General features: G+C 49.8%; 1 protein-coding gene across 1 annotated transcript; it reads left to right on the top strand.

Annotated features, from left to right (window-relative positions):
• Positions 1-28,533: 28,533 nt before the first annotated feature.
• dct (dopachrome tautomerase) lies at positions 28,534-140,506 on the top strand. The gene is made up of 8 exons (XM_072476230.1): positions 28,534-28,962; positions 80,103-80,402; positions 101,252-101,352; positions 104,243-104,409; positions 109,314-109,493; positions 119,469-119,607; positions 137,171-137,372; positions 139,723-140,506. Exons 1-8 carry the CDS (start codon positions 28,680-28,682, stop codon positions 139,893-139,895), a joined length of 1,545 nt encoding a protein of 514 aa, XP_072332331.1. The 5' UTR covers positions 28,534-28,679; the 3' UTR covers positions 139,896-140,506.
• The last annotated feature ends 3,673 nt before the right edge of the window (positions 140,507-144,179 follow it).

Below are 144,179 nucleotides of genomic sequence, written 5' to 3'. Positions count from 1 at the left end.
GAGCAATGGCCCACTACATTTGAAATACAACAACCTCCCCGAGAGAGCCATCATTTACTCCCTTCAATCCTGGTCCAGGTACTGGCACATCTATGGGCCCAAGATAAAAATCATGTTGGAAAAGTACATTCTGCCCCATCGCACAGGGTACAGTTACAGAAGAACGTTGCCCTGCCCTGCTCTGCTTAAAACTATACAGGTTGGCACCGGAAGCAGAAAAAGGGATAGAGGGAGTGATCAATGCACTATTACAGCAAGGGGTGCTGAAGAGACCACAAAGTCCCTGTAACACCCCTATACTCCCCATTCCAAAGGTAGGAAGACCCAATGAGTGGTGGTTTGGACAAGATCTCGGAACCATCAATAAAACTGTTATCACTATTGCTCCATTGGTGCCGGACACAAATGTCATTTTGTCGTCTATGCCACCAACAAATACTTTCTCAGCCTTTTCCTCCATACCATTGCACCCAGAAAGTGCAATCTCTATTTGCCGTTACATATCGGAATTAACAGTATAAAAAAAGACTTGACGAATGCCAGTCGTCTGCAGGCTCAACATTCCCTCAATATGATGACGATTTATTGATAGCCTCAGAGGGAGGGCTAGTTTGTCAACAGAATACCCTTTTGTTATTATCACATCTGGCAGAAAGAGGGCATCGGGTCTCAATGGACAAACTGCAATTCTGTCAGGAGACAGTTCAGTATTTGGGATTTCAGCTGCAGCAAGGACAGCGGAGTCTTGGTTCTGAAAGCGTACAGGCTGTAGCAAGGGTTCCAACACTGCACACGAAAAAGGAAACCTTTACCTTCCTCGGCATGGGGGGCTATTGCAGGCAGTGGATACCGGACTACAGAGAGATGGACGCAGTACTGCGCAAGGCTACCTACATGACGCCGCTTCAGTTGTTACCTGGATCCCAGAGAGGAAGCAAGCATTTTGTAATTTGAAACAAGCCATGATTAGTGCCCCTGCCTTGGGACTTCCTAATTTCAGCAAGCCTTTTACTCTTTATGCAAATGAAGCAGGGGGATTTGCAACAGGGGTCCTGGTGCAAGAGCATTGAGGAGGGAAAAGACCCCCTGCCTATTACTCGGTGACCCTATGTGCTGTGGTAACGGGTATGCCAAATTGCTTAAGAGCAGTAGCAGCCACAGCGGCCATAGTAGAAAGAAAATCAGTTTTGCTGCTGCTTAATTAATCCGCAATGCAGCATTTTACTGCGGCTCGACACACTAGGTACGAAGTAATCCTCTCTAAAACCAACTTTACCAACAAGCGAGTGCCAGCTGTCAACCCTGCTACACTCTTAGCCGTGCCCTCGGAAGCAGAACATATGTGTGATCATGACTGTTTACAATTGGTTGAAGCCACCACAACCCCTCGCCCTGATTTATTGAGTCACCCATTAGAAAATCCAGACATCATTTTTTTCACCAATGGGTCAGCAAACCGACCAAATGATATGACCTCCTGGCCGGCTATGCAATAGTAACTCCATTCAAGATAGTGGAAGCTTTTGCTCTGCCTTCGGGAACGTCTGCTCAAGCGGCCAAATAGTTTGCCCTTACTAAAGCATGTATTCTAGCTAAAAATAAAACAGTCAATATTTATATGATTCCCAATCCGCTTCTGGGGTAGTACATGATTTTGGCCAATTATGGAAAAACAGGGGATTCATAACTTCCTCCAGCCAACCTATTAAACATGCTAAATTGGTTTTAAATTTATTAGATGCTGTTCAGCTGCCCAGCAAGATAGCCGTTTTACAGTGTGAAGCGCATACTACTGCAGACGATGAAGTCTCATGCGGCAATAGATTTGTTGTTAAAATAGCAAGGAATTGGCTCTCAAACAGCAGCCACAACTGCAAACGGCTGCAGTTGAACTTCCGTCCACCATAACAGAACCAAAGTTAAAACAGGCACAGGAGCAAGCCTCCCTACAGGAGCATCGCTCTTGGCTAAAAGCAGGTTGCTATCAAGCCAATTTTGATAGGTGGATAAGGGCTTTGAAAATAGACCAAACGTATGAAGCTCTCAAAGAAATTATACTTTTGGAGGAGTTTAAAAATTCAATTCCTGATGTAGTGAGAATTCATGTGGAAGAGCAGAGGGTTAAAACTGCGAGATTAGCAGCAGAAATGGCAGATGATTATGAATTAGTTCATAAATCAAAGTTTGGTTTCAGACATCAGTTTCAGCCTGTGAGGGATAGAAACCGGGGACATGAGAAATACTCAAGTGGTACAGGTAAAGGTGATCTGATGGGAGATAATAAGGAGAGTGTACCTCAGATTAAAAAAGAAATCCAGGAGGGTGGAAAAGAAATGAAAAGTTTCAAATGTTTTCACTGTAATAAACTAGGCCATGTAAAGTCACAGTGTTGGTGGTTGAAGAAAAGTGGTAAAACAGGATAAGACAGTGCGGTTTGTTAAAGTGGTAAAGGAAAGCCCAAGTGAAGCGAAAGAGGTGCAAACGATTGTACAGCCTGATCAAGAGGTGATTGATAAGAAGGTGCCAGATCTCTTTAAAGAATTTACTTGTGTGGGTAAAGCTTACTCATGTGTATCAGGAGGAGCAGGTAAAGAAGTCACAATTTTAAGAGAAACGTGAGAGATACAGTCAATCTTTGATGGTAAGAGATGAGGAGTTATGTAGCCTGGGAAGAATGTTGCCAGAAAAGGTGGTAATATGTGGAATCCAGGGTGAGAGGAGTAGTGTTCCATGATATATGGTAAGGTTGGAAAGTCCAGTGAAGAGTGGTGAAGTGGTAGTAGGAGTAATAGAGAAATTATCTTGTCCAGGAATACAGTTTATCTTGGGTAATGATATAGCTGGATCGCAGGTGGGAGTGCTGTCTACTGTGGTTGATAAGCCAGTGGAAAATCAGACAACCTAAGTGTTGAAGGACGAATATCCTGGGATTGGGATGCCAATGGGTATTAACAGTGACAGGGGAACTCATTTCACCAGCAAATTGACCAAAGCCCTAACAGAAGCCATGGGATTTGATTGGAAATTGCAGATACCATATCAGCCACAATGCTCAGGAATGGTGGAAAGGGTGGTTGGAATAATTAAAACTGCAGTTAAAAACATGTGTCAACAAAATGGGCTGCTATGGCCAGATGCCATACCCATAGTAATGTATGCCCTGCGAAATCAAAGAAATTGTAACACGGGTTTAACCCCGTATGAGATATTAATGGAATGCCCCATGACAACTGGAACAAAACCCCCAATGACTCCAGCGGCAGTAGCCTTAATATGGGCAGATGAAGCATTAGTAAAATATGCCCAGGACATGTGTGAAACCGTTGAAAAAAAAAACATGAAAAGGTGCGACAGGCTCCGATGCATCCAAAAGAGGGAAATACACACCCTTTAAACCTGGAGATCAAGTGTATGTGAAAGCACTAAACAAAGATTCTTTTTCTCCTGGGTGGAATGGACCCTACCAAGTGCTGCTAACAACCCGAACAGCCGTTAAAGTAAAAAAAAAGCCAGATGGGATCCACGCAACCCGTGTCAACTACATCATACGGAACTTTGAGAGTACCAGCGAAACGCTGACCTGAAGAGAATGACGGCGTTGATGTTTTTATATTATCATATTAATCCAACATCGTAGAGGGTAAATTGCATACTGACACCTTAATATACATGTCTCACTCATACGCAGAGAGGGTAAATAAATTCAGTTGTTGGGTTTGTACACAAATTCCCAGATGCTTGGGGGAGGGCTTCCCTGTGCGACCTATCCCATTCACCAGGAAATAGATAGCAGAATAGGCTCTAAGACAAAATAGTACAGGGCTTGGGGAAGATACACAGAATATGTTAGATTGGAGATTAGCTGGATATGAAATGAATAGGTTTGAAGAATGGTGGGGGCCGAGGTTTAATGTAACGCGTCAACCTTCCCAATTATACTGGAGCCCCAAAAGGAAGTATATGCTTTAAGAATCATAAAACATATGGGACCCACTCAGTCGGCACGAGTAAGTGCGATAAGACCTTGAATTGCAACCCCCTAAGTTCCACCTTACAGCTAAAGGATTATTCCTCTTTGATTGGTCAGGAGCTGAAAATCAAACTAGTGGAGGCTCCTGGGAAGGGGATCCGATTAGACTAATGATGACTGACATTAAAGGAAACCTGACCGCATATAACGGCACGTATTTTATCTGTGTATATAATATATTAACCAAACCGTATGTGAACATTAGTGCCTGTATGTATAGATTAGTATTCTAGCATCCGACCACAGGTGGTATGGGGATAGGAGTAGGTCACTGGAAGACAGGCCACATGGGTTGCATTCTAGCATCCGACCACAGGTGGTGTGGGGATAGGAGTAGGTCACTGGAAGACAGGCCACATGGGTTAGATTCTAGCATCCGACCACAGGTGGTGTGGGGATAGGAGTAGGTCACTGGAAGATATCCACCATGTGAAACTGAATGGGATTTGAAGCCCTACCAAGTGTACTTGGCATTCGAGGTATCCTCTGACACTTGCAACATATGCTGCTTTAATCACTTTTGTCCGAGGTGACAGATGTTAGGAAAGGGTAAGTGAAATGCAGCATTTTTTCACGCTACTGCCTGGGCTACCCTTCAGCTTTCAAGCAAGATTCATCCGATTGGTGGGAGTCTGATTGGGGGGGGATGTCGATGGGGAGCGGGGTTTGGGTGGAGGGTGACCCATTATTCCCATGGTGGGGAAAGGGGGAGGGGAGGATTTGCCTCCTTGTCAGCTGGGTGGGGCAGGATTAGCATTGTGGGAGGAAGGGGCCTGTCAGCAGACCGTAGGATCCGGCCGCCCACTCAAAATGGCGCATCGATACTGGGATTTCGACAGAATCCAGTGAGCTTTCACTCATGTATATTTTTGCATGGTTGAAGAGAGAGACTTGCAGCTGGGCGCTGCTCCCAGCCCCACAGCAGACCAGTCCTGATTTTCCATTGGCTGGAGCACTTAGACCGGGAGTCTCCAGAATGGAGACTAAGTGTGGCGGCGGGTAGCTCCAGCGGCACCTGTCCTGCCTGTCATGATATGCAGACATGCAGATAATGATATACAGAGAGGCAGCTAATGGACATAGAGAACAGGACATGGCCAATGAGCAGGCAGGACACTCAGGGGTGGTATCTCACAATAAAAGAGATGAGGCACTCACACAGCTGAACATCTACAGAGTGAGTCAGCGTGTATGTACAGTATCACACCTCCAGCATGTGGCGAAGAGCTAGTCTGGTTCAGTCAGACAGAGTAACCACACTTAGGCTAGCAGAGTCAACCTCATGGAGAACTGTGCTAACTGTGCTACTGGTTCAATGAATCAGATTGAACTAACTTCAAAGTCTGGAGTATCTTTTGATTAAAGCTGCATCCAGTTGCAGCCTGTGTTATCCCAGAGTACATAACACAACATGCTACCAGGAGACTGCTTAATCTAGGTGGTTTACCTCAGTCCGTTCCGTGAAGACCAGCGAATGTATCCCGGCACCATGGAGAAGATTCAGGCTCCTCACCAGCTCAGGACCTCCGGCAATCTCAGTGGCAACTGGCGGACATTCAAGCAAAAGTTTCGAAGCTTCAGACCTCATGGGTGCGCCTGATGCAAGAAAGATCGCGCTTCTCCTCTCAACAGCGGGTGATCAAGCCATCAAACTCGTCAACTCTTTTCACTTCACCAAAGGCCAGGACAAGATAGAGTTTCAGACCATCCTGGACAAGTTTGACAGTCACTGTGAAGTGGACACCAATGAAACCTTCGAGTGCTACATATTCAAACAGCGTCTACAAGGTAAAGATGAATCTTTCAACTCCTTCTTAACTAACCTCCGCCAGCTAGCGCTGTCCTGCAACTTTGGTGATATTGCTGACTCCATGATCAGGGACCAAATCGTTTTTGGAGTTCACTCTGATTTTCTGAGAGAGCAACTACTGAAAATCAAGCATATGACCCTGACAGTCGCGATTGAAACATGCACAGTGCATGAGCACGCCAAAAATCGCTATGCTCAGTACAAATAGGCTGTAAATGAGAAACTTGCATCCCAGGAGGCAGAGAATGTGCAGGACATCTCCTGGATCAGCGCCTCAGCAATGATGAAAGCGGCCATTTTGCGGTCTTTTCCCGGAGCCCCACGCATGACGTGCTCGAACTGCGGCAACGCCCACTTAAAGGAACACTGCCGTGCAAGAGGCAGGCGATGTTTAAACTGCGAGAAGCCTGGACACTATGCAGCCTTGTGCAGGTCTGCACCACCAGTCAGGGGCCAGCGCTCCCAATTCCGACGACAGCGCATTCAGAGTTTAATAGGGCCGTGGTGTGTGAGGCCAGGTTTAGGATGAACTTGCCCAAAAAATTGACCATGCCCAGGAATCGCAACACCGCCTTCTTGTCTTCAGGGACCTTCATGGCTTCGATGGCCTAGACCTTGTCTGTGTCCGGGCGCAGGATTACAGGATTCCGATCCTGGCGGCACAACGGATCCCGAGGAAGAATGCCTGGACTCCGCCTACTGTGTGGGCATCTTTACCAAATGTGAATATGCCACATCCAACTCATCAAAAATTCAATCCATCCTCGCTGTGGATTCGGAGGACGAATGGCGTGCGGTGATGCAGGTCAACCACTGCTCCATCCAGTTTAAGCTGCACACAGGTGCTTCTGCCAACCTCCTCTCACAGGCAGATTTCAAACGCATCAAGAAGCCCCCCAAGGTCCTTCCCACAGCCTGCAGATTCCTGGACTACAATGGAATGCCATCATGGCACTGGGATCCTGCCATCTACTCGTCTCCAACCGGAGCACCCGTGCACGGTTACATTTTGAAATTGTCAAGCCAGACAGGGTATCCCTACTTGGCGCGCATGCCTACAAGCAGCTGAACCTCGTGCAGCGGGTTTACACAACGATCCAATGTGGATCTTCAGGCCGGCATTGACGACATCCTCGCTCAGTATCCGGATACGTTCGACGGGTTGGGCACTTTGCCATATCGATACAAGATTCTGCTACGACCTGATGCCAAGCCAGTGGTCCATGCACCACGCGGGTCCCGGCTCCGCTGAGGGAGCGCCTGAAGGCACAGCTCAAGGATCTTCAGCAACAGGGCATCATTTCCAAGGTAACCGAACCGACTGACTGGGTCAGCTCGATGGTATGTGTTGGAAAGCCTTCGGGAGACCTGCGCATCTGCATTGATTCCAAGGATCTCAATAAGAATATAATACGTGAACACTACCCCATCCCGAAGCGGGAGGAACTCACCACTGAGATGGCACACGCACGTTTTTTCACCAAGTTAGATGCGTCACATGGATTTTGGAAAATCCAGCTGGATGAGTCCAGCAGAAGGTTCTGCACCTTCGACACACCGTTTGGCAGATACTGCTATAATCGCATGCCGTTTGGCATTGTCTCGGTATCGGAGATCTTCCATCGCATCATGGAGCAGATGATGTTGGGCATTGAAGGGGTTCGTGTGTACGTGGACAACATCATCATATGGTTCACGACCCCTGAAGAGCATGTTTCCATTCTCCAGCAGGTATTCTGCCGTGTCCATGCCAATGGCCTGAACCCAAATGTTACTTTGGCATGTCGACACTCAAGTTCCTAGGAGACCAGATCTCTCGGCAGGGCGTGCGCCCGGACACAGACAAGGTTAAGGCCATCAAAGCCATGAAGGTTCCTGAAGACAAGAAGGCGGTGTTGCGCTTCCTGGGCATGGTCAATTTTCTGGGCAAGTTCATCCTAAACCTGGCCTCACGCACCACGGCCCTACGAAACATAGAACATAGAACATAGGACATAGAACGATACAGCACAGTACAGGCCCTTCGGCCCACAATGTTGCACCGACATGGGAAGTCAAAAAACAAAAGCCATCTAACCTACACTATGCCATTATCATCCATATGCTTATCCAATAAACTTTTAAATGCCCTCAATGTTGACGAGTTCACTACTGTTGCAGGTAGGGCATTCCACGGCCTCACCACTCTTTGCGTAAAAGAACAAACAAAAAACAAACAAAGAAATGTACAGCACAGGAACAGGCCCTTCGGCCCTCCAAGCCCGTGCCGACCATGCTGCCCGACTAAACTACAATCTTCTACACTTCCTGGGTCCGTATCCCTCTATTGCCATCCTATTCATGTATTTGTCAAGATGCCCCTTAAATGTCACTATCGTCCCTGCTTCCACCACCTCCTCTGGTAGTGAGTTCCAGGCACCCACTACCCTCTGCGTAAAAACTTGCCTCGTACATCTACTCTAAACCTTGCCCCTCTCACCTTAAACCTATGCCCCCTAGTAATTGACCCCTCTACCCTGGGGAAAAGCCTCTGACTATCCACTCTGTCTATGCCCCTCATAATTTTGTATACCTCTATCAGGTCTCCCCTCAACCTCCTTCGTTCCAGTGAGAACAAACCGAGTTTATTCAACCGCTCCTCATAGCTAATGCCCTCCATACCAGGCAACATTCTGGTAAATCTCTTCTGCACCCTCTCTAAAGCCTCCACATCCTTCTGGTAGTGTGGCGACCAGAATTGAACACTATACTCCAAGTGTGGCCTAACTAAGGTTCTATACAGCTGCAACATGACTTGCCAATTCTTATACTCAATGCCCCGGCCAATGAAGGCAAGCATGCCGTATGCCTTCTTGACTACCTTCTCCATCTGCGTTGCCCCTTTCAATGACCTGTGGACCTGTACTCCTAGGTCTCTTTGACTTTCAATACTCTTGAGGGTTCTACCATTCACTATATATTCCCTACCTGCATTAGACCTTCCAAAATGCATTACCTCACATTTGTCCGGATTAAACTCCATCTGCCATCTCTCCGCCCAAGTCTCCAAACAATCTAAATCCTGCTGTATCCTCCGACAGACCTCATCGCTATCCGCAATTCCACCAACCTTTGTGTCGTCTGCAAACTTACTAATCAGACCAGTTACATTTTCCTCTAAATCATTTATATATACTACAAAGAGCAAAGGTCCCAGCACTGATCCCTGTGGAACACCACTGGTCACAGCCCTCCAATTAGAAAAGCATCCTTCCATTGCTACTCTCTGCCTTCTATGACCTAGCCAGTTCTGTATCCACCTTGCCAGCTCACCCCTGATCCCGTGTGACTTCACCTTTTGTACTAGTCTACCATGAGGGACCTTGTCAAAGGCCTTACTGAAGTCCATATAGACAACATCCACTGCCCTACCTGCATCAATCATCTTAGTGACCTCCTCAAAAAACTCTATCAAGTTAGTGAGACACGACCTTCCCTTCACAAAACCATGCTGCCTCTCACTAATACGTCCATTTGCTTCCAAATGAGAGTAGATCCTGTCTCGAAGAATTCGCTCCAGTAATTTCCCTACCACTGAAGTAAGGCTCACCGGCCTGTAGTTCCCGGGATTATCCTTGCTACCCTTCTTAAACAGAGGAACAACATTGGCTATTCTCCAGTCCTCCGGGACATCCCCTGAAGACAGCGAGGAGCCAAAGATTTCTGTCAAGGCCTCAGCAATTTCCTCTCCAGCCTCCTTCAGTATTTTGGGGTAGATCCCATCAGGCCCTGGGGACTTATCTACCTTAATATTTTTTAAGACACCCAACACCTCTACACACCCTTCTCCAGACTCAACATCTACCAATTTCTTCTCTTTGGTGAATACTGATGCAAAGTATTCATTTAGTACCTCACCCATTTCCTCTGGCTTCACACATAGATTCCCTTGCCTATCCTTCAGTGGGCCAATCCTTTCCCTGGCTACCCTCTTGCTTTTTATGTACGTGTAAAAAGCCTTGGGATTTTCCTTAACCCGATTTGCCAATGACTTTTCGTGACCCCTTCTAGCCCTCCTGACTCCTTGCTTAAGTTCCTTCCTACTTTCCTTATATTCCACGCAGGCTTCGTCTGTTCCCAGCTTTTTAGCCCTGACAAATGCCTCCTTTTTCTTTTTGACGAGGCCTACAATATCTCTCATCATCCAAGGTTCCCGAAAATTGCCGTATTTATCCTTCTTCCTCACAGGAACATGCCGGTCCTGAATTCCTTTCAACTGACACTTGAAAGCCTCCCACATGTCAGATGTTGATTTGCTCTCAAACATCCACCCCCAATCTATGTTCTTCAGTTCCCGCCTAATATTGTTGTAATTAGCCTTCCCCCAATTTAGCACATTCATCCTAGGACCACTCTTATCCTTGTCCACCAATACTTTAAAACTTACTGAATTGTGGTCACTGTTACCAAAATGCTCCCCTACTGAAACATCTACCACCTGGCCGGGCTCATTCCCCAATACCAGGTCCAGTACCGCCCCTTCCCTAGTTGGACTGTCTACATATTGTTTTAAGAAGCCCTCCTGGATACTCCTTACAAACTCCGCCCCGTCTAAGCCCCTGGCACTAAGTGAGTCCCAGTCAATATTGGGGAAGTTGAAGTCTCCCATCACCACAACCCTGTTGTTTTTACTCTTTTCCAAAATCTGTCTACCTATCTGCTCCTCTATCTCCCGCTGGCTGTTGGGAGGCCTGTAGTAAACCCCCAACATTGTGACTGCACCCTTCTTATTCCTGATCTCTACCCATATAGCCTCACTGCCCTCTGAGGTGTCCTCCCACAGTACAACTGTGATATTCTCCCGAACCAGTAGCGCAACTCCGCCTCCCCTTTTACACCCCCTCTATCCCGCCTGAAACATCTAAATCCTGGAACGTTTAGCTGCCAATCCTGCCCTTCCCTCAACCAGGTCTCTGTAATGGCAACAACATCATAGTTCTAAGTACTAATCCAAGCTCTAAGTTCATCTGCCTTACCCGTAATACTTCTTGCATTAAAACATATGCACTTCAGGCCACCAGACCCGCTGTGTTCAGCAACTTCTCCCTGTCTGCTCTGCCTCAGAGCCACACTGTCCCTATTCCCTAGTTCTCCCTCAATGCTCTCACCTTCTGACCTATTGCTCCCGTGCCCACCCCCCGCCATACTAGTTTAAACCCTCCCGTGTGACACTAGCAAACCTCGCGGCCAGGATATTTATGCCTCTCCGGTTTAGATGCAACCCGTCCTTCTTATACAGGTCACACCTGCCCCGGAAGAGCTCCCAGTGGTCCAGATAACGGAAACCCTCCCTCCTACACCAGCTGTTTAGCCACGTGTTTAGCTGCTCCATCTTCCTATTTCTAGCCTCACTGGCACGTGGCACAGGGAGTAATCCCGAGATTACAACCCTCGAGGTCCTGTCTTTTAACTTTCTGCCTAGCTCCCTGAACTCCTGCTGCAGGACCTCATGCCCCTTCCTGCCTATGTCGTTAGTACCAATATGTACAACGACCTCTGCCTGTTTGCCCTCCCCCTTCAGGATGCACTCTACCCGTTCGGAGACATCCTGGACCCTGGCACCAGGGAGGCAACATACCATCCTGGAGTCTCTTTCACATCCACAGAAGCGCCTATCTGTGCCCCTGACTACAGTGTCCCCTATTACTATTACTCTTCTGCGCTTTGACCCTCCCTTCTGAACATCAGAGCCAGCCGTGGTGCCACTGCTCTGGCTGCTGCTGTTTTCCCCTGATAGGCTATCCCCCCCCGACAGTATCCAAAGGGGTATACCTGTTCGAGAGGGGGACAACCACAGGGGATTCTTGCACTGACTGCCTGCCCTTTCTGGTGGTCACCCATTTCTCTGCCTGCACCTTGGGTGTGACCACATTTACATAACTGCGATCTATGATGCTTTCAGCCACCTGCATGCTCCTAAGTGCATCCAATTGCTGCTCCAACCGAACCATGCGGTCTGTGAGGAGCTCCAGTTGGGTGCACTTTCTGCAGATGAAGCCATCCGGGACGCTGGAAGCCTCCCAGACCTGCCACATCTCACAGTCAGAGCACTGCACCCCTCTAACTGACATTGCGTCAATTAATTAAAATTAAAATTAAAAAAAATTTTTTTTATATTTTAAAAAAAATTTCAAAGTTACTGTTAACTATCTGTTTCCTAGCACTAGATTTCTAATAGACATGCAAAAGCTAAATATAGTACTCTCCGATCTCTGGCTTAGATATCCCTCTAAATTAAAATTAAGTAATTATGTTTAATTAGTTACCAATGCTTAATTTTTTTAATTTAGTGTAGATTCCCAACCAGCCACTCAGGCCACAGCTTTTCTGTGATGTCACTTCAGTTTCCCCCCGACACACACAATTTGAAAACGGTACAAAAGTAAAAATGAGTAAAAATCACTTACTTACCTTCTCACCCTCTGAGTGTCTTAGATGTTCTCAGGTTCTCTCCCTGACAGAGACTGCTCCTCCTCCTCCGAACGGCTCCCGAAACTCCCGAAAGGTAAAGAACCTACCTCTGACCTCTGTCCTATATCTATTACCCCTCAGTTTAAGGCTATGTCCCCTCGTGCTAGCCATTTCCATCCGTGGGAGAAGGCTCGCACTGTCCACCCTATCTAACACCCTGATCATTTTGTATGCCTCTATTAAGTCTCCTCTTAACCTTCTTCTCTCTAACGAAAACAACTTCAAGTCCATCAGCCTTTCCTCATAAGATTTTCCCTCCACACCAGGCAACATCCTGGTAAATCTCCTCAGCACCCGCTCCAAAGCTTCCACGTCCGTCCTATAATGCGGTGACCAGAACTGTACGCAATACTCCAAATGCGGCCGTACCAGAGTTTTGTACAGCTGCAACATGACCTCCTGACTCCTGAACTCAATCCCTCTACCAATAAAGGCCAACACTCCATAGGCCTTCTTCACAACCCTATCAACCTGGGTGGCAACTTTCAGGGATCTATGTACATGGACACCGAGATCCCTCTGCTCATCCACACTTCCAAGAACTTTACCATTAGCCAAATATTCCGCATTCCTGTTATTCCTTCCAAAGTGAATCACCTCACACTTCTCGACATTAAACTCCATTTGCCACCTCTCAGCCCAGCTCTGCAGCTTATCTATGTCCCTCTGTAACCTGCTACATCCTTCCGCACTGCCGACAACACCACCGACTTTAGTGTCATCTGCAAATTTACTCACCCACCCTTCTGCGCCCTCCTCTAGGTCATTGATAAAAATGACAAACAGCAACGGCCCCAGAACAGATCCTTGTGGTACGCCACTTGTAACTGAACTCCATTCTGAACATTGCCCATCAACCACCACCCTCTGTCTTCTTTCAGCTAGCCAATTTCTGATCCACATCTCTAAATCACCCTCAATCCCCAGCCTCCGTATTTTCTGCAATAGCCTACCGTGGGGAACCTTATCAAACGCTTTACTGAAATCCATATATACCACATCAACTGCTCTACCCTCGTCTACCTGTTCAGTCACCTTCTCAAAGAACTCGATAAGGTTTGTGAGGCATGACCTACCCTTCACAAAGCCATGCTGACTATCCCTAATCATATTATTCCTATGTAGATGATTATAAATCTTGACTCTTATAATGCCCTCCAAGACTTTACCCACAACAGACATGAGGCTCACCGGTCTATAGTTGCCGGGGTTGTCTCTACTCCCCTTCTTGAACAAAGGGACCACATTTGCTATCCTCCAGTCCTCTGGCACTATTCCTGTAGCCAATGATGACATAAAAATCAAAGCCAAAGGTTCAGCAATCTCTTCCCTGGCTTCCCAGAGAATCCTAGGATAAATCCCATCAGGACCCGGGGACTTATTTATTTTCAGCCTGTCCAGAATTGCCAACACCTCTTCCCTACGTACCTCAATGCCATCTATTCTAATAGCCCGGGTCTCAGCATTCTCCTCCACAACATTATCTTCTTCCTGAGTGAATACTGACGAAAAATATTCATTTAGTATCTCGCCTATCTCTTCAGACTCCACACACAACTTCCCATCCCTGTCCTTGACTGGCCCTACTCTTACCCTAGTCATTCTTTTATTCCTGACATACCTATAGAAAGCTTTGGGGTTTTCCTTGATCCTACCTGCCAAATACTTCTCATGTCCCCTCCTTGCTCGTCTTAGCACTCTCTTTAGATCCTTCCTTGCTACCTTGTAACTATCAAGCGCCCCAATTGAAACTTCACTCCTCATCTTCACATAGGCCTCCTTCTTCCTCTTAACAAGAGATTCCACTTCTTTGGTGAACCACGGTTTCCTCGCTCGACTCCTTCCTCCCTGCCTGACCGGTACGTACTTATCAAGAACATGCAGTAGCTGTTCCTTAAACCAGCTCCACATATCCAGTGTGCCCAACACTTGCAGTCTACTTCGCCAACCTATCCCCCCCAAGTCATGTCTAATGGCATCATAATTGCCCTTCCCCCAGCTATAACTCTTGCCCTGCGGGGTATACTTATCCCTTACCATCACTAACGTAAACATCACCGAATTGTGGTCACTGTCCCCAAAGTGCTCACCTACCTCCAAATCTAACACCTGGCCTTGTTCATTACCCAAAACCAAATCCAATGTGGCCTCTCCTCTTGTTGGCCTGTCAACATATTGTGTCAGGAAACCCTCCTGCACACATTGTACAAAAAACGACCCATCTAATGTACTCATAGAACATAGAACATAGAACATAGAAAATACAGCACAGAACAGGCCCTTCGGCCCACGATGTTGTGCCGAACCTTTGTCCTAGATTAATCATAAATTATCATTGAATTTACAGTGCAGAAGGAGGCCATTCGGCCCTTGAGTCTGCACCGGCTCTTGGAAAGAGCACCCTACCCAAAGTCAACACCTCCACCCAACACCAAGGGCAATTTGGACATTAAGGGCAATTTATCATTGGCCAATTCACCTAACCCGCACATCTTTGGATTGTGGGAGGAAACCGGAGCACCCGGAGGAAACCCACGCAGACACGGGGAGGACGTGCAGACTCCGCACAGACAGTGACCCAAGCCGGAATCGAACCTGGGACCCTGGAGCTGTGAAGCAATTGTGCTATCCACAATGCTACCGTGCTGCCCTTGAGAACAAATACATCTACACTATATCATTTAACCGTAATCCATGTACCTATCCAATAGCTGCTTGAAGGTCCCTAATGTTTCCGACTCAACTACTTCCACAGGCAGTGCATTCCATGCCCCCACTACTCTCTGGGTAAAGAACCTACCTCTGATATCCCTCCTATATCTTCCACCTTTCACCTTAAATTTATGTCCCCTTGTAATGGTTTGTTCCACCCGGGGAAAAAGTCTCTGACTGTCTACTCTATCTATTCCCCTGATCATCTTATAAACCTCTATCAAGTCGCCCCTCATCCTTCTCCGTTCTAATGAGAAAAGGCCTAGCACCCTCAAACTTTCCTCGTAAGACCTACTCTCCATTCCAGGCAACATCCTGGTAAATCTTCTTTGCACCTTTTCCAAAGCTTCCACATCCTTCCTAAAATGAGGCGACCAGAACTGCACACAGTACTCCAAATGTGGCCTTACCAAAGTTTTGTACAGCTGCATCATCACCTCACGGCTCTTAAATTCAATCCCTCTGTTAATGAACGCGAGCACACCATAGGCCTTCTTCACAGCTCTATCCATTTGAGTGGCAACTTTCAAAGATGTATGAACATAGACCCCAAGATCTCTCTGCTCCTCCACATTGCCAAGAACTCTACCGTTAACCTGTATTCCGCATTCATATTTGTCCTTCCAAAATGGACAACCTCACACTTTTCAGGGTTAAACTCCATCTGCCACTTCTCAGCCCAGCTCTGCATCCTATCTATGTCTCTTTGCAGCCGACAACAGCCCTCCTTACTATCCACAACTCCACCAATCTTCGTATCGTCTGCAAATTTACTGACCCACCCTCCAACTCCCTCATCCAAGACATTAATGAAAATCACAAACAGCAGAGGACCCAGAACTGATCCCTGTGGCACGCCACTGGTAACTGGGATCCAGGCTGAATATTTGCCATCCACCACCACTCTCTGACTTCTATCGGTTAGCCAGTTCGCTATCCAACTGGCCAAATTTCCCACTATCCCATGCCTCCTTACTTTCTGCATAAGCCTACCATGGGGAACTTTATCAAATGCCTTACTAAAATCCATGTACACTACATCCACTGCTTTACCTTCATCCACATGCTTGGTCACCTCCTCAAAGAATTCAATAAGATTTGTAAGGCAAGACCTACCCCTCACAAATCCGTGCTGACTATCCCTAATCAAGCATTGTCTTTCCAGATGCTCAGAAATCCTATCCTTCAGTACCCTTTCCATGACTTTGCCTACCACCGAAGTAAGACTAACTGGCCTGTAATTCCCAGGGTTATCCCTAGTCCCTTTTTTGAACAGGGGCACGACATTCGCCACTCTCCAATCCCCTGGTACCACCCCTGTTGACAGTGAGGACGAAAAGATAATTGCCAACGGCTCTGCAATTTCATCTCTTGCTTCCCATATCCTTGGATATATCCCGTCAGGCCCGGGGGACTTGTCTATCCTCAAGTTTTTCAAAATGCCCAACACATCTTCCTTCCTAACAAGTATTTCCTCGAGCTTACCAGTCTGTTTCACACTGTCCTCTCCAACAATATCGCCCCTCTCATTTGTAAATACAGAAGAAAAGTACTCGTTCAAGACCTCTCCTATCACTTCAGACTCAATACACAATCTCCCGCTACTGTCCTTGATCGGACCTACCCTTGCTCTAGTCATTCTCATATTTCTCACATATGTGTAAAAGGCCTTGGGGTTTTCCTTGATCCTACCCGCCAAAGATTGTTCATGCCCTCTCTTAGCTCTCCTAATCCCTTTCTTCAGTTCCCTCCTGGCTATCTTGTATCCCTCCAATGCCCTGTCTGAACCTTGTTTCCTCAGCCTTACATAAGTCACCTTTTTCCTCTTAACAAGACATTCAACCTCTCTTGTCAACCATGGTTCCCTCACTCGACCATCTCTTCCCTGCCTGACAGGGACATACATATCAAGGACACGTAGCACCTGTTCCTTGAACAAGTTGCACATTTCACTTGTGTCCTTCCCTGCCAGCCTATGTTCCCAACTTATGCACTTCAATTCTTGTCTGACAACATCGTATTTACCCTTCCCCCAATTGTAAACCTTGCCCTGTTGCACGTACCTATCCCTCTCCATTACTAAAGTGAAAGTCACAGAATTGTGGTCACTATCTCCAAAATGCTCCCCCACTAACAAATCTATCACTTGCCCTGGCTCATTACCCAGTACTAAATCCAATATTGCCCCTCCTCTGGTCGGACAATCTACATACTGCGTTAGAAAAGCTTCCTGGACACACTGCACAAACACCACCCCATCCAAACTATTTGATCTAAAGAGTTTCCACTCAATATTTGGGAAGTTAAAGTCGACCATGACTACTACCCTATGACTTCTGCACCTTTCCAAAATCTGTTTCCCAATCTGTTCCTCCACATCTCTGCTACTATTGGGGGGCCTATAGAAAACTCCTAACAAGGTGACTGCTCCTTTCCTATTTTTGACTTCAACCCATACTACCTCAGTAGGCTGATACTCCTCGAACTGCCTTTCTGCAGCTGTTATACTATCTCTAATTAATAATGCCACCCCCCCCCCACCTCTTTTACCACCCTCCCTAATCTTATTGAAACATCTATAACCAGGGACCTCCAACAACCATTTCTGCCCCTCTTCTATCCAAGTTTCCGTGATGGCCACCACATCGTAGTCCCAAGTACCGATCCATGCCTTAAGTTCACCCACCTTATTCCTGATGCTTCTTGCGTTGAAGTATACACACTTCAACCCATCTCCGTGCCTGCAAGTACTCTCCTTTGTCAGTGTTCCCTTCCCCACTGCCTCATTACACGCTTTGGCGTCCTGAATATCGGCTACCTTAGTTGCTGGACTACAAATCCGGTTCCCATTCCCCTGCCAAATTAGTTTAAACCCTCCCGAAGAGTACTAGAAAACCTCCCTCCCAGGACATTGGTGCCCCTCTGGTTCAGATGCAACCCGTCCTGCTTGTACAGGTCCCACCTTCCCCAGAATGCGCTCCAATTATCCAAATACCTGAAGCCCTCCCTCCTACACCATTCCTGCAGCCACGTGTTCAACTGCACTCTCTCCCTATTCCTAGCCTCGCTATCACGTGGCACCGGCAACAAACCAGAGATGACAACTCTGTCTGTCCTGGCTTTTAACTTCCAGCCTAACTCCCTGAACTTGTTTATTACCTCCACACCCCTTTTCCTACCTACGTCGTTGGTACCAATGTGCACCACGACTTCTGGCTGCTCCCCCTCCCCCTTGAGGATCCTGAAGACACGATCCGAGACATCCCTGGCCCTGGCATCCCGGGAGGCAACATACCTTCCGGGAGTCTCGCTCGCGACCGCAGAATCTCCTATCTATTCCCCTAACCATTGAACCTCCGACAGCTATTGCTTTTCTATTCTCCCCCCTTCCCTTCTGAGCCCCAGAGCCAGACTCCGTGACAGAGACCTGGCCGCTAGAGCCTTCCCCCGGTAGGTCATCCCCCCCAACAGCATCCAAAACGGTATACTTGTTTTGAAGGGGAACGGCCACGAGGGATCCCTGCACTTTCTGCCTGTTTGTTTTTTTCCCCCTGACTGTAACCCAGCTATTCTTGTCCTGTACCTTGGGTGTGGTTACCTCCTTGTAACTCTTCTCAATCACCTCCTCTGCCTCCCGGATGATCCGAAGTTCATCCAGCTTCAGCTCCAGTTCCCTAACACGGTCTTTGAGGAGCTGAAGTTGGGTGCACTTCCCGCAGGTATAGTCAGTGGGGACTCCGGTGGTATCCCTCACCACCCACATCCTACAGGAGGAGCATGTAACTGGCCTAGCCTCCATCCCCTCTTACCTGACAGAATATAGCTGCCCTGTGGACTAACTAGATCTCCGCCCTCCGACCCTGCTCCCAGTCAGCTACACTTTCTGTAAACTCCTGGCTCTCTTCGCACTCTTTGCGGAAATGTCGGAAACAAAATGAAAGGAGCACCTTACTCCCTCCTCACCTAACTCCCTCAGTCACCAAACTCTCACTATAGCACTCAAATGCACCAAATTCAGCACTCCCTCAGTCACCAAACTCTCACTATAGCACTCAACTGCACCAAATTCAGCACTTCCTCAGTCACCAAACTCTCACTATCGCACTCAAATGCACCAAATTCAGCACTCAGTGCAAACAAAGTCTGCACTGTAGGGGATCACTTTTATACTGTGAATCTAGCCTCTGAAAACCTGGCCTAATCCAATTAACTAATTAACAAGCTCCAGCTGCAAGTGCCTACAAGTAGAAGCCGGTTTAAAGCTTTTTGAAAATTCACCTTCTTCTAAACCAAACAGCAACTTTTAAGTTAATTAACTAAATAAAAGAAGGACTAAACTTTGGATAAAAATGAAGCCTTATACTCCCTCGGTCACCAAACTCTCACTATCACACTCAAATGCACCAAATTCAGCACTCAGTGCAAACTATATCGAACTATATCTTTTCCAGTCAATATTTGGAAAGTTAAAGTCTCCCATAATAACTACCCTGTTACTTTCGCTCTTATCCAGAATCATCTTCGCCATCGTTTCCTCTACATCCCTAGAACTATTTGGAGGCCTATAGAAAACTCCCAACAGGGTGACCTCTCCTTTCCTGTTTCTAACCTCAGCCCATACTACCTCGGAAGAAGAGTCCCCATCTAGCATCCTCTCCGCCACCGTAATACTGTTTTTGACTAGCAGTGCCACACTTCCCCCTCTTTTGCCTCCTTTTCTGAGCTTACTAAAACACCTAAACCCCGGAACCTGCAACAACCATTCCTGTCCCTGCTCTATCCATGTCTCCGAAATGGCCACAACATCGAAGTCCCAGGTACCAACCCATGCTGCCAGTTCCCCTACCTTATTTCGTATACTCCTGGCATTGAAGTAGACACCTACCTGAACACTGGCCCCCTCCTGCGACGTCAAATCTGTGCTCCTGACCTCTATACTCTCATTCTCCCGTACCCTAAAACTACAATCCTGGTGAAAAAGTCCACTGCCTTTGTGTGGAAGGCAGCACATCAGGCAGAGTGGTTGGAGCTGAAAGCCAAGCTCACCACTGCACCCATTATGGCATTTTTTGACCCAGACAGGGAGACGAAGATCTCGACAGATGTGAGCCTGGATGGCATCGGTGCGGTGCTGCTTCAACGCGATGACACTTCATCCTGGGCACCGGTAGCCTACGCATCGAGGGCCATGACGCCCACCGAAACAAGGTATACGCAAATAGAGAAGGAATGCCTGGCATTCTCAAGTTTCACGACTATGTCTACGGCCTGCCGACATTCACTGTCGAGACGGATCATAGGCCTCTGGTCCACATTATCCATAAGGACCTGAACGACATGACGCCTCGGTTGCAGCGCATCCTCCTCAAACTCAGACGGTACGACTTTGACTTAGTGTACACGCCTGGCAAGCAGCTCATCATCGCTGATGCAATGTCCCGCTCCATCACATTGCCTAGTGAACAGCTGGAAATCATCCAGCAGATTGAATCACAGGTGCAGCTGTCTGCTAGCACCCTCCCGGCGTCTGATGTGAAGGTGGTTCGTATCCCCGAGGAGACAGCCAAAGACCCCCTCTTGCAGCGTGTCATGCACCACCTCGCCAATGGCTGGCAGAAAGGGCAGTGCCCTCAATTTTACAATGTAAAGGACAACCTGACGGTGATTGATGGTATCCTCCTCAAGCAGGACCGGATTGTCATTCCACTCAGTCTCCAGAGCTTGGTGCTCCACCAAATCCATGAGCAACACCTGGGCGTCGGGAAGTGCAGACGCAGAGCCAGGCAGGCTGTCTACTGGCCCGGTATTAGCCAGGACATCTCGAATATGGCCCTCAACTGTGCGACCTGCCAACGCTTCCAGCCAGCGCAGAGCAAGGGGACACTCCAGCAGCATGAAATCGAGACCTCCCCGTGGTCCGAGGTTGGCATCGACCTCTTTTGTGTGAATGGTCGTGACTACGTGTTGATTATTGACTACTTCTCCAATTACTCTGAAATCGTGAAGCTCTCAGACCTCACATCTTGGATCGTCACCAAGGCCTGTAAGGAGACGTTCTCCAGGCATGGTATCCCACTCACTGTCATGAGTGACAATGGCCCGTGCTTCAACAGCCACGAGTGGTCTATGTTTGCCAAGTCATACCATTTCAAACATGTCACTTCCAGCCCACACTATCTGCAGTCCAATGGGAAGGTTGAAAAAGGGGTGCACATTGTGAAACAGCTCACCTGCAAGGCCGCGGATTCTGCTTTTGACATCTACTGCTTGCGTACAGGGCGACCCCACTGTCCACTGGCATGTCGCCGGTTCAACGCCTGATGAACAGGGACCTGCAGACGACACTTCCAGCCATACACTTCCCCAACCTGGATCACCTCCCGGTGCTGCAGAAGGTGCAGCAACTCCGAGACCAGCAAAAGCAGGGCTATGCTGCTCATGCCACCGATTTGTCCGTGTTATCTCCGGCAGACACTATCAGGATCAAGGTACCGGATGGTGGCTGGTCTGCTCCAGCAGTCGTTGTTAGACAGGCTGCACCCCGCTCGTATGTTGTACGTATGGCTGATGGTTCTGTTGTGCGACGAAACAGACGGGCACTGCGCAAAGTTGCCTGCCCGCAGCCGCTTTCTTCTCCGTTTCCGTCCGTTGTTTTGCCACCTCCTGATACCTCGAACTACGAGGCCACCAGTCAGGCTTCCATCCCGCCTGTCAAGGCGGCGGCGTCCCCACCACCACCTCTCCGGTCGACAAGGATCAGATGCAAGCCCCAGAGCCTGGACTTATGAACATTTATTTTGTTTGCTATGTTCTGTTTTCTCACATTAGACAGCTGTCTTCACATGTAAATACGTTCACATATGTCACCGCTCGTAAATATGTTAATATATGCCACCACATGTAAGTACGTTCCCATGTGCCAACAAAACATTTTTAAAAAGGGGAGATGTCATGATATGCAGACATGCAGATAATGATATACAGACAGGCACAGAGTGGCAGCTAATGAACACAGAGAACAGGACATGACCAATGAGCAGGCAAGACACTCAGGGGTGGTATCTCACTATGAAAGGAATGAGGCACTCACACTCCACCTCTTTCCACTGATGAACATCTACAGAGTGAGTCAGGGTGTATGTTCAGTATCACACCTCCAGCACGTGGCTAAGAGCTGGTCTGGTTCAGTCAGACAGAGTAACCACACATAGGTTAGCAGAGAGTCGAACTCATGGAGAACTGTGCTAACTGTGCTACCGGTTCAATAAATCAGATTGAACTAACTTCAAGGTCTGGAGTATCTTTTGGTTAAAGCTGCATCCAGTTGCAGCCTGTGTTATCCCAGAGTACATAACACAACACCGCCAACCAGAATAGCGGGATCCCATGCCAGATTCTGCGCTTGGAAGCACACCTTCCCCTCCAACTCTCCTGGTGGGCCAGCAGCTGATTTGTCTGCCCTCCCTCACCTGATGGGTTCAAAGGTTCCAGTACCATATTTAAACACCAGTCCAGCACATTCATCACTCTCTCCAATCCTCCTGTCATCATCAGACCCTGCAGGATGTTAGCAACCCAGAGGGAAAAGGGTCACAGCCTCATGAAAAAGTCTGTTCCTTGATTCAACGACCCACCCCGAGCCCATCACCTGCGAGGTGATCATGCCCCACTTCTACCTCTACCCATTGCACCATACATCTCTTTAAATATAAACAATGTGACATCTCTTTGACCACCTTTTAATGCAGCCTTGTCAGGGCACAGCTTCCTTCCCCTCGGTCTTCCCTATGCCTTCCACTGTTCATCTTGTTTATCCACCTCTTTGCTCCTCTTCATTGCATAGTGAGCCCTTGCCCTTCTGGCAGTGCCCCCCGCCCAGCTCTCCTTCCACATTGTCCCCCTCTGTATTCGTTAGGTCATCCCCTCCAACTCTTTCCCCCCCTCCCCCCCCCCCCCCCCACCTCGCACTCCATCCCCGTTTGAACTTTGAACTTTTGTTGCGGTGGCTCCATGAGTCCCGCAGCACAGTCCTGTCCAGATAAATTCTGGTGTGTGGCACGAGAGGCAAGGAGATCCCTGCATTCCCCAACTCCAAGCCCAGTAATGATCTAACTCAGTGACGCAGGAGAGTCCATGATTCCAGCAGTACGGTGCTGTTCATGAAGACCAATTCAGCATGGAGAGGGAGGCAGGAACTGGTCTGCCCGGCACCAAGGCAGGAAGTTGTTGCACTCACCCCAAAGTCCCAGGCAAAGACTGTTTTGTGCACACCACTCATTAGCAATCGGGTTTGACGCTGATGTTTCTCGCTGGCGTGATGCAAGATTGAAAGGCCTGATTGGATGCTACTGCCTTAATGAGTAGTCATAAGATGAAAGTTAATGCAAATAATATTTGTGCCACCTGCCAGTGGTTAGAGCGGCCTGCTATTAACCTGTCACTGGGAAAATTGAAACATGATTTTATATCGGCCGGTTTCCGACACTTTGGCTCCGGCCAGATTCTCCCCGTCCGCTGCCACCAAACTCACCGTGGGCTGGTTGGGAGAATTCCACCCTGTGGTGTAAGGTAGGATATAAGTTTGGATGAGCTTAAACTTTTTTAAAATATATATATTTTATTAAAGTTTTTCGATCAACCGAAAGTTCCCCATTTTACAACTTTGTAATAAAATATACATTGATCGTTTTTTAAATAAATAATATGCTAACTAACGGCAACTGCCAACAACAAAATAAGAAACAGCAGAAATAGTAACTAAAATAGTGACTTCGTAACATCTAATATAAATAACTAATATATAAACACACACATAAAACCCCTGGCGACCCAAATGGGCCCTCCCCCCCCCCCCCCCCCCCCCCCGGGTTGCCGCTGCTGTCTTTCCTGTTTTCCCTTATCGCTCTGTGAGATAGTCGAGGAACGGTTGCCACCGCCTGGTGAACCCCTGAGCCGAACCTCTTAGTGCGTACTTTATCCGCTCCAATTTTATGAACCCTGCCATGTCGTTGATCCAGGCCTCCACACCCAGGGGCTTAGCTTCTTTCCACATAAGTAGAATCCTTCGCCGGGCTACTAGGGACGCAAAGGCCAACACGCGGCCTCTCTCGCCTCCTGCACTCCCGGCTCATCTGCAACCCCAAATATAGCCAACCCCCAGCTTGGTTTGACCCGGACCCCCGCCACCTTCGAGATCACTTTTGCCACACCCACCCAGAACCCATGCAATACCGGACATGACCAAAACATGTGGATGTGGTTCGCCGGGCTTCCCGCGCATCTCCCGCACCTATCTACCACTCCAAAAAATCTACTCAGCCTTGCTCCCGTCATATGCGCCCTGTGTAGAACCTTGAATTGTATCAGGCTGAGCCTGGCACACGAGGACGAAGAGTTTACCCTACTTAGGGCATCTGCCCACAGCCCCTCCTCAATCTCTTCCCCCAGCTCCTCCTCCCATTTTCCCTTCAGCTCCTCTACCATCGTCTCCCCCTCGTCTCTCATTTCCCTGTATATATCTGACACCCTACCATCACCCACCCATGCCCCCGAAATCACTGTCCTGGATCTCTTGCGCCGGGAGCTGTGGAAATTCCCTCACCTGTTGCCTCACAAATGCCCTCACTTGCTTATAGCGAAATGCATTCCCAGGTGGCAACCCATATTTTTCTGTCAGTGCTCCCAGACTCGCGAACGTCCCGTCCAAGAACAAGTCCTTCAATTTTGCAATTCCTGCTCGCTGCCAAGATTTAAATCCCCCATCTATCCTTCCCGGGACGAACCTATGGTTGTTCCTTATCGGGGACCACACTGAGGCACCCATCACTCCCTTATGTCGTCTCCACTGCCCCCAAATTTTCAGAGTTGCCACCACCACTGGGTTTGCGGTGTATTTTTTCGGGGAGAACGGTAATGGCGCCGTCGCCAGTGCTTTTAAGCTAGTTCCCCTACAGGACGCCATCTCCAGTCTTTTCCACGCCGCTCCTTCCTCTTCCCTCATCCACTTACAGACCATCGACACATTGGCGGCCCAATAATAGTCACTGAGACTCGGCAGTGCCAGTCCCCCTCTGTCCCTACTGTGCTGCAGGAACCCCCTCTTTACTCTTGGGGTCTTTCCAGCCCACACAAAGCTCATAATACTCTTGTCCACCTTCTTAAAAAAGGCCTTTGTAATCAGTACAGGGAGGCACTGGAACACAAAAAGAAACCTCGGAAGGACCACCATTTTAACCGCCTGCACCCTGCCCGCCAATGACAGGGGCGCCATGTCCCACCTCCTAAAGTCCTCTTCCATCTGCTCTACCAGTCGTGTCAAGTTAAGCTTATGCAAGGTTCCCCAGTTCCTGGCCACCTGGATCCCTAAATACCAGAAATCTCTTGTTACCCTCCTCAACGGTAAATCATCTATTCCCCTGCCCTGTTCCCCGGGGCGCATCACAAACAGTTCACTCTTCCCCATATTCAATTTATATCCTGAAAATTCTCCAAACTCCCTGAGTGTCTGCATTATCTCAGGCATCCCCTCCATTGGGTCCGCAACATACAACAACAAATCATCCGCGTATAATGACACCCGATGCTCTTCTCCTCCTCTAAGTACCGCTCTCCACTTCCGAGAGCGCTATGGCCAATGGCTCAATTGCCAACGCAAACAGTAACGGGGACAGGGGACATCCCTGTCTTGTACCTCTATATAGTCGGAAGTGGTCAGATCGTTGCCTATTTGTAATCACACTTGCCACCGGGGCCCTGTACAGGAGCTGAACCCATCTAATGAACCCCTCCAAATCCAAATCTCCTCAGTACTTCCCACAGGTAGTCCCACTCCACTCTATCAAATGCTTTCTCTGCATCCATCGCCACCACTATCTCTGCCTCCCCCTCCGGTGGGGGCATCATCATCACCCCCAACAGCCTCCGTATATTAGTATTCAGTTTCCTCCCTTTAACAAACCCCGTTTGATCATCATGCACCACCCCAGGGACACAGTCATCTATCCTCATCGCCATCACCTTGGCCAAAAGCTTGGCATCTACGTTCAAGAGGGAAATAGGCCTGTATGACCCGGACTGCAGCGGGTCTTTGTCTCTTTACAGGATCAGCGATATCGTCGCCTCCGACATCATCGGGGGTAGTGTCCCCCTTTCCCTAGCCTCATTAAAGGTTCTCGTTAGAAGTGGGGCCAGCAGGTCCGCATATTTCCTATAGAACTCCACTGGGAACCCATCCGGCCCCGGGGCCTTCCCTGCCTGCATGTTCCCAATTCCTTTTACCACCTCCTCCACCTCAATCTGTGCTCCCAGTCCTGTCATCTCCTGTTCCTCAACCTTCGGGAACTCCAGCTGGTCTAGGAAACGCATCATTCCCTCTTTCCCTTCCGGGGGTTGAGCCTTATATAGCCTCTCGTAAAATACCTTAAATACCCCGTTCACCCTCTCCGCTCCCCGTTCCATCTTTCCCTCCTCGTCTCTAACCCCTCCAATCTCTCTCGCCGCCCCCCTCTTCCTAAGTTGTTGGGCCAGCAGCCGGCTCGCCTTCTCTCCATATTCATACTGCACTCCCTGTGCCTTCCTCCATTGTGTCTCCGCCTTACCCGTGGTCAACAGGTCAAAGTCCGTGTGCAATCTCCGTCTATCCCTGTATAGCCCTTTGTCCGGAGCCTCCGCATAGTGCCTATCCACCCTCAAAATCTCCCCCAACAGTCTCTCCCTTTCTTTACCCTCTTGTTTCCCCTTATGGGCCCTTATGGAGATCAGCTCCCCTCTAACCACCGCCTTCAGCGCCTCCCAGACCACTCCCACCTGGACCTCTCCATCATCATTGACCTCTAGGTATATTTCAATACATCCCCTCACCCTTACACATACCCCCTCGTCTGCCAACAGTCCCATGTCTAATCTCCAAAGTGGGCGCTGCTCCTTTTCCTCTCCTAGTTCCAGGTCTACCCAATGTGGGGCATGATCTGAAATGGCTATAGCCGAATACTCCATTCCTGCCACCTTCAGGATCAGCGTCCTTCCCAGGACAAAGAAGTCTATCCGGGAGTACACTTTGTGGACGTGGGAGAAGAAGAAAAACTCTTTACTCCTTGGTCTGGTAAATCTCCAGGGATCCACTCCTCCCATCTGCTCCATAAAGCCCTTAAGCACCTTGGCCGCTGCCGGCCTCCTCCCGGTCCTCGATCTGGACCGGTCCAGCCCTGGATCCAGCACCGTGTTGAAGTCTCCCCCCATTACCAACTTTCCCATCTCCAGGTCCGGGATGCGCCCCAACATACGCTTCATAAAGTTCGCATCATCCCGGTTCGGGGCATATACGTTCACCAGCACCACCGCCTCACCTTGCAATCTGCCACTCACCATCACGTATCTACACCCCCACTGTCCACCACTATGGTCTTCGCCTCAAACGATACCCGTTTCCCCACCAGTATTGCCACCCCTCTATTTTTCGCATCCAAGCCCGAGTGGAATACCTGTCCCACCCATCCTTTTCTTAATCTGACCCGATCCGCCAGTTTCAGGTGCGTCTCCTGAAGCATGACCACGTCTGCCTTTACCTTCTTTAGGTGCGCAAATACCCTTGCCCTCTTAATCGGCCCATTCAACCCTCTCACGTTCCACGTGATCAACCGGGTTGGGGGGCTCTTTACCCCCCCCCCCCTCGTCGACTAGCCATCCCCTTTTTTAGGCCAGCTCCTCACCCGGTTCCCACGCACCCGCTTATCCCCCAGACGGTGCCCTCCCGTCCCGACCATCCCATCCCGTAACAGCTCACCCTTCCCCTTAGCAGCAGCAACCCAGTTAACCCCCCCCCCCCCCCCCCCTAGATCCCTCTCTAGCTTAGTTGCTGGATGAACTTAAACTTATGCACTGTGGAAGATGGGTGGCCAGTCACTTGATCTCTCCACACATCCTCTAATAAGTAGTACTACACTCCATACGCTTTACCCGATGTTTGTGTCTGCGTATTTACATTGTGTTTCTATCGTATGTCCTATGTTATTCAGGTATGGGACGATCTGTCTGGACTGTACACAGAACAATATTTTTCACTGTACCTCAGTACATGTAACAATAAACCCCAAATCTAAGCCAATCCACGACAATTTAAAAATAGTTAAGTTTAGAGGTAACAAAATCACAGATGGCACTTTCAGTAACAGATGGTCTTCAGCAGGGACAGGAAATGTGGGAACATCATTATAAGGATGCCGATGTTTCAAGTTGGCCCTCCAGTATCTTCTGTGGCAACTAAGGGTGAGCAATAAGTGTGGGTTCACCAAATTTGTCCAAGAGTTTTCTGCAGAGGATGTAACCCTTTTAAGAGTTTCAATGTTAAGATTATCAAAAGCGTCATAAGATCTCCGCCTGGTGAAAAAAATGCTGCAGATTAAAGAGCCACAAGTCATGTGAAAATCATAAGCTGCATTCCGTTATTATCCCTTGAAGTGAGGCTTTATTAACAATTCATGCGTATACACACACTGTAAGAATTGACTTTTGTTGAAGCATACGAGTTGATTTTACACGGGTATTTTCCATTTAAAAGGGTCTAGTAGTCACGGATGATCTCTTCAGGATTTTTCAGTGGGTTAGTTGTGCTTCGCTACGATGTGGACATCTTTGTGCCTGTGGATAGTGATTGGGTTTTTAAGGCTGGCTGCTGCTCAGTTTCCCCGTGTGTGTACCACTGTCTCTGCCCTGCTGACCAAACAGTGCTGCCCATCCCAGGGCTCAGATCCGACGGTGCTCTGCGGGGCTGAACTCAATCGGGGAATATGTGCTGAGGTGAAAGTCAGCGAGAAACCCTGGAGTGGACCTTACAACCTGCGGAATGTGGATGATCGGGAGAGGTGGCCACTGAAATTCTTTAATCGGACCTGCAGGTGTACTGGTAATAGGGCTCACTCATTTCTGCTTATGTACAAGTAAACTGATTTTATTTATGTGTTGTAAGATGTGTTTGAATCTACCTGAACTCGACATTTTATTCCCAGTGTATATAGTATTTATTAAAATCACACTAATCGTCATGGATTGACAGACGTGTACAGTTATATCAGAAACACATCTTTTGGGCGGCACGGTGACGCAGTGGTTAGCACTGCTGCCCCTTGGCACCGAGGACCGGGCTCGATCCCGGCCCCGGGTCACTGTCCATGTGGAGTTTGCACATTCTCCCCATGTCTGCGTGGGTCTCACCCCCACAACCCAAAGATGTGCAGGGTAGGTGGATTGGCCACGCTAAATTGCCCCTTAATTGAAAAGAAAAATTAAAAAGAAAGAATAATCATAGAAACACTCCTCTTGCCCATCTGTTCGATGCCTGCACTTTTGCTTCCCTGGTGTCGTCTCCTACTGCACTTCAATTCACCTTCCATTCTTTTCTTCCTTGTATACTTCTCTCACTCCCTCTTAAACACATCCATGTTAATCCACAATTCTGCTTGCATATTGCACATTCTCACCACTCTCGGATGGAGAACTTTCTCCTGAATTCTCCATTGGATTTGTTGGTGACTAGCTTCTATATGTGGCACCGCGTTTTTAACTTCACCAGTAGCAGAAACATTTTCCCGATCAAACTATTTCATTACCTTAAAGACCTCTATCAGCTCACGCCTACTCTTCTATTTTCTAAAGAGCCCCATCATGTTCTTTCCTTTCTGATAAGCATATCCTCTGAGCTATGGTATGATCTTTGTGAATCCTTTTTGTAACTTCACCAATGCCTCTATACCCTTGTTATAATAGAGATCAGAGGTGAGATTCTCTGTCCCACCACACCTATTTTTTGGTGCGACGCGACTCAGCCGGCAGCGGGATCCTCCGCCCCAGCTTCTGTCCAATGGGGTTTCCCATTGTGGGCACCCCCTCACTGTCGGGAAATCCGCAGGCGTGAGTGCGCAGCCGGTGAAGCGGAGGATCCCTCTGATGGAGGATCCCAGAAGCGTGCACAGTACTGAGTAGTGTGGTGAATGTTTTTCAGATGGAGGGAGGTATACAGTGGATAGGACACTAGAATCTCTGCTGCCTCTATATGTATATTAATGAATTTGGGCTTGATTACAGGGTACAGTTTGAAATTCTGCAGCTGATACAACATTTGGAAGTGTGGTAAACATTGACTAAGATAGTAATAGACATCAAGAGGACATGGACTGGTGGAATGGATGCTCAAATAGCAGATGAAATTGAACACAGAAGGGTGATGTGATACATTTAGGTAGGAAATTTGGGGAGAAACAATTCAGGCTAAATGGTACAATAATAAAAGGGGTGCAAGAAGAGAGAAACCTGGGAGTTTTTGTGCACAAATCTTTGACGGAGCAACATACATTAACAACGCAGTTAATAAAGCGTATGGACTCCTAATCTTTATAAACAGAGGCACAGAGCTCAAAAGACAGGAGGTTATCATAGAATCATAGAATTCACAGTGCAGAAGGAGGCCATTTGGCCCATCGAGTCTGCACCAGCCCTTGGAAAGAGCACCCCACCTAAGCCCACCCCATCCCCATAACCCATTAACCCTACCTAATCTTTTTGGACACTGAAAGCAATTTATCATGGCCAGTCCACCTAACCTGCACATCTTTGGACTGTGGGAGGAAACCGGAGCACCCGGAGGAAAACGCACGCACACACAGGGAGAACGTGCAGACTATGCTGCACCTTGATAAAACACTAGTTGAACTCCACCCGTGACTGATTCTGCATCCCACACTTTTGGAAGGATGTGGGGGATGTAGAAGGGGGTACAGAAGAGATTTGCTCAAATGGTTCCAGAGGATTACAGTAATGTGGATAGACAAGAGAAGCTGGGGTTGTTCAGCTTAGAGCAGAGAAGGCTAAGAGGAGATTTGGTAGGGGTGTTAAAAATTATGAAGGGTTTTGATGAGAATAAATAAAGAGAAACTGTTTTTGCTGATATAAGAGTTGATAGCGAGAAGCCACAGATTTAAAGGTTAGGGTTGACATGAGGTAAACCATTTTTACGAATGATTAGGATTTGGAATGTACTTCCTGATAGAATAGTGGATATGGATTTAATATTTCCTTTCAAAATCTCATTGGATAAATACTTGAAGGAGAGAAAATTACTGGGATATAAGAAGGAACAGTGGAGTGGTTCCAATTAGATGGCTCTTCAAGAGCTGGTGCCGCGCTAATGGGAAAGAAAATGGCCTCCTTCTGTGCTATATTATTTCATGGTTCTATATTGCTCTGTAATCTTCAGGTTTATCTCATTTCACTGGATAGCAGCGTTTCCAATTTCAGAAAATACTGATGCAAAGCAATGGGAACTCCAAGAAAATGGGATAAAATCTTCTTAGAGATAGGGTAGAAAAGGTTGGAGAGGAAAGTCCAGCATGATTCAGAAGGATACAGCTCCAGATATTACCAACAACAATACTCTGCATTTACATAGCACCTTTCACGTAGTAAAATGGTCCAAGGCACTTCAAAGGCGTTTAATCAGATAAAATATAATACTGAGCCAAGGAAGGAGGCATTAGGGTAGGTCACCAGATAATTTTTAAGACAGGCTAGCCCAGTCCCTGTCCCATGGGCCATATGGTGCCCCCTGAGGCATTCTATGTGGCGCCCGGTGACACTGTCCAAAATGCTGGTCGGGTGGGGAAGTGAAGTTGAAGATTTTTGCAAGAGGCTGCTCATCCAATCTCACGTTTGCAAATTGCTGAGAAATGCTCTGATTGGGTGAACAGCAATCATTGGCGACAGTAATTGTGCTGGGGAGAGAGAGCATTTTGGAGGTGAACTAGAGCAATTTGGGAGGAGAGAGAGAGAATTTCGGAGGGGTAATAGAGTATTTCGGGAGGAGTGAGAGCATTTTGGAGGGAGGGAGAGAGCACTTCAGGGGGAGGGAGAGCATTCAGAAGGAGGGGGAGCATTCAGGGGGACAGAGAGAGAGTATTTTGACAGGGGAGAGAGAGCATTTCAGGGAGGTGAGAGAGAGCATTGTGGGAGGAGAGAGAGAGAGCACTTTTGGAGGGCCAGATAGCGTTTTGGGGTGGGGAGGAGAGAAGGTGCTGAGGGGCCCGGGAGGGAGAGTCAGGCCCTGGAGCCTGGGTAAGGGAAGAAGAGATTAGCTGCTACGTGGTTTGTGTGAGAGTGAGGGTGAGAGCATGTGTGTGCATGTGTTAGAGAGAGGGAATGTGTGAGAGAGTGAATTTCTGTGAGAGGGAGAGGAAGTATCAGTGTGCAAGAGGGGGAGAGTGTGTGTGTGAGGGGGAGATTGTGTGTGTGTGTGTGTGAGAGGGGGAGAGTGTTTGTGTGTTAGAGGGGGAGAGTGTATGTGTGAGAGGGGGAGAGTGTGTGTGTGTGAGAGGGGGAGAGTGCGTGTGTGTGACAGAGGGAGAGTGTGTGTGTGTGAGAGTGGGAGAGTGTGTGTGTGAGAGGGAGAGAGTGTGTGTGTGTGAGAGGGGGAGAGTGTGTGTGTGTGACAGAGGGAGAGTGTGTGTGTGTGACAGAGGGAAGGAGTGTGTGAGAGCGGGAGAGTGTGTGTGTGTGAGAGGGGGAGAGTGTGTGTGTGTGAGAGGGGGAGAATGTGTGTGTGGGAGAGGGGGAGAGTGTGCGTGTGTGACAGAGGGAGAGTGTGTGTGTGTGTGTGTGAGAGAGGGAATGAGTGTGTGAGAGGGGGAGAGTGCGTGTGACAGGTGATGCACTATCAATTATGACGAGACGAGAGTAGAATGTCATCGAGGCTTATTACACAGAGATGTGTGGCTTCCTACAGCAGCTTACAAAATGGCTGCTGTTCGGAGAGCACACACATTTATACTCCTGTACCTGTAGTACAGGGGCCTTACCGTAATACCCATATATACAATATAATACAACAGTGGTGATTACCACATTCACCCCCTGTTAAAAATGAGTCCAGCGGGGGTGGTGGAAAACTATATACATACAGATTGGTTTTAAAATTATAGCGAAGGTTACAAATTTAGACGATCGGGCGCCTTGATCTGTCGTTGAGAGCGCCGCAGTGCTGGTGGCGACTCGGGCGTCGGCTTGGTCTTCGGTGACTCCGGGAGCATGTCGAAATCCTCTTCATCCCCGGGTGGGAGCAAGGGGAGGACGGATTGTCCTGGAACGGGGGCTGCGGTGGGGTGCGCCGGGGAGGGGAGGGTGGCGCCGGGGCAGGGGGTGGGTGTGTGTGGGGACCCAGCTGGTGCCAGATCCCTGAGGTAGACTGTGAATTGGCGGCCATCAGGGTACGCTACGTAGGCGTACTGCAAAATATTTTTAAAAAGGGAGATGTCATGATATGCAGATAGTGATACACAGGCACGCACAGATAGGCAGCTTATGAACACAGAGAACAGGACATGACCAATGAGCAGGCAGGACACTCAGGGGTGGTGTCTCACTCTAAAAGGCACGAGGCACGAACACTCCGTCTCTGTCCACTGATGAACATCTACAGAGTGAGTTAGGGTGTATATACAGGAACACACCTCCAGCACGTGGCTAAGAGTGAGTCTGGTTCAGTCAGACAGAGAAACCACACTTAGGTTACCAGAGAGTCAAACTCATAGAAAACTGTGCTAACTGTGCTAGTGGTTCAATAAATCAGATTGAACTAACTTCAAGGTCTGGAGTATCTTTTGGTTAAAGCTGTAACCAGTTGCAGCCTGTGTTGTCCCAGAGTACATAATACACCATTTGTGTGTGTGAGAGGGGGAGTTTGAGTGTGTGAGAGGGAGAGCGTGTGTGTGTGTGTGAGAGGGGGAGAGAGTGTGTGTGAGAGGGGGAGAGTGCGTGTGGGTGTGTGAGAGGGAGAGTTTGTGTGTGTGTGAGAGGGAGAGTTTGTGTGTGTGTGTGGGAGGGGGTGTTTGTGTGTGTGTGAGAGTTGGAGTTTGTATGTGTGTGTGAGAGGGGGAGTTTGTGTGTGTGTGAGAGAGGGGGAGTTGGTGTGTGTGTATGAGAGGCGGAGAGTGTGTGTGAGAGGGGGGTTTGTGTGTGTGTGAGAGGGGGAGAGTGTGTGTGTGTGAGAGGGGGAGAGTGCGTGTGGGTGTGTGAGAGGGAGAATATGTGTGTGTGAGAGGGAGAGTTTGTGTGTGTGTGAGAGGGGGAGTTTGTGTGTTTGTGTGAGGGGGGAGTTTGTGTGTGTGGGAGAGTGTGTGGGTATGTGTGAGAGGGAGAGTGTGTGGGTATGTGTGAGAGGGATAGTGTGTGTGTATGAGAGGGAGAGTGTGTGGGTGTGTGAGAGGGAGAGTGTGTGGGTATGTGTGAGAGGGAGAGTGTGTGTGTGAGAGGGGGAAATTGTGTGTGTGAGCGGGAGTGTGTGTGTGTGGGAGGGGGGAGCGTATGTGTGTGTGAGAGGGGGAATTTGCGTGTGTGAGAGGGGTGTTTGTGTGTGTCAGAGGGAGAGTGTGTGTGTGAGAGGGAGAGTGTGTGTGTGAGAGGGGGAGTTTGTGTGTGTGTGAGAGAGGGGGAGTTTGTGTGTGTGTATGAGAGGCGGAGAGTGTGTGTGAGAGGGGGGGATTGTGTGTGTGTGAGAGGGGGAGAGTGTGTGTGTCTTAGAGGGAGAGTGTATGTGTGAGAGGGGGAGAGTGTGTGTGCGTGAGAGGGGGAGAGTGTGTGTGAGAGGGGGAGAGTGTGTGTGTGAGAGGGGGAGAGTGTGTGTGTGAGAGGGGAAGAGTGTGTGTGGGTGTGTGAGAGGGAGAATATGTGTGTGTGAGAGGGAGAGTTTGTGTGTGTGTGAGAGGGGGAGTTTGTGTGAGAGGGGGAGTTTGTGTGTGTGTAGCGCACAAAGACTCCGAGAGACGAATAGAGTGAAGTCGATGAGGCTTTATTAAGCGTGACTGTTCCCCCGCAGTTCAGTAGTAGACTGCCTGCGGGGGAGGACTCCAGGTACTTATACTCCGCCTTCAGGGCGGAGCTAGAGGTCAACGTCCAACCAGGACCCGGGATCTGTCAGCCAATGACATCACGGCTTCACAGTCCCACATGACCCCTAATGCATACTACCACATTCACCCCTTGTTAAAAATGAACCCTGCGGGGTGATGCTTCGCATGGTGGTAAGGGTTTACAAGGCTGGTCCTGGGAGGAAAACCTTCGCATGTTATTACAGTATGTACAAGGTTTTTTTTGTTTCAAACTATTTACAGTAATCGTCAGGAAAAGACAAAATGTTCTCGTTAAAAGTCCACATATTGTACTGTTAGATCGACGCCACGAGTCGGTCGGGCGGTCTGGTCGTCCGTGTCGATCGCCTCGGCCCCGGTGGTGGTGGTGGTGCTTGTTCCGGTGTTGTCGTCTCCGGGAGCCTTACGGTTTCAGCTTGGGCTTCATTCCTGGTCAGGCCTGGGAGGAGGACCGATCCTCCTGGGAAGGGGGCGGTCGCGGGGTGCGGCGGTGGCAGGAAGGGTGATTGGTGTCGGGGGGGTTGTGTGTTGCCGGCGGGCGCCAGATCTCGCAGGGAGACCGTGTCCTGTCGGCCGTCGGGGTACTCCACGTAAGCGTACTGCGGGTTCGCGTGAAGGAGGTGAACCCTTTCAACCAACGGGTCCGACTTGTGCGCCCGCACATGTTTTCGGAGCAAGATGGGTCCTGGGGCCGCCAGCCAGGTCGGCAGCGACGTTCCAGAGGAGGACTTCCTGCGGAAGACAAGGAGGCGCTCATGAGGCGTTTGGTTAGTGCTAGTACACAGTAGTGACCGGATGGAGTGGAGGGCGTCCGGGAGGACCTCCTGCCACCGTGAAACTGGGAGGTCCCTGGACCGTAGGGCCAGTAGGACGGTCTTCCAGACCGTGCCGTTCTCCCTCTCTACTTGCCCGTTCCCCCGGGGGTTGTAGCTGGTCGTCCTGCTCGAGGCTATACCGTTGCTGAGCAGGAACTGGCGCAGCTCGTCACTCATGAAGGAGGACCCCCTGTCGCTGTGGACGTATGCGGGGCAACCGAACAGTGTGAATATGGTGTTCAGGGCTTTAATGACTGTGGCCGCGGTCATGTCAGAGCAGGGGATGGCGAATGGGAAGCGGGAGTACTCGTCCACCACATTAAGGAAGTATATGTTGCGGTCGGTGGAGGGGAGGGGTCCTTTGAAATCCAGACTAAGGCGTTCAAAGGGGCGGGAAGCCCTAATCAGGTGCGCACCATCCGGCCTGAAAAAATGCGGTTTGCACTCTGCGCAGATGTGGCAGTTCCTTGTGACTGTACGGACCTCCTCTAAAGAGTATGGGAGGTTGCGGGACTTGATAAAGTGGTAAAACCGAGTGACCCCCGGGTGGCAGAGGTCCTCGTGGAGGGTTTGGAGGCGGTTAATTTGTGCGTTGGCACATAGGGCATCGGACGGCTCGTTCAGCGATCCGGGACGATACAAGATCTCGTAGTTGAAGGTGGAGAGCTCCATCCTCCACCTTAAGATCTTGTCGTTTTTGATTTTGCCCCGCTGTGCATTATCGAACATGAAGGCTACCGACCGTTGGTCCGTGAGGAGAGTGAATCTCCTGCCGGCCAGGTAATGCCTCCAATGTCGCACAGCTTCCACTATGGCTTGGGCTTCCTTTTCCACTGAGGAATGGCGGATTTCTGAAGCGTAGAGGGTTCGGGAGAAAAAGGCCACGGGTCTGCCCGCTTGGTTAAGGGTGGCCGCTAGAGCTATGTCGGAGGCGTCGCTCTCGACCTGGAAGGGGAGGGACTCGTCGATGGCGCGCATCGTGGCCTTTGCGATATCCGCTTTGATGCGGCTGAAGGCCTGGCAAGCCTCTGTCGACAGAGGGAAGGTCGTGGTCTGTATTAGGGGGCGGGCCTTGTCTGCGTACTGGGGCCCCACTGGGCGTAGTATGAAAAGAACCCCAGGCAGCGTTTTAGGGCTTTTGAGCAGTGCGGGAGGGGAAATTCCACGAGGGCGCGCATACGTTCAGGGTCGGGGCCTATTATCCCATTGCGCACTACGTAGCCCAGGATGGCTAGCCGGTTTGTGCTAAAGACGCACTTGTCCTCGTTGTACGTGAGGTTCAAGGCTTTAGCGGTCTGGAGGAATTTTTGGAGGTTGGCGTCGTGGTCCTGCTGATCGTGGCCGCAGATGGTTACATTGTCGAGATACGGGAACGTGGCCCGTAACCCGTGTTGATCAACCATTCGGTCCATCTCTCGTTGGAAGACCGAGACCCCGTTAGTGACGCCAAATGGGACCCTTAGGAAATGGTATAATCGCCCGTCTGCCTCGAAGGCTGTGTACTTGCGGTCACTTGGGCGGATGGGGAGCTGATGGTAGGCGGACTTGAGGTCCACGGTGGAGAAGACCTTATATTGGGCAATCCGATTGACCATGTCGGATATGCGGGGGAGAGGGGACGCGTCTAGTTGTGTGCACCTGTTGATGGTCTGGCTATAGTCTATGACCATCCTTTGCTTCTCCCCTGTCTTTACTACTACCACCTGTGCTCTCCAGGGACTATTGCTGGCCTGGATTATGCCTTCCTTTAGTAGTCGCTGGACTTCGGACCGAATGAAGGTCCGGTCCTGGGCGCTGTACCGTATGCTCCTAGTGGCGACGGGTTTGCAATCCGGGGTGAGGTTTGCAAACAAGGATGGGGGTTGCACCTTGAGGGTTGCGAGGCCGCAGATAGTGAGTGGGGGTATTGGGCCGCCGAATTTGAAGGTTAGGCTCTGTAGATTGCACTGGAAGTCTAATCCCAGTAATGTGGGGGCGCAGAGTTGGGGAAGGACGTAGAGCCTGTAGTTTTTGAACTCCCTCCCTTGCACCGTTCGGGTAACTATGCAGAAGCCTTTGATCTGTACGGAGTGGGATCCTGCAGCTAGGGAAATCTTTTGTGCGCTGGGATGGATGGTCAAAGAACAGCGTCTTACCGTGTCGGGGTGGATAAAGCTCTCCGTGCTCCCGGAGTCGACTAGGCATGGTGTCTCGTGCCCGTTTATCAGCACTGTTGTCGTCGTCGTCTGGAGCGTCCGGGGCCGAGCTTGGTCCAGCGTCATTGAAGCCAGACGTGGTTGTAGTGGTTGAGCGTCTTCTTCGAACCCCGTGGAGCCGTCGACACTGGGGTCCGTTGTTGCCGTCCAAGATGGCGTCGGGTGTGAACAAGATGGCTACCCCCATGCATCGCACATGGCTGGGGGGTCACAAGATGGCGGCGGGGGTGGACAAAATGGCCACCCCCATGCGTCGCCCAGGTCTGGGGTGGTCCAAGATGGCGGCGCCCTTCCTCCCCTCGTGGTGGCCGGGACCCAGAGTGGCTGCGCCTGCGGGTCGTACATGGGGCGCTGGGGGGGGGTTGGGGAGCGTAAACGGCGTGCAGGGCTCCCTGTTCTCCCGGGACAGCGGCGACCTCGCGGGACCGGCACACAGCCGTGAAATGGCCCTTTTTCCCGCAGCTCTTACAGATCGCTGCGCGTGCCGGGCAGCGCTGCCGGGGGTGTTTCGCCTGGCCGCAGAAATAGCAGCGGGCACCCCCGGTGCGACTTGGCGTTTGGACCGCGCAAGCCTGTGGGGTGTCCGGGGGTGGGTGGGTTTGTCGCGACGGGTACGTACGGAGCCCAATGGGCTGTCGCGCGGTCGGGGCCGTAGGCGCGGGTATTTCGCGCGGCCACGTCTAGGGAGGCTGCTGGGGCCCGTGCCTCTGAGAGTCCTAGCGACTCCTTTTCTAGAAGTCTTTGGCGGATTTGGGAGGAGTTCATACCTGCCACAAAAGCATCGCGCATTAACATGTCCGTGTGTTCATTTGCGTTCACCGGCGGGCAGCTGCAGGCTCGTCCCAAAATTAGTAGCGCGGCGTAGAATTCATCTGTTGATTCTCCGGGACTTTGCCGTCTCGTTGCGAGTTGATAGCGAGCGTAGATCTGGTTTACTGGGCGGACATAGAGACTTTTTAGTGCTGCGAACGCCGTCTGGAAATCCTCTGCGTCTTCGATGAGAGAGAAAATCTCCGTGCTTAACCTCGAGTGCAGGACCTGTAGTTTTTGGTCTTCTGTGACCCGGCCGGTGGCCGTTCTGAGGTAGGCCTCGAAACAAGTCTGACAGTGCTTGAAAGCTGCTGCCGCGTTCACTACGTGGGGGCTGATCCTCAGGCATTCCGGGATGATCCTGAGCTCCATAGTCCTTTAGTCACGCTTAATAAATTGTAGCGCACAAAGACTCCGAGAGACAAATAGAGTGAAGTCGATGAGGCTTTATTAAGCGTGACTGTTCCCCCGCAGTTCAGTAGTAGACTGCCTGCGGGGGAGGACTCCAGGTACTTATGCTCCGCCTTCAGGGCGGAGCTAGAACAAAACAAAGAACAAAGAAATGTACAGCACAGGAACAGGCCCTTCGGCCCTCCAAGCCCGTGCCGACCATACTGCCCGACTAAACTACAATCTTCTACACTTCCTGGGTCCGTATCCTTCTATTCCCATCCTATTCATATATTTGTCAAGATGCCCCTTAAATGTCCCTATCGTCCCTGCCTCCACTACCTCCTCCGGTAGTGAGTTCCAGGCACCCACTACCCTCTGCGTAAAAAACTTGCCTCGTACATCTACTCTAAACTTTGCCCCTCTCACCTTAAACCTATGCCCCCTAGTAATTGACCCCTCTACCCTGGGGAAAAGCCTCTGACTATCCACTCTGTCTATGCCCCTCATAATTTTGTATACCTCTATCAGGTCGCCCCTCAACCTCCTTTCGTTCCAGTGAGAACAAACCGAGTTTATTCAATCGCTCCTCATAGCTTATGCCCTCCATACCAGGCAACATTCTGGTAAATCTCTTCTGCACCCTCTCTAAAGCCTCCACATCCTTCTGGTAGTGTGGCGACCAGAATTGAACACTATACTCCAAGTGTGGCCTAACTAAAGTTCTATACAGCTGCAACATGACTTGCCAATTCTTATACTCAATGCCCCGGCCAATGAAGGCAAGCATGCCGTATGCCTTCTTGACTACCTTCTCCACCTGTGTAGCCCCTTTCAGTGATCTGTGGACCTGTACTCCTAGATCTCTTTGACTTTCAATACTCTTGAGGGTTCTGCCATTCACTGTATATTCCCTACCTGCATTAGCCCTTCCAAAATGCATTACCTCACATTTGTCCAGGTTAAACTCCATCTGCCATCTCTCCGCCCAAGTCTCCAGACAATCTAAATCCTGCTGTATCCTCAGACAGTCCTCATCGCTATCCGCAATTCCACCAACCTTTGTGTCGTCTGCAAACGTACTAATCAGACCAGTTACATTTTCCTCCAAATCATTTATATATACTACAAAGAGCAAAGGTCCCAGCACTGATCCCTGTGGAACACCACTGGTCACAGCCCTCCAATTAGAAAAGCATCCCTCCATTGCTACCCTCTGCCTTCTATGGCCTAGCCAGTTCTGTATCCACCTTGCCAGTTCACCCCTGATCCCGTGTGACTTCACCTTTTGTACTAGTCTACCATGAGGGACCTTGTCAAAGGCCTTACTGAAGTCCATATAGACAACATCTACTGCCCTACCTGCATCAATCATCTTAGTGACCTCCTCGAAAAACTCTATCAAGTTAGTGAGACACGACCTCCCCTTCACAAAACCGTGCTGCCTCTCACTAATACGTCCATTTGCTTCCAAATGGGAGTAGATCCTGTCTCGAAGAATTCTCTCCAGTAATTTCCCTACCACTGAAGTAAGGCTCACCGGCCTGTAGTTCCCGGGATTATCCCTGCCACCCTTCTTAAACAGAGGAACAACATTGGCTATTCTCCAGTCCTCCGGGACATCCCCTGAAGACAGCGAGGATCCAAAGATTTCTGTCAAGGCCTCAGCAATTTCCTCTCCAGCCTCCTTCAGTATTCTGGGGTAGATCCCATCCGGCCCTGGGGACTTATCTACCTTAATATTTTTTAAGACACCCAACACCTCGTCTTTTTGGATCACAATGTGACCCAGGCTATCTACACCCCCTTCTCCAGACTCAACATCTACCAATTCCTTCTCTTTGGTGAATACTGATGCAAAGTATTCATTTAGTACCTCGCCCATTTCCTCTGGCTCCACACATAGATTCCTTTGCCTATCCTTCAGTGGGCCAACCCTTTCCCTGGCTACCCTCTTGCTTTTTATGTAAGTGTAAAAAGCCTTGGGATTTTCCTTAACCCTATTTGCCAATGACTTTTCATGACCCCTTCTAGCCCTCCTGACTCCTTGCTTAAGTTCCTTCCTACTTCCCTTATATGCCACACAGGCTTCGTCTGTTCCCAGCCTTTTAGCCCTGACAAATGCCTCCTTTTTCTTTTTGACGAGGCCTACAATATCACTCGTCATCCAAGGTTCCCGAAAATTGCCGTATTTATCTTTCTTCCTCACAGGAACATGCCTGTCCTGTATTCCTTTCAACTGACACTTGAAAGCCTCCCACATGTCAGATGTTGATTTGCCCTCAAACATCCGCCCCCAATCTATGTTCTTCAGTTCCCGCCTAATATTGTTATAATTAGCCTTCCCCCAATTTAGCACATTCATCCTTGGACCACTCTTATCCTTGTCCACCAGTACTTTAAAACTTACTGAATTGTGGTCACTGTTACCGAAATGCTCCCCTACTGAAACATCTACCACCTGGCCGGGCTCATTCCCCAATACCAGGTCCAGTACCGCCCCTTCCCTAGTTGGACTGTTTACATATTGTTTTAAGAAGCCCTCCTGGATGCTCCTTACAAACTCTGCCCCGTCTAAGCCCCTGGCACTAAGTGAGTCCCAGTCAATATTGGGGAAGTTGAAGTCTCCCATCACCACAACCCTGTTGTTTTTACTCTTTTCCAAAATCTGTCTACCTATCTGCTCCTCTATCTCCCGCTGGCTGTTGGGAGGCCTGTAGTATACCCCCAACATTGTGACTGCACCCTTCTTATTCCTGATCTCTACCCATATAGCCTCACTGCCCTCTGAGGTGTCCTCTCGCTGTATAGCTGTGATACTCTCCTGAACAAGTAGCGCAACTCCGCCTCCCCTTTTACATCCCCCTCTATCCCGCCTGAAACATCTAAATCCTGGAACGTTTAGCTGCCAATCCTGCCCTTCCCTCAACCAGGTCTCTGTAATGGCAACAACATCATAGTTCCAAGTAGTAATCCAAGCTCTAAGTTCATCTGCCTTACCCGTAATGCTCCTTGCATTAAAACATATGCACTTCAGGCCACCAGACCCGCTGTGTTCAGCAACTTCTCCCCGTCTGCTCTGCCTCAGAGCCACACTGTCCCTATTCCCTAGTTCTCTCTCAATGCTCTCACCTTCTGACCTATTGCTCCCGTGCCCACCCCCCTGCCATACTAGTTTAAACCCTCCCGTGTGACACTAGCAAATCTCGCGGCCAGGATATTTATGCCTCTCCGGTTTAGATGCAACCCGTCCATCTTATACAGGTCACACCTGCCCCGGAAGAGCTCCCAGTGGTCCAGATAACAGAAACCCTCCCTCCTACACCAGCTGTTTAGCCACGTGTTTGTCTGCTCTATCTTCCTATTTCTAGCCTCACTGGCACGTGGCACAGGGAGTAATCCCGAGATTACAACCCTCGAGGTCCTGTCTTTTTACTTTCTGCCTAGCTCCCTGAACTCCTGCTGCAGGACCTCATGCCCCTTCCTGCCTATGTCGTTAGTACCAATATGTACAACGACCTCTGCCTGTTTGCCCTCCCCCTTCAGGATTCCCTCTACCCGTTCGGAGACATCCTGGACCCTAGCACCAGGGAGGCAACATACCATCCTGGAGTCTCTTTCACGTCCACAGAAGCGCCTATCTGTGCCCCTGACTATAGAGTCCCCTATAACTATTACTCTTCTGCGCTTTGACCCTCCCTTCTGAACATCAGAGCCAGCCGTGGTGCCACTGCTCTGGCTGCTGCTGTTTTCCCCTGATAGGCTATCCCCCCCGACAGTATCCAAAGGGGTATATCTGTTCGAGAGGGGGACAACCACAGGGGATTCCTGCACTGACTGCCTGCCCTTTCTGGTGGTCACCCATTTCTCTGCTTGCACCTTGGGTGTGACCACACTTACATAACTGCGATCTATGACACTTTCCGCCACCTGCATGCTCCTAAGTGCATCCAATTGCTGCTCCAACCGAACCATGCGGTCTGTGAGGAGCTGCAGTTGGGTGCACTTTCTGCAGATGAAGCCATCCGGGACGCTGGAAGCCTCCCGGACCTGCCACATCTCACAGTCAGAGCACAGCACCCCTCTAACTGACATTGCGTCAATTAATTAAAATTAAAATTTTATTTTTTATTTTTTAAATACTTTTTTTTTGAATTACAAAGTTACTGTCAACTATCTGTTTCCTAGCACTAGATTTCTAATAGAAATGCGATAGCTAACTATAATATTCTCCGATCTCTGGCTTAGATATCCTCTAAATTATAATTAAGTTATTATGTTTAATTAGTTCCCAAATACTCAAAAAAATTTAGGTTAGAATCCCAACCAGCCACTCAGGTCACAGCTTTTCTGTGATGTCACTTCAGTTTCCCCCCGACACACACAATTTGAAAAAAAGGTATAAAAGTAAAAATCACTTGCTTACCTTCTGAGATGTTCTCAGGTTCTCTCGCTGACAGAGACTGCTCCTCCACCTCCAATCCTTGACCTGCACAATGCTAATAATATAATAATATAATATGGCACTTACCTTACACCAATGGGTCTTATTATTAGGTTAGAGGAGGAGGGTGGGTGGGAGACACTACACGTGTAGTGTCTCGGGTTTCCTCTCCACCAGAATTTATTGGTTGGGGGGGGGAACTTGCCAGAGGTCGAACTTCCGGTTCCCGCCGAAATCCAAAGGGCTGCTCCTGTAAAGGTAAGTGGTTTTAAACTCACTACTCACCTCCAAGAAGGCCCCTGCGCACCGCTGCCGCCGAAATCCAAAGGGCTGCTCCTGTAAAGGTAAGGTTTTTAAACTAACTACTCACCTCCCAGAAGGCCCCTGCGCACCGCTGCCGCCGAAATCCAAAGGGCTGCTCCTGTAAAGGTAAGGTTTTTAAACACACTACTCACCTCCAAGAAGGCCCCTGCGCACCGCTGCCGCCGAAATCCAAAGGGCTGCTCCTGTAAAGGTAAGTGGTTTTAAACTCACTACTCACCTCCAAGAAGGCCCCTGCGCACCGCTGCCGCCGAAATCCAAAGGGCTGCTCCTGTAAAGGTAAGGTTTTTAAACTAACTACTCACCTCCCAGAAGGCCCCTGCGCACCGCTGCCGCCGAAATCCAAAGGGCTGCTCCTGTAAAGGTAAGGTTTTTCAACACACTACTCACCTCCAAGAAGGCCCCTGCGCACCGCTGCCGCCGAAATCCAAAGGGCTGCTCCTGTAAAGGTAAGGTTTTTAAACACACTACTCACCTCCAAGAAGGCCCCTGCGCACCGCTGCCGCCGAAATCCAAAGGGCTGCTCCTGTAAAGGTAAGGTTTTTAAACACACTACTCACCTCCAAGAAGGCCCCTGCGCACCGCTGCCGCCGAAATCCAAAGGGCTGCTCCTGTAAAGGTAAGTGGTTTTAAACTCACTACTCACCTCCAAGAAGGCCCCTGCGCACCGCTGCCGCCGAAATCCAAAAGATTGGTCAACGTCCAACCAGGACCCGGGATCTGTCAGCCAATGACATCACGGCTTCACAGTCCCACCTGACCCCTAATGCATACTACCACAGTGTGTGTGTGAGAGGGGCAGTTTGTGTGTGTGTGTGTGTGTGTGTGTGAGAGGGGGAGTTTGTGTGTGTGTGTGAGAGGGGGAGTTTGTGTGTGTGTGTGTGTGTGAGAGAGTTGGAGTTTGTGTGTGTGTGAGAGAGAGGGGGAGTTTGTGTGAGTGTGCGTGAGAGGGGGAGTTTGTGTGTGTGGAAGGGGGAGTTAGTGTGTGTGTGTGAGAGGGAGAGTTTGTGTGTGTGAGAGGGGGAGTTTGTGTGTGTGTGTGAGAGGGGGAGTTTGTGTGTGTGGGAGGGTGAGTGTGTGTGTGAGAGGGAGAGTGTGTGTGAGAGGGGGAGACTGTGTGTGGGTGTGTGAGAGGGACAGTTTGTGTGTGTGTGAGAGGGGGAGTTTGTGTGTGTGTGAGAGAAGGGGAATTTGTGTGTGTGTGTGAGAGTTGGAGTTTGTGTGTGTGGGAGGGGAAGTTTGTGTGTGTGTGTGACAGGGGGAGTTTGTGTGTGTGTGTGAGAGTTGGAGTTTGTGTGTGTGTGTGAGAGGGGGAGTTTGTGTGTGTGGGAGAGAGGGGGAGTTTGTGTGTGTGTATGAGAGGCGGAGAGTGTGTGTGAGAGGGGGGGATTGTGTGTGTTTGAGAGGGGGAGAGTGTGTGTAAGAGGGAGAGTATATGTGTGAGAGGGGGAGAGTGTGTGTGTGTGAGAGGGGGAGAGTGTGTGTGTGTGAGAGGGGGAGAGTGTGTGTGTGAGGGGGGAGAGTGTGTGTGTGAGAGGGGGAGAGTGCGTGTGGGTTTGTGAGAGGGAGAGTTTGTGTGTGTGTGAGAGGGGGAGTTTGTGTGTTTGTGTGAGGGGGGAGTTTGTGTGTGTGGGAGAGTGTGTGGGTATGTGTGAGAGGGAGAGTGTGTGGGTATGTGTGAGAGGGAGTGTGTGTGGGTATGTGTGAGAGGGATAGTGTGTGTGTGAGAGGGGGAGAGTGTGTGGGTGTGAGAGGGTGTGGTGATACACCACTGTACTTCCCTAGCATTGTACATAGTTATATAATAGTTGTGTGTAATGTGGCCCTGTAATCCTGTGTATGGTACTGTGTATTGTACTGTAGCTCTGTAGAGGTTCGGTCCCCTGTATGTAACCTGACCTGGCCACGGAGAGCTCCGCCTTAGCCACTCCCCCGGGAGTTAAGTATAAGACCAACTTCTGAGACCTGACCCATTTTGTCTGGGGTCGTCTGTGTCAGGTAAGCTTCCTATGTAGTGTATTAAAGTCTCACATGTCTTTGTGGTTCTTGACGCTTATTGCATCAATTTAATACACTACAGTTATAATGGAGGCTGCTCTGAAACCCTACAAGCTCTCGCTCTACCCCCACGCTCCACGCGCGGATCACCTTTTCACCTGCTGGTTCCGGTGTTTCGAGGCCTACCTGGAAGCATCCTCCGCCTTCGCCAAAACGGACGCTGACCGACTCACCTCCTGTGCTCACGGCTCGACTACGGCCTTTTCGACCTCATCACGGGAACTACGACCTACGCCGACGCCATCGTGAAGCTCAAAAGCCGGTATGCACGAACTGTTAATTCTATTTACGCCCGCCACCGCCTCGCCTCCCGGCACCAGCAGCCGGGTGAACCCCTATCCGTGTTCGTTTGGGAACTCCGTGCCCTCGCGCTCACCTGCAATGCGCCAGCAGTCTCCGCTGAGCAGAACACTGAGGCCCTGGCGCTCGATGCCTTTGTAGCCGGCATCGCTTCCGTCCCAATTCGCCAACTCCTACTGGCACAAACTACCCTGACTCTGGACACGGCAGTCACTATGGCAGAGGCCCAACAGGCAGCCTACGACAATAATGCGTCCTACACGCCTGCACAAACTTCCTATACACCTGCCCACGTTCCCTACGTGGCCGCTACCTCCCAGCAACAACCCCTGCAAGTCACGGACCACCCAGCCACACCAGCAGTAAAAATAATGCCTGGGCCCCAGTGTTACTTTTGTGGCCAGGCAAAGCACCCCAGGAAACGCTGCCCTGCTAGAGATGCTACCTGTTCAGCCTGTGGCAAGAAAGGCCATTTTGCAAACGTCTGCCACTCCACTGGTGCCTCGGGGTCCAACACCGCGGCCTGCTACTCCTGTGTGCCGCCATCCTCCTTTCCCGGCTCGCTATTCGACATGTGCGACGCAGGAGCGTCGCCATCTTTGATTATCCCCGGCCCGGCTCCCCTCACATCCGGTCTGGCGGACGTCACTTCCGGTCCGACGCACGTCACCTCCGGTCCGCCGCCGATCGTCACTTCCGGTCCTACGCACTCGACCTCTGGCCCCCCCCTCCACGTGGTCTGCATGGGCGCCGCCCGGAACCCCGACTTACGTCACCTCCGGTCCACCGCCGATTGTCACTTCTGGTCCTGCACATTCGACCGAAATGCTGCAAACAAGTGAGATGCAGCCAGCGACAGCAACCTGCCCTCCAACAGCAGCCTACGACGCCTGGGCACCGCCACCTTCTTCCGCAGGCCGCTCCCCGGATCCGGCACCCTTCTCCAACAGCTCCGCCATCGCATCCATCGTCCTTGACCAGGACCGACCGCATCAGCTTGCCAGATCCACCATGGAGGTTCAGGTAAATTGTTTCTCTGTTACCTGCCTCTTCGACAGCGGCAGCACGGAGAGCTTCCTCCACCCGGACACCGTGCGCCGCTGCTCCATCAAGGTACTACCCACGCGCAGGCATATTTTCATGGCATCCAACTCCCAGTCGGCCGAGGTTTCAGGCTACTGCGTCGTCACCCTCTCAGTGAACAGCGCAGTGTTCCAGGATTTCAAATTCATGGTCCTCCCTCACCTCTGCGCCGCCGCGATCCTCGGCCTTGACTTCCAATGCCACCTGCGCTGCCTCACCTTGCATTTTAACGGCCCCCTCCCCCCCTCACGGTCTCCAACACCCAGTTCTTCCCTGATTCCACCCCCCCGGGTCCCACCTGTAGTCTCTCCATGCTCAGGATCCCCTCCCCCCTTCACTGTTTGCTAATCTCACCCCCGACTGCAAGCCCGTGGCTACTAAAAGTCGGCGTTACAGTTTCGGGGACCGCCAATTCATTCGAGCGGAGATTAAGCGCCTTCTCTCGGAAAATATCATTTACTCACAGCACCAGCCCCTGGCGAGCCCAAGTGGTGGTAGTCAAGTCTAGCGAGAAACACCGCATGGTCATTGACTACAGTCAGACCATCAACCGGTACACGCTGCTTGATGCGTATCCCCTCCCCCGTATATCTGACATGGTCAACCGGATTGCACAGTACCGGGTGTTCTCCACCATAGACTTGAAATCCGCCTACCACCAGCTCCCTATCCGCCCGGAGGACCGTAACTTCACGGCCTTCGAGGCGGACGGCCGCCTCTACCACTTTCTTAGGGTACCCTTTGGCGTCGCCAATGGAGTCTCGGTCTTCCAATGGGAGATGGACCGAATGGTGGACCAGAACAGACTGCGGGCTACCTTCCCGTATCTGGACAACGTCACCATCTGCGGCCACAACCAGCAGGACCATGACATCAACCTCACTACATTCCTCCAAACTGCAAAACGCCTCAATCTCACGTACAACGAGGCAAAATGTGTTTTCGGCACCACCCGCCTCACCATACTCGGCTGCGTGGTGGAGAACGGTGTCCTCGTCCCCGATCCCGACCGTCTGCGCCCCCTTCGCGAACTCCCCATTCCCACCTGCCCCAAAGAACTGAGGCGATGCCTCGCGTTCTTTGCCTACTATGCCCAGTGGGTGCCCGAGTACGCTGACAAGGCCCGACCCCTCCTCCGTTCCCCCAGGTAAGCTCAATGATCCTCCTGATGCCCTGTCCTGTAGTACTTGTGCCAACGCACAGGATGACCGGCTGCGGGCACTACATAATGACCTCTGTCACCCGGGCGTCAGGCGGCTCTACCACTACATCAAGGGCCACAACCTGCCCTTCTCAGTCGAGGAGGTCAAGGCCATGACTAGGGACTGCCAAGTCTGTGCGGAGTGCAAGCCGCAATTCTACAAGCCAGACAAGGCGCACCTAATCAAGGCTACCCGCCCCTTTGAACGTCTCAGCATTGACTTCAAAGGGCCCCTCCCCACCCACAACCGCAACACGTACTTCCTCAATGTCATCGACGAGTACTCGCGGTTCCCCTTCGCCATTCACTGCCCCGACACGACCTCCGCCACCGTCATCAAAGCGTTGCACGACCTCTTCATGCTGTTCGGTTATCCCAACTACATTCACAGTGACCGGGGCTCCTCCTTCATGAGTGAGGAGCTGCGTCGGTACCTGCTCGCCAGGGGCGTTGCCTCAAGCAGGACGACCAGTTGCAACCCCCGGGAGAACGGGCAGGTGGAGAGGGAGAACGCGACAGTTTGGAAGGCCGTGCTACTAGCCCTCAAGTCCAAAGGCCTACCAGTCTCCCGTTGGCAGGAGGCCCTCCCTGCCGCATTCCACTCCATCCGGTCCCTTTCGTGTACTGCAACGAATGCTACCCCTCATGAGCGGATGTTTCTCTTATCCAGGAGATCGGCATCCGTGACATCGCTTCGGTCCTGGCTCCTGTCCCCGGGAGACGTCCTGCTCCGCAAGCACGTGTGGACCTCTAAGGCGGAGCCCCTGGTGGAGAGAGTCCGTCTCCTCCACGCCAACCCACAGTACGCGTACATAGTGTACCCCGACGGGCGTGAGGAGACGGTCTCCATCAAGGACCTGGCCCCCTCTGGGGCCCCTGCCGCCCCCGCCCCGCAACCTCCACCCCGCTCCCTCTCTGCTCCCGTCGATCCCTCGGCCTGTTACTACTCCGTGCCAGCCGCTGTCATCCCGCAGTTTCGCCTCGAGCCAGCCAAAGCGGTGGGGGACGTCATGCCGCCTCGCGACCCAGCACCACCGACTGCACGGATACCGCCGGACACTACCTCAGCGCCACAGCTCTGACGTTCAAAGAGATCGACTAACCCCATCGTTCGTATCGACCTCTGACGACACGGAACCTCCTGATGGACTCTGTTCGTTACTCCCTGTTTGTTCACTGTGTTTGCTACTCCATATTTTCACCCCGGACTTCCTTCTAAACAAGGGGTGAATGTGGTGATACACCACTGTACTTCCCTAGCATTGTACATAGTTATATAATAGTTGTGCGTAACGTGGCCCTGTAATCCTGTGTATGGTACTGTGTATTGTACTGTAGCTCTGTAGAGGTTCGGTCACCTGTATGTAACCTGACCTGGCCACGGAGAGCTCCGCCTTAGCCACTCCCCCGGGAGTTAAGTATAAGACCAACTTCTGAGACCTGACCCAATTTGTCTGGGGTCGTCTGTGTCAGGTAAGCTTCCTATGCAGTGTATTAAAGCCTTAGTTAAAGTCTCGCATGTCTTTGTGGTTCTTGACGCTTAGTGCATCAGAGGGGGAGAGTGTGTGTAGGTGTATGAGAGGGAGAGTTTGCGTGTGTGTGGGAGGGGGAGTTTGTGTGTGTGTCAGAGGGGGAGTTTGTGTGTGTGTGTGAGAGGGGGAGTTTGTGTGTGTGTGTGAGAGAGCGGTAGTTTGTGTGTGTGGGAGGGGGAGTTTGTGTGTGTGTGTGAGAGTTGGAGTTTGTGCGTATGTGAGAGGGGGAGTTTGTGTGTGTGTGTGTGTGTGTGAGAGGGGGAGTTTGTGTGTGTGTGTGAGAGGGGGAGTTTGTGTGTGTGTGTGAGAGGGGGGGTGTGCGTGTGTGAGAGGGGGCGTTTGTGTGTGTGTGTGTGTGAGAGGGGGAGTTTGTGTGTGTGTGAGAGGGGGAGTGTGCATGTGTGAGAGGGGGCGTTTGTGTGTGTGTGTGTGTGTGTGTGTGTGAGAGCGGTAGTTTGTGTGGGGTGGGGAATTTCTGTGTGTGTGAGAGGGGGAGTTTGTGTCTGTGTGTGTGAGAGAGGGTGTGTGGGAGGGTGAGTGTGAGAGGGAGAGTGTGTGTGAGAGGGAAAGTGTGTGGGTATGTGTGAGAGGGAGAGTGTGTGTGTGAGAGGGAGAGTGTGTGTGTGAGAGGGAGAGTGTGTGGGTGTGTGTGTGGGAGGGTGAGTGTGTGTGAGAGGGAAGGTGTGTGGGTGTGTGTGTGGGAGGGTGAGTGTGTGTGTGAGAGGGAAAGTGTGTGTGTGAGAGGGAGAGTGTGTGGGTATGTGATGCGCAATCAATTACTCTCGAGACAAGGTGAGTCATAACTAATAGGCTTTAATCTGCTAGAACTGTTCCCCAGCAGCTTCAATACAGAAAGTGAAGGCTGCTGAGACGGCATCGGTTCTTATACTCCGCCTCTCAGGGTGGAGCTATGTACATCAGCCAATGGTAGACTCCTGGGTCTAGCCAATGGTCATCCCTCTCAGGTAGCCCAATACCTGGTATTACCACATTCACCCCCTGTTAAAAAGAGCCCGGCGGGGTGATGGCCAGCGTTAATGTCGCCATTCGCATGGTAGGACCAGGTATGGAGGTGCCGTGATGTCGAGGGTAATAGCAAAGTGTTCATGGTGCAGCAATCAGTCGATCGGGTGGCCTGGTCGTCCTTCTGGAGCATCTGGGCTTCGGCGGTGATCCTGATGGGGGTCCCGGCGGTTGCGACTCCGGGAACGTGGTGTCTTCCTCCCAGGCAGCTTCGTCACCCCTACGCGGCTCTGTTGGGGCAAAAAGTGGGCGGGGGGGCGCCTGTAGGGGGCGTCGGTGCTGGGTTGGGCCTAGGCAGGGGCGGCGGGAGTACTGACTCTCCGGTCAGCTGCTGCGGGGAGGGTGGGGGTTGGGGCACTGGTGCGGGCGCCAGGTCCCGAAGGGAGACCGTGTCTTGGCGGCCGTCAGGGAACGCTACATAGGCGTACTGGGGATTAGCGTGCAGCAGGTGGACCCTCTCGACCAACGGGTCCGACTTGTGCGCCCTCACATGTTTCCGAAGCAGGATGGGTCCGGGTGTCACTAGCCAGGTTGGGAGTGATGTCCCGGAGGAGGACTTCCTGGGGAAAACAAGGAGACGTTCATGAGGTGTCTGATTTGTGGTAGTACAGAACAGCGACCGGATGGAGTGAAGGGCCACCGGGAGGACTTCCTGCCAGCAGGAGACTAGGAGATTCCTGGACCGTAGGGCCAGCAGGACGGTCTTCCAGACCGTGCCATTCTCCCTCTCAACCTGCCCGTTTCCCCGGGGGTTGTAACTGTTCGTCCTGCTCGAGGCGATACCTTTGCTGAGCAGGAATTGACGCAGTTCGTCATTCATCAAGGAGGACCCCCTATCACTGTGAATGTATGCGGGGAAACCGAACAGTGTAAAGATACCCTGGAGGGCCTTGATGAAGGTAGTTGTGGTCATGTCTGGGCAGGGGATGGCGAATGGGAACCGGGAGATCTCGTCAATCACGTTCAGGAAGTACGTGTTGCGGTCGGTGGAGGGGAGGGGCCTTTGAAGTCCAGACTGAGGCGTTCAAAGGGACGGGAAGCCTTTATCAGGTGCGCCCTCTCTGGCCGGTAGAAGTGCGGTTTGCACTCCGCACAGATTTGGCAGTCCCTGATGACGGTCCTGACCTCCTTGATGGAGTAGGGCAGGTTGCGGGTCTTGATAAAATGAAAGAAACGAGTGACCCCCGGGTGGCAGAGGTCCTCGTGGAGGGATCGGAGGCAGTCCACTTGTGCGGTGGCACAAGTGCCGCGGGACAGGGCATCAGGAGGCTCGTTCAGCTTCCCCGGACGGTACAAGATCTCGTAATTGTAGGTGGAGAGTTCGATCCTCCACCGCAAGATCTTGTCGTTCTTAATCTTGCCTTACTGCGCATTATCGAACATGAAGGCAACCGACCGTTGGTCCGTGAGGAGAGTGCCGGCCAGGTAATGCCTCCAGTGTTGCACAGCTTCAACTATGGCCTGGGCCTCCTTTTTGACCGAGGAGTGGCGAATTTCGGAAGCATGGAGGGTACGGGAGAAGAAAGCCACGGGCCTGCCCCTTGGCTGAGGGTGGCCGCCAGAGCTACGTTGGACGCATCGCTCTCGACCTGGAAGGGGAGGGACTCGTAGAAGGCGCGTATCGTGGCTTTAGCAATGTCTGCTTTGATGCGGCTGAAGGCCTGGCGGGCCTCCGTCGACAGGATGAAGGTTGTGGACTGGATCAGGGGTCGAGCCTTGTCTGCGTAATTGGGGACCCACTGTGCATGATAGCTGAAGAAGCCGAGGCAGCGCTTTAAGGCCTTGGGGCAGTGAGGGAGGGGGAACTCCATGATGGGGCACATGCGCTCAGGGTCGGGGCCTATGACTCCACTTCGCACTACGTAGCCTAGAATGGCTAGACGGTCAGTGCTAAACATGCATTTATCCTTATTGTAAGTCAGATTAAGGATATTCGCGGTCTGGAGAAACTTTCGGAGGTTGGTGTCGTGGTCCTGCTGGTCATGGCCACAGATGGTGACGTTATCAAGATACGGGAATGTTGCGCGTTAGCCGTACCGGTCAACCATTCGGTCCATCTCACGTTGGAAGACCGAGACCCCGTTCGTGACACCGAAGGGAACCCTTAAAAAGTGATAGAGCCGCCCATCTGCTTCGAAGGCAGTGTACTGGCAGTCACCATTACGGAGGGGTAGCTGGTGGTCGGCAGACTTGAGATCCACCATGGAGAAAACCTTGTATTGCGCAATCCTGTTCACCAGGTCGGCTATCCAGCTGCGTAAACCTGTTGATGGTCTGGCTGTAGTCAATGACCATCCTATGTTTCTCCCCGGTCTTTACCACCACTACTTGAGCCCTCCAGGTTCTGTTGCTCGCTTCGATGACCCCTTCCCTCAGCAGCCTTTGGACCTCCGACCCTGATAAAGGTCCGGTCCTGGGCACTGTACCGTCTGCTCCTGGTGGCGACGGGTTTGCAATTCGGGGTGAGGTTCGCAAACCGGGACGGCGGGTCGACCTTAAGGGTCGCGAGGCCGCAGACAGTAAGGGGGGGTATAGGGCCGGCAAATTTTAAAGTCAGGCTTTGCAGATGGCACTGGAAATCCAGCCCAAGGAGGGTGGCTGCGCAGAGGTGCGGCAGGACGTACAGGCGGAAATTGTGGAATTCCCTGCCTTGGACAGTGAGGTTCGCTAGGCAGAACCCCTTTATCTCCACCGCGTGTGACCCGGAGGCTAGGGAGATCCGTTGGTTTACGGGATGGGTGACAAGAGAACAGCGCCTTACCGTGTCAGGGTGAACAAAGGTTCCGTGCTCCCAGAGTCGATCAAGCACGACATCACGTGGCCGTTGATGGAGATCGTCGTTGTAGCTTTCGCAAGCGTCCGGGACCGACTACGGTCCAGAGTCACCGAGGCCAGCTGAAGTAATGGAGAGTTCTGGTCGGGCAGCATGTGCTGGGGGCCTGGGGCCCCATCCAAGATGGCATCAGCCATGGGTCGCACTTGGAGTCTGGGGATGAAGAAGATGGCGGCAGCGAGGGACAAAATGGCGGCGCCCACCCGTCCAGCGTGGTGGCCGGGGGGCAAAATGGCCACGCCCGCGGGTCGCACGCGGCCTGAGGATAGGGGGGTGGCGATGGGCGGTGGGCGGCCGGGGCCTGAAAGGGGGGCTGCCGATAGTCGCTGGAGACCGCGGCCACGGCGCGGGCCTGGCAGACCCCGACATTGCGGCCCTTCTTGCCGCACCCTTTGCAGGTGGCGGTGCGGGCTGGGCAGCGCGGGCGGGGATGATTTGCCTGCCCGCAGAAGAAACAGCGGTAGTGGGCCGTCTCGCCGCGCAGGCTTGCGGGGTCAGGGGTAAGGTCTGGGGGCTGCCACAATGGGGTGCCACGCAGCCCAGGGGGCCGCCGCGTGTCCGGGAGCAAAAGCCAGCATGTTTTTATATGCAACGTCCATGGACCCCGCCAGGGCCCGTGCCTCAGTAAGTCCCAGAGTGTCCATTTCTAGGAGCCTTCGGCAGATATCGGGGGAGGTCATAGCTGCCACGAAAGCATCCCTGATCAAAAGTTCCGTGTGCTCGTTCCCCAAAACTGGCGGGCAGCCACAGTTTCGGCCCAGCACCAGCAGCGCCCGGTAGAAGTCTTCCAATGTTTCCTCGGGGCTTTGCCTCCTAGTCACCAGCAGGTGACGAGCGGAGACCTGGTTCACAGGGCGGATATAATGTCCTTCTAGCCGCTCGATCACTGCAGCATAATTCTCCGCCTCCTCGATCAGAGGGTAGATCCCAGGGCTGACCCGCGAGCGTAAAAGGTTCATCTTTTGTCTTTCCGTGGGGGTGTCGGCGGCCGTGTCGAGGTAGCCCTTAAAGCACGCCAGCCAATGTTTGAAGATAGCAGCAGAGTTGTCTGCGTGGGGGGCTGAGCTGAAAGCACTCCGGTTCGATATGGAGATCCATCCTTTCAACTGAAGTTGTAGCAGATTAAATTGATGCACAATCAATTACTCTCGAGACAAGGTGAGTCATAACTAATAGGTTTTAATCAGCTAGAACTGTTCCCCAGCAGCTTCAATACAGAAAGTGAAGGCTGCTGGGACGGCATCGGTTCTTATACTCCACCTCTCAGGGCGGAGCTATGTACATCAGCCAATGGTAGTCTCCTTGGTCTAGCCAATGGTCACCCACCTCTCAGGTAGCACAATATCTGGTATTACCACAGTATGTGTGAGAGGGAGAGTGTGTGGGTGTGTGAGAGTGGGAGTTGTGTGTGTGTGAGAGGGGGAGTTTCTGTGCGTGTGAGAGGGGGAGTTTGTGTGTGTGTGTGAGAGGGGGGGCGTTTGTGCGTGTGTGAGAGAGAGGGGGAGTTTGTGTGTGTGTGAGAGGGGCAGTTTGTGTGTGTGTGTGAGAGGGGGAGTTTATGTGTGTGTGTGTGAGAGGGGGAGTTTGTGTGTGTGGGAGGGGGAGTGCGTGTGTCAGAGGGACAGTGTATGTGTGAGAGGAGGAGAGTGTGTGTGTGTGAGAGGGGGAGTTTGTGAGTGTGTGTGAGAGGGGGAGTTTGTGTGTGTGGGAGGGGGAGTTTGTGTGTGTGTGAGAGTTGGAGTTTGTGTGTGTGTGAGAGGGGGAGTTTGTGTGTGTGTGAGGGGGAGTTTATGTGTGTGTGTGTGTGAGAGGGGGAGTTTGTGTGTGTGTGTGTGTGTGAGAGGGGAGTTTGTGTGTGTGGGAGGGTTTGTGTGTGTGTCAGAGGGACAGTGTATGTGTGAGAGGGGGAGAGTGTGCGTGTGTGAGAGGGGGAGAGTGTGTGTGGGTGTGTGAGAGGAAGAGTTTGTGCGTGTGTGAGAGGGGGGGTGTGGGTGTGCGAGAGGGAGAGTTTGTGTGTGTGTGTGAGGGGGAGTTTGTGTGTGTGTGTGTGAGAGGGGGAATTTGTGTGTGTGTGTGAGAGGGGGAGTTTGTGTGTGTGTGAGAGAGTTGGAGTTGTGTGTGTGTTTGCGTGTGTGTGTGAGAGGGGAGTTTGTGTGTGTTGGAGGGTGAGTGTGTGTGAGAGGGAGAGTGTGTGGGTGTGTGTGTGTGAGGGTGAATGTGTGTGTGAGACGGAGAGTGTGTGTGAGAGGGAATGTGTGTGGGTATGTGTGAGAGGGAGAGTGTGTGGGTGTGTGAGAGGGAGAGTGTGTGGGTGTGTGAGAGGGAGAGTGTGTGTGTGTGGGAGGGAGAGTGTGTGTGTGTGTGTGAGAGGGGAGTTTGTGGGAGGGGGAGTTTGTGTGTGTGTGTGAGAGGGGAGTTTGTGTGTGTGTGAGAGAGGGGGAGTTTGTGTGTGTGTGTGTGAGAGAGGGGGAGTTTGTGTGTGTGAGAGGGGGAGTTTGTGTGTGTGTGTGTGAGAGGGGGAGTTTGTGTGTGTGGGAGGGGGAGTTTGTGTGTGTGGGAGGGTGAGTGCGTGTGTCAGAGGGACAGTGTATGTGTGAGAGGAGGAGAGTGTGTGTGAGAGGGGGAGTTTGTGTGTGTGTGTGAGAGGGGGAGTTTGTGTGTGTGTGAGAGTTGGAGTTTGTGTGTGTGTGTGAGAGGGGGAGTTTGTGTGTGTGTGAGAGAGTTTGTGTGTGTGTGAGGGGGAGTTTATGTGTGTGTGTGTGAGAGGGGGAGTTTGTGTGTGTGTGTGTGTGAGAGGGGGAGTTTGTGTGTGTGGGAGCGTGAGTGTGTGTGTGAGAAGGACAGTGTATGTGTGAGAGGGGGAGAGTGTGTGTGAGAGGGGGAGAGTGTGTGTGGGTGTGTGAGAGGAAGAGTTTGTGTGTGTGATGGGGGAGAGTGGGTGTGGGTGTGCGAGAGGGAGAGTTTGTATCTGTGTGAGAGGGGGAGTTTGTGTGTATTTGTGTGAGAGGGGGAATTTGTGTGTGTGTGTGAGAGGGGGAGTTTGTGTGTGTGTGAGAGAGGAGGAGTTTGTGCGTGTGTGAGAGAGAGGGGGAGTTTGTGTGTGTGTGAGAGGGGGAGTTTGTGTGTGTGTGTGAGAGGGGGAGTTTGTGTGTGTGTGTGAGAGGGGGAGTTTATGTGTGTGTGTGGGAGGGGGAGTTTGTGTGTGTGGGAGGGGGAGTGCGTGTGTCAGAGGGACAGTGTATGTGTGAGAGGAGGAGAGTGTGTGTGTGTGAGAGGGGGAGTTTGTGTGTGTGTGTGAGAGGGGGAGTTTGTGTGTGTGGGAGGGGGAGTTTGTGTGTGTGTGAGAGGGGGAGTTTGTGTGTGTGTGTGAGAGGGGGAGTTTGTGTGTGTGTGAGAGAGTTTGTGTGTGTGTGAGGGGGAGTTTATGTGTGTGTGTGAGAGGGGGAGTTTGTGTGTGGGAGCGTGTGTGTGTGTGAGAGGGACAGTGTATGTGTGAGAGGGGGAGAGTGTGTGTGAGAGGGGGAGAGTGTGTGTGGGTGTGTGAGAGGAAGAGTTTGTGTGTGTGACGGGGGAGAGTGGGTGTGGGTGTGCGAGAGGGAGAGTTTGTATGTGTGTGAGAGGGGGAGTTTGTGTGTATGTGTGTGAGAGGGGGAATTTGTGTGTGTGTGAGAGGGGGAGTTTGTGTGTGTGTGTGAGAGGGGGAGTTTGTGTGTGTGTGTGTGTGAGAGAGGGGGAGTTTGTGTGTGTGAGAGGGGGAGTTTGTGTGTGTGTGTGAGAGGGGGAGTTTGTGTGTGTGGGAGGGGGAGTTTGTGTGTGTGGGAGGGTGAGTGCGTGTGTCAGAGGGACAGTGTATGTGTGAGAGGAGGAGAGTGTGTGTGTGTGAGAGGGGGAGTTTGTGTGTGTGTGTGAGAGGGGGAGTTTGTGTGTGTGGGAGGGGGAGTTTGTGTGTGTGTGAGAGTTGGAGTTTGTGTGTGTGTGTGAGGGGGGAGTTTGTGTGTGTGTGAGAGAGTTTGTGTGTGTGTGTGAGGGGGAGTTTATGTGTGTGTGTGTGAGAGGGGGAGTTTGTGTGTGTGTGTGTGTGTGTGTGTGAGAGGGGGAGTTTGTGTGTGTGGGAGCGTGAGTGTGTGTGAGAGGGACAGTGTATGTGTGAGAGGGGGAGAGTGTGTGTGAGAGGGGGAGAGTGTGTGTGGGTGTGCGAGAGGAAGAGTTTGTGTGTGTGATGGGGGAGAGTGGGTGTGGGTGTGCGAGAGGGAGAGTTTGTATGTGTGTGAGAGGGGGAGTTTGTGCGTATGTGTGTGAGAGGGGGAATTTGTGTGTGTTTCAGAGAGGGGGAGTTTGTGTGCGAGTGAGAGGGGGAGTTTGTGTGTGTGTGTGAGAGGGGGAGTTTGTGTGTGTGTGAGAGAGGGGGAGTTTGTGCGTGAGTGTGTGAGAGGGGGAGTTTGTGTGTGTGGGAGGGGGAGTTTGTGTGTGTGTGAGAGTTGGAGTTTGTGTGTCTGTGTGAGAAGGGGAGTTTGTGTGTGTGTGAGAGACTTTGTGTGTGTGTGAGGGGGAGTTTATGTGTGTGTGTGTGTGAGAGGGGGAGTTTGTGTGCGTGTGTGTGTGTGTGAGAGGGGGAGTTTGTGTGTGTGGGAGCGTGAGTGTGTGTGAGAGGGACAGTGTATGTGTGAGAGGGGGAGAGTGTGTGTGGGTGTGTGAGAGGAAGAGTTTGTGTGTGTGACTGGGGAGAGTGGGTGTGGGTGTGCGAGAGGGAGAGTTTGTATGTGTGTGAGAGGGGGAGTATGTGTGTATGTGTGTGAGAGGGGGAATTTGTGTGTGTGTGTGAGAGGGGGAGTTTGTGTGTGTGTGTGAGAGTTGGAGTTGTGTGTGTGTGCGTGTGTGTGTGAGGGGGGAGTTTGTGTGTGTTGGAGGGTGAGTGTGTGTGTGAGAGGGAGAGTGTGTGGGTGTGTGTGTGAGACAGAGGGTGTGTGTGAGAGGGAATGTGTGTGGGTATGTGTGAGAGGGAGAGTGTGTGGGTGTGTGAGAGGGAGAGTGTGTGGGTGTGTGAGAGGGAGAGTGTGTGGGTGTGTGAGAGGGAGAGTGTGTGGGTATGTGTGAGAGGGAGAGTGTGTGTGTGTGTGAGAGAGGGGGAGTTTGTGTGTGTGAGAGGGAGAGTTTGTGTGTGTGTGAGAGGGGGAGTTTGTGTGTGTGGGAGGGGGAGATTGTGTGTGTGTGTGTGAGTTGGTTTTTGTGTGTGTGTGTTTGAGAAGGGGAGTTATAGAACATAGAAAATACAGCACAGAACAGGCCCTTCGGCCCACGATGTTGTGCCGAACCTTTGTCCTAGATTAATCATAGATTATCATTGAATTTACAGTGCAGAAGGAGGCCATTCGGCCCTTTGAGTCTGCACCGGCTCTTGGAAAGAGCAGCCTACCCAAACTCAACACCTCCACCCAACACCAAGGGCAATTTTGGACACTAAGGGCAATTTATCATGGCCAATCCACCTAACCTGCACATCTTTGGACTGTGGTAGGAAACCGGAGCGCCCGGAGGAAAGCCATGCACACACGGGGAGGTTGTGCAGACTCCGCACAGACAGTGATCCAAGCCGGAATCGAACCTGAGAACCTGGAGCTGTGAAGCAATTGTGCAAACCACAATGCTACCGTGCTGTCCTTAAGAACAAATAAATCTACATTATATCATTTTACCATAATCCATGTACCTATCTCATAGCTGCTTGAAGGTCCCTAATGTTTCCGACTCAACTACTTCCACCGGCAGTGCATTCCATGCCCCCACTACTCTCTGGGTAAAGAACCTACCTATATCTTCCACCTTTCACCTTTCACCTTAAATTTATGTCCCCTTGTAATGGTTTGTTCCACCCGGGGAAAAAGTCTCTGACTGTCTACTCTATCTATTCCCCTGATCATCTTATGAACCTCTATCAAGTCACCCCTCATCCTTCTCCGTTCTAATGAGAAAAGGCCTAACACCCTCAACCTTTCCTCGTAAGACCTACTCTCCGTTTGTGTGTGTGTGTGAGAGGGGGTGTTTGTGTGTGTGGGAGGGTTCGTGTGTGTGTCAGAGGGACAGTGTATGTGTGAGAGGGGGAGAGTGTGCGTGTGTGAGAGGGGGAGAGTGTGTGTGGGTGCGTGAGAGGAAGAGTTTGTGTGTGTGTGAGAGGGGGAGAGTGGGTGTGGGTGTGCTAGAGGGAGAGTTTGTGTGTGTGTGAGAGGGGGAGTTTGTGTGTGTGTGTGTGAGAGGGGGAATTTGTGTGTGTGTGAGAGGAGGAGTTTGCGTGTGTGTGTGAGAGTTGGAGTTGTGTGTGTGTTTGCGTGTGTGTGTGAGGGGGGAGTTTGTGTGTGTTGGAGGGTGAGTGTGTGTGTGAGAGGGAGAGTGTGTGGGTGTGTGTGTGGGAGGGTGAATGTGTGTGTGAGACGGAGAGTGTGTGTGAGAGGGAATGTGTGTGGGTATGTGTGAGAGGGAGAGTGTGTGGGTGTGTGAGAGGGAGAGTGTGTGGGTGTGTGAGAGGGAGAGTGTGTGGGTATGTGTGAGAGGGAGAGTGTGTGTGTGTGTGTGTGTGTGTGTGTGAGAGGGGAGTTTGTGGGAGGGGGAGTTTGTGTGTGTGTGTGAGAGTTGGAGTTTGTGTGTGTGTGAGAGAGGGGGAGTTTGTGTGTGTGTGTGTGAGAGAGGGGGAGTTTGTGTGTGTGAGAGGAGGAGTGTGTGTGTGTGAGAGGGGGAGTTTGTGTGTGTGGGAGGGGGAGTTTGTGTGTGTGGGAGGGTGAGTGCGTGTATCAGAGGGACAGTGTATGTGTGAGAGGAGGAGAGTGTGTGTGTGTGAGAGGGGGAGTTTGTGTGTGTGTGTGAGAGGGGGAGTTTGTGTGTGTGGGAGAGGGAGTTTGTGTGTGTGTGAGAGTTGGAGTTTGTGTGCGTGTGTGAGAGGGGGAGTTTGTGTGTGTGTGAGAGAGTTTGTGTGTGTGTGAGGGGGAGTTTATGTGTGTGAGAGGGGTAGTTTGTGTGTGTGTGTGTGAGAGAGGGGGAGTTTGTGTGTGTGGGAGCGTGAGTGTGTGTGTGAGAGGGACAGTGTATGTGTGAGAGGGGGAGAGTGTGTGTGAGAGGGGGAGAGTGTGTGTGAGTGTGTGAGAGGAAGAGTTTGTGTGTTTGACGGTGGGTGTGGGTGTGCGAGAGGGAGAGTTTGTGTGTGTGTGAGAGGGGGAGTTTGTGTGTATGTGTGTGAGAGGGGGTATTTGTGTGTGTGTGAGAGGGGGAGTTTGTGTGTGTGTGTGAGAGTTGGAGTTGTGTGTGTGTGCGTGTGTGTGTGAGGGGGGAGTTTGTGTGTGTTGGAGGGTGAGTGTGTGTGTGAGAGGGAGAGTGTGTGGGTGTGTGTGTGGGAGGGTGAATGCGTGTGTGAGACGGAGAGTGTGTGTGAGAGGGAATGTGTGTGGGTATGTGTGAGAGGGAGAGTGTGTGGGTGTGTGAGAGGGAGAGTGTGTGGGTGGGTGAGAGGGAGAGTGTGTGGGCATGTGTGCGAGGGAGAGTGTGTGTGTGTGGGAGGGAGAGTGTGTGTGTGTGTGTGTGAGAGGGGAGTTTGTGTGTGTGTGAGAGAGGGGGAGTTTGTGTGTGTGTGTGAGAGGAGGAGTTTGCGTGTGTGTGTGAGAGTTGGAGTTGTGTGTGTGTTTGCGTGTGTGTGTGAGGGGGGAGTTTGTGTGTGTTGGAGGGTGAGTGTGTGTGTGAGAGGGAGAGTGTGTGGGTGTGTGTGTTGGAGGGTGAATGTGTGTGTGAGACGGAGAGTGTGTGTGAGAGGGAATGTGTGTGGGTATGTGTGAGAGGGAGAGTGTGTGGGTGTGTGAGAGGGAGAGTGTGTGGGTGTGTGAGAGGGAGAGTGCGTGGGTATGTGTGAGAGGGAGAGTGTGTGTGTGTGTGTGTGAGAGGGGAGTTTGTGGGAGGGGGAGTTTGTGTGTGTGTGTGAGAGTTGGAGTTTGTGTGTGTGTGAGAGAGGGGGAGTTTGTGTGTGTGTGTGTGAGAGAGGGGGAGATTGTGTGTGTGAGAGGGGGAGTTTGTGTGTGTGTGTGAGAGGGGGAGTTTGTGTGTGTGGGAGGGGGAGTTTGTGTGTGTGGGAGGGTGAGTGCGTGTGTCAGAGGGACAGTGTATGTGTGAGAGGAGGAGAGTGTGTGTGTGTGAGAGGGAGTTTGTGTGTGTGTGAGAGTTGGAGTTTGTGTGCGTGTGTGAGAGGGGGAGTTTGTGTGTGTGTGAGAGAGTTTGTGTGTGTGTGAGGGGGAGTTTATGTGTGTGAGAGGGGGAGTTTGTGTGTGTGTGTGTGTGAGTTGGTTTTTGTGTGTGTGTGTGAGAAGGGGAGTTGTAGAACATAGAAAATACAGCACAGAACAGGCCCTTCGGCCCACGATGTTGTGCCGAACCGTTGTCCTAGATTAATCATAGATTATCATTGAATTTACAGTGCAGAAGGAGGCCATTCGGCCCTTTGAGTCTGCACCGGCTCTTGGAAAGAGCACCCTACCCAAACTCAACACCTCCACCCAAAACCAAGGGCAATTTTGGACACTAAGGGCAATTTATCATTGGCCAATCCACCTAACCTGCACATCTTTGGACTGTGGGAGGAAACCGGAGCACACGGAGGAAACCCACGCAGGCACGGGGAGGTTGTGCAGATTCCGCACAGACAGTGATCCAAGCCGGAATCGAACCTGGGAACCTGGAGCTGTGAAGCAATTGTGCAATCCACAATGCTACCGTGCTGTCCTTAAGAACAAATAAATCTACATTATATCATTTTACCATAATCCATGTACCTATCTCATAGCTGCTTGAAAGTCCCTAATGTTTCCGACTCAACTACTTCCACAGGCAGTGCATTCCATGCCCCCACTACTCTCTGGGTAAAGAACCTACCTATATCTTCCATCTTTCACCTTTCACCTTAAATTTATGTCCCCTTGTAATGGTTTGTTCCACCCGGGGAGAAAGTCTCTGACTGTCTACTCTATCTATTCCCCTGATCATCTTATGAACCTCTATCATGTCACCCCTCATCCTTCTCCGTTCTAATGAGAAAAGGCCTAACACCCTCAACCTTTCCTCGTAAGACCTACTCTCCGTTTGTGTGTGTGTGTGAGAGGGGGTGTTTGTGTGTGTGGGAGGGTTTGTGTGTGTGTCAGAGGGACAGTGTATGTTTGAGAGTGGGAGAGTGTGCGTGTGTGAGAGGGGGAGAGTGTGTGTGGGTGTGTGAGAGGGAGAGTTTGTGCGTGTGTGAGAGGGGGAGAGAGTGTGTGGGTGTGTGAGAGGGAGGGTTTGTGTGTGTGTGAGAGGGGGGGTTTGTGTGTGTGTGAGAGGGGGAGTTTGTGTGTGTGTGAGAGTTGGAGTTTGTGTGTGTGTGAGGGGGGTGTTTGTGTGTGTGAGAGGGGGAGAGTGTGCGTGTGTGAGAGGGGGAGAGTGGGTGTGGGTGAGAGGGGGAGAGTTTGTGCGTGTGTGAGAGGGGGAGAGTGTGTGTGGGTGTGTGAGAGGGAGAGTTTGTGGGTGTGTGAGAGGGAGAGTTTGTGTGTGTGAGAGGGGGAGTTTGTGTGTGTGTGAGAGGGGGAGTTTGTGTGTGTGGGAGCGGGAGTTTGTGTTTGTGTGAGAGTTGGAGTTTGTGTGTGTGTGTGAGAGTTGGAGTTTGTGTGTGTGTGAGGGGGGAGTTTGTGTGTGTGGGAGGGTGAGTGTGTGTGTGAGAGGGACAGTGTATGTGTGAGAGGGAGAGTTTGTGTGTGTGTGAGAGGGAGTTTGTGTGTGTGTGAGAGAGTTTGTGTGTGTGTGAGGGGGAGTTTATGTGTGTGTGTGTGAGAGGGGGAGTTTGTGTGTGGGAGCGTGTGTGTGTGTGAGAGGGACAGTGTATGTGTGAGAGGGGGAGAGTGTGTGTGAGAGGGGGAGAGTGTGTGTGGGTGTGTGAGAGGAAGAGTTTGTGTGTGTGACGGGGGAGAGTGGGTGTGGGTGTGCGAGAGGGAGAGTTTGTATGTGTGTGAGAGGGGGAGTTTGTGTGTATGTGTGTGAGAGGGGGAATTTGTGTGTGTGTGAGAGGGGGAGTTTGTGTGTGTGTGTGTGTGAGAGAGGGGGAGTTTGTGTGTGTGAGAGGGGGAGTTTGTGTGTGTGTGTGAGAGGGGGAGTTTGTGTGTGTGGGAGGGGGAATTTGTGTGTGTGGGAGGGTGAGTGCGTGTGTCAGAGGGACAGTGTATGTGTGAGAGGAGGAGAGTGTGTGTGTGTGAGAGGGGGAGTTTGTGTGTGTGTGTGAGAGGGGGAGTTTGTGTGTGTGGGAGGGGGAGTTTGTGTGTGTGTGAGAGAGGGGGAGTTTGTGTGTGTGTGAGAGAGTTTGTGTGTGTGTGAGGGGGAGTTTATGTGTGTGAGAGGGGGAGTTTGTGTGTGTGTGTGAGAGAGGGGGAGTTTGTGTGTGTGGGAGCGTGAGTGTGTGTGTGAGAGGGACAGTGTATGTGTGAGAGGGGGAGAGTGTGTGTGAGAGGGGGAGAGTATGTGTGAGTGTGTGAGAGGAAGAGTTTGTGTGTTTGACGGTGGAGAGTGGGTGTGGGTGTGCGAGAGGGAGAGTTTGTGTGTGTGTGAGAGGGGGAGTTTGTGTGTATGTGTGTGAGAGGGGGAATTTGTGTGTGTGTGAGAGGGGGAGTTTGTGTGTGTGTGTGAGAGTTGGAGTTGTGTGTGTGTGTGCGTGTGTGTGTGACGGGGGAGTTTGTGTGTGTAGGAGGGTGAGTGTGTGTGTGAGAGGGAGAGTGTGTGGGTGTGTGTGTGGGAGGGTGAATGCGTGTGTGAGACGGAGAGTGTGTGTGAGAGGGAATGTGTGTGGGTATGTGTGAGAGGGAGAGTGTGTGGGTGTGTGAGAGGGAGAGTGTGTGGGTGTGTGAGAGGGAGAGTGTGTGGGCATGTGTGAGAGGGAGAGTGTGTGTGTGTGGGAGGGAGAGTGTGTGTGTGTGTGTGTGTGAGAGGGGAGTTTGTGTGTGTGTGAGAGAGGGGGAGTTTGTGTTTGTGTGTGTGAGAGAGGGGGAGTTTGTGTGTGTGGGAGGGGGAGTTTGTGTGTGTGTGTGTGTGAGTTGGTTTTTGTGTGTGTGTGTGTGAGAAGGGGAGTTGTAGAACATAGAAAATACAGCACAGAACAGGCCCTTCGGCCCACGATGTTGTGCCGAACCTTTGTCCTAGATTAATCATAGATTATCATTGAATTTACAGTGCAGAAGGAGGCCATTCGGCCCTTTGAGTCTGCACCGGCTCTTGGAAAGAGCACCCTACCCAAACTCAACACCTCCACCCAACACCAAGGGCAATTTTGGACACTAAGGGCAATTTATCATTGGCCAATCCACCTAACCTGCACATCTTTGGACTGTGGGAGGAAACCGGAGCACACGGAGGAAACCCACGCAGGCACGGGGAGGTTGTGCAGACTCCGCACAGACAGTGATCCAAGCCGGAATCGAACCTGGGAACCTGGAGCTGTGAAGCAATTGTGCAATCCACAATGCTACCGTGCTGTCCTTAAGAACAAATAAATCTACATTATATCATTTTACCATAATCCATGTACCTATCTCATAGCTGCTTGAAAGTCCCTAATGTTTCCGACTCAACTACTTCCACAGGCAGTGCATTCCATGCCCCCACTACTCTCTGGGTAAAGAACCTACCTATATCTTCCATCTTTCACCTTTCACCTTAAATTTATGTCCCCTTGTAATGGTTTGTTCCACCCGGGGAGAAAGTCTCTGACTGTCTACTCTATCTATTCCCCTGATCATCTTATGAACCTCTATCATGTCACCCCTCATCCTTCTCCGTTCTAATGAGAAAAGGCCTAACACCCTCAACCTTTCCTCGTAAGACCTACTCTCCGTTTGTGTGTGTGTGTGAGAGGGGGTGTTTGTGTGTGTGGGAGGGTTCGTGTGTGTGTCAGAGGGACAGTGTATGTTTGAGAGTGGGAGAGTGTGCGTGTGTGAGAGGGGGAGAGTGTGTGTGGGTGTGTGAGAGGGAGAGTTTGTGCGTGTGTGAGAGGGGGAGAGAGTGTGTGGGTGTGTGAGAGGGAGGGTTTGTGTGTGTGTGAGAGGGGGGGTTTGTGTGTGTGTGAGAGGGGGAGTTTGTGTGTGTGTGAGAGTTGGAGTTTGTGTGTGTGTGAGGGGGGTGTTTGTGTGTGTGAGAGGGGGAGAGTGTGCGTGTGTGAGAGGGGGAGAGTGGGTGTGGGTGAGAGGGGGAGAGTTTGTGCGTGTGTGAGAGGGGGAGAGTGTGTGTGGGTGTGTGAGAGGGAGAGTTTGTGGGTGTGTGAGAGGGAGAGTTTGTGTGTGCGAGAGGGGGAGTTTGTGTGTGTGTGAGAGGGGGAGTTTGTGTGTGTGGGAGCGGGAGTTTGTGTTTGTGTGAGAGTTGGAGTTTGTGTTTGTGTGTGAGAGTTGGAGTTTGTGTGTGTGTGAGGGGGGAGTTTGTGTGTGTGGGAGGGTGAGTGTGTGTGTGAGAGGGACAGTGTATGTGTGAGAGGGAGAGTTTGTGTGTGTGTGAGAGGGGGAGTTTGTGTGTGTGTGAGAGAGTTTGTGTGTGTGTGAGGGGGAGTTTATGTGTGTGTGTGTGAGAGGGGGAGTTTGTGTGTGGGAGCGTGTGTGTGTGTGAGAGGGACAGTGTATGTGTGAGAGGGGGAGAGTGTGTGTGAGAGGGGGAGAGTGTGTGTGGGTGTGTGAGAGGAAGAGTTTGTGTGTGTGACGGGGGAGAGTGGGTGTGGGTGTGCGAGAGGGAGAGTTTGTATGTGTGTGAGAGGGGGAGTTTGTGTGTATGTGTGTGAGAGGGGGAATTTGTGTGTGTGTGAGTGGGGGAGTTTGTGTGTGTGTGTGTGTGAGAGAGGGGGAGTTTGTGTGTGTGAGAGGGGGAGTTTGTGTGTGTGTGTGAGAGGGGGAGTTTGTGTGTGTGGGAGGGGGAATTTGTGTGTGTGGGAGGGTGAGTGCGTGTGTCAGAGGGACAGTGTATGTGTGAGAGGAGGAGAGTGTGTGTGTGTGAGAGGGGGAGTTTGTGTGTGTGTGTGAGAGGGGGAGTTTGTGTGTGTGGGAGGGGGAGTTTGTGTGTGTGTGAGAGTTGGAGTTTGTGTGTGTGTGTGAGGGGGGAGTTTGTGTGTGTGTGAGAGAGTTTGTGTGTGTGTGAGGGGGAGTTTATGTGTGTGTGTGTAGAGGGGGAGTTTGTGTGTGTGTGTGAGAGGGGGGGTTTGTGTGTGTGGGAGCGTGAGTGTGTGTGTGAGAGGGACAGTGTATGTGTGAGGGGGAGAGTGTGTGTGAGAGGGGGAGAGTGTGTGTGGGTGTGTGAGAGGAAGAGTTTGAGTGTGTGATGGGGGAGAGTGGGTGTGGGTGTGCGAGAGGGAGAGTTTGTATGTGTGTGAGAGGGGGAGTTTGTGCGTATGTGTGTGAGAGGGGGAATTTGTGTGTGTGTGTGAGAGGGGGAGTTTGTGTGCGTGTGAGAGGGGGAGTTTGTGTGTGTGTGTGAGAGGGGGAGTTTGTGTGTGTGTGAGAGAGGGGGAGTTTGTGCGTGAGTGTGTGAGAGGGGGAGTTTGTGTGTGTGGGAGGGGGAGTTTGTGTGTGTGTGAGAGTTGGAGTTTGTGTGTCTGTGTGAGAAGGGGAGTTTGTGTGTGTGTGAGAGAGTTTGTGTGTGTGTGAGGGGGAGTTTATGTGTGTGTGTGTGTGAGAGGGGGAGTTTGTGTGTGTGTGTGTGTGTGTGAGAGGGGGAGTTTGTGTGTGTGGGAGCGTGAGTGTGTGTGAGAGGGACAGTGTACGTGTGAGAGGGGGAGAGTGTGTGTGGGTGTGTGAGAGGAAGAGTTTGTGTGTGTGACTGGGGAGAGTGGGTGTGGGTGTGCGAGAGGGAGAGTTTGTATGTGTGTGAGAGGGGGAGTTTGTGTGTATGTGTGTGAGAGGGGGAATTTGTGTGTGTGTGTGAGAGGGGGAGTTTGTGTGTGTGTGTGAGAGTTGGAGTTGTGTGTGTGTGCGTGTGTGTGTGAGGGGGGAGTTTGTGTGTGTTGGAGGGTGAGTGTTTGTGTGAGAGGGAGAGTGTGTGGGTGTGTGTGTGAGACAGAGAGTGTGTGTGAGAGGGAATGTGTGTGGGTATGTGTGAGAGGGAGAGTGTGTGGGTGTGTGAGAGGGAGAGTGTGTGGGTGTGTGAGAGGGAGAGTGTGTGGGTATGTGTGAGAGGGAGAGTGTGTGTGTGTGTGAGAGAGGGGGAGTTTGTGTGTGTGAGAGGGAGAGTTTGTGTGTGTGTGGGAGGGGGAGTTTGTGTGTGTGTGTGTGAGTTGGTTTTTGTGTGTGTGTGTTTGAGAAGGGGAGTTATAGAACATAGAAAATACAGCACAGAACAGGCCCTTCGGCCCACGATGTTGTGCCGAACCTTTGTCCTAGATTAATCATAGATTATCATTGAATTTACAGTGCAGAAGGAGGCCATTCGGCCCTTTGAGTCTGCACCGGCTCTTGGAAAGAGCAGCCTACCCAAACTCAACACCTCCACCCAACACCAAGGGCAATTTTGGACACTAAGGGCAATTTATTATGGCCAATCCACCTAACCTGCACATCTTTGGACTGTGGTAGGAAACCGGAGCACCCGGAGGAAACCCACGCAGACACGGGGAGGTTGTGCAGACTCCGCACAGACAGTGATCCAAGCCGGAATCGAACCTGGGAACCTGGAGCTGTGAAGCAATTGTGCAAACCACAATGCTACCGTGCTGTCCTTAAGAACAAATAAATCTACATTATATCATTTTACCATAATCCATGTACCTATCTCATAGCTGCTTGAAGGTCCCTAATGTTTCCGACTCAACTACTTCCACCGGCAGTGCATTCCATGCCCCCACTACTCTCTGGGTAAAGAACCTACCTATATCTTCCACCTTTCACCTTTCACCTTAAATTTATGTCCCCTTGTAATGGTTTGTTCCACCCGGGGAAAAAGTCTCTGACTGTCTACTCTATCTATTCCCCTGATCATCTTATGAACCTCTATCAAGTCACCCCTCATCCTTCTCCGTTCTAATGAGAAAAGGCCTAGCACCCTCAACCTTTCCTCGTAAGACCTACTCTCCGTTTGTGTGTGTGTGTGAGAGGGGGTGTTTGTGTGTGTGGGAGGGTTCGTGTGTGTGTCAGAGGGACAGTGTATGTGTGAGAGGGGGAGAGTGTGCGTGTGTGAGAGGGGGAGAGTGTGTGTGGGTGCGTGAGAGGAAGAGTTTGTGTGTGTGTGAGAGGGGGAGAGTGGGTGTGGGTGTGCTAGAGGGAGAGTTTGTGTGTGTGTGAGAGGGGGAGTTTGTGTGTGTGTGTGTGAGAGGGGGAATTTGTGTGTGTGTGTGAGAGGAGGAGTTTGCGTGTGTGTGTGAGAGTTGGAGTTGTGTGTGTGTTTGCGTGTGTGTGTGAGGGGGGAGTTTGTGTGTGTTGGAGGGTGAGTGTGTGTGTGAGAGGGAGAGTGTGTGGGTGTGTGTGTGGGAGGGTGAATGTGTGTGTGAGACGGAGAGTGTGTGTGAGAGGGAATGTGTGTGGGTATGTGTGAGAGGGAGAGTGTGTGGGTGTGTGAGAGGGAGAGAGTGTGGGTGTGTGAGAGGGAGAGTGTGTGGGTATGTGTGAGAGGGAGAGTGTGTGTGTGTGTGTGTGTGTGAGAGGGAAGTTTGTGGGAGGGGGAGTTTGTGTGTGTGTGTGAGAGTTGGAGTTTGTGTGTGTGCGAGAGAGGGGGAGTTTGTGTGTGTGTGTGTGAGAGAGGGGGAGTTTGTGTGTGTGAGAGGGGGAGTTTGTGTGTGTGTGTGAGAGGGGGAGTTTGTGTGTGTGGGAGGGGGAGTTTGTGTGTGTGGGAGGGTGAGTGCGTGTGTCAGAGGGACAGTGTATGTGTGAGAGGAGGAGAGTGTGTGTGTGTGAGAGGGGGAGTTTGTGTGTGTGTGTGAGAGGGGGAGTTTGTGTGTGTGGGAGAGGGAGTTTGTGTGTGTGTGAGAGTTGGAGTTTGTGTGCGTGTGTGAGAGGGGGAGTTTGTGTGTGTGTGAGAGAGTTTGTGTGTGTGTGAGAGAGAGTTTATGTGTGTGAGAGGGGGAGTTTGTGTGTGTGTGTGTGAGAGAGGGGGAGTTTGTGTGTGTGGGAGCGTGAGTTTGTGTGTGAGAGGGACAGTGTATGTGTGAGAGGGGGAGAGTGTGTGTGAGAGGGGGAGAGTGTGTGTGAGTGTGTGAGAGGAAGAGTTTGTATGTTTGACGGTGGAGAGTGGGTGTGGGTGTGCGAGAGGGAGAGTTTGTGTGTGTGTGAGAGGGGGAGTTTGTGTGTATGTGTGTGAGAGGGGGAATTTGTGTGTGTGTGAGAGGGGTAGTTTTGTGTGTGTGTGAGATTTGGAGTTGTGTGTGTGTGTGCGTGTGTGTGTGTTGGAGGGTGAGTGTGTGTGTGAGAGGGAGAGTGTGTGGGTGTGTGTGTGGGAGGGTGAATGCGTGTGTGAGACGGAGAGTGTGTGTGAGAGGGAATGTGTGTGGGTGTGTGTGAGAGGGAGAGTGTGTGGGTGTGTGAGAGGGAGAGTGTGTGGGTGTGTGAGAGGGAGAGTGTGTGGGTATGTGTGAGAGGGAGAGTGTGTGTGTGTGGGAGGGAGAGTGTGTGTGTGTGTGTGTGTGAGAGAGGGGAGTTTGTGTGTGTGTGAGAGAGGGGGAGTTTGTGTTTGTGTGTGTGAGAGAGGGGGAGTTTGTGTGTGTGGGAGGGGGAGTTTGTGTGTGTGTGAGTTGGTTTTTGTGTGTGTGTGTGTGAGGAGGGGAGTTGTAGAACATAGAAAATACAGCACAGAACAGGCCCTTCGGCCCACGATGTTGTGCCGAACCTTTGTCCTAGATTAATCATAGATTATCATTGAATTTACAGTGCAGAAGGAGGCCATTCGGCCCTTTGAGTCTGCACCGGCTCTTGGAAAGAGCACCCTACCCAAACTCAACACCTCCACCCAACACCAAGGGCAATTTTGGACACTAAGGGCAATTTATCATTGGCCAATCCACCTAACCTGCACATCTTTGGACTGTGGGAGGAAACCGGTGCACACGGAGGAAACCCACGCAGACACGGGGAGGATGTGCAGACTCCGCACAGACAGTGATCCAAGCCGGAATCGAACCTGGGAACCTGGAGCTGTGAAGCAATTGTGCAATCCACAATGCTACCGTGCTGTCCTTAAGAACAAATAAATCTACATTATATCATTTTACCATAATCCATGTACCTATCTCATAGCTGCTTGAAAGTCCCTAATGTTTCCGACTCAACTACTTCCACAGGCAGTGCATTCCATGCCCCCACTACTCTCTGGGTAAAGAACCTACCTATATCTTCCATCTTTCACCTTTCACCTTAAATTTATGTCCCCTTGTAATGGTTTGTTCCACCCGGGGAAAAAGTCTCTGACTGTCTACTCTATCTATTCCCCTGATCATCTTATGAACCTCTATCATGTCACCCCTCATCCTTCTCCGTTCTAATGAGAAAAGGCCTAACACCCTCAACCTTTCCTCGTAAGACCTACTCTCCGTTTGTGTGTGTGTGTGAGAGGGGGTGTTTGTGTGTGTGGGAGGGTTCGTGTGTGTGTCAGAGGGACAGTGTATGTGTGAGAGGGGGAGAGTGTGCGTGTGTGAGAGGGGGAGAGTGTGTGTGGGTGTGTGAGAGGGAGAGTTTGTGCGTGTGTGAGAGGGGGAGAGTGTGTGTGGGTGTGTGAGAGGGAGGGTTTGTGTGTGTGTGAGAGGGGGGGTTTGTGTGTGTGTGAGAGGGGGAGTTTGTGTGTGTGTGAGAGTTGGAGTTTGTGTGTGTGTGAGGGGGGTGTTTGTGTGTGTGAGAGGGGGAGATTGTGCGTGTGTGAGAGGGGGAGAGTGGGTGTGGGTGAGAGGGGGAGAGTTTGTGCGTGTGTGAGAGGGGGAGAGTGTGTGTGGGTGTGTGAGAGGGAGAGTTTGTGGGTGTGTGAGAGGGAGAGTTTGTGTGTGTGAGAGGGGGAGTTTGTGTGTGTGTGAGAGGGGGAGTTTGTGTGTGTGGGAGCGGGAGTTTGTGTTTGTGTGAGAGTTGGAGTTTGTGTGTGTGTGTGAGAGTTGGAGTTTGTGTGTGTGTGAGGGGGGAGTTTGTGTGTGTGGGAGGGTGAGTGTGTGTGTGAGAGGGACAGTGTATGTGTGAGAGGGAGAGTTTGTGTGTGTGTGAGAGGGGGAGTTTGTGTGTGTGTGTGAGAGGGGGAGTTTGTATGTGTTGGAGGGTGAGTGTGTGTGTGAGAGGGAGAGTGTGTGGGTGTGTGTGTGGGAGGGTGAGTGTGTGTGAGAGGGAATGTGTGTGGGTATGTGTGAGAGGGAGAGTGTGTGGGTGTGTGAGAGGGAGAGTGTGTGGGTGTGTGAGAGGGAGTGTGTGTGGGTATGTGTGAGAGGGAGAGTGTGTGGGTATGTGTGAGAGGGAGTGTGTGTGTGTGAGAGGAAGAGTGTGTGGGTGTGTGAGAGGGAGAGTGTGTGGGTATGTGTGAGAGGGAGAGTGTGTGCGTGTGAAAGGGAGAGTGTGTGGGTGTGTGAGAGGGAGAGTGTGTGGATATGTGTGAGAGGGAGAGTGTGTGTGTGTGAGAGGCAGAGGGTGTGGGTGTGTGAGAGGGAGAGTGTGTGTATGTGTGAGAGGGAGAGTGTGTGGGTGTGTGAGAGGGAGAGTGTGTGGAACGGCCACGGTGCACCTGAAAAGCAGTTCACCGCAGCGCAATGTGGCCGATCGAAGCCGGGAGATATTGTTCCCGGGATCTACCCTGCTTGCAATGCCTCACGAGATCTAATGCAATCTCACAAGGCGTTACAATGTCAATCCCACCCATTGTGGGCGCGTTCTGTGGTAGTCACCACTAGCAGTATTATATGTTTTACGGTAAGACACGTATAATAGAGGTACATGGGTAAATCCCTGCCTGCTGGCTCCGCCCACTAGGTGGCGTATAAATGTGTGTGGTCACCGGTGCTGCAGCCATTCTGGTTCCAGCTACAGGAGGCACAACATCTTTGGTCAATAAAACCTCGATTATTCCACTACTCTCGTCTTTGTGGTAATTGATATTGAATGAGCAAAGATTTTTAAAATGATGGATCTTCGCATCAAGCCTGATCGCCTGCAGCTGAGCCCTCAAGCAGCCAATGCTACGTCTGCTTTTGACCACTTGCTAGCCTGTTTTGAAATCTACCTCCGAACATCCGTTGAGGAACACTCGGACGCGCAGAAGTTCCAAGTCCTCTATTCACGGGTGAGCCCCGACATTTTTCCTCTCATCCGGGATGTGCCCACTTACTTCGAAGCGATGGAGCTCCTGAAGAGACATTACGTTCGGCCAGTCAACCAACTATACGCCAGGCAATCCTGTCCACGAGACAGCAACTCCCCGGTGAGTCTCTGGACGATTTCTGGCATGCCCTGCACATCCTGGGGAGGAACTGAGACTGCCAGGCAGTTTCGGCAGTCCAGCACACAGAACTTTTCATCCGAGACACCTTTGTTACAGGCATGAGGTCTGCATACGTCCCCCAACGCCTACTGGAAAGGGGTACGCTTGATCTTGCGGGAACTAGGCAACTTGCAAACCCGTTAGAAGTGGCCTCCCATAACGTCCAGTCGTACACCCCCGACCGCGCGGCACCCTCATGAGCATCGTGGGCCCCACCAGCTGCCGACTCCAGCTCACCGCAAGCCTGCGCCGCGCAGCAGTCAGCCAACCCTGGGTGGCCCAAATGCTATTTTTGCGGGCAGGACAAACACCCCTGGTAGCGCTGCCCGGCGCGGAGCACGACCTGCAACGGATGTGGAAAGAAGGAACACTTTGTTTCTGTTTGCCAGGCCCGGTCGGTCGCCGCTGTTTCCAGGCCCGGCGTTCCTGCACCTTCCACGTGCGATCCAGGGGCGCACCCATTTTCCTCCTCGCAAGCCATGTGCGGCCCCTGGGCGCCGCCATCTTTTCCGCCCGCCATGTGCGCCCCGTGGGCGCCGCCATCTTCGGCGCCATTTTGGACAGCGCCTCAGGACCCCTGCTCACCTGGCCGTTCATCGCCTGCCGCTACCTCCACCACCGCTGACCAGCCAGGGACCTCCTAGCATCTGCCGCACCTCACCTCGATCACCTTGGATCAGTCCCGGCCCCGCAACCTCGTGACCGCAACAACGACAGTGAAAATCGATGGGCACGAGACAACCTGCCTTTTTGACTTCAGGAGCACAGAGAGCTTCATCCACCCCACAACGGTAAGGGGCTGCTCCCTCGCGGTACACCCCGTTACCCAGAAAATCTTCCTGGCCTCCGGATCCCATTCCGTGGAAATCCGGGGGTACTGCATCGTGACCCTCACCGTCCAAGGCGTAGAGTTTAGCAACTTCTGGCTCTACGTCCTCCCTAACTTCTGCGCTGCCCTGTTACTTGGCCTGGACTTCCAGTGCAACCTCCAAAGCTTAACCTTAAAATTCAGCGGACCCCTACCCCCCCTCACCGTATGCGGCCTCACGACCCTTGAGGTCGATCCACCTTCCTTGTTTGCGAACCTCACCCCGGATTGCAAACCCATCGCCACCAGGGGCAGACGGTACAGTGCCCAGGACAGGACCTTCATCAGGTCGGAGGTCCAACGGCTTCTGCGGGAAGGGATCATTAAGGCCTCGCCCCTGGAGAGCTCAAGTAGTAAAGACTGGGGAGAAGCACAGGATGGTCATTGACTACAGTCAGACCATCAACCGGTACACGCAGTTCGACGCGTACCCCCTCCCACGCATTTCTGACATGGTCAATCAAATTGCGCAGTAACGGGTCTTTTCCACAGCGGACCTGAAGTCCGCCTACCACCAGCTCTCCATCCGCCCGGAGGACCGCCAATACACTGCGTTCGAAGCAGGTGGCCGCCTCTATCACTCCCTTAGGTTTCCCTTCGGCGTCACTAATGGGGTCTCAGTCTTCCAATGTGAGATGGAATGAATGGTTGACCGGTACGGACTGCGGGCCACCTTCCCGTACCTCAATAACATCACCATCTGCGGCCATGATCAGCAGGACCACAACGCTAACCTCCAAAAATTTCTCCAGACCGCCAAACTGCTTAACCTCATGTACAATAAGGAGAAATGTGTGTTCCGCACCAACCGCTTAGCCATCCTTGGCGATGTCGTGGAAAATGGAGTTCTAGGGCCCAAACCCGACCACATGTGCCCCCTCATGGAACTCCCCCTCCCCCACTACCCCAAAGCCCCGAAACGATGCCTGGTGTTTTTCTCCTACTATGCCCAGTGGGTCCCTAACTATGCGGACAAGGCCCGCCCACTCATTCAGTCCACAGTTTTTCCCCTGATGGCTGAGGCCCGCCAGGCCTTCAACCGCATCAAGGCAGACATCGCCAAGGCCACGATGCACACGGTCGACGAGTTCCTCCCCTTTCAGGTCGAGAGCGAAGAATCGGATGTAGCTCTGGCCGCCACCCTCAACCAGGCGGGCAGGCCTGTGGCCTTCTTTTCCCGCACCCTCCATGCCTTCAAAAATTCGGCACTCCTGTGTCGAAAAGGAGGCGCAAGCCATTGTGGAAGCTGTGCGACATTGGAGGCATTACCTGGCCGGCAGGAGATTCACTCTCCTCACTGACCAACGGTTGGTTGCCTTCATGTTCAATAACACACAGCGGGGCAAGATCAAAAACGACAAGATCTTGAGGTGGAGGATCGAGCTCTCCACCTATAAGTACGAGATTTTGTATCGCCCGGGGAAGCTCAACGAGCCCCCTGACGCCCTATCCCGCGGTACATGTGCCAGCGCACAAGTGGACCGACTCCAGGCTCTCCACTATGACCTCTGCCACCCGGGGGTCACCCGGTTCTTCCATTTCATCAAGGCCCGCAACCTGCCCTACTCCATTGAGGAGGTGAGGACTGTCAGGTCTGCGCGGAGTGCAAGCCGCACTTCTACAGGTCAGATCGAGCGCACCTAGTGAAGGCCTCCCGCCCCTTTGAGCGCCTCAGCATGGACATCAAAGGGCCCCTCCCCTCCACCAACCACAACACGTACTTTCTGAATGTGGTCGATGAGTACTCCCGGTTCTCTTTTGCGACCCTATGCCCCGATATGACTTCTGCCACGGTCATTAAAGCCCTCCATAGCATCTTCACTCTGTTCAGTTTCCCCGCTTACTTCCACAGTGATCGGGGATCCTCTTTTATGAGTGATGAGCTGCGTCAGTTCCTGCTCAGCAAGGGCATCGCCTCGAGCAGGACGACCAGCTACAACCCCCGGGGAAACGGGCAGGTGGAGAGGGAGTCTGGAAGGCCGTCCCTGCTGGCCCTGTGGTCTAAAAATCTCCTGGTCTCCTGCTGGAAGGAGGTCCTCCCCGATGCGCTCCACTCCATCCAATCGCTCCTCTGCACCATGACTAACGAGACCCCTCATGAACGTCACTTTGCCTTCCTCAGAAAGTCCACCTCTGGGGTCTTGCTCCCACCATGGCTGACAGTTCCTGGACCCGTCCTCCTTCGCAAGCATGTGCGGACCCATAAGTCGGACCCTTTGGTCGAAAGAGTCCGCCTCCTACACGCAAACTCGCCTACGTGGAACACCCTGACGGACGCCAGGAGACAGTCTCCCTCCGGAACCTGGCACCCGCTGGATCCCCACCCACGGTCCCCGACCTGACCTCATTCACCCCTGCGCCACTCACCCTCCCTCCAGCGAACCTCACCGCAGCCCCCGCCCCAGGAGGATCCGTCCTCCCATTGGTTCCACTCAGGGGTGACGAAGATGAGGTCAACATGCACTCAGAGTCACAGGTGACCAAGTTGGCGCCCACATCACCACCAGGACAGAGGCGATCGCAGAGGAGGGTCAAGGCCCCAGACTGAACTTGTAATTCTTTTTTCCACCAGCCCCGCCGGACTCTTTTTTTTAACAGGGTGTGAATGTGGTAGTCACCACTAGCAGTATTATATGTTTTACGGTGAGACACATAGAACATAGAACATAGAAAATACAGCACAGAACAGGCCCTTCGGCCCACAATGTTGTGCCGAACCTTTGTCCTAGATTAATCATAGATTATCATTGAATTTACAGTGCAGAAGGAGGCCATTCGGCCCCCTGAGTCTGCACCGGCTCGTGGAAAGAGCACCCTACCCAAACTCAACACCTCCACCCAACACCAAGGGCAATTTTGGACACTAAGGGCAATTTATCATGGCCAATCCACCTACCCTGCACATCTTTGGACTGTGGGAGGAAACCGGAGCACCCGGTGGAAACCCATGCAGACACGGGGAGTCCTGTGCAGACTCCGCACAGACAGTGACCCAAGCCGGAATCGAACCTGGGACCCTGGAGCTGTGAAGCAATTGTGCTATCCACAATGCTACCGTGCTGCCCTTAAGAACAAATAAATCTACACTATATCATTTTACCGTAATCCATGGACCTATCCAATAGCTGCTTGAAGGTCCCTAATGTTTCCGAAACAACTACTTCCACAGGCAGTGCATTCCATGCCCCCACTACTCTCTGGGTAAAGAACCTACCTCTGATATCCCTTCTATATCTTCCACCTTTCACCTTAAATTTATGTCCCCTTGTAATGGTTTGTTCCACCCGGGGAAAAGGTCTCTGACTGTCTACTCTATCTATTCCCCTGATCATCTTATAAACCTCTACCAAGTCGCCCCTCATCCTTCTCCGTTCTAATGAGAAAAGGCCTAGCACCCTCAACCTTTCCTCGTAAGACCTACTCTCCATTCCAGGTAACATCCTGGTAAATCTTCTTTGCACCTTTTCCAAAGCTTCCACATCCTTCCTAAAAGGATAATACGTATAATAGAGGTACATGGGTAAATCCCTGCCTGCTGGCTCTGCCCAGTAGGTGGCGTATAAATGTGTGTGCTCACCGGTGCGGCTCCCATTCTGGTTCCAGCTACAGGAGGCACAACATTTTTGCTCAATAAAGCCGCGATTATTCCACTACTCTCGACTTTGTGGTAATTGATAGTGCATCAGGTTCATTTTTAGGCAAATCTGCATATTGAAGAGAGACAGCTAATCTCAATAACTGTGCGGTCTCAGGCGTGCGTTTCCCTCTGGGGCCCCTTATCTAACGTAAGTGGAATTTTATAGCCGTGTGTTTCTCAGCGCTGTGACTAAACGCACTCCCTATGGGACTTTGTTCCCTTTTATTAAAATTGCTCCCTGTGTGTGAGAGGGAGAGTGTGTGTGTGTTTGTGTGATAGAGAAGGAAGTGTCTACGTGTGTGTGAGAGGGAGCGTTTGTATGTGAGATAGGAGTGTGTGTGTGAGAGAGAGCGAGGGAGTGTTTCCGTATATGTGAGGGAGTGTGGGTGTGAGAGGGAGAGTGTGTGACTGTGTGTGTGTTTGCGAGAGAGAGTGTATGTGTGTGTGTGAGAGAGAGAGAGAGAGAGAGAAAGAGGGTGGTGATGGTCTGGACTGCACTGCCTGGGAGGATAGTAGAGGTGGGTTGCTTCATATCCTTTAAAAAGTACCTGGATGAGCACTTGGCACATCATCACATTCAAGGCCAAGGGCCAAGTGCTGCCAAATGGGATTAGGTAGGCAAGTCGGGTGTTTTTCATGCATCGGTGCAGACTCGATGGGCTGAAGGGCACTTCTGCACGATAATATTCTGTGATTCTCTGCCCCTACCTCCCCCTCATATCCCTTGATCCCTTTAACCCCAAGAGTTTTATCTAATTCCTTCTTGATATTACACAACGTTTTGGCCTCAACTACTTTCTGTGGTAGTGAATTCCACAGATTCACCACTCTCTGGGTGAAGAAATTTCTCCTCACGTCAGTCCGAACAGGTTTGCCCCTTATCCTCAAACTATGACCTCTAGTTCTGGACTCCCCCAGCATCGGGAACATTCTTTCTGAATCTACTCTGCCTAATCCTGTTAGAACTTTATTAGTTTCTATGAGCTCCCCTTTCACTCTTCTAATCTCCAATGATTGTAATCCTAACCTTAGTGAAATGAAATGAAATGAAAATCGCTTATTGTCACAAGTAGGCTTCAAATGAAGTTACTGTGAAAAGCCCCTCGTTGCCACATTCCGGCGCCTGTTCGGGGAGGCTGTTACGGGAATTGAACCGTGCTGCTGGCCTGCCTTGGTCTGCTTTCAAAGCCAGCAATTTAGCCCTGTGCTAAACAGCCCCTCTCTCCTCATATGACAGTTCTGCCATCCAGGAATCAGCCGAGTAAACCTTTGCTGCACTCCCTCCACAGCAAGAACATCCTTCCTCAGATCAGGACACCAAAACTGCACATAATACTCCAGGTGTGGCCTCACCAATGCCCTCTACAATTGCAACAAAACATCCCTATTCCTATATTCAAATCCTCTCGCTATGAAGGCCAACATACCATTTGCCTTCTTTACTGCCTGCTGTACCTGTGAGCTTACTTTCAGCGAATGATGCACAAGGATGCCAAGGTCTCGCTGAGTATCCACCTCTCCCAGATTATATGAGGGTCTCTCTAATCAGCTTAGCATCAGAAGATTTCACTTCTCCAAAGCTGCAATGGGACATCTCTGCCCTTTGATGCATGAAGACCTAAAGCCAAACTTATCTACTGGTGTTTTCTGTGTCAGGGAAGACCACCACTGCCCTCAATGTGTAGATTTTATAGACCTGTTAGTCATAAGGGGCGAGAAGAATTTCTTGTTATTTTGTTACGGGGGGGGGGGGGGGGAGGGGGGGCGTTATTCTTTGTAAGGGAGAAAAATTGTGTTAAAAAACTTTAATAAATATATTTTTTTAAAAAAGAATGAAGGAGATTTTATTGATGAATAGTTTGAGGGCATTCAGAGCAGCAAATGGCACCAGGCTGACTCGCAGAATAATTTCAATGTTCACTAAGATTGATATTTTCAGCAAAATGGAAGTTACGAGTTGATTCTGCATTATTAAGGTTTGAGAGCAATAGAGACATCAAATGAATGTATTACCCAAATTTAATGATGTTAGCAGCGTTGGCAGCTGTAGAATCTGTAATAGTGTATCGTCCCAATTGAATGAGATTTGCAATGACCGCTTATAAACAAAATTAGTATGGTTAATATGAAGTGATCACTCTCTGTAACTTGTGAAACTTTTCTCTTCACTAAAATAGGAAACCATGCCGGGTATAATTGTGCCGAATGCAAATTTGGATGGACAGGCCAAAACTGTGACCTGAGAAAAGCAGCAGTGATTCGAAAAAATATTCTTTCATTGACCCCAATGGAGCAACAGCAGTTCTTGGACGCATTGGATCAAGCCAAAACTACAACCCACCCAGATTATGTGATTGCTACTCAGCACTGGTTGAGTTTACTGGGGCCGAATGGAACTCAGCCACAAGTAGCAAATGTCACGATATACAATTATTTTGTGTGGCTTCATTACTACTCTACAAGAGATACACTGCTGGGTTAGTTGTACACTTTTAAAAAATGAGTTATCATGTGTAGCTTAGCTTCTAGACCTCCTCTATTATCAATTTTATTTTAAAGTAGATTTGGTAAGAATGTAGCTGTAGTGTGAAATGAGTAATTCATTTGCATCTTTCAGCAAATATCCACATGTTTGCTTATGTTGTTATATTTGTGACATGAACATGCTGTGTGAATGCATTTGCATCACACTTGTTTGCTGACTGACAGCTAAAAGATTATCTTCTCCCAAACCCTTCCATGACCCTATGTCTTTTCCATGAATTACTATTCTGCAAACACAAGCGGATGACTGGCCCATTCAACCCTTGACCCAGCTCTGTCATTCAACTAATGGATCCTTAATCCATTTGATTTACCTTTCTTCGACATCTACTGATACTCTTCACTAACAAAAATCTATCACTCCTTACTGTTGAAAGTTTCAATTGAACCGGAATCTACACTGCTTTTGGGGAGAGAACTGCACTTTTCTATAACTCTTTGTGTGAGGAAATGCTTCTCGTATTTGCTCCTGCTCTCATTTTGAGATTCTGGATTTCCCTACCAGAGATGGGGCGGGGAAGTGGGCCTAGGTTGGGTCCTTATTTGGAGTGTCGCTACAGACTTGATGGGCCGAATGGCCTTATACTGCACTGTAAGGATTCTATTCTCTTGAATAATTTTATCAGTTTAAATGCCTCAACTCTGTACTCCTCGATCCTCTATACTCAGCAGGTTACAAACCAAATTTAATGAAACTTATCTCAATAAAATAGCTCTTTAATCCAATTTTGTTTTGGTGAATGAGGGCTGATCAGGTCACATTTGCCCAAGTGCTCAGTCGCTCTGCATTAATGATGAATTCTACTAGCTTTCCCCGTCAACCCCATTTCAAGTGGAACTTTGTTAAATTCTGATAATTACATACAATTGTTACTTGCATCATTCAGATTCAATGGGCAGAATTTTCTGGCCCCGCCCACTGGTGGGATTTTCTGGCCCCGCCCACTGGTGGGATTTTCTGGCCCCACCCACTGGTGGGAGTTTCTGGCCCACCGAAGTCAATGGACTTTTGGGTAGTTTGCTGCATTTTCTGTCCCCGTTGCAATGGGGCCTTAGAATTCCACTCAATTTCACTTGTTTGTAATACAAGTTTGAATTCCCTATGTGTCAGTCTAGATTCAACAAGTTTAATTACTTCTTACTTTCTTTAATTTTGCAAAATCAGCTTTTTGGGGCTCAAGAATAAATAATTAATGCTTCATTTACTGACAGTGAATGTATAAACAAATGTTACACTGGTATTAGATATATGTAAATAACTGACCAACCTCTCTTTCTCTATCTCTCAGAGTGACTTGCAAAAACTAGATTTTTATTGGAAGTTTAATGGGGGCACAATGCGGCTGGTAGGTGCCGCGAGGGGGCTATCCTCGGCTTCACAACAGCTGTTATGTCTCGCGACATCTGGTTAGACCTTGAAAAGCGTTGTGATCTACAGTGCTGACGCTGGATCTAACCGGCTCCCGGTATCTATTGGCCTCCCCAGGGAGACCCCAGCTGGGTGCCGATTAGTACAGGTCCACATAAATGTGGACCAGGCACAATGGCATCTGGGGGAGTCTCCCAAGGTCATGAAAGGCCCCTAACTGGTCACGGACAGGGTAGGATAGTCCCATAGCCCTTCTCTTGGCACCCAGGCACCTTAGCATTGCCAGTCTGGCACTGACATGGTGCCCAGGTGGCACTGTCAAGTGGCAGGAGCACTGCCAGGGTGACAGTGCCAGGTTCCCAGGTGGCCTAAGGGGGACCATGCCTATGAAAGAGGGGATGAGGGAGGTGTATGAAGGGCGGGGGTGAAGGGCGAGTATGAAGGGGCCTCTGAAAGTTTGGGGAGTCTTGGAAGGGAGGGGAATGGGCTGAAAGGGGCACCTCAGCGACTCCCATGGATGTGGGAGGGTGGGGTGATGCCCATGTGTGTGAGGGTGACATTGCCCACGTTGGGAGGTGTGGAGGACCCTCAAGCTCACTTCGAGATCGGGTACCATTTCAAAATGGTGGCTCGATCTCTGAGGAGCTGGTCTGGCCAGCGAGTTCCGTTCCCCAGTGATGGAAAAAATTCTAAGTGTGGGCTTAGCTGCGGAGAAACTCGCAGGGCCCAAAAAAGTGACTAAGGGTGTGATTTAATGGAAAGTGTGGTAGTGAGCAGGAACTGCCGCGAGCTTCCCAGCGGTCGTCTCAGTGAGGCCTTCACGTATCAAACATCAATTGGGCCACTTAACGAGGCACCATGGGCTTCAGACTGCAAATGATTGTCCTGGCGGCTGATTCACTGGGACCATGCTCGCTAGCCCTCAGCTAACAAGGGGAAGCAGCATTTAACCCGATCCCGCAGCGCAAACCCCACACAGCTCGCAGCCATGCCACCGAGGAGACCAGCCCCACGATTTAGGAATGCCAATCTGGCCAGAATGTTGGACATGGTGGAGTCCAGATGGGATGACCTGTTCTCCCGAAAGGCACGGTGGGTTAGCCGCAGGGCAGCCAGTGCCACCTGGGAGGAAGTGGAAGCGACTGTCGGCTCGGGGAGTGTCACCAGGAGAACCTGCCCCTCGTGCTGTAAGAACATCAACAACATCCACCGGGCGGCACGGATGAGTTGGCACTGGCCCCACCTGCCACCCTGCCCCCCAACAATCATGTGCCTGGCACTGCCCCCGCTCAGCACTATATCATGCCCCAGCCCACTCATGTCCAGCAGTGGTGCCCACGCCTGCCACCCATGTGCTGGACATCAGAGTCCTCGCCCTCTACGAGGAACGGGCCCTGGAGGTCATGGGGGTGCCTGAGGACAGATCGGTCATTGACGTAAAGGCTGCCGTACGGCTCGGAGGTGAGGATCCACCAGCCCCCCCCAGATAACCCTTTACACGTGAGTTGTTAATGCCAGATACAATGATCCACATGTCCATTCCCCGCAGGATCTCCATCTGATGATGCAGGCCCATTCGGGGTGGTTCCTCCATCTGCCTCCCAAGAGAACACCTCGGAGGGGAGCTCTGAGCTGATCACCATCGCGCACTATATCTGTCGACCTCATCCTCCACCAGCACAGAGACACCTCGGTGGGCAAAGGTACAGGGCAGGCTTCTGGGGCACAACCTGGTATTCACCACACAGTTGCTGATGCACATCAGGTGAAGGCAGGAACACCCGGGCAAAACAGCAGTGGGAGGTCTGCTGGATCCTAGGATTCAGCTGGGTCCCAGTCAGATGCTGAGCCTCTGGACCAGGTTTACACGGAGCTGGTGCGGTCAATAGGATGCCGCTGAGAGATTCAGCGGTGAATGTCAGTGATACTCCAGCAGGCCCAAAGCCGATTGGAGGAGTCCCAAAGGCTACGGGTGCAGGAGATGGCGGCGGCTGGCAATGCGTGGCACCGAGGCCGACACTGGAGAGTTTGGTGCATGACGTCAGCACCATGAGTGGTCGTGTCCAAGGCGTGGCTCAGTCAGTGACGGCCATGGCTGAGGGCCTCGGCAGCACTGGGGGATGTGTCCCAGTCCCAGGTGGACCTTACTGAGGCTCTGCAGAGCATCTCCAGTCTCAGGTGGGTATTGTCGAGGCACTCCAGCAAATGTCCCAATTGCTTAGGGATGTGTCCTGGTCTCAGGTGGACCTTGTCATGGCATTCCAGGGCAGCAGGGTAGCATAGTGGTTAGCACAATTGCTTCACAGCTCCAGGGTCCCAGGTTTGATTCCCGACTTGGGTCACTGTCTGTGCGGAGTCTGCACATCCTCCCCGTGTCTGCGTGGGTTTCCTCCGGGTGCTCCGGTTTCCTCCCACAGACCAAAGATGTGCAGGTTATGTGGATTGGCCATGCTAAATTGCTCTTAGTGTCCAAAATTGCCCTCAGTGTTGGGTAGGGTTGCTGGATTATGGGGATAGGGTGCAGATGTGAATTTGGATAGGGTGCTCTTTCCAAGAGCCGGTGCAGACTCTATGGGCCGAATGGCCTCCTTCTGCACTGAAAATTCTATGATTCTATGTCCCAGTCACTGAGGAGCATCACTGAGGGCGTCAACACCATGGTGCAGACATTGGGGAGCCGCCAGGCTGCTGGCAGAGCCAGATGATGCAGGGGCAGCCAGGGATCAATCCAGCTGCTCCTCCATCCTGAGGTGACCCCTCCCCCCCCCCAGAGTCTTGCGGCACAGACTGGGAGGTGGTGGTGCTGGGTGCCAACCTGAGTGGCAACAGCAGGCACCAGTCCTCCTGGGCTCCCCACCCCCCGGCAATGGCGCATCTCGGAACCACCTCTGGAACAGGGTGGCACGGTGAGGCATATGCCACCGACTGATGGGCTGGGACCCACCGGCCCCAGGGCCCCCAGAGGACACCCGCCAGGGGCATCAAAGACCAAGGGATGTGGAAAGCAGCAGCCTGCCTCCACCTCTGATATGCATCCTGAGAACACACCTAGGTGCAGCGGCCATCAATTCACACGAGGCGATTAGCAGAAGTGAACAGTGGTTTTAATAAGCTAGATTTGTGCCTGCCTGTGACTGCTCTGTACTGAGTGCTGCCTACAGGCTGCAGGTTTATATACCACCCCCGAGAGGGCGGAGCCCCAGGCGGGGCCCACAGGGGCATCAACATAATACAGTACAGATGGTATGCGGACTTCAGATCCACCGTGGAGAAAACCCGGTAGTGAGCAATCTGATAACCATATCCGCTATCCGGGGGAGGGGGTACGCATCGAGTTGCGTGTACCGATTTATGGTCTGGCTGTAGTCTACAACCATCCGGTTCTATTTCCCGGTCCTGACAACCACCACTTGGGCTCTCCAGGGGCTGTTATTGGCCTCGATCAACCCCTCCCTCAAGAGCTGCTGCACCTCTGACTTGATAAAAGTCCTGTCCTGGGCACTGTACTGCCTGCTCCTGGTGGCGAGGGGTTTACAGTCGGAGGTGAGGTTCGCGAAGAGCGAGGGAGGGGCGACCTTAAGGGTCGCGAGGCTACATACGGTGAGAGGGGTTAGGGATCCGCCGAACTTCAGGGTCAGGCTTCTGAGGTTGCACTGGAAATTCAGTCCTAACGAGAGGAGCGCAGAGATGGGGAAGGATATAGAGTTTAAAATTGGCGTACTTGGCGCCCTGTATCGCGAGGTTCGTGACACAGTACCCCTGGATCTGCACTGAATATGATCCGAAAGCAAGGGAGATTGTTTGGAACGCGGGGAAAATCTGGAGGGAGCAGCGCCCTACCGTGTCCGGATGGATGAAGATCTCCGTGCTCCCGGAGTCAGACAGACAGGGTGTTTCATGCCCATTGACCTGGACGTTCATCATGGAGTTCCTGAGGTGCTTGGGCCGTGACTGGTTGAGAGTGACCGCGCTGAGCTGCGGGTAGCCGACATGGCCGGTGGTAGGGAGGTGGTCCCGAGATGGCGGCCAAGATGGCGGCCCCCTTTAGTCGCACGTGTCGGCATTGAAGATGGTGGCCATGATGGGGGCCCCCATGAGTTGCATCATAGAATGTACAGTGCAGAAGGAGGCCATTTGGCCCATCGAGTCTGCACCAGCTCTTGGAAAGAGCACCCTACCCAAGGTCAACACCCCCACCCTATCCCCATAACCCAGTAACGCCACACAACACTAAGGGCAATTTTGGACACTTAGGGCAGTTTATCGTGGCCAATCCACCTAACCTGCACATCTTTGGACTGTGGGAGGAAACCAGAGCACCCGGAGGAAACCCACGCACACACGGGGAGGATGTGCAGACTCCACACAGACAGTGACCCAAGCCGGAATCGAACTTGGGACCCTGGAGCTGTGAAGAAATTGTGCTATCCACAATGCTACCGTGCTGCCCATGGCGGGCTGGATTGAAGATGGGGGCCAGGATGGCAGCCCCCATGAGTCGCACGTGTCGGGCTAAAGATGTTAAAGATGGCGGCCTCCACGTATAGCACAAGGCGGATGACGCGTCAGAATGGGGCGGTACTGGCAGCCACGCAGCCACACTGCGGGATCTGCGGGCCTGTGAGTCGGGCCTGCGATTTTGGAACTTTGGGTCGGGCCAAGCAGATTTTGGCAAAATGTCATTTCTTGCCGCAATCGCTGCAGGTCGCGTTCCGAGCTGGGCCACGCTGCCTGGGGTGCTGGTTCTGACTGCAGAAATAGCAAGACGGCCCCCCCGGGTTGGGCGGGCAGCTGCGCGGCACAGGCCTGGGACACCCTCGGGTCGGGTGATGGCCGCGCCACCAGCGCAAACAGGGAAATCGCGTGGTCGGAGGGGAAAGCATTTAGGCTCTGGAAGGCTACCTCTAATGAGGTGGATAGTTTTACCGTCTCTTCTAGGTCGAGAGTGCCCTTTTCGAGCAGGCACTGCCATAGCTGGACCGGACTCCAGCCACATAGGTGTCCCAGATGTAGAGTTCCATGTGCTGCAAGGCCATGACGTCCTTGTAGTTACAGTTCCGAGCGAGTACCCTCAGGTCACATAGATATTCCTCCAGCGATTCCCCGGGGCGTTGACGACGTGTGGTGAGGAGGTGCCGCGTGAACACTTCGTTCACCGGCCTCACGTAATGTCTTTTCAGGATCACGACTGCATCTGCGTATGTGGTCACGTCCTAGATTAGTAAAAAGATTCTGTGGCTCACCCGGGCGTTGAGGAGACTCAGCCCTGTGTGCCTCGGTGATGGTGGGCGAGGGGGAGGAGGCGAGGTAGGCCTCAAAGCAGCGGAGCCAATGTGAGAAGATTCCTTTGGCTTCAGCTGCCTGTGGGTCGAGTTCCAGTCGATCAGGTTTGAGGTATTGATATCTTAGCTTATTAAATTGATGCGACCATCAATTTTCATTCACACAAGACGATTAGCAGAAGTGAACAGTGGTTTTAATCAGCTAGATCTGTGCCTGCCTGCGACTGCTCTATACTGAGTGCCGCCTTCAGGCTGCAGGTTTATATACCACCCCCGAGGGGGCAGAGCCACAGGCGGACCCACAGGGGCATCAACATAATACAGTACAATACAGTGGTGAATTGCAGTAGCAATACGTTCACCACACCAGTCACTGAGGAGCTTCGCTGAGGGCGTCAATACTATGGTGCAGACATTGGGGAGCCGCCAGGCTGCTGGCAGAGCCAGATGATGCAGGGGCAGCCAGGGATCAATCCAGCTGCTCCTCCATCCTGAGGTGACCCCCCCCCCCCCCCACCCCCAGAGCCTTGCGGCACAGAGGCACAGACTGGGAGGTGGTGGTGCTGGGTGCCAACCTGAGTGGCAACAGCAGGCATCAGCTCTCCTGGGTACTCCAACCCCCGGCAATGGCGCATCTCGGAACCACCTCTGGAACAGGGTGGCACGGTGAAGCATGTGCCACTGACAGGGCCCCCGCCCCAGCCGCCTGGGCATGGTGGCCCTGGATTTCCCCCCACCCCACTCCACTCAAGGCATATTGCATCCAGGTGATGGATGTGAGCAAGCACTCAGCAGACAAGTAGGGATCAGACTATGGCATAGATTGAGGAGCACCAGACCTCTGCTCACAGTGGGTTATCATCACTTCCTGCCTTCGACAGTGACCCGCTGACAGTGCTGACACAGGCCTATACCCTGGAGTGACATAGAAGACTCTGGGAGGATGAAACAAGCCCTGGGAGGGTGGAACAGGGCAGTTGTCGGGGGCCAGAGAGGGAGGGGTGGCAAAGAATCTGGGGGGAGTGGGAGGGTGGTGGATGGGGAGGGAGGGTGGGTGATGCGGGCAGAAGGGGGAATGCGGGAACAGATGTAGTGGGACAGTGGGTGGGAAGGGGAGGTAGTGATAACGGACAAAGTCATGTGCTATGAGTGGAGGGCAAGGATGAGAGCCTCCCTCACCCTCCAGGCATGATGGACCCTCATCGCTGTTAAACATTTAACTGCTGTTGAATAAAGAGTCAAAGGTTCTGCTCCTTTTCCATAAGCACCTTTATTTTACTCGAACAGACTCTGCACAAACCTCTGCACAAAACTCTGTCATCACATCACCTGACACAAAGCCCACCTGAAGTCCCTTTACATATCAGTGTCAATTATTGGATACTTAACATAATTGAGACAACTAAGTGGAATGTCTCTTAAACCCATCACTTAACAGTCTCCCCTTCCTTGGGGAAAAAAGAATATTATGTGAAAACAAAATTACAAGAAACTCAAAAACACACACGCAATTTCCCCCCCCCCCACTTTTTTTTATTTGTGGAAAAAAAAAGCCACAGACACAGATGCCCTTCATTAACAATATCCAAAAGTTTCTGTGAACTAGCCCCTCTTTTTGTGAAACAGTCTGACAATTGATAACTACTGTCGACCCATTTAATTTTTGCTATTTTTCCTCTGTCCAACATCAGCTTCAAACTTGCGATATCTATCCTTAACCTTTTTTCATTGACACTTCTTGTAGAGTGCACATTTCCCCACAGGGATTTATTGTCAATGTGACAGTCAATAGGTATATTACCCAAATCCCTTAATCCCAAAATTTCTATTAATATCTGAGATATATAAAAGGCCATATCCACCGCCTCTACATGGCTTACCGTCTCAGCAGCCAAAGTGCTTTTGACCATTCTCCTTATTTTCTTTGTTTTCCACACAAGAGGGCAACATTTACCATTGTTCCCCAAAAGGAAAATTATAAATCCTCCTGCACTTGAAACCCCATCACATAAATTTGCATAGGACGCATCACTGTAAACTATGAGTTTCAAGTGCCTAAGGTCACCTAAAACCGGGGACCTCAAAACACACTCCAGTATTTTTAGTTTGGCCAACACTTTATTTGCTCTTATTACATCTTCCACTTTGGGATCATTTTGTACTCAACTCTAAGACATCAAAACTCACATCCGGTCTAGTCTGTCCACCTAACCAATTCAGTTGCCCAATTAAACTTCGCAGTTGCTCTTCTTCCATCTTTGAAACCATTGAGTCTTTTTGTGAAACCCTGCCATGACTAATTGCTATTGGGCTGATGCTTTCCAAATAAGATTGCTGGCGTAAAGTTGCCCCTAACTTAGTCTGTCCAATTTCCAGTTCAATATATTTAAATGCACCGGAAGCCTGACTTCCAATCCTGAATTCTTTCCTCAAACCAGAGATTGCAATAGCTTCGAAGTCACTAGTCCCACCCCACAAAAAATAATTGACATGCATCATAAAGATGCCAGAAAGGTTTCCTTTTTAGTGCCAGTAAAACATTGCCGGATCTGCTTTCAACTGGCAACAGCCTAACTTTAACAAAAGTGATATTACCGAAAAATACCAGACTCTAGACGCATCATTTAATCCATGTACACATTTGCTCAACTTCCAGAGTACCCCTTCTGTGTTAGCTGCCTCTTTAGGAGGACGGAGAAAAATGTCTCTCTGGAGCTGATGCCCCTGCAAAAAGGCAGCTTTTATATCTATCGATTTGCATTCCCATGCCTTTGTGGCTAATAGAGTCAAGAAGATCTTTAAAATAACCTTTCCTGCTGTAGGTGAATCTACCCTTAAATCTTGATCTTCTCAGTTTTCTTCAAATCCTCTTGCCACAAGCCTGACCTTTGCCTTATAAGTTCCATCCGGAAGAACCTTTTCCATGCAAATCCATCTGTGGGATAGAGCTCTTTGTCTCCTATTCGGTATTTCCGTGTATACCCCAAATTCACTCCAACTATGCAGTTCTTGCTGTTTGGCATCTTTGATAACTTTTTCATCTAATTTATTGGAAGCCACCAAAATCTCACGTGCGTGTGGGCTTCTACTCCTATTAGTATTCATAGTCTTACTCATGTTCCGAGACCTTGATAAAATACATCCCCTCTCCCGCCTGGTATCTTGGTCTGTTCTGCTACTGATTGAACTTTCTCTCCTGCTGTGGGTTGTCCTTTCAATAGTTCTCGACCTTTTCCTGTGGACCTGTTCACTATCCGATGTACTATCTGAACTGGCACTGCTTTTCAGTGCCCTCCATTTTTGAACTTCGTCTTCCAATCCATTGTCTTGACTCCCTCCCCAGAATGCTGTATTCAACCAATGTTTATACTTTCCAGTGGCTTTCCCTGCTCTGCTAATAACAGTTGCATCCTTCCATTGACTACCTTCCATTCACTTTTGTACCAACTTTTGGTAGTTGTCCTTTCGGAAAAATGGCCTGTTCTAATTCATCAGAAGTGTTGTGTTCCTCTACAGAAACCCTGTCTATATCAGTTAACTGGTCCTCATAGTTCTGTAATTCGTGCATACCAGATGACCCTGGTTCCTCGTCATGTCTGTCTGCTCTGTCTAAATTTGAAAATTTGTAATCTGTACCCATTATCCTTGATGAAATGAAATGAAATGAAAATTAATTATTGTCACAAGTAGGCTTCAAACGAAGTTACTGTGAAAAGCCCCTAGTCGCCACATTCCAGTGCCTGTGTGAGAAGGCTGGTACGGGAATTGAACCATGCTGCTGGCCTGCCTTGGTCTGCTTTCAAAGCCAGCGATTTAGCCCTGTGCTAAACCAGCCCCTAATGAATGTACCCTAACAGTTTGATTGCCATGTTGCAAAATAATTGTTTTGCCATCTATGCCTATGATCTTCCCTGGGCCTTTCCATTCATTAAAATTGTTTCTCTTATGTCTTACTATGTCTCCTTGCTGAAAAAAAGTATTTGATGGCTGTACATTATGCCTTAAAGCCATGCAAATTCTTTCAGAGACTTCTTCTTCCAAAAAAGCTTTTCTACTGCTATGTAATGCATTAAATGCTCAGCACAGGCAGAGCTAAATGTAGTCCCATCCCAAGCTGGAAGCTGGTCATCCAAAATGGACGGAATTTTAGGATTTCTACCAAACACTAATTGATAAGGACTATAGCCCCCAACCATCTGCAATGAAATCTTTGCATGTACTGCCCATGCTAAAGCTGAATTTAGCTTTAGCAGTCGATCTGCCAAAATTTTCCAGAGCATGTCATCGATTGTAGCATGGTTTCTTTCCCACACACCATTACTTTTCCGCTGCCGTATTCATAACTGTGATATTCGCGTTTTCACATATATCCCTAAACTCATCTTTAGCAAATTCTCCCCCATTGTCCGTAAGGAATTTTGCCGGTGGGCCCATTCCTGTCCCTATCCATTTGTCCACGATTTGATCCAGAATTACTCTCTTTTCTTTACTTCGTACAATCGTTGATTGACTAAATCTGGTTGCTAAATCTACAAAATGTAAAATAAATATATTATTGGCTTTATCCCAGATCTTAAGGTCACAACATCGTTAAAATCCCTGGCCAAAGGTAGGGTTACTATCGGTCGTGCTGGTGTCCTTCTGTACTTCCTACAAACTTCACAGTGATCATTAACCTGTTCTATCAGTTTAGTATAGTCTTCATCCTTTACCCCTACATCTTTTAATAAAACTTTCAGCCTCCCACGAGATGGATGCGCAAATTGCCGAGGCAGTTATAATACAACAAACTTTTTATCAACTAAAGTCCCATTTTCAACTGCCATAACACATCCTTAACAACTGTACTTGAAATATTATTTGTCAGTAATGGAATACAATAGTGTCCCGACTGTGTAAATTGTAAGTCCACCGTCTTTCCAAAAATTGTTGCCTTATCCTGTTCCATATCCAGTTTCATGACTGCTTTCTTCATCTACGGTCTGCTCAGAAGCAAAGGAATCTCACTTGATACAACATCCTTGCGAATTAAGAGATTCACTCCGGCAATATTGCAAGAGATCACCATTCTTTTCAGCAACTTCAGAGTATTATCATCCCCAAACGTGAAAGTTGTGGAACTTTCAAATTCCTTGTTACGATTTTCAGCATTCAAGGAGTCCACGTAACATTTTAACCAGTCAATTCCACACACAGTAGATGTGCAGCCACTATCCAATACAGCACAATTGGTCGATTGGTAAAGGTCGATGGGCACAAGCCACCATGCCTTCTTGACTCTGGGAGCACAGACAGCTTAATCTACCCCGATACGGTAAGGTGCTGCCACCTCGCGGTACACCCCATTAACCAGAGAATCTCCCTGGCCTCCGGATCCCACTCCGCCACCCTCATCATCCAGGGCGGAGAGTTCACTGACTTCCGGCTCTACGTCCTCCTCAAACTCTGCGCTGCCTTGCTACTCGGCCTGGACTTCCAGTGCAACCTCCAAAGCCTAACCCTGAAATTTGGCGGGCCCCTACCACCCCTTACAGTATGCGGTCTCACGACCCTTAAGGTCAACCAGCCTTCTCTGTTTGCAAACCTCACCCCAGATTGCAAACCCGTCGCCACCAGGAGCAGACGGTACAGTGCCCAGGACAGGACCTTCATCAGGTCCGAGGTCCAGCGGCTGCTGCGGGAAGGCATTATCGAGGCCAGCAACAGCCCCTGGAGAGCCCAAGTGGCAGTTGTGAAAATTGGGGAGAAAAACAGGATGGTCGTTGACTACAGTCAGACCATCAATCGGTACACTCAGCTCGACGCGTACCCCCTCCCACGCATATCTGATATGGTCAATCAGATTGCACAGTACCAGGTCTTCTCAACAGTGGAACTGAAATCTGCCTACCACCAGCTCCCCATTCGCAAGGCGGACCAGCCGTAGACCTCGTTTGAAGCGGACAGCCGCCTTTTCCACTTCCTTAGGGTTCCCTTCGGCGTCATTAATGGGGTCTTGATCTTCCAACGGGAGATGGACCAAATGGTTGACCGGTACGGACAGCGGGCCACCTTCCCGTACCTGGATAACGTTACCATCTGCGGATACGACCAGCAGGGCCACAACGCTAACCTTTCCAAATTCCTCCACACCGCCAAACTCCTCAACCTAACGTACAACAAGGTGAAGTGCGTGTTCAGCACCAACCGCTTAGCCATCCTCGGCTATGTGGTGCAAAATGGAGTTCTAGAGCCCGACCCTGATCGCATGCGCCCCCTCATGGAACTCCCCCTCCCCCACTGCCCCAAGGCCCTCAAATGATGCTTGGGGTTCTTCTCATACTACGCCCAGTATGTCCCTAACTATGCGGACAAGGCCCGCCCACTCATTTACTTCACCATTTTCCCCATGATGGCCGAGGCTCACCAGGCCTTCAACCGTATCAAGGCCGACATCGCCAAGGCCGCAATGCATGCGGTCGACGAGACCCTCCCCTTCCAAGTCGAGAGCTCTGGCCGCCACCCTCAACCAGGCAGGCAGGCGCGTGGCATTCTTTTCACGCACCCTCCATGCCTCCGAAATTCGACACTCCTCTGTCGTGAAGGAAGCTCAAGCCATCATAGAAGCTGTGCGGCATTGGAGGCATTACCTGGCCGGCAGGAGATTCACTCTCCTCACTGACCAACGGTCGGTTGCCTTCATGTTCAATGACACACAGCGGGGCAAGAACAAAAATGATAAAATCTTGAGGTGGAGGATCGAGCTCTCCACCTACAATTACGAGATTTTGTATTGCCCCGGTAAGCTCAACGAGCCCCCCGATGCCCTATCCCGAGGTACATGTGCCAGCGCACAAGTGGACCGACTCCGGGCCCTACACGATGGTCCCTGTCACCCAGGGGTCACCCGGTTCCTTCACTTCATAAAGGCCCGCAATCTGCCCTACTCCATTGAGGAGGTCAGGGCTATCACCAGAGACTGCCAGGTCTGAGCGGAGTGCAAACCGCACTTCTACCGGCCAGACCGCGCGCATCTAGTGAAGGCCTCACGCCACTTTGAACCCCTCAGCGTGGATTTCAAAGGGCCTCTCCCCTCCACCGACCGAAACACATACTTCCTCAACGTGGTTGCCAAATACTCCAGATCCCCTTCGCCGTCCCATGCCCCGATATGACATCTGCCACCATCATCAAAGCCCTCAACACCATCTTCACCCTGTTTCCCTGCCTACATCCACAGTGACCGGCGATCCTCCTTTATGACTGATGAGCTGCGTCAGCAAGGACATCGCCTCGAGCAGGACGACCATCTACAACCCCTGGGAAAACGGGCAGGTGGAGCGGGTGAATGGGACGGTCTGGAAGGCCGTCCAGCTGGCCCTACGGTCCAAAAATCTCCCGGCCTCCCGCTGGCAGGAGGTCCTCCCCGACGCCCTTCACTCCATTTTGCACGGCGACTAATGCAACCCCACATTAACATCTCCTTGCCTTCCCCAGGATGTCCACCTCCGGGGTTTCGCTCCCAATGTGGCTGGCAGCTCCAGGACCCGTTCTCCTCGGCAAGCACGTGCGGCACCACAAGGCGGACCCGTTGGTTGAGAGAGTACAGCTACTCCATGCAAACCCGCAGTACGCCTACGTGGCATACCCCGACGGCTGCCAAGACACAGTCTCCCTCAGGGACCTTGGCACCAGCTGGGTCCACCCCCCTCTGCCCCGGCACCACCCTTCCTCCCCCCAGCACACCTCACCACAGCCCCTGCCCCCAGACGATCCGTCGTCCCCTTGGTCCCACCCAGGGATGAAGATGAGATCTACATGCTCCCGGAGTCACCGGTGACCGAGCCGACGCCTGCACCGCCACTGGGACTGCGGCGCTCACAACGGAGAATCAAGGCACCCGATCGGCTAAATTTGCAAACTTTCCCCAAAATGTTAACCTTAAAATGCATGTAAATAGCTTTCCACCACCCCCACTGGACTCCTTTTTAACAGGGGGTGAATGTGGTAGTCACCACTATTGTATATATCATATATGAGATGTAATCGGAGTATAAATGTGTGTGCTGACCGAGCTGCAGCCATTTCGGCAGCAGCTGTAGGAGGCCACACATCTCTGCTTAATAAAGCCTCGATTACTCTCTACTCTTGTCTCGTCGTAATTGATAGTGCATCATACGGTAATGTCTCATCTTTGTAGGAGTAGAGTCCATCGCGCTGCTCGAATTTGGCTTACTGTGCCGTCTTTTAGTCTGCTGTCCAATAAAAGCTGTGTCGGAGTGTGTTCGGTCAAAATGGTTATGGGGTTGAGTCCGGTTATGTACGAGAAGTACTGTACCTCCCAGAAAACTGCTAGCAGATGCCTTTCGCAGGCTGAAAATCCTTGCTTTAGTGGATCTAAAACTCAAGAGGCAGATGTTACGGGTCCTAGACGATCGTGCTTTTCCTGCAGGAGTACGGCCGAAAGGGTTCGGTCGGTGGTCGCTACCTCTATCGCGTATGGGGAGCGTGGATCCGGGGCTTGCAAAGTCAGGGCTGTGCTTAGGGTGCGTTTCAATGCATCTATGGCATCCATGTGCTGTGAGAGCCATTTCCATGGGGCCTGTTTCTTAAGGAGCTCAGAAAGTGGGGCTGCTTTTGTGTCTATGTGGTTTCTACAATATCCAACCAGTCCTAAAGGAGGAAAAGCTGCCGACCCTCTTGGTGGGAGTACTGCAGTGCAGCGGATGAGGCATTGGAACTGCATTTTGAGCAGTCTGATGCACCGCTCAATGACAGCCCGGGGGCCGCATGGACCTCATTGTATTGGGTCTCCATATTGGTCATCGGCCTCCATACTGGTGTCATTAGCCAGCTCCTCAGCGGGTACCCCTTATCTCCCAAGAGTCACTGGCTCCTACCCCAGGATCCTGTGGTCCCCTTTGGCTACCCCCACTCCACTCTCCCTCGCCCCCTCACATCCCCCGTCATCCCTCGGGGTGCCATCAACCCGTCCTGCCCACACATCTCCGGCTGCAGCGAGGATGCTTGGGCACCGGGCCCAGACCCTGTACCCCAGACACTCGCTGGTAACATTACCTGGACCGTGCGTTATGGGTACACACGATCTAGGGGGTAGCATGGTGGACGCGCGTGCTTAGAAACCCACTCCCCCCCAGCACATGGGCACCTCCCCCACCGAGGTCCCCCCGCTGGGGGCACCCACGCCCCACTCAGAGTACTGGGGCAGCACTCCAGTGCTCCCGGTATCGAGGATGGCCTCTCACCTCCTCAGATCCCTGTTGTATTACTTGGTTAAAGTAATATCTGTCGTTACTGGTTGAAGATGATCTTGAAGAATACACGAGTTTTCGATGTAAAGTAAACAAATTTATTAAGTAACGATAAAACTAATAAATGAGTTTGACACTACTGAACTAACTCTAGAAATAAAGTCATGAGATATAACTATATAAATTGTTTCTGAACTACACATGATGTCTAGCCTGTGATCTAACTATACGACACCACTGCTGTCTGGCTACTCCTGTGTGGAAAAAGCTCAAGAGCCTTTGGGAGCTCAGTTATATAGTGTGATCTGGTGGTGCCCTCTAGTGGTAGTGTCACAGCTAAGTGTTGTGATTAACCCTTCAGTTACATGTCTGTCTACATATCATTACAATCCCTACAGCAGCCATTCTACCAACACCACGCTTTTCAAAAGTACTAATTGGTGCCAGCGTAACCACTTGTTGCAGAGCCGGTTAGATTACGGGAGGCTGTTAGATAGGGGGTCCTTCTTGATGATTGCATGAAGATTGGCTTTAATTGGTGATTATTGATTTTCTGCCACAAGGCGGGATTCGGTTCTCACCGACGGGGAGGGGCTGCTTAGATAGATAACTGATCGGCACCGTGCGGTTCCTGATTCTGGCCTTTCCTGTGATCTAATGGCCGCCTCGCGCTCTTGCCCAAGCGCAACACGGCCGTTAAATCGCGCCCTAAGTGTGGTTAGAGAGCGGTGGGGAACTCGCCGAGAGAGGCGGGGTGGGTGGGGGTGGGGGGGGGGGGGACTCCCAGCCAAACCTGCATGAAAAGAAACTCAGAATCCATTAGACCACCCCCATCAAAACCTTGTTAGTTAATACAACCAGTAAACTGATTATTTAATTATAAAGTCCAATTTGAATGTTATTATACTTGTAGCAAAATATAGTATCATCTAACAGAAGACTCTTTGGCATACCATGCAAATAGAATTCCCACGTGGTTTTAAAATGTTTCCACCAGGACAGGCTGAATTTCCAGAGCTTGTTGCAAGCTCCATTAACAACGGTAGATGTCAGTTTTGCTGACTGTTCAATTTAAGCTTTTATCATTTGTAGTCCAGCAACTAAGGTAGCCGATATTCAGGACGCCAAAGCGTGTAATGAGGCAGTGGGGAAGGGAACACTGACAAAGGAGAGTACTTGCAGGCACGGAGATGGGTTGAAGTGTGTATACTTCAACGCAAGAAGCATCAGGAATAAGGTGGGTGAACTTAAGGCATGGATCGGTACTTGGGACTACGATGTGGTGGCCATCACGGAAACTTGGATAGAAGAGGGGCAGAAATGGTTGTTGGAGGTCCCTGGTTATAGATGTTTCAATAAGATTAGGGAGGGTGGTAAAAGAGGTGGGGGGGTGGCATTATTAATTAGAGATAGTATAACAGCTGCAGAAAGGCAGTTCGAGGAGTATCACCCTATTGAGGTAGTATGGGTTGAAGTCAGAAATAGGAAAGGAGCAGTCACCTTGTTAGGAGTTTTCTATAGGCCCCCCAATAGTAGCAGAGATGTGGAGGAACAGATTGGGAAACAGATTTTGGAAAGGTGCAGAGGTCACAGGGTAGTAGTCATGGGTGACTTTGATTTCCCAAATATTGAGTGGAAACTCTTTAGATCAAATAGCTTGGATGGGGTGGTGTTTGTGCAGTGTGTCCAGGAAGCTTTTCTAACACAGTATGTAGATTGTCCGACCAGAGGAGGGGCAATATTGGATTTAGTACTGGGTAATGAGCCAGGGCAAGTGATAGATTTGTTAGTGGGGGAGCATTTTGGAGATAGTGACCACAATTCTGTGACTTTCACTTTAGTAATGGAGAGGGATAGGTACGTGCAACAGGGCAAGGTTTACAATTGGGGGAAGGGTAAATACGATGCTGTCAGACAAGAATTGAAGTGCATAAGTTGGGAACATAGGCTGGCAGGGAGGACACAAGTGAAATGTGCAACTTGTTCAAGGAACAGGTGCTACGTGTCCTTGATATGTATGTCCCTGTCAGGCAGGGAAGAGATGGTCGAGTGAGGGAACCATGGTTGACAAGAGAGGTTGAATGTCTTGTTAAGAGGAAAAAGGTGACTTATGTAAGGCTGAGGAAACAAGGTTCAGACAGGGCATTGGAGGGATACAAGATAGCCAGGAGGGAACTGAAGAAAGGGATTAGGAGAGCTAAGAGAGGGCATGAAAAATCTTTGGCGGGTAGGATCAAGGAAAACCCCAAGGCCTTTTACACATATGTGAGAAATATGAGAATGACTAGAGCGAGGGTAGGTCCGATCAAGGACAGTAGCGGGAGATTGTGTATTGAGTCTGAAGAGATAGGAGAGGTATTGTACGAGTACTTTTCTTCTGTATTTACAAATGAGAGGGGCGATATTGTTGGAGAGGACAGTGTGAAACAGATTGGTAAGCTCGAGGAAATACTTGTTAGGAAGGAAGATGTGTTGGGCATTTTGAAAAACTTGAGGATAGAAAAGTCCCCCGGGCCTGACGGGATATATCCAAGGATTCTATGGTAAGCAAGAGATGAAATTGCAGAGCCGTTGGCAATGATCTTTTCGTCCTCACTGTCAACAGGGGTGGTACCAGGGAATTGGAGAGTGGCGAATGTCGTGCCCCTGTTCAAAAAAGGGACTAGGGATAACCCTGGGAATTAAAGGCCAGCTAGTCTTACTTCGGTGGTAGGCAAAGTAATGGAAAGGGTACTGAAGGATAGGATTTCTGAGCATCTGGAAAGACACTGCTTGATTAGGGATAGTCAGCACGGATTTGTGAGGGGTAGGTCTTGCCTTACAAATCTTATTGAATTCTTTGAGGAGGTGACCAAGCATGTGGATGAAGGTAAAGCAGTGGATGTAGTGTACATGGATTTTAGTAAGGCATTTGATAAAGTTCCCCATGGTAGGCTTCTGCAGAAAGTAAGGAGGCATGGGATAGTGGGAAATTTGGCCAGTTGGATAACGAACTAGCTAACCGATAGAAGTCAGAGAGTGGTGGTGGATGGCAAATATTCAGCCTGGATCCCAGTTACCAGTGGCGTACCGCAGGGATCACTTGTGGGTCATCTGCTGTTTGTGATTTTCATTAATGACTTGGATGAGGGAGTTGAAGGGTGGGTCAGTAAATTTGCAGACGATACGAAGATTGGTGGAGTTGTGGATAGTAAGGAGGGCTGTTGTCGGCTGCAAAGAGACATAGATAGGATGCAGAGCTGGGCTGAGAAGTGGCAGATGGAGTTTAACCCTGAAAAGTGTGAGGTTGTCCATTTTGGAAGGACAAATATGAATGCAGAATACAGGGTTAACGGTAGAGTTCTTGGCAATGTGGAGGAGCAGAGAGATCTTGGGGTCTATGTTCATACATCTTTGAAAGTTGCCACTCAAGTGGATAGAGCTGTGAAGAAGGCCTATGGTGTGCTCGCGTTCATTAACAGAGGGATTGAATTTAAGAGCCGTGAGGTGATGATGCAGCTGTACAAAACTTTGGTAAGGCCACATTTGGAGTATTGTGTACAGTTTTGGTCGCCTCATTTTAGGAAGGATGTGGAAGCTTTGGAAAAGGTGCAAAGAAGACTTACCAGGATGTTGCCTGGAATGGAGAGTAGGTCTTACGAGGAAAGGTTGAGGGTGCTAGGCCTTTTCTCATTAGAACGGAGAAGGATGAGGGGCGACTTGATAGAGGTTTATAAGATGATCAGGGGAATAGATAGAGTAGACAGTCCGAGACTTTTTCCCCGGGTGGAACAAACCATTACAAGGGGACATAAATTTAAGGTGAAAGGTGGAAGATATAGGAGGGATATCAGAGGTAGGTTCTTTACCCAGAGAGTAGTGGGGGCATGGAATGCACTGCCTGTGGAAGTAGTTGAGTCGGGAACATTAGGGACCTTCAAGTAGCTATTGGATAGGTACATGGATTAAGGTAAAATGATATAGTGTAGATGTATTTGTTCTCAAGGGCAGCACGGTAGCATTGTGGATAGCACAATTGCTTCACAGCTCCAGGGTCCCAGGTTCGATTCCGGCTTGGGTCACTGTCTGTGCGGAGTCTGCACGTCCTCCCCGTGTCTGCGTGGGGTTTCCTCCGGGTGCTCCGGTTTCCTCCCACAGTCCAAAGTTGTGCGGGTTAGGTGAATTGGCCAATGATAAATTGCCCTTAATGTCCAAATTGCCCTTGGTGTTGGGTGGAGGTGTTGAGTTTGGGTAGGGTGCTCTTTCCAAGAGCCGGTGCAGACTCAATGGGCCGATTGGCCTCCTTCTGCACTGTAAATTCAATGATAATCTATGATTAATCTAGGACAAAGGTTCGGCACAACATCGTGGGCCGAAGGGCCTGTTCTGTGCTGTATTTTCTATGTTCTATCTGTCCTGCATTTTCTGTAATATTTATTAATCGGGCTGAATGTCCAGTTTAATGTTGTTTCATTAATATGCAGCACAGAATAGATTTTAACATTCAATCCCCACTCCAAAGAGTTTGGATAACATTAAAAATCTATGAATTTTTAAGACACACTTGCCATTTCAGAAGGTTAGTTTTGATGGTAAAACTGAAAATAGTGACAGATCCGAGATAATGTATAATGCATCTTAAAAAAATATCTTTCAGCATTATAATTGTGTTAAATTTTCAATGGGTCTCTCAAGTATACCATAATTAAAAATGAAAATGATCAAATTTTCATATACATGGAGATCTTGATAAAATTAATTTCTGAGTCTGATAACTGTTGTGTGCAATTGACAAATCTTGGATTCACTGTGCCAGTTACAACAGTAATTTACCAATTCTCATTTTCATCTGATGAATTTAGTTAATGTGAAATTTTGTCTTTTTTTCTTTATTGTTGCAGGACCTGGTCGTGCATTTAAAGCTATTGATTTTTCTCATCAAGGTCCAGCTTTCCTTACCTGGCACCGATACCATTTAATGCTGCTGGAGAGAGATTTACAGGTTGGGAAGTTCTACAATCTGGTTTAGCTCTGTTGTGAATTATTTTATTTCGCAAGAAGTTCAATGAAATGAAAATCGCTTATTGTCACAAGTAGGCTTCAAATGAAGTTACTGTGAAAAGCCCCTAGTCGCCACATTCCGGCGCCTGTTCGGGGAGGCTGGTACGGGAATTGAACCGTGCTGCTGGCCTGCCTTGGTCTGCTTTCAAAGCCAGCGATTTAGCCCTGTGCTAAACCAGCCCCAATAGATGGGCAAGAAAAGGGGAGAGGATGGACTTGAACCCAGAAAATAGTGTGACACTATCTTCACCCCTCCCCCTTTGAGGGTTCTTTCTTGTTTTGTATCTCAGGTTCAGATAGTTTATAAATTAATAGGGCAGGATTTTTTGGATTGTGAGGTTTCCCAACACCTGATGAGTCAGTGAGGAATGGATTCCTACTGATCATTGCAGTCCCACAGTCACTTGGGATTTGGATTTATTGCCACCTGTACCGAGGTACAGTGTGTTCTGCCTACAGTCCAGGCAGATCATTCCATACAGGAAAAACATAGGACATACATAAATACATAATGTAAATAAGGAGACGGCACATTAGCACAGTGGTTAGCACAATTGCTTCACAGCTGCAGAGTCTCAGATTCGATTCCCGGCTTGGGTCACTGTGCGGAGTCTGCACATTCTCCCCGTGTGTGCGTGGGTTTCCTCCGGGTGCTCTGGTTTCCTCCCACAGTCCAAAGATGTGCAGGTTAGGTGGATTGGCCCTCCACCTAAGCCCCTTAGTGTCAAAGAAAAAGGCTAGGCGTGGCTACTGGGTTATTGGAATAGGATGGAGGTGTGAGCTTAAGTAGGGTGATGAGCAGACTCAATGGACTGAATGGCCTCCTTCTGTACTGCAAGTTCTATGAGACATAGACATCGGGTGAAGCATACGGAGTGTAGTACTACTCAGTCGAAAATATGTGAGGAGAGATCAGTTCAGTCCATAGGAGAGTCATTCTGGAGTCTGGTAACAGCTGGGAAGAACCTGTTTTTGAATCTGTTAATGTGTGTTATCAGACTTTTGTATCTCTTGCCCGATTGAAGAGGTTGGAAGAGTGAATAACCCAGGTAGGAGGGATCTTTGATTGTGTTGCCCACTTTCCCAAGGCACCGGGAGGTGTAGACAGAATAAACGGATGGGAGGCGGGTTTGTGTGATGGACTGGGCTGCGTTCACGACTCTTTGTAGTTTCTTACGGTCTTGGAATGAACAGTTGCCACATCAGGCTGTGATAGAGGCAGATAGGTTGCTTTCTATGGCGCATCTGTAAAAGTTGGTAAGAGTCAGTGTGGACATGCCGAATTTCCTTAATTTCCTGAGGAGGTATTAGCGCTGTTGTGCTTTCTTGTTCGTAGCGTCGACGTGGGTGGACCAGGACAGATTGTTGGTGATGTACACAAGTAGGAGCTTGAAGCTGTCAACCACCTCCACCTTGGCACCATTGATGCAGACAGGGCTGTGTATGATACTTCGCTTCCTGAAGTCAATGACCAGCTCCTTAGTATTGCTGACATTGAGGGAGAGATTGTTATTGTTACACCACTCCACTAGGTTCTCTATCTCCCTCCTGTACTCTGACTCATTATAGTTTGAGATCTGACCCACTATGGTCTGTCATCAGCAAACGTGTGAAGGGAGTTGGAACCAAATTTTGCCTCACAGTCATGTGTGTATAGGGAGTATAGTAGGGTGCTAAGTACTCACGGTCTTGTGGGGCACCGGTATTGAGGACTATCGTGGAGGAGCTGTTGTTGTTTTTTCTTAATGATTGTGATCTATGGGTCAGGAAGTCGAGGATCCAGTTGCAGAGGGAGGAGCCAAATCCTAGGTTTTGGAGTTTTCATATGAATTTGGTTGGGATTATGGTGTTGGACGTGGAGCTGCAGTCAGTGAATAAGAGTCTGACATAGAAGTCCTTGTTGTCGAGGAGCTTAATGCTCCGAGGAGCATTCATAGGCTGGGGACACGACTTTCGCTCCTCACCTGTGTGGAAGTCCCACCTCGGAGAGTTAGCAGCCTATCTGATTAGCCTGCAGCTATGTCATTCAGACAGCACCAGCAGTGGGCTGGCTGGAATTACAAGCGGTCCCCAGATTCAAAGTCCTGGAGTGCAGGAGCAAGAAGTACGGATTCTCATGGTAGTGAAGCAAGGTGAGGGGATGGGATGTGGGGAGAGAAGGTGGGGGTTTGATCAAGAAGTCTGAGGGTGGAGGGAGCATGCCTGATGTGGCTTGGGGCCTTTGAGGTGTGTTCCCCCATTCTCACTCGAGGCCCAAGCAAGGTGACCTGCATGACTTCCCTTTGTCCCTGAACTCCTCCTACAAACCTCAAAATTGTCAGGTGAGCCACTTAAGGACATGAATTAGAACAAGGACAGGCGGCCCACCCTAAGCCTCAGCCCCTGTCCCTGGTGTAGAATTGCAGACAGATTGGGGGTGGGCAGGAGAGGGCAGGGAAGGATACCCCCAGAATTTTATGAGCGCCCTGCCTGCAATCCCACCAGCAGGGGACTATAAAATTCTGCCCATGGTGTTCTCGGGACCTATTTCCTCATATCTTCTATCAAAGTACCAATTCTATTTTGTTTAAATAAATGTTTTGTTATTAAGTCATTCTTAGGCAAAAGTAGCGATGATCCTCTGAAGTATACACTTTTCCATTTTTGATCCAGTGTCTATTAATTCAGCATATTAACTCAACTGAAGTTGGGAATTTGCAAGCAGAGATTATCTTGTATCATTCCATGGCGCAGTATTATTAACCACAAATATGCCATGTCACTGAACCACTGTTTATTTAACTAAATGTATATTTTTGACACTGAAGTGTAATCTAATTTCTGTCTCCCAGAAACTCATAGGAAATGAATCATTTGCACTTCCATATTGGAATTTTGCCACAGGAAGAAATGATTGTGATGTCTGCACAGCTTCGTTGTTGGGATCTATGCGCCTTGATAACCCAACATTAATAAATCAGAGTTCCAGGTTCTCACAGTGGGAGATTGTATGCAATAGGTTAGTGATTGAACACTACAGATTGCATTTGAGTTCTGTGGTGAACCACGTATTGCTGCTGTATATATATTTACCGTTACTCGTTATTCATCCTACTGTTATCCACCACTGTATATATGTTCACTATTGTTCTTATTCACTGTTACTTACTGTTGTTGTGTTAATGCTCCTGTTGGCTCCGCCTGTGGCTCCGCCCCTCGGGGGAGGTATATAATTGGCAGACTTGTGGCCAGCTCTCGGTGCGGGAGCAGCAGCAGGCTGGCATACTTCTTAGCTTATTAAAACCACTGTTCTCTTCAACAACTCGACTCGTGTGAATTGATGGTCCATCAATTTAATAAGCTAAGATATCACAATGGACGCTGCTCTTAAGCCTGACTGACTTGAACTCGACCCGCAGGCAGCTGAAGCCACTGCAATCTTTGAGCATTGGCAAAGTTGTTTCGAGGCCTACCTCGACTCCTCGACCGACGACGTCTCCGGGGCGCACAAGCTGCGTCTCCTCAATGCTCGGGTGAGCCACAAAATTTTCCTATTAATCAGAGACGTGGCCTCGTACGAAGAGGTGGTTGCACTGTTGAAAGGACAGTTCGTGAAACCGGTGAATGAGGTGTTCGCTCGACATCTTCTTACCACGCGGCGTCAGCTGGTGAATCGCTGGCAGAATTCCTGCATGACCTGAGAGTACTCGCCTGGAATTGTAACTGCCAGGCAGTTACGGCAGTGCAACACACGGAACTCATGATCTGAGACACCTATGTGGCCGGAGTCCGGTCCAGTTATATCCGGCAACGACTGCTCAAAATGGGTACCCTCGACCTCAAGGACACGGTACAGCTATCTACCTCGTTAGAGGTAGTATTCCAGAGTTTGGATGCCTTCACAAATGACCAGGCGGCATCCTCGTGGACGTCGGAGGTGCGGCCATCACCCGACATGGGCATGTCCCATGCCTGTGCCACGCGGCTGCCCGCCAACTCCAGGGGGCCGTTCTGCTACTTCTGCGGCCAGGGCCAGCACCCCAGGTAGCGTTGTCCAGCTCGGACCATGACCTGCAACGAGTGCGGTAAGAAGGGGCATTTTGCCAAAGTCTGCTTGGCCCGACCTAAAGTTCCCAAATCGAAAGCCTGCCAGGCCCGACCTGAAGCTCACAGATCCTGCAGTGTGGCATCGTGCCTGCCGGTACCGCCCCTTCTGACGCATCATCCTCCTCGTGCAATCCGTCGGGACCGCCATTTTGTCTGCCATCTTTAACGCCGCCTGCCATGTGCGACCCGTGGGGGCCGCCATCTTGGCCACCATTTTCGTTGCCGCCCGTCACGGGCGACTTATGGAGGCCCCATTTTGGGACCACCCCGCTACCGCCGACCGGACCAGTCATCCGCAGCTCGGCTCTGTTACACTCGACCAGTCCCGGCCCCATCACCCCAAGAACGACAAGATCTTGAGGTGGAGGATCGAACTCTCCACCTATAACTACGATATCTTGTATCGTCCTGGGAAGCTCAATGAGCCCCCAGATGCCCTGTCCCGCGGTACATGCGCCAGCGTACAAGAAGACCGACTTCGGGCCATCCACGATGACATTTGTCATCCGGCGGTCACCCGGCTTCTCCATTTCATCAAGGCCCACAACCTGCCGTACTCCACCGAGGAGGGAAGGACCATGACCAGGAACTGCCAAGTCTGCGCGGAGTGCAAGCCGCACTTCTATCGGCCAGACGGGGCTCACCTGGTGAAGGCCTCCCGCACCTTTGAACGCCTCAGCGTCAATTTCAAAGGGCTCCTCCCCTCCACGTGTACTTCCTCAACATTGTTGACGAGTACTCCCATTTTCCCTTTGCCATCCCATGCCCTGAAATGACCTCGGCCACTGTCATCAAGGCCCTACACACCATCCTCACCTTGTTCGGTTTCCCCACCTACATCCACAGTGATCGGGGCTCCTCTTTCATGAGCAATGAGCTATGCCAGTTCCTGCTTAGTAATGGCATCGCCTCAAGCAGAACTACCAGCTACAACCCCCGGGGAAACGGGCAGGTGGAGAGGGAGAATGCGACGGTCATAAAGGCTGTCCTTCTTGCCCTACGGTTTAGAAGTCTCCCGCTGGCAGAAGGTCCTTCCCGATGCACTCCATCCGGTCGCTTCTCTGCACCGCCACTAACGAGACCCCTCACAAACATTTGTTCGTCTTCCCCAGGAAGTCCATCTCCGGGGTCTCGCTTCCGTCCTGGCTGACAACACCAGGGCCTGTCCTCCTCAGGAAGCAGGTGAGGAGCCATAAGTCCGACCCCCTGGTCAAGAGGGTTCAGCTCCTCCATGCAAACCCACAGTATGCATACGTGGCACACCACGATGGACGGCAGGACACAATCTCCCTCCGGGATTCCCCAGCAACCATTACCAACGCGCCCACCCCTACACCGTCTATCACCATCACTTGAATGTGGCGGGACTTGGCACCGGCAGCCCTCCCTGGGGCCATTACCACCGCCCCCGCCCCTACACCGTCTCCCTCTCTGTCAACACATCGCGATGAAGCTGCAGACGACACGCTCCCGGAGTCGAAGGTCCCGACACCCGTGCCCACACCGCAGCCGGGGCTGAGGCGATCACGGCGGAAGATCAAGGCACCCGCCAGACTCAACCTGTGAGTCCACTTCACCCCCGCTGGACTTTTTTTTAAACTGGGGGTGAATGTGGTGAACCACGTACTGCTACTATATATATATTTACCGTTACTCGTTTTTCGTCCTACTGTTATCCACCACTGTCTTTATGTTCACTGTTGTTCTTATTCACTGTTACTTACTGTTGTTGTGGCAGACCTGGGGCCAGCTCTCAGTACAGGAGCAGCAGCAGGCTGGCATACTTCTTAGCTTATTAAAACCACTGTTCTCTTCAACAACTCGACTTGTGTGAATTGATGGTCCATCAAGTTCTGAATGAAACACTCATGCAAATCCTACAATGCAGCATTGACTTAACTTCAAAAGTACTTCAGTGGCTGTAAAGAACTTGGGACATCATAAAGTTTTGAAAAGCATGATGTGTATGCAAGTTATTTCTTTCTTGCTCGGTGAACTGTAAGTCCATTACCACTCAGAATATGGTCTGCTTAAATTACTTTCTGATGCCATTCATTTTTTCTAACCATAATCATATCTTGAATGGGATGCAGATTTGCTCTATAAATTCAATTCTCCACATAAATTCCCAGCTGGAGCAAATCGATATGCTCTAATAATGGTAAATTTGCAGTTCCTGTGTTGCTATTGTGGGGTTATGCTGTAAGTATGTTGCTGATTATTGATTAGTTCTGTAATTTCTATATAATGACCAAAGAAAAATCTACGTTTATCCTCTCCTCGTTCTGTCTTATTCTTGTGTTACTCTGATGTCCCCACAAAGAACAAATATGTAGGACGTGATCTACTGATCGGGTTGCACCCAAAAGGCAGCTCAGCACAACGTGACCGGGAGATGGGGGGAGATCCCACTTCCGGAATCTACCCGGTTCACCATGCCTCATGAGATCTAATGCGACATAGAGCGAAACAGCACTAATAGGCTCACTCTGATATGTGTTCCCAAGATCTAACCAAGGTATGGGATCTACTCCCTCACCGTGGAAACCTTGGGCGAGCGACGCTCAATACTGGTCTCCACAAATGGGGACCAGATGGAACAGCACTCGTGGGAGTCTCCCAGGGGATTGGAGGCTCCCAGTTGCATGCCCTCTGGGGAGAGTTGTACCCTAATACTTCCTGCCTGGCTTTGCCCAGGTGGCACGGCAAGCTGGCAGGGCAACTGCCAGGGTGTCAGGCTGGCACTGCCAAGGTGCCAAGCTGGAGTTCTTTGCACGGGAGTGATCAGGCTGTGCCACTGTGGGAGGGTGTGGCAGGTAGTTGAATTGGGGTGGAGGAAGGGATCACCTTGAGGTGGAAACTATTTATCGACTTCTTTAAGGAGTATTGAGTCGTCAGCGAGGAGGGTGGTGGGTGTTTATTTTTTGCTTGGGGGAAACGGAGGTTGAGGGGCGTCCTGATAGTGGTCTACAAAATTATGAGGGGCATAGACAGAGTGGATAGTCAGAGGCTTTTTCCAAGGGTAGAGGGGTCAAGTAATAGGGGGCATAAGTTTAAGGTGAGAGGGGCAAGGTTTTGAGGAGATGTACGAGGCAAGTGTTTTACACAGAGGGTAGTGGGTGCCTGGAACTCCCTGCCGGAGGAGGTGATGGAAGCAGGGACGATAATGACATTTAAGGGGCATCTTGACAAATACATGAATAGGATGGGAATAGAGGGATACGTACCCAGGAAGTGTAGAAGATTTTAGTTTAGACGGTTGGCATGGTCGGCATGGGCTTGGAGGGCCGAAGGGCCTGTTCCTGTGCTGTACTTTTCTTTGTTCTTTGTTGTGCTTTGAAACGATAAGTTAGAAATGGCAGGCGGATATCGGGCTGGCAGCAGAATGCGTCGGGGCTGTTGTACAGTGAGTTGTGGCTTGGGGAGGATTTGGGGGATACGTTGGGCGCTCGGGTGATCCGGCTGCCATTTTTAAATGGCGTCCTGATCTCTCGCTGTACTGAGGAGTTCTGGCGAGTGGAGTTCCTCAGTGCAGAAAGCAGGGCTAAGTGAGGCCTCATCGGGGAGTTCCCTGCTGAGGCCCCTGATCTACCCCAATGGGAATTACATAGTGGGGTATGAGCGCCGGGAAACACCCGGCTAATCTCACGTGCTAAGGGAGTCTGTCCCCATTTGGGTAGGTCGCACTCATAGGCACTGGGCATTGAGCTATACTCACCACAAGGTTATCATAAGCACCACTGATCTAAAGATTGCCTCATTGTTATTGAAATTCTAACATTCAATATTATTGTGATTTTCATGTGAAATTTATAGTTTGGATGAATATAACCGCTTGGTCACTCTCTGCAATGGAACAAATGAAGGACCAATCAGGAGGGGATTCATGGAGATGAGCAGTACCCGGCTGCCAACAATGGAGGACGTTCGCCGTTGTATGTCTCTTAAAGAATTTGACACCCCACCTTATTTCCAGAATTCAAGTTTCAGTTTCAGGTAGGTATCTTACACTTGAAGAGGGAAAATAACTGTCTTACAGTATTGAATAAAAACTATATGGAAGTAACATTGTTTAAGGAAAGCTGAAGATTCTCTTGAGTTTATCATGTACCTCAGTAAACAATAATCAGGAGAATGCCCACGGATATTCTAGGTTGTGACCACTGAATATTTTGAGGGCTTACATTTGGTTGTGTAGCGGCCATTTAATAAAAAACGTTATCTAAAATGTACACGTACACTGCCGCACAACTCATCTTGGTAAAGGAGCTTGTGAATGTGTTTCTAATGCCTGCCAGCAGCCTGCAGAACAGTTAGATCATGAAGCTAATCAATGTGCATTGTTCATTTGAAGTCAGTACTGCCATTTTGTAACACACATTCCAGACAACCTTATATAGCTGAACATGGCATTAAATAGAATGTCGGAGTGCCTTGACCAGCACTGTTCAAAAGTGTTGTGTTATTCACCCTGGGGTAACACAGACTGCAATTGGATGCAGTTGTACTTGAAAATTTTATTGAAGGCATTTAAAATATATACATAATCGCAAAAATACAAAAGCTAACCAAGCAAAAGGCAATAACCTACAACCCCCCCCCCATCCCTGCATCTACCCCCCCCAAATAACAGTCCCCACTCATCCTGCTGCCACCCCAATACTCGCATCCCATTTCCAACTTATCCCCCCCCCAAACAACAAATAAACACCCAGCCCCCCCCTCCTCACTGATGACTCAATACTCCTTAAAGAAGTCGATAAACAGTTTCCACCTCAAAGTGAACCCTTCCTCCACTCCTAGAATGGCAAACTTAATTTTTTCCAAATGCCGGAACTCTGCCACATCACTTACCCACACCCCGGCCTTTGGTGGCTCCGAGTCCTGCCAGCATACCAAATCCGCCTCCAAGCTATCAGGGAGGTAAAGGCCAAGATGGTGGCCTCTCCCTCCACTGGGCGGGATATTTCTTATGGCTGCTAACATAATATTACACAGCTTCACAGCTGAAGGCTATTTCAAATGAGGAATTAGCCTTGTTAGTTGTGAGAACACTTCATACTCCTCAACTCTCAAGTTCCTACTCGAGAGCACACATGCCATGTCTCTGAGGATGATTAGTGCATTGCATGGGTTGCAAACTTTGAAGTCTGAACATTGTGCCTGAACTCTAGGAGCGTCGGCACCATAGAGACAGCTGCAAACAATCAAACACTAAAGAGCAGAGCTTCACCACTGTGGATCTTCTTGCGTCCAAAGAGTAAGTGTGTGGATGTGCGGAGGCAAGCTGAGCACAGTCTCCCTAATGTTCATAACTGTGGTCTGGGGTCTAAGGACTCCTGATGTGACCGGGGTGAGTGTGCAGAGCAAGAGTTGCCAGAACAACTGACTCGCCGGATAGCACTCTGAGAGAAGGCGGGACAGGTAAGGGTGGGGGAGGCTTGAGGGATTTGAGGATTCCATCAGTCAAAAGAACATTATTGGAATTTAATTGAAAACTGAAATATCAAATATGTTTCTGACACCAACGTCAGGCAGCTCTCAAATGTCCCACCAGGAATGTATGCAATGTGGAAAATGGGTAGAGGTCACAGTTTGGAAGGAAAAGTTGAAGGAAGATTAGCGAGCTGCCAAAGTGCGTCTTGTAGATAGCACACAATGTGGGCACTGTGCACCAGAGGTGGAGGGAGTGAACGCTTAATGTACTGGATGCAGATCAAATGGGTTGCTTTGTCTTGGATAGCGTCAAGCTTCATGAGTGTTATTGGAGCTGTGCTCATCCAGGCAAGTGGAGAGTATTCCATCGCACTCCTGATTTGTGCCTTGTAGATCATGGACAGACTTTGGGGAGTCAGGAGGTGAGTTACTCACTACAAAATTCCCAGCTTCTGACTTGTTCTTTATTTAAATGGGTAGTCCAGTTCAGTTTCTGGTTAATGGTAAGTCCCCAGGACGTTGATAGTGGGGATTCAGTGATGGCAATGCTATTGAACATCAAGATAGTTAGATTAATTCTAGTTGAAGATGGTTATTGCCTAGCATTTGTGTGGTGTGAATGTTACTTGTCACTTAAGAGCTGAAGACTCAATATTGTCCAGTTCTTGGTACATCTGGACACTGAATACTTTTGCACCCTTACGTGATCTGGCCTACATGCGTCTCCAGAACTACAGTGATGTGGTTGAATCTTAAATGACCACTCAGTTGTATGAAACCACACAAATGTTTCAAAGGAATAGTCAGAGGCTTTTCCCCAGGGTAGAGGGGTCAATTACTAGGGGGCATAGATTTAAGGTGCGAGGGGCAGGTTTAGAGGAGATGTACGAGGCAAGTTTTTTACACAGAGGGTAATGGGTGCCTGGAATTCGCTGCCGGAGGAAGTGGTGGAAGCAGAGACAATAGTGACATTTAAGGAGCATCTTGACAAATACATGAATAGGTTGGGAATAGAGGGATATGGACCCAGGAAGTGTAGAAGATTTTAGTTTAGTCGGGCAGCATAATCGGCACGGGCTTGGAGGGCCGAAGGGCCTGTTCCTGTGCTGTACTTTTCTTTGTTCTTTGTTCTTTGTTCTTTGAATTAAACCAGATGACCACACAGCATCAACCCAGGCACCGAAAACAATGGCAAACCCACCCCTGTTGACCCTACAATAACCTCCTTACTAGCAGCTGGGGGCTAGTACCAAAGTTGGGAGAGCTGTCACTCGGACTAGACAAGCACCAGCCTGATTTCATCATCCTGACGGAATCATACCTTGCAGTCAATGTCCCAGGCATCGCCATCACCATCCAAGGTTTTTATTTTTATTCGCTCATGGGATGTGGGCGACACTGGTTGGGCCAGTATTTGTTGCCCACCCCATCAAGAGTTAACCACATTGCTGTGGGCCTGGAGTCACACGTAGGCCAGACCAGGTAAAGATGACCGATTTCCTATCCTAAAGGACATTAGTGAACCAGATGGGTTTTTACAACAATGGACAATGGTTTCATGGTCATCATTAGACTTTTAATTCCAGATTTTCATTGAATTCAAATTCCATCATCTGTCCTGGTCGGATTCGAACCCATGTCCCCAGAGTATTACCATGTGTCTCTGGATTACTAGTCCAGTAACAGTACCAATGCCTCCCTCTCACTGGCAGGACAGACCCATAAGAGGTGGTGGTGGTGACACAATGGTATACAGTCTGGAGGGAGTTACCCTGGGAATCTTCACCAATGATTCTGGACCCCCTGAGGTTTCATGGCACCAGGTTAAAAATGCGCAAGGAAACCTCCTGTTGGTGATCACATACCAACAGCTCCCCCCCCCCCCAACCCCTCCCCCCCCCCCCCCCCCCCCCACCCCCCCCACCCCCCCACCCCGCACCCAGGTGATGAATCAATATTCCTCCATGTTGCACACCACTTGATAAGAAGCAATGAGGGTGGCAGAATGTACTCTGGGGGGCGGGGGGGGGGCTTCAATGTCCATCACCAAGAGTAGCTCGGTAGCACCACCACAGACTGAGCTGCCGGGCCCTAAAGGACATAGCGGCTGGATTGGGTCTATAGCAGGTGGTGAGGGAACCTAAAGAGGGAAAAACACACTAGACCAGGTGAGAACTGGGTAGGGCAGCGTGCTCCTGAAGCCTTCAAGGTCAGAGGGAAGAAGGTTATGCCCCCTTTCTTGTGACACGGGCTGCCATAAATCAGGTAGGTTCAAAGGTCCAGCCAAGGAGTAAATAGGTTTGTCAGGTAAGCGGTGAGAATTTGGTAGGGAGGATTTGGGCATTCATGGGGATAGGGGTGGAGGCGTTTGGACTGTTGGAAGGTGGGGTTGTGGTTCAGATAGCCGGGAAGTGGGGAGAGGGACTGGATAGCTGTGAGGGGTACTGGACAGCTGGGGGAGGGGGCGCCTAGACAGCCAAGGGCTTTGGGCATGGGGTGGCCGGACATTAGGCTGAGGGGAGGGAGGTCAGAAAGTGATTTGGTGGGGGGATTAGACAAGGGGCAATCCAACTGATTGTCACTCCTCAGAAATTCAGGCCATTGTATTTGATATGGAACTGGTCTTGGTTTCTACATAAGCAAGTGTTGAGAATGCCAACTCGCTGCATGGAAGAGGCTGGAGACAGCGTCCTGTGTGGGTACGAGTCTGGGGGCGCTGGCAACGGCGCTGCTGCCGCTCCCTCCAAGGAGGTATACCACGGGCCCGGTGGTGGTGGCGGCCCTCAAAATTTGGGGGCAGTGGAGGCGGCATAGGGGGGAAGTTAGGGCCTCGGCGTGGACCCCATTGCGGGGGAACCACCGGTTCGCCCCAGGAAGAACAGGTGGAGGGTTTTCGGGGTGGCACAGGGCAGGGATACGAAAGTTGGGGGACCTGTTTGTGGACGGGAAGTTCGCGAGCTTGGGTGAGCTGGAGGAGAAGTACGGGCTCCCCCCCGGGGAACACCTTCAGGTACTTACAGGTAAGGGCATTTGCCAGACGGCAGGTGGTGGAATTCCCACGGCTACTGCCACACACAGTACAGGACAGGGTGCTCTCGGGGGGGTGGGTGGGAGTGGGGAAGATCTCGGAAACTTACCAGGTGATGCAGGAGGAGGAGGAGGCCTTGGTGGTGGAGTTGAAAGGTAAGTGGGAGGAGAAGTTGGGAGAGGAGATCGAAGAGGGGACGTGGGCAGATGCCCTAGGGAGGGTGAACTCTTCCTCTTCGTGCGCGAGGCTCAGCCTCATACAGTTTAAGGTGCTGCACAGGGCACACATGACCGGGACAAGGATGAGCAGGTTCTTTGGGGGTGAGGACGGGTGTGTTAGGTGCTCAGGGAGCCCAGCAAATCACACCCATATGTTCTGGGCATGCCCAGCGCTGGAGTAATTTTGGAAGGCTGTAGCGAGGACGGTGTCGAGGGTGGTAGGATCCAGGGTTAAACCGGGCTGGGGGCTCGCAATATTTGGGGTGGCAGAGGAGCCGGGAGTGCAGGAAGCGAAAGAGGCCGGAATTCTGGCCTTTGCGTCCCTGGTAGCCCGGCGAAGGATTCTCCTTCAGTGGAAAGATACGAGGCCCCCAAGCGTGGAATCCTGGATCAGCGATATGGCAGGGTTCATTAAATTGGAGAGGGTGAAATTCGCCTTGAGAGGGTCGGTACAAGGGTTCTTTAGGCGGTGGCAACCGTTCTTAGACTTTCTGGCAGAACGATAGACATTGGTCAATGGCAGCAGCAGCTCGGGGGATGGGGGCGAGGGTTTACTTTATTTTTGTTTATGTTATTTACACTGGAAGGGTCTGAGGGGGTGTATACACCTGTTGTCTTAAGTCAGGGTGTTAATGTTAATTTATTATTTAGGTACGGGGGGGGGAGGGGTTTGGGGGGTTGCTTTTTTAGATTGTGTTTTGTACTTAACCCTGTTGGGTTCTTTTTTCTTTCTCATTTTGTTATTGATATTTTATGAAAACCTTTAATAAAAATTATTTTTTTTAGAAAAGGGAATGCCAACTCGCACAGGTAGCTTGTGGGACAGGGTAAGGGTAAAAGGGTAAGAGTACTGCGATAGTGTGATCTGAAATAGATGGATATTCTTGTCCCGCAAACAACCAAAATGTGTTCAGAGGCATCTGAAAACTTTTAATGTACTATCCATCCTTGCTCTGTGAATTCCTCATTTTCTTTTAATGACAACTTATTTAATGATTCAAAAGAAAATGAACTAAACGGATCACACACACAGGACTTTTCCCTAAAACAGCCATCGCATTTCTGTGTGCATGAGTAAATCCAGGTACTCGTTTTAGATTCCAGAATCTGCAATAATTTGCTATTATCTTCAAGTAAATCCTGGTACTTGGCTCCCATCTCTTAACACAACATAGTAAACAAGCACGATTTCAAAGCTCGTGACTTTTCATAATTCACTGTTTCCACTGTTTGGTCTAATACTGCAATCAACTCAAATGGCATTGTTTTGGCAACAAGGGCTTCACAGTACAGGATACAGTGGCTGATCTGGATGTCAGGATTCAGTTCTTTCACTTTTCTCATCAATCCTTTGACTTTTCCCATCATGGAAGCTGCTCCGTCAGATCAGATGCTATTGTACATGCTTCAGGTAAGAAGGTTTTCCTCTAGAAATGCAGTTGTTACACAAAATATTTCCTCTCTGGTCATGTAACTGGGCAATTCTTTGCAAAAGAGGAAATTCTCTTTGATATAATCCCCATCAACATACCTGACATTGGCAGAGAGTCTCCATTAATATCTGTGGGATCATCAATCGACATGGCACATTTTTCACTCAGTCTACTTTCTCTTGAAGTGCCTGTTCAATATCAATTGACATTTTGTCAATGCACCATTTAATTGTATTATCAGAATGAGGACCTTTGTCAATTTCTTTGGCAGCATCAGCTCCCAACATTACTCTCACAATACGTTTGCATGCTGGCAAAATTAGATGTATCAATGATGAGTGGCTTTGATTTCACAATGAGCTCAGCCATCAGGCAACTTGCCTCCATGCAAATTAAACATTCTGGAACAGGACAAGAGGCATCATCAGTCGACAAAAATCCGAAGGCTCAGATCCTATTCTGTCTGTATACAAAGCTGGCTTTTTTCTCTTGATGTTCTGCTGTTTCAGCTAGAATTCAATTAGTCAGGGTCCTTCACGTCTCTTCTTCAAGAACATATCCATGGCTGTGTATATCATGTTAGTTGGTTCATTCAGGATACTGCTACAAGAGGAAAGCAGCATGGAGGTACCAACCAACAGCTGCTTACTCTAATCCAGCTGTCTTCTGCCCATACTTGTAACTTCCTTTTGGGACCTCTCCCTGTCCCCTCTCCTTTGTTTGGGAATTCTTCCTGTCCCCCTCCTTTGTCCCTCTTTTCTTGCTGGTGGTGGCGTCCCGTACCAGATCACCTGACCTGAGTTATCATAGAATTTACAGTGCAGAAGGAAGCCATTCGGCCCATTCAGTCTGCACCAGCTCTTGGAAAGAGCGCCCAACCCAAGGTCCCCACCTCCACCCTATCCCCATACCCAGTAACACCACCCAACACTTAAGGGCAATTTTGGACACGAAGACAATTTTAGCATGGCCAATCCACCTAACCTGCACATCTTTGGACTGTGGGAGGAAACTAGAACACCCGGAGGAAACCCACACACACACGGGGAGGATGTGCAGACTCTGCACAGACAGTGACCCAAGCCGGAATCGAACCTGGGACCCTGGAACTGTGAAGCAATTGTGCTATGCACAATGCTACAGTGCTGCCCTCGTTCTTTTTTCTGTCTCTGAGCAGGCCTGACCCCAATGTAAAGATTCCAAACTGCGAATGTGTCACCAATTCCCGGTTTTGCATGCACAGGAGGCCCGAGGATCGTTGGAGTCTCCGACGGCACACCTGACCAACATTCGCAGCACTTTGGTTGGGAGCCCCTGTTCTAGAGCACAATTCTTCAGTGCTACTGTAGAATATTGTCAGAGCCTAAGCTTTTGCTGTATCCAGTCCTTTCAGCCATTTCTTCATATCACATGGAATCAGATGAATTGGTTGAAGACTGGCATCTGTGATTCGTGGGATTTTGAGAGGGGGCAAAGATGGGTAATCCACTCAGCACTTCTTGCTAAAGGTGTGTGCACATTTTTCAGCCTTGTCTTTTGCACCAACCTGGTGGGCTTCTTCCTCACAGAGGTTGGATGGATTTTGTGATAATTTTATCGTCACCATCACTTAGACTAGCTTTTTAAAGTTGCACATTTATTAATTAATTGAATTTAAATTCCACCAGCTGCCATGGTGGTGTTTGAACTATTATCCCCATAGCTTTAGTCTATATGGGGTTTATTGGTTGGAAGGACATCTGATTGTAAAACAACTTGCCAAATCCAAAAGTGTGGTGCCCTACTCCCTCATCCCCACCGCCTTTGTCAGCGCCTGGACGCAATTTCCCGCCTGACCCTCATCGACTTGACACCGAGTGGAAGGAAGGGAGAGCTAGGGTATTTTCACAGCAAGGTGTCAGGATCTTGGACAACGGCTTCCCTTGGCCTACGATGGAGCAGCAGACTGCAAAAGTTGTGCCGGGCTGGCTGATGAGCTGGCTGCCATTGTTATTGTTACTGGGAGTTTGAACGATGTGTCATTTAGAAGCTTAGAGGAAGTGAAGGAGGAGATTAGGGGGGCGGGGGCGGGGGGGGGGGGGGGGGGGGGGGGATTGAATTAAACCGTTTAACTTGACGGTGCCCTGGCAACTTTGGAAATTGCCTGAGGGCACTTGGCAACATTGGCCAAGCTGGTTGTGGAGAAAGCAGTGCTGTGTATCTAGAAACCCTTTCATTTGCACAGAGCCAACTTTCAAGGGAACTGCTACCATTTATTAAAGGGATTATTTTAATTAGGGAAGGAGCTGGCGATCTCCTCGTGAGAACTTGGCAAGTTATTTTGAACACTTCAGGAGAACAAATTGCGCACAACTTTCTGGAACTTTGTTACTAGCAGCTACATCAGAAATAGATATGAATGGAGAAGGGTGATCAGCTAGGATTGTAGTGAACCAATGTAACATGGGGAAAACCTGAAAGAGAGAGCGGAGAGCCCCCAGACTACCAGACGGGACCGCTTGTCCAGTAACATTACCACGACCCCTGAACTTATTTCCCAATGTCATTGGAAGTTGATGTGGTTTCACTTGCATGGAATCATCTGCAATTCAGAAGGATGATATAAATATTGAATCCTTTGACACTAGCAGAGTGTTCAAAGGATAAGTGCCTGTTTAGCACAGGGCTAAATCGCTGGCTTTGAAAGCAGACCAAGGCAGGCCAGCAGCACGGTTCAATTCCCGTAACAGCCTCCCCGAACAGGCGCCGGTGGTGGCTTGGGACTTTTCACAGTAACTTCATTTGAAGCCTACTTGTGACAATAAGCAATTTTCATTTCATTTCATAAACTGTTAGCTTTTTCCCCCTGAAATGCTTTTTTGAGGCTGTTTCTCATTATGCTCTGTGGAGATAAGATTTTGCTGAACAAATATTCTAAAGTAAAACAGTTCTGATGCAAAGAATCTTGAATATTAAATCATTACAATACAGATGATAGACCAAAGGAAAAGATTAAAGTTGAAGGGGCAACATTATAATCAATTATCAGCAAGTAATGGGATTGGTTACTTTGATTAGAATTCAGGCAACTCTAGCTATATTATTAGCTTTATTAGATTTACACGCAATATGTGGATCAGAAAGGCTAATTCTTAGATTCCTTCAATAACATTTTCACAACAATATTTTTCAAGACTGGCAAAGTATCAATCTCCCTATTCAGAGGTCACATTAAATATTATTGTCCAGGCACATTGTATGAATCTAATTAATGCATTATGAAAAACTTCTTATGACATGAATGAAAAGCTGTGTGCAACTTGAAACCAATTTTTAAGGTTTTAATTTGCAAAATTAAGGCTTACGGTGCCACAGAACTTTTGTCACTTTGAACTTATAGTTTTACATAGAAATCATAGAATCCCTACAGTGCAGAAGGAGACCAATCAGCCCATCGTGTCTGCAGCGAGCCTTGGAAAGAACACCCTACCTAGGCCCACACCCCATCCCCGTAAACCCACCTAATCTAAGTGGGCAATTTAGCGTGGCCAATCCACCTAACCTGCATCGCTTTGGACTGTGGGAGGAAACCGGAGGAAACCCACCTAGAAAGTGCAATCTCCACACAGACTGTCACCCAAAGCCTGAATTGAACCCGGGTCCCTGCCGCTGTGAGGCAGCAGTGATAACCACTGTGCCACCCATAGCTCCTCTTTCTTCTTTCCCTTCATTGATGAAAACAAAATTCTGTGCAAGCTCACCTATTTTATATTGTTTATTTAAAGCACTACTTGAATTAGTGAGAAATCCTACTGTCTCCTGATTTGTCAGACTTTGCGCACCGATACAGAGATGGAACTACTGCTTTTTCTTTCAGAAATGCGCTTGAGGGATTTGATACACCAGATGGTGAAACTGGCACTGGCGAAATTCAGAGTCTTCATAACCTAGTTCATTCTTTTTTGAACGGAACAGATGCTTTTGCGCACTCTGCAGCAAATGATCCACTTTTTGTGGTATGTATAATTGAATGGTGATGCCTCTGAGGTAACCATCCTCCCTACCGTAGCACCATCTATCACCATGTGATTCCTGCTTTGCCACTGGTAAGAAATGTACTGCTGTGTGAAGTTACTGTCATGATATTCAGATAAACATCATGGTGCAAACACACATACATACTGATGGACAGATCAACGGACCAATCAACACACACGCAACATCACAGCCAATCACAAGCAAGAGCACACACACTATAAAATGGGGAACACTACAGTTCCCGCTCATTCCAGCAGGAGACAGCTCAGGGCACAGAGCTCACAGCGTGCCACTCAGACATACGCCATGTGCTGATTGCCTCTCTAAGATCGTTTAAGGGCTGGATCCACAGGTTAAAGGGTAAAGAACAAACCACAGTCATAAGTTTACAGATGTTGTTATTGATAGTAATAAAACAGAGTTGTACCTTCTGCAACTGTGTTGGTTCGTCTGTATAGCGGAACACCCAACACGAACCCAGCAACTGTGAGACCTACCTACACATCTTCAGGAATCCGCCAGCCTGCGCCATGGACACCATCAGCCCGCCGCAGCCGCCCCAAATCGCTGGAAACCTCGGCGTCAACTGGAAGCTGTTTAAACAGCGCTTCCAGTTCTTCCTGGAAGTCACAGAAAGGGAGAATGCTTCGGACACCAGAAAAATCACCCTCCTCCTCCCCACGGCGGGGCAACACGCCATCCACATATACAACTCCCTGGTGTTCGCGGACGGTGAGGACAAGACGAAGTACAAGACGGTCCTTCTTAAACTCGAGCAGCACTTCAGCGTCGAGGTGAACGAGAGTTTCGAGAGGTACCTCTTCCAGCAGCGCCTGCAGGGTAAGGGTGAGCCTTTTCAATCTTTCCTGACACACCTCCGTATCCTCGCGCAGTCCTGTGGTTATGAGGCCACCTCCGATTCCATGATTCGGGACCAGATAGTTTTTGGGTTCACCTCGGGCACCCTACGCCAGCAGCTCCTCAAAATTAAGAGCCTCACCTTAGCCACCGCCATCGAAGCCTGCGTCGTCCATGAAAACGCGGCCAGCCGGTACTCCCAATTCCAGGCGGCCGAATCGGCACGGCAGGGGTCCTACGAGGCCGAGCGGGTCCAGTCGATTGAGTTCCTCCCGGCACGCGGCCTCCCGCACTTGTACGCACCAAAAGAGATGTCGACGCAGAGGGACACGACGCGCAGGCGTGCTCTACGCAGGACCGAACTGCGCATGCGCGATGGCGCAATGAATGTCATGACGTCACGACGTGCGGCAACTGTGGATCCGCACATTTAAAGCGGCAATGTCCAGCAAAGAATCGACAATGGCTCCGCTGTGGCAAGATGGGCCACTACGCTGCCTGCTGTCGAGCAGCTCAACCTGCCAACGCTCCCCAATTCCGCCAGCCTCGCAGGGACGTGCGGGCCATTCAGCCTCCATACACCGAGTCATACCCTGACGACGTACAGACCGGTGATACCGACGACCGGGAAGCCTTCCGCGTCGCGGTCATTGACAGGAACCGGATGTCCCCAAGCAGGACCCACCAGCCGATGCCAGTGAACAGCGTTAGTCCGGGTGATGAATGATGTGCCACAGTGACGGTCAACCGATCACCAATCACATTTCGTTTAGACAGTGGTGCCTCTGCCAACCTTATAGCATGGTCAGCCTTCTACGCCTTGAAGGTCAGACCACCGATTCGGCCATCCCACTGTCAGATGGTCGATTACAGCGGAAATGTTATCCTGGCCATGGGATCCTGCCAGCTCGAGGTCACACACAATGCATACACAGCCACACTGTCCTTTGAGATAGTTGGATCATTGAAGGACTCCCTGCTAGGTGCACAGGCATGCAAGTTTCTCCACCTCGTTCAGCGGGTACACACTCTGTCTCCAGAGGGCACGTCCGACTTCCCGGATGAAGAATTTAGGGCACAGCTCCACTCGCGCCTCGCCCACAACCAGGAGGCTTTCGAGGGCATGGGCACACTGCCCTACACTGACAGAATATGGCTCAAACCGGACGCCACCCCGGTCATTCACGCACCTCATAGAGTCCCAGCACCACTCAAAGACTACCTCAAGCAGGAGCTGCAGGATCTCCAGGACCAAGGAGTGCTTTCCCGGGTCACGGAGCCCACGCCATGGGTCAGCTCCATGGTGTGCGTTAAAAAGCCCCTGGCGAACTCAGGATCTGCATCGACCCGAAAGACCTGAACAACAACATCATGAGGGAACACTACCCCATACCCAAACGGGAAGAGATCACGAGCGAAAGGGCCCGGGCTAAAATTTTTTCAAAGCTTGATGCCTCAAAGGGTTTTTGGCAGATTCAACTGGATCAGTCCAGCAGGAAGCTGTGCACCTTCAACACTCCCTTTGGCAGGTACTGCTACAACAGAATGCCGTTTGGCATCATCTCGGCATCTGAGGTATTTCATAGAATCATGGAACAGATGATGGAGGGCATCGAAGCGGTGCGCGTCTATGTTGACGACGCCATCATCTGGTCCACCACACCACAGGAGCACATCAGTCGTCTCCAGCGCGTCTTTGCTCGGATACGAGAACACGGCCTGCGCCTCAACCGAGCCAAGTGTTTTGGCCAAACTCAGCTAAAGTTTCTGGGGGACCACATATCACGGTCAGGAGTGTGTCCGGATGCAGACAAAGTGAGCGCCATTACAGCCATGCCGCAGCCGGCAGACCAGAAAGCAGTGCTACGCTTTCTCGGGATGGTCAACTTCCTGGGGAAGTTCATTCCCAACCTTGCCTCACACAAAACGGCTCTTCGCCACCTAGTGAAGAAGACCACGGAGTTCCAGTGGCTGCCCGCACACCAGAAGGAATGGGAGGAGCTCAAAATCAAGCTCACCACAGCCCCGGTATTGACGTTCTTCGACACTTTTCAAGATACGAAGATCTCGACTGATGCCAGCCAGTCCGGCATTGGGGCGGTACTCCTGCAACGTGACGACACTGCATCATGGGCCCCGGTCACCTATGCCTCGCGGGCCATGACCCCCACAGAACAGCGCTATGCGCAGATCGAGAAAGAGTGCCTGGGTTTGTTAACCGGCATTGAAAAGTTCCACGACTACGTGTATGTTCTCCCGCAGTTCACCATGGAAACCGACCATCGCTCCCTGGTCAGCATCATACAAAAGGACCTGAATGAAATGACCCCTCGCCTCCAGCGCATTCTGCTCAAGCTCCAGAGGTACGACTTCCAACTGGTCTACACCCCGGGAAAGGACCTCATCATCGCGGATGCCCCATCCAGAACAGTGAGCACACCGCCCGAATCGGGGGGGGTTCGTATGTCAGGTCGAAGCGCATGTGGCCTTCACATCGGCCAATCTGCAAGCTAATGATTCAAGTCTGGCCCGTATTCGCCGGGAGACTGCAGCTGACCCCCTTCTACAACATGTGATGCGCCACATGACAGGAGGGTGGCTCAAGGACAGTGCCCACAATTCTACAATGTCCGGGACGACTTAGCCGTCATTGACGGTGTCCTCCTAAAGTTGGACCGGATTGTGATTCCACACAGCATGCACAAGCTGGTCCTCGACCAATTACACAAAGGCCATCTCGGGGTTGAGAAGTGCAGGCAGAGGGCCCGAGAAGCTGTGTACTGGCTGGGCATCAGCGACGACATCGCCAAATGGTGCTCAACTGCCCCACCTGCCAAAGGTTTCAGCCGGCGCAACCCCCTGAGACGCCTCAGCCCCATGAGTTGGTAACGTCCCCCTGGGCGAAGGTGGGTGTGGACTTTTTTCATGCACTCGGCAGGGACTACGTCATCATTATAGATTACTTTTCGAATTATCCAGAGGTCATACGCCTGCACGATTTGACATCGTCCGCTGTCATCAGGGCATGCAAAGAAACCTTCGCTCGCCATGGCATTCCGCTTACTGTCATGTCAGACAATGGGCCCTGTTTTGCAAGCCAAGAATGGTCTTCTTTTACTGCTTCGTATGGCTTCACACACGTGACGTCCAGCCCTCTGCATCCCCAGTCAAATGGCAAGGCGGAAAAGGGCATCCATATCGTCAAGTGGCTCCTCTGCAAGGCTGCTGATGCCGGATCAGATTTCTGCTTAGCCCTGCTGGCCTATCGCTCGGCCCCACTATCCACTGGCCTCTCACCAGCCCAGCTGTTGATGGGTGGCGCCCTCAGGACCACTGTGCCATCCATTCTTGTTCCTACACCCGACCATGCTCCAGTACTGCAAATGATGCGACAGCAGCGTGCTCAGCAGAAGGTGGCACATGACACTCGGGCAACTGATCTTCCTGCCTTGGCGCCTGGAGACAATGTCCGCATCCACCTACCAGAGGGTGGCTGGTTGGCAACTGCCAAAGTTCTCTGATGCTTGGCTCCCTGCTCGTTCCTGGTTCGCATGCCTGATGGCTCCATTCGCCGGCTTAATCGCCGGGCTCTTCGCCTGCTTCCGCGCTCGCTACGTGATCATACACCGGTGCCACGCCCTCCTGTTGTTCCTGATGTCGACTTCGTGGAGCTTCCTGCCACCATGCCTATTCCTCTGTCGCCTGTGGCCAGGCCCATTCCTCAGCCGGTGGATCCTGACCCACCCTTGAGGCGGTCAACCCGAATTCGTCGCCCACCTACTAGGCTGGACTTATGAGCCTGTTTGAACATTGGACTCATTAAAGTGTTGTGCCACAATGTTAATATGTTTCTCTTTTTGTCGTTACAGGAGTTCGTTTTTGAGGTTTGATGATTACACTTATTTTGTTTATGGTACAACCTCGCTGCTATGTTGCACCTGACACATTCTTATGTATATAGTTTAGCCTCATGTACATGTTGTAGATATTGCACACACATTCAGCTGCACTCAGCACACATCTATATTTATTACCACATAGGCACATATTCTTGTAAAAAAGGAGGGATGTCATGATATTCAGATAAACATCATGGTGCAAACACACATACACACTGATGGACAGATCAAGAGGCCAATCAACACACACGCAACATCACAGCCAATCACAAGCAAGAGCGCACGCGCTATAAAACGGGGAACACCACAGTTCCCGCTCATTCCAGAGGAGACAGCTCAGGGCACAGAGCTCACAGCAAGCCACTCAGACATACACCATGTGCTGAGTGCCACTCTAAGATAGTGTAAGGGCTGGGTCCACAGGTTAAAGGGTAAAGAACGAACGACAGTCATAAGTTTATAGATGTTGTTATTGATAGTGATAAAACAGAGTTGTACCATCTGCAACCGTGTTGGTTGGTCTGTATAGTGAAACATCCAATACGACTGTTACTTGGTACAGTGCACCACTTTCCTTCCATGGCAGCGTATCCTCAGTGCCAAACTGTTAATGGTTAACATTTGAGGTTTAATGGTTGTAACACTGCTTGTTACTGTTATTGTTATTATCAGGTGACTGCCAACCTGCCACTGTTTCCTTGTGTATCAAAATAATTTTAAGGTGTGCATGAGAGCTGAAATGGTTGGAGATTAATTTGATACTACAATCTTTCAAAACAGAATCACATGGAGCATGCGAAAAGAAATGCGCTTAACTAATAATCTTTGTGCTCCATGAGTTACAAATATTTTTTTCTCTCGTTTGTACACACGTGTGCATTTGTGAACTTTTAAAACATTCAAGTTGTAGAAAATAATGGTTAGAATTGTTTTCAAGGTGTGCATTTCTCACTCTCCGTGGCCAATGGTTCCGACATGGAGCAAATGAGCAAGATCTGGGAAGTTGGGTGATTGTGCAAGATCTCTGGATGATTTGCTGAGCATAATGTGGCATCTGTGCTCAGTCGAAAGTATGTGCAAGCTCCATGTATGTGTTAAAATGTCTCTGCCCAGCTGGGTGTGGGCATCAGTGAAATGCCGCTTGTCCGTGAGCTTTTTTAAATTTAACATCCAGTTGTCTTGGACCTATGTAGTGCTCTTTCTTTTTTAAATGAAAATTTAGATTTATGTGGGGAATATTGATGTTAAAACAAAAAAATGTATTTACTTTTTTTGGATATGGAGGAACTGAAGTGTTCACTGGCTTTTCCTTGAACAAATGAGTTTGGCCAGCCTCTGGGCCTTTAGATATTGCACTGAGCCAGAGATAGCAGGATAGCCCAGGGTTCCTGTTGCTGCCTGCTGCCCACCAGCATAGTAATAATGCCTGACTCACAATATGGACATTACCTCCAGTCAGAACTGTAGTGATCTGCATATCTGTGTATATATACAAGGGGTCAATGTAAATGCACTACAACTAAGCAATCACTAGAGGGAGCATGGGAGATGTATAAATACAGACAGACAGGAAGTCAGAGGCACTCTTCACAGGAACGGCAGCTGGTGAGCAGGACACAGACAGGTAGCTCAGATGTAACATAGTATAAGTGCTGGAGAGAGAACAAACTCACACAAATAAAGCATCTACTTCAACTGTAAGACTACGAGCTTTATTCAGACACAAGGAATAACACATGGTACCGGAAGACTTCAGAACACTTACTAGAAGATTATACAAAATGGAGAAAAAGAAAGATCGAAATGACAAGAAAACCCGTACCGGACATTTGACGTGGGGAGACTTCGCTGATTCAATGAAACTCGTTGGAACTCCACCACAGCTGAAAACAACCGGTAATTTAAGTCATAGATGGAAAAGTTTTAAACAAATGTTTGAAATATATATCACAGCTAATGATTTGAGAACAGCCTCAGAAGAAATTAACATAGCACTGCTCTTAGCAGGACATGAAGCTATAACGGCTTTAAATACTTGAAAGGTGAGGACAACACCAAATTAGAAGTTATACTCAAAAAATTTGAAGATCACTGTAACACCAGTAACAATGCAACTTTAAGACATTCAATGCGTGGAGACTAAATTACACAGGGAATGGGTGATGCGAAACTCAAACAATCATAATCAGAACAGAAAGGTTTAACGCTGGAAATCGTGATTGAAAAATGCAGATCACAAGAAAAAAATAACTAATTTTTCAACAAGAAAAGACACCGATAAAGTTCTTCTCCACGGGTCTGAAGAAGTTAAACTGACGCCTGAGCACATTTTAAACTGCCCGGGGAACAAAAGACGCAAATCTGGATCTGCGCATGCGCAGGAAGCCGCAGCCGCGCATGCGCAGTTGAAAACAGCCATTCTGGATTCAGATCGTTCTGCACATGCGCAAGCCACGCATGCGCAATTGAAAAAAGACGTTTTGGCCGCAGATCATTCTGCGTATGCGCAAGCCACGCATGTGCAGTTGGTCAAAAAGAGCGCACAGTTTAAGAAAAAGCGCACAGTGAAGGAAAATCGATTTACGCATGCGCAATCGATTCCGATGCTTTACATCACGAGCGTCATGACGTCAAAAGATGCAGACCACGCCCACTTAAAGGGGAAATGCCTGAAAATCACAAACAAGACTCTTAAAGGCACAAAACCCAAGATTTCAACCTCAAAAGGCACAACATTGCCTGAACTTCTACCAGCAGTTGAAAATAACTTTTGCAGCACCCTGGAACAAGCAGTTTGCACCACCCAAAGTGAAGAGCACAATGACAAATCCAAAACCAAAGAAGGTGATTTGTTCATTGAACATGAAGAGAACAATAACAAATCCGAAACAAAAAAAGATTTGTTTATCGAAAAATACGACTCAAACATGGCTGAATTATTCAGATATGCTAATCATAGCATCAGCCACACGGTTGCAAAGCTCAACACAACTCTACTCATGGTAGATGGATCCAATGGTTGCAATGGCAGATCGTCGATACATTGGATGACAGCAACCGTCAAATACCCAAGAACACGATGCAACACAGAGAGTACTGTCCGATTCCGTTGACTGTAAGACTATGAGCTTTATTCAGACACAAGGAATAATACAAGGACGGCTATGTCTCGCGGCATGAATATCGCTTGGGGGCAAAACCTAGCCGATTCGTGGAATCATAGAATCCCTGCAGAGCAGAAGGTTGTCATTCGGCCCATCCAGTCTGCACCAACCCTCTGAAAGAGCACCCTACCTAGGTCCCCGTCTCCACCCTATAACCCAGTAACCTCACCTAACCTTTTAGACACTAAAGTGCAATTGATCATGTCCAATCCACCCAACCTGCACATCTTTGGACTGTGGGAGGAAACCGGAGAACCCGGAGGAAACCCATGCAGACACGGGGAGAAAGTGTAAACTCCACACCTGCAGTCACCCAAGGCTGGAATGGAACCCGGGTCCCTGGCACTGTGAGGCAGCAGTGCGAACCACTGTGCCACCATGCCGCCCATTGCCTGTGATAGTTATGTATATACCCGTTTGTGGCTTGTAGCTCAAGTTTAATTTTACTATGAGTATAAGAGTGGTAATGTGAAATCTGCCGTAAGAACATTTGTATAAAAATAGATGGTAAATATTCTGGGCTGACTTTTTAAGCTTTGTGCAAGAACACATTGTAAATTTGTGCCACAAGATGGCGTACTGGTTCTGCAGCTCCATTCCGCCCCGAACCATTTTCCCACAGCTGGGATGGGAGAGGGGTGATCGAACTAACTGCTTACAAATGGCAGATAGCCAACTCACCTCATTAATACCGGAAGCATTGGGAAACTGAACAGCAGCCGAGAGACAGCCAGTCAGCAGCAGCAGAAGCAGGGTGTCAGTGCTCCAAAGAGAAAATGCTGGAAAATCTCAGCAGGTCTGGCAGCATCTGTAGGGAGAGAAAAGAACTAACGTTTCGAGTCCGATGACTCTTTGTCAAAGCTAAAAGACTTAGAAAATGGGAAATATTTATACTGTGGCGTGAGAGAATGAAAGATGAGTCATAGCCACAAAAGCCAAGGGAACAGATTGCTAATGGCAGTCCCCAGAGAGAACAAAAGATGTGAAAGGCCAAACAGCAGAGAAATTAACATCAAAGGGTAAACTGTGACAGATGTAGATGTGGGGGAGGGGGGAGGGGAAGCAAAGGGGAGAAGAGATAAGAAAAGGGGGTAAGATAGGGGGGGAAATATATATAAAGTAAGACAAGAAATAAATAAATGGTAAAAGACAGATAAAATGAAATGGGATGAAAACAAAGGGGTCAAAGTGGGGTAGAGCTAATCATCTGAAGTTGTTGAATTCGATGTTGAGATCAGAAGGCTGTAGTGTGCCTAACCGGAAGATGAGATGTTGTTCCTCCAGTTTGCGTTGAACTTCACAGGAACATTGCAGCAGACCAAGGACAGCCATGTAAGCATGGGAGCAAGGACTTGGGTTAAAATGGCGAACATTGGGAAGGTCAGGGTCCTGAATGTGCACAGACCAAAGATGCTCAGCAAAGCGTTCACCCAGTCTGCGTTTGGTCTCTCCGATATAGAGGAGACCACATTGGGAGCAGCGAATGCAATAGACCAGATTGAAAGAGGTGCAAGTGAAACGCTGCTTAACCTGGAATGAGTGTTTTGGGCCTGGGATGTTGAGCATGGAAGAGGTAAAGGGGCAGGTGTTACATCTTCTGCGATTGCATGGGAAGGTGCCATGGCTGCTGGGATAGGTGTTGGGTATGGTGAAGGAGTGGACTAGATTATCTCGGAGGGAACGGTCTCTGCAGAATGCTGACAGAGGGAGTGAAGGGAAGATGTGTTTGGTGGTAGCATCACGCTGGAGTTGGTGAAAATGGTGGAGGATTATGCTTTGCATACGGAGGCTGGTGGGGTGAAATGTGAGAACAAGGGGGTGTCTATCCTTGTTCTGGGAATGAGGAGAGCGGCGAGGGTAGTGGCGCGGGAGATGGACCGCACACTGTTGAGGACCCTGTCAACAACTATAGGTGGGAAATCACAGTTGAGGAAGAAGGAACACATTTTCGAAACACCATTTTGGAAAGTGGCATCATCGGAACAAATGCGAAGGGAGGCAGAAATATGATGGGTTTTATGCTCTTGAGACTCAGACAGGAAGCTCGAGGTTGGAAATTTCCCAACTCAGCAGAGTCGTCTCAGTCTGAAGGACCCCGTTAGGCCCAATTTTCACTTTGAGGAGGTGCGGTTGGGATAGATGCAGGTGCACCAACTCCAGAAGTAGATCATAGGCAGCCATGGGAGGGGGCAAGTGCCAAAGCGGGCTGATTAGAGTCCCGTCTCAGTTATCTGGGACTTTGTCCAAAATGTTTTAAAAGCTATTTGGTAGATTGTAAATTGTATGCGGGCATCACACAGCCTTGCTTGACCACAGTTTGAATTTTGAAGGCATCTGTTTCAGATCTCCCACTCAAGACAGTAGCAGTTATATCATCATGAAGCAATTGCAGGATTGTGATGAAGTTTCTTTGACATTCAAATTTTTGATGCACAACCTAGAGCCTCATGACTTTCAGAGTTAAATGCATTGGTCAGGTCGGTGAATGCAATGAAGAGTTTTTGGTGTTGTCCTCTACTGTGCTTCATGTCTCAGGAATATGCAGAGATGACACACACTAGTTTATATTTGTGTACAGGAATTTACCACAAAAGCTTTTGAGATATGCAGCTAGAAGTTTCTATTTGCTTTCAGTCTTTGTTTCTTTATAACAATGCTCAGAGGCATGACTAACAGCACACAACACAGAGAACATTCAACAGACACATAGAGCAAATAACAAACAATTGAACGTAACTCTTATACCCCTTTGTAAAACTAAAGGACCTTATTTCAAATTCAACCTTCCTAATCAACAAACATATATGCATTGAATCAATTCTCTTGAGTTCAGAGTGCCTGGTCCTTGAGAAATGAAGGTCGCTGATGATGGTACTGAGATGTTGAGGTGAGGTTGTGGTTCTGCCTGATCAGCTCGATGAGGCAGATGACCTAAATTATGGTTGTTCATCAGAAAAGGAAATTTTATCCTCATGGTCACTGTTCTTGAAATATCCTGGTCTGCTCACTGTCCATGTCTCATATTCTTCTTTGTGTTGTCTCCAACACATAATTGCGGCATGGTGGCACAGTGGTTCGCACTACTGCCTTACAGTGCCAGGGACCTAGGTTCGATTCCGACTTCGGGCAACTGTCTGTGTGCAGTTTGCACATTCTTCCCGTGACAGCATGGGTTTTCTCCGGATGCTCCGGTTTCCTCACACAGTCCAAAGATGTGCAAGTTAGGCGGGTTGGATATGCTAAATTGTCCACGGTGGGGTTACATGGACAGGAAAGGGGATTGGGCCTAGGTTAGGGTGCAGAGGGTCGGTGCACTGTATGGATTTTATGATTGCTGGCATTGAGGAACCATTTGATCCGTTTTGGTCATGTTAGAGATGATGAGCTTGAATCCGCAATTTGATCGTTTGATGTATACCCAAAATCCAATTTCAAATTGTGGTTTCCTTGCTGTGTTCATTTCTCAGAGTGCAGCCTTATCACTTGGCGCGTTCTTCTGCTTGATTTGATATTCTTGTCGGATGGTGGTGATGACTTAAGAATGGTTACAACCAGTCATACATTCAATCAGTGTCTTTCTATACAGAGAATATGGGAATATGATCGATGTGTGCTAACTAGGGTACGAAACATTTTCCCCTCTAACACGCTGGCATTCAGACTGTCCTTGATCATCCTGTTGAGTTGTTTGATGCCACCATTCGAAAATGGGTGGTATCGCAGTATCAAATGGTGGTGAGTTCTGTGGCCACTCTGTGAACTGACGAAGAAAAACTGCAGTCCATTGTCCATGCTGATAGTCTCTGACAAACCCTATTTTGTAAAGACTTGTGTCAATGACGCAAGTGGTAGTTACCAAATTTGTTGTTGCAATTTCCAGAGATTTGCTACGAACAACAGGCAAAATTGCACATTAAATCACTTGATCGCGGAGTCTTCAATGTACAGTTTGCTTTGCTAATGCTGTCTGCACTAGGTATAGCACAGCTAAGCATGTCAGCTTCTCAGTTGTGTGACCCTGCGAGATACTTGACCTCAGAGTTGCACTGATGAGGGCAAACTGACCATCTGGCCAATGGCTAGATCCTCATGTGACTAACAATGTAATCTGTGCTGCGTGAATACATTTATCAAAATCCGCCTGGTTTAAATATTCCAATGAAATGTGATGGGTGCAGAGAATACACTTCCTACCACAGAGATACATACACCAATGTTCACAAGTGTGGTCGCAGGCCAGTGCCTCTCGCTCTCTAGTAGAATATTTGCATTCAGTTTCTGGCAATGGGTGTGCCATGTGGGTGACTGGTCATTTCACTTCCTTCAATGTATGGTGAGAGTACAGTTCCAATTCCATTTGCTGATGTATCAGTGACATATGTTTCCACATGTGGGTTGATATGCACATGGACTGACAGAGATACTATCTTCTCCTTTAACATGTCAATGCTGTTTGCTGTGCGCTTGCCCATTTCCTTTGGGCATCTTTGTACAGTGGCTTCTGAAGGGACTCTGCGATCTTTGGGTAATTAGGAACAAACTTAGGGTGGCATGGTGGTGCAGTGGTTAGCAATGCTGCCTACTGCGCTGAGGACCCGGGTTCGATCCCGGCCCCGGGTCACTGTCTGTGTGGAGATTCTCCCCGTGTCAGCATCGCTCTCGCCAGACTAAATTGCCCCTTAATTGGAAAAAAAATAATTGGGTACCTCTAAATTTATTTGAAGACCGTGGAGTCATGAAATGATACCGATAGTTCTTACAACGTAGGACTACTTGTCTGGAATGATTTCAGCTGCCTTAAGATTGACGCTTAGCCTAAGTTTGCCATTTTTAATGTTGAGCAGTGTCTAGGATTGATGTCCATGGGTTGATTTTCTCAATGACACTGTCTGCTTCAAGTCATTTCAGCTCTTGTGATATTTCAGCATGGATTGCAAGTGGCAACTGTCTCAAATTTTGCGAAACTGGCAGAATTGATATGACAATCTGAGGAGCATTACTGTCACCCTTAATCTCCCCAAACATAGAAAACAAGCAAGCATACTGTTACAGAGTTAATGTCACGATCACATTAATGTGGTGTCATCAAGTTTGAAACCAAGCTTATCAAACAGATTTTCTCCCATAAGATCTTTAGCTACATAGAACGTGAACGTTTAGTTAAATCACTGGCAGATGCTGGGCAAGACCTCCAGATTTTTCAAGACATGTTTCAGATCTACTATATACAAATACATTGAGTCGTGAAGGTTTTAGTCAGCACCAGTTCATAGTCGAAAAGCTGCAGTATTTAACACCAAATTTGTTTCCATGTTACGAGTGATTTTCCACTGGAAGTTTAATGGAAGTTACCGAAGTCCTGGGGGATGCTGTTGGACCCGGCACCTGGCTTGCCCCCACCCCTGCCTGCACCATCAGGCCAACTGGAAAATGTGTTTCACTCTGGGTGGATCTGGCTGCCGACATCACGCGTACACCAAGCTTGAAACTCAGTCCTATATTTCTGGGAGGCTTTCCAGAATGCATGACAGAATTTTCCCTGCTATGGGACAAGAGTGAAAATACCTCAGCAGCTCCACAGCATGATTTAACTAGTTACAACTGTCGCATTCCTAAAGTCATCATGGGGCAGGAGGGGATATTTCTATCCTCCCAAATCCGTAGGATAAGTGCATGGAGCCTTGACATGAGCAAGGATCCAGTAACTTTGAAGACCTCGGCTGGAATCTCTTTGGGGATGCAGGCTTCGTTATTTTTTGTCTGCTCTATCGTTTGTAACAACTGTGCCACTGATGGTGGTTCACCCATGGATTCCAGCAAAGGTTACCACTGAGGGATAGTCTGAAGAGAGTATCAGCTAGCACTGTTGAGGAACTGCTCAATGTGTTCCTCCAAATATTCTTGACCTTGGTCCTGATGGATTCAAAATGCTTTACATGTCATGATGACCAACACACTGCTGGTACTCTTGGCCTTTGTCTTCCCACCTGATGTCCTTTATTTTCCAGATTTGTCATTGGGTGTTAGCCTTGAACTGTTTGTGGTCTGGCCTACATGTGCCTCCAAACCCACAGCAATGTAGTTGACTCTTGAATGCCTATCAAACTGGTAAAAAGCCTAAAAGGAATGAAACCCAGCATCAACCTCGGCACCAGAAGTGACAAACTATTTCCCGTTGATCCTGAAAAATCCCCTTTACTAACATCTGGGATCTAGTGCCAAAATTGGGATAGTTGTCCCATAGATTAGCCAAGCAACAGCCTGACATAATCCTGGGAGTCTTCAACATCAACTCCAGACCCCATGAAGTCTCACAGCATCAGGCTAAACATGGACAAGGAAACTGCCTGCGAATTACCAAGTATTGCCCCCAGCCCTCCCTCCTCCACTCTGACTCTGATTCAGTACTCCTGTATGTTGAACACCACTTGGAGGAAGCAGCAAGTAGTGGCAAGGGCACAGAATGCAGTGTAGGTGGGGACTTTAATCTGATTCTAAGCATGATAGGATCAGACCTTAAAAGCCCTTTTAAAGGTTTAGTCCAGGGGGGCAAGTGATGGTGGAGAGCTCCAAGCTGTGGTTTGCTCCTCTTGCTTCAGGTGGGAAGCTGGGAACATTTCCAGTGCACAGGGCAAGCATGTGTGCAGGAAGTGTCTCCAGCTGCAGGTCCTGGAAGCCTGGATTTCGGAGCGGTGGCTGGGGACAATGTGACCATCCGTGAAGTGGAGAGTATTGTGGATAGCACTTATAGAAAGGTGGTCACACCGCAGGCTAAGATTCCACAGGCAGGAAGGGAATGGGTGACCACCAGGCAGAGCAAGAGAACTAGGCATCAGTGCAGGCATCTCCTGTGGCCATTCCCCGGCAAACCATAAACAACTTTGAATGCTGTTGAGGGGAATGGCCTCTCAGGGGAAATCAAGGATAACCAATTTTGTTGCCCCACGGTTGGCTCTGCTGCACAGGGCAGGAGTAAAAGATGCAAGAATGCAATAGTTATATGGGATTCAATTGTAAGGGGAATAGATAGGCCTTTCTATGGCTGCAAATGAGACTCCAGGATGGTATGTTGCCTCCCTGGTTGTAGGGTCAAGGATGTCTCAGACAGGACATTCTGGAGGCGGAGGGCGAACAACCAGTGACCGTGGTTCACATCGGTACCAATGACATAGATTTTAAAAAAGGGATGAGGTCCTAAAAGCAGAATATAGAGAGTTAGGAAATAAGTTGAAAAGTAAGATCTCAAAGGTAGCGGTTGCAGGATTACTATCAGTACCACATGCTAGTCAGTAGAAATAGCAAGATATATCAGATAAATTAATGGCTGGAAAGATGGTGCAAAGAGGAAGGTTTCAGATTATTGTGACATTGGGACTGGCTCTGAGGGAGGTGGGACCAGTTCAAATTGGATGGGTTACACCTGGGCAGGGCCAGGAATGATGTCCTAGGGCCACTATTTAGTGTGGTTGGGGAGTGTTTAAACTGGAATGGCAGGGGAATAGGAACCTAAGCAGGGCGACAAGGAAAAAAGAAACAAAGACAGTCACAAAAGAAAGAACAGTAAAATGCAAAAAAGATAGACAGGATAAGCAAGGGCAAGAAGCAAAAGGGCCACAAAGAAAAGTTAGGATAGTTAAGTATGGCAAAACGTCTTTGTATCTTAATACACAAAGCATTTGGAATAAGGAAGATGAACAGAAGCGCAAATCAAGATAAATGGATATGATCACATAGCCATTACGGAAATATGGGTACAAGGAGATTGTGATACATAGAAAATACAGTGCAGGAGGAGGCCATTCGGCCCATCGAGCCTGCACCGACTCACTTAAGCCCTCACTTCCACCCTATCCCTGTAACCCAATAATCCCCCCTAACCTTTTTAGACACTAAGGGTAATTTAGCATGGCCAATCCACCTAACCTGCATATCTTTGGATTGTGGGAGGAAACCGGAGCACCCGGAGGAAACCCACGTAGACACGGGGAGAACGTGCAGACTCCGCACAGGCAGTGACCCAGAAGGGAATCAAACCTGGGACCCTGGCGCTTTGAAGCCACAGTACTAACCACTGTGCTACCGTGTTAGCAGATGATGTGGCGATGCCGGCGTTGGACTGGCGTGAGCACCGTAAGAAGTCTTACAACACCAGGTTAAAGTCCAACAGGTTTGTTTCAAATCACTAGCTTTCGGAGCACTGCTTCTTCCTCTTTAACCTGGGATTACCCCTCTCTCTGGGTCTATAAAGACTTAATTACCTGCAAATGCTCACATCCAAAGTATCGTCTTGCATCTTTGAATTTGTCTATATATATGTTTCTGGAACATACCTCTTCATTCACCTGAGGAAGGAGCAGCGCTCCGAAAGCTAGTGACATCGAAACAAACCTGTTGGACTTTAACCTGGTGTTGTAAGACTTCTTACTGTGCTACCAGATTGAATACTCTCTGCTTGAATGGAGTACTGTGTGCAATTCTGGTCACCACATTATAGGAAGGATGTAATTGCAACGGAAGTGGTGCAGAGAAGATTCATCAGAATGTTGCCTGGGATGGAACATTTAAGTTATAAAGAGAGGTTTGATAGGCTTGGGCTTTTTTTTCTGAGGCAGCAAAGACTGAGTGGGCGACATGATCGAGGTGTACAGGATTATGAGGGGCATGGACAGGATGGATAGGGAGCAGCTGTTCCCCTTAATTGACGGGTCAGTTACGACGGGAGTCAAGTTCAAAGTGAGGGATGGGAGGTTTAGGGGGGATTTGAGGGAAAACCTTTTTACCCAGAGGTGGTGACGGTCTGGAATGCACTGCCTGGGAGGGTGGTAGAGGCGGGATGCCTGACATCCTTTAAAAAGTAACTGGGTGGGCACTTGGCACGTCATAATATTCAAGGCTATGGGCCAAGTGCTGGCAAATGGGATTAGGTGGGCATTTCAGGGCCTTTCATGCGTCGGTGCAGACTCAAAGGGCCTTTTCTGCACTGTAGCATTCTGCGATTCTGTGAAATAATTTTTTTTAATGGTGTGCCTGCTCGTACTCCAAACTGCATCTTAATTTTATAAAGTATTGATGAATTTTGCAATTTGGCTCTAACCTTTTGACCTACTTGTCTGATGTATAATAAAGGTGACCTTACAGTTGTGTAACGAGTCTTCCAGCAGCATGTAGTGATGGTGAGTACAGCACCGAGCAGGAAAACTGGGCAACCTAACCCTAACATGGGCCCCTCCCAGCAGGGAGCAGTGACTTTGACAAGCAAAGGGGCGCAACCAGCCATCATGAGGATAGAGAGAAAGCAGCGACGGCAAGGCCAGGACTTGTGAGTGTTCGTGTAACAGGAGCCGAGGTGAACCTGAAGGGTGGTGAAGAACCCGGGGAGGGCAGGGCAAATCTGTACACGCCTGAACGTGTGTTGGCCAAGGAGCCAACGCCAGGAGTGGGGCAGAGATTTGGAGCATTGGCGGTGAATATTCTCCGTATATAATTGTTTCCTGGAATAATGCCTTCCTTTGATAGTTTTTACAGTTCTGATGCTGGTGGAATAAAGGACCCTTGTTTTTGTTATCTTTTTGTCGACCTTGATAGAATTATTCACATAATATTCCGTCTCATTGTAATAGGTGCTACATGCCTTTATTGATGCTGTTTTTGATGAGTGGATGAAACAAAACAGCCCTTCAATTAGCTCATGGCCGGAGGAGATGGCACCTATTGGTCACAACAGGCAATCTAACATGGTACCATTTTTTCCACCTGTGACCAATGAGGAACTGTTTGCATCTTCTGCTGATCTTGGCTATTCGTATGCAGTTGAATTACCAGGTAGGTTTAAGAAGTTATTCTGCCCACAATTTCATTATTATTCTTTTTGTTAGGAGAAATATGCTTTGCATTGTGACTAAGTCATTATTGACCAGCAGGCAGTATTCTTCAAATAGATTGATTCGGTCTTATTTGAAAGGCAATGATTTGGTCACATAGTCACGGGGAGACAGGCAGGGCATGGGAGCAACTGTCAGTAGCAAGGAAATCTGGAAATGTGCAGAAGATAGAGCTTCTGTCAAACTTAATAGCAGCTTCTCATTTCAGCGTTTTACTCAGTTTCCTACACAGCAGCCAACCAGATTGAGATGGGACAGTCTGACTTTTAAATGGTTTATTTACCTAAATGGTCTATGAATTAATAATATATACCTTTCCCACAACAAGAACATATATTTCTTATCGCTGGGAGGTTACAAAACCAAAACAAGATATGTTGTGTTAGGTACACTAGTCTAACACTGGCTGCAATTGGATGCAGCTTAGATCAGAAAGATACTCCAGACCTTGAAGTTAGTTCAATCAGGTTTATTGAACTAATAGCACAGTTGGCACAGTTCTCTATGAGTTCGACTCTCTGCTAACTTAAGTGTGGTTACTCTGTCTGACTGAACCAGACTAGCTCTTAGCCACGTGGCGGAGGTGTGAGATTGTAACAACACCCTTGACTGACTCTCTAGATGTTCATCAGTGGAAAGAGGTGGAGTGTGAATGCCTCGTGTCTTTTATAGTCCGATACCACCCCTGAGTGTCCTGCCTGCTTATTGGTCATGTCCTGTTCTCTGTGTCCATTAGCTGCTTGTCTGTATATCATTATGTGTGTGTCTGCATATCATGACAAGGTACAAATTGTTTTTTCTCTAAATGTGAGTTTACTTTCTCCAGCAAAGCTTTAGTTTGTTCAGATTTTAAAATGCACATAATCCTGAATGTCTGTGTGATGTTCAAGTTGTGTGACGACAATATGATTTAATTATCCCCAGAAAGGTTAATTCACTAATATTGAATGAAAGCAACCTTTACTGATAGCCTAAGATGCTTCTTAATGATTATTCTTGTCTGAGCTGATGGAACCCTGGGGTTTACCATTATTGAAAGCTACCGTATCCCACATAAGTAACAGTGATGCTGGTGTTGTTTTAAACATTCACCAGCTGTGACCACACACAATCATCATTGCCCCTCTACCTATCAACATGAGAAATCTTGTGTGACACATGCAGATCCGAGCAGTACAAAATCAGACTAAAAACTGATTTGCTACGGCATTTAAAAAGACAAAATTTTATTACTGTGCAATTACTTTTTTTAAATTTCTCCAATTAAGGGGCAATTTAGCGTGGCAGTCCACCTACCTGCACATCTTTGATTTGTGGGGGTGTGACCCACGCAGACAGGGGGTGAATATGCAATCTCCACACGGACAGTGACCCGGGGCCATGATCGGACCCGGGCCCCTGTTGCCGTGAAGCAGCAGTGCTAACCTGCTTCCAGTTTGGATAAAGACCGCCGTTTATTTGTCCTTCGCCAATCTGGTGGCCGGCTGTGAACTTTTCCTGCCTTCAGCTTCGGCATGAGAGACCCTGTAGCTCCTTAACAACAGGTGCTCGTCAAACAATTTCGAGATGAAATTCTCCAATGAATGACTACGGGCCAGATGCTCCGATTCTGAGGCTAGGTGTGGAGGATATGTGGAGGATGCTGTGACTGGTGAGGGGCTAGCAGCCATGCCCCATAAAATTCCTGGCCTCCACAAAATAAACGGCTGGAGAATGGCTGGGTCCGTGGCCGCACCTGCGCACGGCAACGACCTGCAGTGGTCACGCAGTACTACATGGCGCCGGCCGTGCGCAGACCTGACCTGCCAGATAGTGCCCCCCTTGCCAACCCTTGGCTACCCCCCACTAGTCCTCCCAGTCCTCGCGGAAGCCCCCCAGCCAGCAGCACGGCTCTCGCCCAACTGAGGCAGCGCTGGGTACAGTCCGCGGCCGCCACACTGAGTTCCCACACGGCTGAGAACATGGGTGAATCGCACTGTTGTGAACTCGGCCCATCGGGGGCGGAGCATCGGGGGAAGGGCCTTCAGATGAGGCCGTTCCAACGACATGCGCTGCGATGATGCGATGATGCTATGACGCTGTTTTGGTAGGGGCGGAACATACAAAACCTTTTGTCAAACAGGCGCTGTACCGATTTTGGCTTCAAAACGGATTGTCCGCCCGATCGCCGATTATGAAATCAGCGTCGGGAAAGGAGAATCCCGCCCTACATTAATTATGAATAATCCAACGATTTAAAATACTTATTTATTTATGATCATTAACATTAACTTTTTTCATGGAATCCACAGAATTTCAAATTTCTTTGGGTTTCGTGCTTGGTGTGATCTTCGGTGGAATCTTTCTGTCACTCGTCTTGTTGGCTGTACTAATGATGCTAATCCTGCGACAAAGACGGAATCGAGGCTTTGAACCCCTCCTAGGTTCAGAATTTTCCAACAAAATGTACACTGAAGAAGCTTAGTTCATGATGTTGAACTCTTCTGTGATAAAATGATCATTATTTTAATGATTTTATCCCATTGCAATATTGCATTGTGTATAAGCATGACTGAAACATTAAAAGAAATCTCGCTAATCTTATGCCAGCAGTGCTATGATGTATTACCACCGCATACCAACTGCTTAGTGTGTATAACCTGATCTTATTAATTTTGTATTGAATTCTTAGCATGATCTTCAGCTTGTGCTTGGTTTAGAAATGATGGAAAAATAACTGTTCCATAAATTGTGTTTCTATTATCTGACAATGACAATGCATTTTTCGAGGTTTGTCGGACATCGCTGGGTTTGCTGAGAAGCTTTGTTAAAGCCCTTCAAGGCTGGTTGGATCTTACATTTTCAAAGTACTTTCAAAACCAAAATGTAGATCCACTAAGGATGAAATCTTAACTCTTTCTCTCGTTTTCAATTTATGCTGTATGCTTTAAAAAATAAATGTATAGAGGAGATATAACTCCCACACTACAGGGATTGTGTACAAGATCCTTTGTTTATTGTGGAATAATACATTTTTCCCCTCTAAGCTTTATCTGGTATATGATTCATATTCTATTAAAATGAAATTCAACTTTTTTTTCAGTCTCAGTCTTATAATTTAGCACCAGCAGTTGGAGTAATGGTGTGATAGAGCGGAATTTTGTTCCCCCCCCCCCATTCCAACCACCACCTCTCCCCAGAAACAGCTGGGTGACTGGAGAGCCAGTTAAATTGAGCAGGAACGTGCAGGATGGGAAGGGTGAATAGTGGTCTTCCCACCCCGAGTTCAATTGCACAGCAAACTCTGTTGGGTTTATCTGTGACCCGAGGGAAGCAACTTTCTATTGATATACTCCCCAACCATCCTCATTTCTCTGAGATCACAATTCCACCTCACTTACTTCTCTCCTAGGGCTTCCTCGACAATCTTTGAATTAGATCCTAGTGTGCTACTGGCTCTTGGTGAAACTGTTGGTATTGGAGAGCTGCTGTCCAGTGATTATATTAATAATCTTTATTGTCACAAAGTAGGCTTACATTAACACATAAGAACATAAGAACATAAGAACTAGGAGCAGGAGTAGGCCATCTGGCCCCTCGAGCCTGCTCCGCCATTCAATGAGATCATGGCTGATCTTTTGTGGACTCAGCTCCACTTTCCGGCCCGAACACCATAACCCTTAATCCCTTTATTCTTCAAAAAACTATCTATCTTTATCTTAAAAACATTTAATGAAGGAGCCTCTACTGCTTCACTGGGCAAGGAATTCCATAGATTCACAACCCTTTGAGTGAAGAAGTTCCTCCTAAACTCAGTCCTAAATCTACTTCCCCTTATTTTGAGGCTATGCCCCCTAGTTCTGCTTTCATCCGCCAGTGGAAACAACCTGCCCGCATCTATCCTCTCGATTCCCTTCATAATCTTATATGTTTCTATAAGATCTCCCCTCATCCTTCTAAATTCCAACGAGTACAGTCCCAGTCTACTCAACCTCTCCTCGTAATCCAACCCCTTCAGCTCTGGGATTAACCTAGCGAATCTCCTCTGCACACCCTCCAGTGCCAGTGCGTCCTTTCTCAAGTAAGGAGACCAAAACTGAACACAATACTCCAGGTGTGGCCTCACTAACACCTTATACAATTGCAGCATAACCTCCCTAGTCTTAAACTCCATCCCTCTAGCAATGAAGGACAAAATTCCATTTGCCTTCTTAATCACCTGTTGCACCTGAAAACCAACTTTCTGCGACTCATGCACTAGCACACCCAGGTCTCTCTGTACAGCAGCGTGTTTTAATATTTTATCATTTAAATAATAATCCCTTTTGCCGTTATTCTTACCAAAATGGATAACCTCACATTTGTCAACATTGTATTCCATCTGCCAGACCCTAGCCCATTCACTTAGCCTATCCAAATCCCTCTGCAGACTTCCAGTAAGTTAGTTCTCGGGGTTGGGGTACTGAGATCTAATGCTCCAGGTCAAGCTTGGAGCCCCAGTTGTGGAGTTCCTCTGCCAATTTGGTACTTTATTTCCTCAGGGCTCCCGGAGATTGGGTCGGCAGGAGTGCTACCAGTTTTGTTTTGATAGACAAGACACTGGCCGCCTGTATAAAATTCTATCCATATTCATGCAGAAGGAGCCTTTTGTAGTGAAATCCAATCAGTTCCATTGCCCCGCTTTATTCCCATTCCACAGCTTGCAAGTTTATTTCTTACAGCTGCCCATGAAATTTCCTTCTGAAAGCATTCATCATGTCAGCTTTAGCCATCCTCAAAGCCCACTCCAGGTCATTACCACTTGCTGAATAAAATCTTCCTTGATGTGGAGACGCCGGCGTTGGACTGGGGTGAGCACACTAAGAAGTTTTGCAACACCAGGTTAAAGTCCAACAGATTCGTTTCGAATCATTAGCTTTTGGAACACTGCTCCTTGAAGGACCAGTGCTCCGAAAGCCAGTGATTTGAAACAAACCTGTTGGACTTTAACCTTGTGTTGTAAGACTTCTTACTAAAATCTTCCAGACATCCCTTTGCATCTTTTATCCGAACCTTACATCTGTGTCCCTGAGTCCTTATACAGTCAACTAATGGGAGCAGCTTTTATTGTCCACCTTATCTCAGCCTGTCGTAATCTTGTGCACTTTCATCAAATTGAAGTTAAGGGCAGTCACTCTCACTTCACCTCTAGGGTGCCGCTCTTTTGTCCATGATGGAACTAAGACTGTAATGAGGTCAGCAACTGAGTGACTCTGGCGGTATCAAAACTGAGCACTTTTCACCCATGGATCAAAATTCCTCAGAACAAAACATTTCACAATGAGAAATTAGAGGAATATGTGACTGTGATGTTTCTGGAATTGCGATTAATTTTAGACCATGTTAAATAAAGGTAACAAGGATATTAGCCTGTTCTTCATTAAAATAGGAATTTAACTCCCACATGTAACTCGATTTAAATGGTTAAGGTGCAATTTCTAGTATGGTTGTGGAAGAAAGATTGCTGGTTTATTTCACTGCATTATATTTTGACTTTCAGTACTTTCTTTTATCCTGAAGCACACTGATCTACAGATAAATGTATGTGTTTCAATGTTTTTCCATTACCTTCTGTCATCCAAATAACATAAGGCAGCAGATATCCCAATATATCAGTGCTATAGAAACCCTCATAACCCATCAATGATAACTGTTTTAATGTAGCCCATTCCATAGACTTCAATCCCCAGAGAGAATGCTTCCAGCAGTGACAGAATTCCAAAATGAATACCAGCAGACAGAACCTTTGCAGCAGTGATTACCTTGATCTTTTAATCTCTAACTTGGCAGTCTGCTCACCATCCTCCAGAAAGAAACTTATTATACTCTACAAAATTGAGTACAAATTCATTTTGGAGGACAAGAAGCTTCCAACAATCACAACAGAACAAGATCTGATTCATGGCCCTCAACCACACTGAATATAGCTCAAAATATAACACCATCAAAATCAACTAAAAGGGTTGGCGATGGTGTGGTTGGAATTTAACTTTGAGGACAGAAAACAGGTGACGGTTGCTTGTCCCCTGTTGCATGCCACAGAATCATAGATCCCCTACAGTGCAGAAGTAGGCCATTCAGCCCATCGAGTCTGCATCAACCATCCGAAAGAGCACCCAACCTAGGCCCAATCCCTCATCGTATTCCCATAACACCACCTAACCTTTGGACACAAAGGGACAATTTAGCATAGCCAGACCTCCTAATCAACACTACTTTGGACTCTGGGAGGAAACCCGGAGCACCCAGACATGGGGAGAATGTATAAACTCCACACTGTTACCCAAGGTCAGAATCATACCCGTGTCTTTGGTGCTGTGAGGCAGCAAGCTAACAACTGTGCCACACTTGGGGCAGGATTCTCCATCCCCTGGATTCCGAGAATGTGTTCCCAATGGGTCGGAGAATCGGGCGACAGGGCAAAATCGGACCCGATTTGCCCCGCATGCTGGCAGCCTCAACGAGTTCCATGCCGCACGCCAGTGGGAGCATGGAAATAAATGCATGTGGGGCGTAATGACACATTTGCATCTACTGAACGGGCTTGGCACCCTATGCTCCACCCTCCTGTGATTCTCCGTGGGAATCACGTGGGTGAGGTTAATTAGTCGTCTCTATAATTGTGAACCTGATGTGGTGGACCTTGCGGTGGGCCCACTGCGAGATCCAGCATGCCAGGGCCACAATAGTAGAGACATAAAAAGCAAGAGGGTAGCCAGGGACCGACCCA

This window comes from Scyliorhinus torazame, chromosome 15 (assembly GCF_047496885.1).
Source record: "Scyliorhinus torazame isolate Kashiwa2021f chromosome 15, sScyTor2.1, whole genome shotgun sequence".
Taxonomy (NCBI): Eukaryota; Metazoa; Chordata; class Chondrichthyes; order Carcharhiniformes; family Scyliorhinidae; genus Scyliorhinus; species Scyliorhinus torazame.
This window is presented reverse-complemented; position numbering and strand designations above follow the sequence as displayed.

Excerpts from the sequence above, each read along its gene's own strand:
- dct (XM_072476230.1), top strand. The coding sequence starts at position 28,680 with ATGTGGACATCTTTGTGCCTGTGGATAGTGATTGGGTTTTTAAGGCTG. Across the intron at positions 28,963-80,102 it reads TCGGACCTGCAGGTGTACTG|GAAACCATGCCGGGTATAAT; the intron begins GTAATAGGGCTC and ends TCACTAAAATAG. Across the intron at positions 109,494-119,468 it reads AATTCAAGTTTCAGTTTCAG|AAATGCGCTTGAGGGATTTG; the intron begins GTAGGTATCTTA and ends TTTTTCTTTCAG.